Source organism: Fundulus heteroclitus, chromosome 20 (genome assembly GCF_011125445.2).
Source record: "Fundulus heteroclitus isolate FHET01 chromosome 20, MU-UCD_Fhet_4.1, whole genome shotgun sequence".
Classification (NCBI taxonomy): domain Eukaryota; kingdom Metazoa; phylum Chordata; class Actinopteri; order Cyprinodontiformes; family Fundulidae; genus Fundulus; species Fundulus heteroclitus.
In genome coordinates, this window is record NC_046380.1 from 19,006,465 (window position 1) to 19,150,643 (window position 144,179).

The following is a 144,179-nucleotide window of genomic DNA, read 5'->3' on the forward strand; positions in this document are numbered from 1 at the left end:
ACAAGTACAACCATATACATAGATCTCTGCGTCACTAACGCCTCCCTTCAGGATGTGATGCGTGTGTAGTTACGGTCAAGGTTTATTAGCGTGAAGCTAGAAAAGGCTGATGCATTGGAAACTACAGGCTTCTTTATAGATGGGCCTCCTCTTCTGTTGAGTTTTGTGAAGAAGGCACATGCAAGAAACAGTGACTTCCAAAATAATGCATAATTTTTTTCTTCACATTTTCACATTCTTACCTAACCACAATTGTGATGTATTTTGCCTGTGCAAATTCTCGGTTATCCTGGTCATTGCAACAGCAAACGGGCTTAAATCAGAGAGGCAACCAGACTTCCACTCAGTTCTTTCTGAAAATGTCTCACCAGCTATCCAGGAGTCTTTGTCAATTCTGGTGTCTCACACTTGAGCTGAATTGCGAATCTAAATCTTATCTTGTACATCTAAAAAGTTGAGCATGCTGTTGCAATTCTTCTGAAAAAAAACTTTTCTTCAGTTACATTTTCGTGCTTGGGTTTCCTTTTTGTACAAGTAGGGTCACACTTATTTTGTCCGTTCTTTGGTAAAGAGCTCAACTCCATGAGAATCAATCGAGAACATCAAAGCTCGGCAGATTTTAAAGTTACATTTTAGTCTCGACTTTGAATTGGCCGTGCTAAAACATTATGTACTCAGAAAGGTGAACCAGGGCACTTTTATGTTAACATTTAAGTTCCAGTTAACATAAAAATGTGTTTTAGTTAAATAGATTTTTTTTTCTATTAAACATTACATAATTGTTGTTAACCCAAAAAAACTTTTTTTTTTGTTAAAGGGGACATGACAACAAATGTAACTTTTCTGAGGTTTTGGGGGTATAATATGATCTGTTGCGCACTGATAAGGCCATGTGAATGTCAAAAGTGAATACCAAAGGACCTGCTCAGGGGTGGTCAGCTTTGTTCTTTTGCTCAAAAATGGTCAGATCAGAAAACAAGTTGTATTTCTATGTAGGTTGTCTTTCTATGTAATTTATATTCTCCAATCAGAGCACCCCATCAAGCAAAGAGCCTTCCCCCTCCCCTCCTCCCTCCAGCTGATGCACCGGCTGTGAGTCACGCCAGTTTGTCCGAATGCTCCACTCTAGAGGAGGAAGGCGGAGGAGCGAGCAGACTGCAGCGCCAGATCAGCCGGCCTGTATCTGTTCGAGCAGGAGGCAGTCACTGCAGAAGCCGCGGACTGTGAATATCCCATTTTCAACGTCAAACTAACCTCACCTCAGTTACTAACAAAGGGAGCTGATATGTCCAAGGGGTCAGTAAAGAATGAAGTTTGCACTGACTCCCGAAGGACAATAGAATCACAGAAGAGTTGAACAAACTGATTAAAAAAAAAAAAATGACTGCACCAACATGGAAGGTGGTGACCACAGCGCAGTCATTACCCATATGTTTATTTCATTTCTAAATGCTGTCAAATGCATGGAAGATGTGTTTGTAACTGAAAAATCTGGTTGACTGACCGAAGCCATGTTTTTCAAATATGGTTTTAGCCAGTCAGAGTGAAATCGATTAGGCAGAGTTGTATATCATTACCGTACCCAACCCTTTTACTGAGGAGGGACATTTGGCCTGAAAAAACAACAAGCTAACTTTTTTTTAAATGAAACTCTTTGGAGAATTTACATTTGCAGCAATATCAACTACATGAAATGGTTTTACAGTGATATGGCACCTTTAACTGAAAATGACATATTAACATAAAGTGGACAACTGCCCTGGCTTACTTTTATGCATATATATATATATATATATATATATATATATATATATATATACACACATATATATATATACACACATATATATTTAGTTACTCTAATATCAAATATGTCTCACACAAATATTTTCTGAAAAATTACTTCTGCCTGTATTTTAATGGTCATAGTGTCAGTTTTGGGCCCCCCCTCTTTCCTGGGCCTAGGACAATTGACCTGTTTGTCCCCCCCTGTCAGCGGGTGTGCGTCTATCCCTTGTGGGGCCGCGAGGGGTGCTGGTGCCTAGCTCAATGGGTGAGAGGCGGGGTACACCTTGGACAAGCCGCCAGTCTATCGCAGGGTTTTATATATCTAAGATGTACATTTTATTTCATATTGATGTGTGCATCTGATTTGCCTGTCTTTTCTTTTAATAATAATATTAATAATACATTTTATTTAAAAGGGGCCTTTCTGGACACTCAAGGTCACCGTACAAAAACTAGATAAAAACATATCAATGTCAAGAACATAATCGGAACACAGAATAAAGACTGTTTTAAAAGATACAAAGGCTGGGGACAGGGAGATTGATATGAAAGAGAATAGGCAATCTTAAACAGATGAGTTTTGAGTTGTGATTTGAAATGGAGAAGTGAGTTTGTGTTTCTAAGTAGGGGTGGTAGAGAGTTCCAGAAGTGGGGGGAGGGGCGGCTGAATGCTCTGCTCCCCATGGTGGTGAGACGGGCGGAAGGGACACGGACAGGTGTAAAGCAGATGAGGTTCTGAGAGCACGGGAGGGGGTGAGAACATGCAGGAGGTTTGACAGATATGGGGGAGCGAGGTGGTGAAGGGCCTTGAATGTTACCAGGAGAATTTTGGATTGGATGAGGAACTGCATGGGGAGCCAGTGGAGCTGTCGGAGGACCGGGGTGATATGGTGGATAAGAGGGAGTTCTTGTTATAATGCGGGCAACTGAGTTCTGGACCAGTTGAAGTTTATGGACTGATTTTTGAGGAAGGCCAAAGAGGAAAGGGTTGCAATAGTCCAGTCGGGAGGTGACGAGGATGTGGACAAGTATTGGCGGCAGTGTGTGGGGTAAAGGAGGGACAGAGGCGGTTGATGCTTGTTAAGTGGAAATACGCAGACCGGGTAATGTTATTGATATGGGATTGAAAGGATAGGGTGCTATCGAGGATGACACCCAGACTCTTAACCTGGGGGAAGGGTGAGATGGAAGAGCTGTCAATAATGAGTGGGAAGCTGTCGGTTTTGAAAACAGTTGATTTAGTGCCATTGAGGAGAACCTCAGTTTTACTACGGTTTAATTGAAGGAAATTTTTGGTGAACCAGGCTTTTATTTCAGAGATGCACTCTGTGAGGGAGGTGGGCGGAAGAGAGGACAATGGTTTCGTGGTGAGGTAGACCTGGATGTCATCGGCATAGCAGAGGAAGTAAATTTGCAGAAGATATTGCCAAGGGGAAGGAGGTAGATGATGAAGAAGAGGGGCCCCAGAACAGAGCCCTGGGACACACCTGAGGTGACGGGGTAGGTGGTGGATTTGATGGTCTTTAGTTAAATAAACTGAGTGCGGCCAGAGAAGTAGAAAGTAAACCAGTCCAACGGAGTGTTGGTGATGCCAATGGAAGATTGGCCTTCTGAGGAGGGTGGTGGGACAGATGGTAACAAAACCTGCACTCAGGTCGATGAGGATGGTGAATAATCCAGAGTCAGATGCCTTTTGTGATATTTTTTTATGAAACTCTTCTATCTTAGGTTTATGTTGCCATTTTAACCAGGATTTTTTTGTAGAATATGAGCTGTTGTGCCTCATTTGGATCTTTCTGGCTACATGAAGGATTAAATATAAGTATGATCTCTGATGTACTGTGTGTCTAGCGTGAAAACAACAATATAAGGATAACCGGAGCAAATCACATTAAATTATTCCCCAACAAAACTAAATCTTTTGTGTTGAAGGAATGTTTCACCTTTCTATTCTGCATCAAGCTTCAAAGAAGACCTAATGTCATTGCAGGACGCCAACCCAATGAGTTATTAGCTGCAAGGAAAATTTAAAGGCAATCCATACCGGACATTTTATTACCATGTGGTTTCTTCAGTTTTTACTTCATCTGTGTCTCTTGGACAAAAATAAATATATATTTTAAATACTACCATGTAAATATTTTGCATCACCATTCTTTATCAATGTCTTCAGTAATGCCAACTTTGTTCTTCAACATACACGAAAATCTGATCATGTCTCTTAAATTTTAAACCCCTTAAAGACCAGTTTTACAGACAAAAATCATTTTGTCTACTGTTTTTCTACTGTAAACTTTTTACTCTGTAACATTTACCAATGCAAAAGCCTTAAAGGCAAAATAGGTAAGAAATGCTTCTTATTTTACATTTTCCTAAATCAGTCAGTCATAAAATGAGAGGTTTCAGGCATTTTCAGGTAACCAGAAAAGATCATGAACAAAGTGTGCATGTGCAAAAAAAAAAAGAAAAAAAAAAGACACACTACTGAGTTTTCTACGGAAGCTTTAATACGTTATACCAAACATGTACATTTTTGTTTTTCTCTGGATGTCAGTAAACATAAGTTGACTCAAAGGCTTTTTGACAGGGAGTTTCAAATTAGAATTGAATGAATCTCTAACGTAACAGTTTATTAACACAGTAACATACCATTAGAAATCTGATTAATTATATACAATGGCCCTCTTCAACTACTGCAATAAAACAAACAAAAAAAAAAATTCTAACGCTTCCCTCAGAAGTTACATTTATGACCTTCTCATGTTACAGATTGTGCTGTTCTGTGTCTTTTAGAAAAAAGCCTGTTCTAGTGACGATTCATCTTATTGTCTAACTGATGCTGAAGTGCATATGCAGGTGGTGAGACCATCTTGTTAGCCCTTTGATTGTATGCTGCCCGATTACTTGAGCTCAGAGACGCTGCATCTATTCATATGAGTACATCTGAAAAGAAATCAGTTTATGCAGACAAAAGCTACAGATTGCATTGCCTTCCAAAGATGAGCTTAACAGAAACGTTTGACCAAAAAAAAAAAGAAAATTCAACGCATCTTTAAATCTGCACAGGATTATTTTCACGTCTCAATGACAAGGAGTCTTTGGTCCAAGCTACAAGTTTTAGTTTTTTTTAACACAGCAAATTCAATTTTATTTTTGTTTCACATTCACTGGTTTCAGGATGGCTCTTTGATGGGACAGTTTCCATCTTCAGTCCCCCGTCTGAATTGAGGAGAAAGCTGAGGAAAGTGAGTTGGCTAAGACACTACCCTGTCAAAAGTGATAAAATGTGTTAGAAAGCTCAGCAGTTAAGTCTCAGCTAGGAGTGATCACTTTGAACTTTGCTCACCTTCATTTGGATTAGCTGCTTGGCTCTTAGAAGAGGCCGCAGTCTTTCAGGTTTTCTTTGATGATGATGTCGGTTACAGCGTCAAACACGAACTTGACGTTTTCCGTGTCTGTGGCGCAGGTCATGTGCGAGTAGATTTCTTTGATGTCTCGGCGCAGGTTCAGGTCCAGGAACTGCAGTTTGATGTAGTTACCAGCATCCTCGTAAGTGTTGGGGCCTGGGCAGGACAACGGGAAGATACATATTTAGATAAGTGCGTCTTTTTTTACTTTTTTTTTTTGTATATGTGTCCTTTTCATTCATTCATAGATTAATGGATGGATGGCTGCAAAACAACAGCAAGAAATGATGTGGGAAATTTACATCCACAATCTGTAAATTTCACAAGCTCTTTCTATTAATGTCTGACTTCAGCGGCCACTATAAAACAGCAATCTAACACTGAGGTAAAAGTTTAGAGCTAAACTAGCATGACGATATTCCGTTTTTTAAATAACCACACTGCAAAAATGGATCTAAAAATAAGTAAAATGTTCTTAAAAGTAGTGTATTTGTCCTTGATTTGAGCAGGTAAATAAGATTATTTGCCAATGGAATGAGTATTTGACCCCTAAAATAAGATAATTAGACATCCTGCACTTGAAATAGGATGATGGAGATGAGTTGTTCCTATTTTAAGTGCAAAAATCTTATTCCATTGGCAAATCATCTTATTTACCTGCTCAAATCAAGGACAAATACACTAATTTTAAGAACATTTTTACTTATTTTAAGTTCCGTTTTTGCAGTGCAGATCATGTTTTGCTGATGCCGCTCTCATATGTGCTTTGAAGAAGACATCTTCGACAGTTCCTGAAGCTCTCACCATCGTACTCAGGGAAGCACATGCTGAGATGAGCTTTCTTGATCTTCTCAGTGAACACATCCTTTTTGTTAAGGAAGAGCACGATGGAGGTGGCGGCGAAGTAGCGGTGGTTGCAGATACTGTTGAACAAGTGCAGACTCTCGTGCATTCGATTCTGAAAGTGAAGATGCTTTTAGGTGAGCCGGCTTTTGATTTCTCAACATAGATTATAAGATGGAATGGTTCACTTGGCCATACCACTTCGTCATCCTCCACCAACACCATGTCATAGGCGCTCAAAGCAGCGATGAAGATGATACAGGTAACGCCTTCGAAGCAATGAATCCACTTCTTCCTCTCTGACCTCTGGCCACCCACGTCAAACATTCTGGATCAAAATGGAAGATTTGCTTGATAATCATTCTCATAATGGCAAACTCTTTCTCCAGAGCAATAATGAGCAAACCCACCTGAAGTTAAGATCTTTTAAGCCGAACTGGGTCTCAATGATACCAGTGGTTTTCACTCTTGATCGCAGCACATCCTGCTCAGTGGGCACATAGCCTGGTTGGACAAGTCGCTCCAGGTCATTAAGGTAGCTGTGTGAAAATGAAACTATGTCAAAGATGATTTTTTTTAAAGATTACATAAGCAATGCTTATGGTTGTCGTTACTAACTATCCAGCTGAGTCGTTGAGTTGGTACTCTGAAGCCCTGTCGAAGCACGCCTGGATGCCAGAATCCTTCCACAGACGCAGAATGATGTCTGACAGTTCTTTGGGCATGGTCCCTTCCTCAATTGTGTCTGCAAGATGCATCAGTTTCCTGGCGTCATCCTACAGGAAGAACCCCGGAGGACAGCTGCGTTAAACGTCCAACTGAGAGGGTTTGACCCGAGAATCAGACAGACGTGCATTGTTACCTGCTGATCGGGGTGGCCGAAGTTAATGTTGAGTGTGTTCATGCCCTTCACGATCGCCATAATGGACTGCAGGGTGTTGCTGTAGATGATGGTGATGAACTCCAAGCATTCTTCCATTGAGTAACCATCTTTATGGATAATTCTGTGGAGAAAGTGCAGCGTTGCAAGTCAGTTTAGAGTCTGGACAAGAGGGAACAAGATGCTGCTTAGATGCAAAGTTCTTACTTCATCTGTTTGACAATGGTGCTCTTGCCTGATTCTCCAGCCCCTATGTAAGAGAAGAAATCATTTCAGGAGATGTATCGGCCATTCTACTGGAATATCCTATCATTTCTTTAAATTGAAGAAACCTTGCATGCCGGTCCATGTCCAGTAATTGGAAGTCAACGTAGTTACCAACATGCTTATTAGAATTGATGTTTTTATTTGTTTGTTAGGTGTTTGAATAACATGTGTTTATCCCAGGTTTATCTTCACAAGATGATCGCAACAATGCATAATACTTCTTACTTCCGCCCTAATCTTTTCCCTTGACCCTGACCCATATCATCAGATGGAGACTGTGAGGCTGAACAACATATGGAACGGGTTCTAATGTTTATATAAAGTATATTATACTTATATAAGTATATTATATAAGTATGCTGGAATCTGGCATTTGATGACAACGATAACAACTCGAGTATTTCCTGCAGAAAAAATGTGTTTGAGTGTAAGTGATCATTTAATGAACTTAAAAAAAATAAAATAAACCCAATAGTTGACATAAACACACGCTTCTTTGAATTCTTGAGATATAAAACTTTGGCGCTATAATTCTGTCTGGGGTTGTTAGATTGGGTTCAGTGTCCTTCGGTGTTAAGCCCTTTGTGCTGAAGGACCCGTCGGGTCAGGATTAACAGAAGATTGGCTTGTGTGATTATCCGAGTGTCTCAGCAATTCAGTGACACAGTTTATTAAGCTCTCACTTGACTCGGAAATGCTCCATCTTATCATCACAGTTGAATGCTTTTAAGCTGTAGTAAAAATAAAGTTCTACACTCTGCTGAGGCAACAGTGCCTCAGCAGACTGTATTTGCTTGTATGATTGTTAAACAGGCACTACCATGGTGTGTAAATGTCAAGGCAGCATTTGTATGAGGGACATGTGGTTCCTTCTAAAGGAACTTTTTTATCCAAAACAAGTTAGGAAAAAAAAACGTAAGGAGATGCATCTTCCACACTTAGACTTAAACAGCACACTAAAATAATCAACCAAATGGGAATGGCTATGACCCGATCCCGAGGTATCTAAACCATCATTTCTGAATTATTCCTCCAACAGGTGTGTCGTTACCTAGCAGCAGCAGTTTGACGGTTCTTGAATCCTTGTCAGCATCCTCCTTCAGCTTCTTCTCCAGCTCCTTGGAGCGTTTCTCCTCGGCGCTAGCTCCGGCCCCCATTCTACTTTTCCCGGCTTAGGCCCCGCTGTTTCAAAAGCCAAGTTTCAGGAAAAATGGAAGCAGGTCCCGGTTGGCTGCTCGCCTGCAACTGTCTGACCGGTGCCTTCGAGCACGCAGCTGATGCGCCAACTGCCTGCAGCTGGGGATTGTTTGAGTATTTTTTCCAACCACAGGGAAGGATTTTGGGCTCCCTAAGCCCACCTGACCGCAGGTGGCCAATGGAGCACAAGGACAAGGAAGTTACAGGGCAGAGGTCTGAAGGGAAGCAGACATACACCACTGTAGGAGCGCTCTAACCTTTAGGGTACTTTGCTGCGCTCAGCGGAAGATAACCATCGGCTCAAGTGCTTATCTCATGCTCTCCTTAGGCTCCTTTAAAAAGAGAAGCCTAAAACAAAAAGACCTTGGTTCATGCCTTGTAACCAGAACTGAGTCCAGTCTTTGGTATGATCAAAACAGAAATGAAATCTGATGTAAAACTGATTCTATTTTTTATTTCTGTAAGAGTGGTGATGAGATGATACGGTTGTTACAGCCAATACAAAACCAGGAAAATACACATCAGGACCAACAACCCAAAGGCAGCACACAAAGACAAATGCACACTTAGATGCAAAGATGTGTCCCAACATTTTATATTGGATCCAACAGCCTGAAGGGTGAGCTCTGAAGTGCTTAGAGAGCTTTGCGGTTTCACCCGACAGATCTCATTGACCTAAATCTGAAGCTGGTTAAGGATCCTAATCTTCTCACACCTTCAGTTCTGTTTGCATGAACGTACAGTATGAATGTATGTTCGGGTCTCTGATTTAACTGTCTTGTTAACACCTGAATCAGAACGAGATGTTGAACATAAAAACACTCCTGCTATGCATAAATGATCTTTGATTATGTTTGCTTCGCTTTTGTGGGGAATTTCCTTCTAATAGCCCCATGTTGTTTGGATGCAATTTTGTTCTTTTTACTTTTTCACGTCTGCTTGAAAAACAAAAACAGCCATAGTCATCATATCCCATTGCTTTAATATTTCATCTTGAGCCATAAAGCTATTTTTATTAGAGGAATCTGAGCATTTCTTTCAGCAGCTCAGTAACACTTTCATTATTAACTGCAAGACCAAGAACTTGCAGCACAACTTTCTGATTTTTGTAAAGTAATTAATCAATTCTGGACGGAAAGAGAGATTAGATTGATCGGTTCTGACCAAATGTTCTCTTTAGGTCATGCGAAAAGGTCCAAAGTATTTAAAATTCAGAACCAAGTCTAGGATGTTATGAAAAGTTGATTAGAGTCTCCAGGAATTTATTGTCTCTGGGATATACAATAAATTGTAATACAATTGAAAAGTTCATCAATTTCAGTAATACTATTCACTACGTGAAAGACACTATAGGTTAATTACACAGACTGTTATGTTCATGTCTTTATTTGTGTTAATTATGAGGATTTTTCTGCTTACACAATGTTGAAGATTAGAGTGTTATATCTGACCATATTTAAAACATAAATGTGGTCCTAATAAAAAAATATGTTTATACCTGTTAAGGTGCTTAAAGTGCTGTGTGTCGCCTCCCAGAACGCACATTCTGATTGTTAGCTATTGGGACCAAATTAAATCTTGCCACCACCAACACTCATAACTGAGAAGGACAAAAATGGTAAAAAACTGTTTTCAGCCCTTTTTTGAATAACACAAATTCTAACGTAATTAATGTTGTTCAGAAATTGAGTCATTTATTTGTAATAGTGTAGCTGGATGCTATTTATTTAGGATAAATCCAGCAATGCTGTAAAGGTCTCAAAAGCTTTTTTTTTTTTTTTTTTTTTTTAAGAACAACAATGAAGAAACATCAAGAAGACAAAGGAGCACAGCAGACAGGTCAGGAATGAAGTTGTGAAAATTTGTAAATAAGGGCGCCATTATTAAACGAGATGGTCAGAGTTGATGGGAAGATGGATGGAGCCAAATACAGGGCAATGTTGAAGGAAAACCTTTTGGAGTCTGCAGAACACTTGAGACTGGGGCAGAGGTTCATTTTCCAGCAGGACGACCCTAAACATAAAGCCAGGGCTACAATTTAGTGGTTTAAATGTCAAAGTCCAGCCCTAAACCTAATTGAGAATCTGTGGCAAGATCTGAAAAATGCTGTTCACAAATGCTCTCTCCATCTAATCTTAATGAGCTTGAGCTGTTTTGCAAAAAAAGAATGGCCAAAAGTTTCAGTCTCTAGATGTGCAAAGCTGGTAGAGACATACACTGAAACACTTGCAGCTGTAATTGCAACAAAGGGTGGTTCCACAAATACTTTTGCACAATTACCTTTTCAGGTTTTTAATTGTAAAAAAGAAAAAAAAAAGAAGAAATCATGTATAATTTTCTTTCTACTTCACAATTGTATAGTACTTTTTATTAGTCTTTTGCATAAAATTTGTGGTAGTAATGTGACAATGTGTGGAAAGGTTCAAGAGGTATGAATACTTTTGCTACATCTTTTACATTGTTTTATATTTTGAGAGTTTTTCTTTTCAGAAATAACATTTTTGGTTAAAGGAATATATTTTTAAATCTGCCAGGGATATGAATACTTTTGGACTCAACTACATTTTGAGATTTCGATTCCCTGGTCATAAAACATTGTCTTTCAGCCTGTAGTTGTAGTTATAGAGCAGAATTACCATTGTTTATCTTTGTTGCCGGCCACTTTGGTATTTTCTTAATTAGTAAATGCATCTAAAGTTCATTAATAAAAAAGTTGTAATCAGTTTTTATTGATCCTAGGAAAATCTTAAAAAAAATAAACAAACCTCCTGATTCTTCTTTAAACATGTTATAACCATCACTCAATATCAATATCCTGCTTTTAAATTCTACCAAGACAGAAGTGGTAATCTTTGGACCAGAGTTCTCAAAAAATAAATTTCTCAATCATCTAATATGGATGGCATTAACTTGGCCTCTGGAAATAAAAATGTGGTATCATTTTTGACCAAGACATGTCATTTAAATGCCATATTAAACAGGTTTCCAGGGTTTCCTTTTTTCATCTCCAGAATATCGCCAAAATTAGAAATATTCTGTCCAGGGGTGATGCTGAAAAACTGGTCCATGCATTTGTTACTTCAAGGCTGGACTATTGTAATTCTTTACTATCAGAAAGTTCACAAAATGCAGTTCAAAGTCTTCAGCTGATCCAAAAAGCTGCAGCAAGAGTTCTGATGAAAATCAACAAGACGGATCATATTTCTCCTATTTTAGCTTCCCTTCATTGGCTTCCTGTTAAATCAAGAATATAATTTAAAATTCTTCTTCTAACGTATAAAGGCCTTAATAATCAAGCTCCATCATATATCAGAGCTCTGATTACCCCGTATGTTCCTAACAGAGCACTTCGCTCTCAGACTGCAGGTCTGCTGGTGGTTCCTAGAGTCTCTAAAAGTAGAATGGGAGGCAGATCCTTTAGCTATCAGGCTCCTCTCCTGTGGAACCAACTCCCAGTTTTGGTCCGTGAGGCAGACACCCTGTCTACTTTTAAGACTAATCTTAAAACTTTCCTTTTTGACAAAGCTTATAGTTAGAGTGGCTTAGCTTACGCTGAGCTACCTCTATAGTTATGCTGCTATAGGCTTAGGCTACTGGAGGACACCAGGGCCTATTTTTCTCACTCTGCTGAGTTCTCCTACTGTCTACAATTTGCATTGTTTGTTGTTATTTCAGATTTTAACTTTTTGTTCTCTGTCTTTCTTCATAGTAGGTACACCTGGTCTGACGTTCTGTTAGCTGTGACACCATCCAGGGAAGACAGATCATCCGCTATTACCATATAACATAGAAAGGATTCCTGGATCAATGTGTGCTTCTGTCACTTTTGTGTCTCTGCTCTGTCTTCTCTAACCCCCAGTTGGTCGAGGCAGATGACCGTTCACACTGAGCCTGGTTCTGCTGGACGTTTTCCTTCCTGTTAAAGGGGAGTTTTCCTCTCCACTGTCACTTCATGCATGCTCAGTAAGAGGGATTGCTGCTTGTCAAGACTCAATGCGATCTGCTGGGTTTCCTTAGATAGAAAACTTTTTGACCAATCAGATGACATGTGTTATGAATTGCCGCTATATAAATAAAATTGTATTCAATATTCAGTATCATTTTTTTTGATACAGAGAATGACTGGGTTTTAATATAATTTAACATATCTTAAATTTGCTATGCCAATATGGAAAAAAGTAAACTATGAACAACAATACTGCTATTAGAGAGCTGCCTAATTTCTTTCAAATTGCTACTGTTACACATTGGAGAACACTTGTTATTATAAAATATAGAGCTTTAATTTATTAGTTAGCAACATTTATGAGGAAGAAAAGATAGCAGTTTTTACAAGTCATTACATTACCACCAAGTGTGCTTATTCTACATTACCTCACAGACCAGTCATACTCAGAAAACAGATTTTCATATAGAAATATATGCAAATCTGTGTTCTTCCTCTGACAATGAGAACTCAAAAATGAAATCAGCCTTTCTGACCTTTCATCATTTCCCAAAATAATAATAAAAAAGGATCTGAATTCCCACAACAATAAAGACATCCACGGCAACATCTTCGACAAAACACTACATACATACACTGTACATGCCATGCACATTTTAAATTCACTGTCTGAAGACTGTGGTTTCATTTTTTTCTTCAGGTTTGGCTAGTCAACATGATGATGTTCACTGTATTTAGATAGTTTCCATAGTGTGAAGTCTGTGGCACCAGTAATAAAGGAGGGCTCTGTACCAGGACAAACAGAGCAGCAGGAGCTCTCTTTTAACCAGATGATACATAAAGTACAGCACCAGTCATCAGCACTATAAATCTGCACACTTGTATAGAGACTGATTACGTTATTTTCACCAATATTTACATAAAAATGGCAGGAATGGAAAAAAATATATACTGTGTAGTGAAAAAGTATTACATTTTTTCCAAACATTAAACATTTTTTAACACAAGACAAATATAGTCTGAGTAGTTATTCATTTTTTTTTAAAATGATTCTTAGATTTATTAAGTGAAAAAACAGCTATCCAAACCAACCTGCCTCTATGTTAAAAAATTAATCACCCCCTTCTTAAATCATAAATTAACTGTGATTAACCACATTTTTCTGGATGCACCGGGTTCATCAGTTTTACTAGTTACACTCTGTAATTACTGCCAGACATGTTGGATCAAGAAATCCCTTTAAAAGAACCTGACAATGTGAAGTAGGCCAATATATCTTAAAAATCAACAGAGCGTGCCCTGAATCAAAGAAAATCAAGTACAAACAGACGTTGATAACTTTATAGGGTTACAAAGCCATTTTTAAGACTTTGGGACTCCAGCAAGCCAAAGTTAGAGTCATTGTTCTCGTGTTTTCTTCCTTTCTGGATAGAGGAGAAACTTCCCAGGAGTGGCCAACCTACCAAATTTCACTTCGTGAGCATATCGATGCGCTTTCCAGGAGGCCACAGAACAACCCAGAACAACATTGAGCACTACAGGCGTCACTTGGAGTTAAAATCAGTGTTCATGATTCAACGGTAGGAAAGAGACCAGGAAAAAATGTCATCCTTGGGAGAGTTTCAAGGCAAACACTACTGCTGAACAAGAAGAACACAAAGGCCCTCTGAAACAAGCCAAAATCCTGTCACATCTGGACTTAAAATAACAGCATTTCACAAAAAACAACATCCTACAAACAGTAAAACCTGGTTGTGTGATGATCTAGGGGATACTTTGCTGCCTTAGGATCTTGGCAACCTTCTGTAATTGTAATTTAATAGTTCTACTCTTAAAAAAACAAACAAAAAAAAAAAAAACTAATCTCAAGCCCACTTGAGCTGTGCAACAGCAGAAAACGGTGTAAAACACACCAGTGAGTCCATCTCTGAAAGGCTCAGTTACAAAAACACAAGGTAGCTTTAGAGTAGCCTAGTCAAAGTCTGGACCTCAACCCGATTAAGATGATGATGCATCACTTCAAACAGGCTGTTCATTTTTCAGATCCCCTCAAATGTGGCTCAATTAAACCAAAATGTAGGTCAAAATCTTGGATGTGAAAGGCAGATTTTATTTATCATATACCAGGTGGGTTTGGATAGCTTTTTACAAAATGAATCATTTGCAAGATGCTTTTTGCATTTACCCGATTCGTCTTTGTCTGGTATTAAAACTTGCTTAACGATTGGAAATACTTATGTGTGACAAAACAGTGAAAACAAAGTGGGCGAATACTCTTTCACAGCATTGCAGTTTATAGGGTGTTTAATATGTTTAGAAACAAAACTTTCTATAAGATTTCTTAAAAAAAAAAAAATCACTATTCTGGCAACAAAAGGTGCTTTCTCTAATATATTTTTAATCACAGACTGACATATAGCTGCCTGCTGGAATAACCTATCTCCACAGAGAGAGAGAGAGAGAAGAGAAGAGATAGCAATGTTCTGTTTTCAGCTTCTGTTTCGTTAAAATAACCCTTCTCCCAAAAATAAACAGCTTATAACAAGATGTCGAGAACACAGGACTGAGATGTGATGTTTACATACAAGCGAAAATACTTGGCAGCAACTTATCATGGAAGAATATGAGCGGTGCAGTTCGAAACCTTGACCTTAGGCCAGTCGACCCGCCGCGAAAGAGCTTAAAATTGACGTTCCTGGGAGTTTGTGACGTGCTGTCGCAGCGGCAGTTCGTCGGCATCCCTTCCATCGTTACGAAAATGCCGTTTTTTCCTCCTTTATTTACAGTACAAAAGTGTCCACCTTCGCAATGACTGTTCTGGAGAAGACTCTTTAAAAAAGCCAGGCTTTTCTGCTGCAATTCTGATTTTTTTGATACAGAATACTGCCAGCAGCCAGTCGATCCAAAATGATTGCCTAAAAATGGGAAAGTTTATTATACTTCCATTATAGTCCTCATGTGGATACCCTAAGAGTCCTGGGTAATAGTTGCTGTTAAAAAAAAAAAAAAAAAAAAAAAGCTAAACAAAAAAAAAACACCAAAGATATTCCCAACATAATAACACAATGTCATAAACAATAACACTAATAATTATAATAACAATAATAATAATATAACAATATTTGCACAGATCTATTCACAAAAACATGTTTTCTAGATAGGTATAAAGAATTACTTTGTACAACCTACAATAAATATTGTGTTTGTTCTTCCAACCGTTACATACAAACTGATGCTTTCTGTCGCGGGGTCTGCTGAATGGAGTCATTGCCCTTTAATGGAGGGATGTGAGGAGAAACGAGAAGGTAGACAAAGGGTGCTGTTTGAACGTGACAGGCTGTAAATCCAAACTCTTCATGTCTCTGCCGGATTGGTCTGGTCCTCGTGATGCCGGCGGTTGCGAGGCTTCTTCTGCTCCTTCAGCTCCTTCAGGCTTTTGGATTTGCTGTCCGCGAGGCTGTCGTCCCCGTGCTGCCAGTAGTCCTTGCAGTACTGGTTGATCAGCCCCATCTCCGGCTGGCTGAGGATGGTCAGCAGGTCCTTGTACTGCCCCACGCTCGGGGTCCAGGCGCTGGACTGGATTTGGGGGAGGGCCGTGTTGCCCGTGTCCACCAGCACGTTGTTGACCGTGCGGCTGGAGAGGACAACCAGCTGCAGCTTCACCAGGGTGTGCTTGAAGTTCTTCTCGGTGGACGTGCAGTGGTAGATGCCGCTGTCTGAGGACTGCAGCGAGCGGATGAGGAGGCCCTGGTCGGTTTTCAGGATGCGACCCTCGGAGCGTATCTGGAGTGCAAAAGGAGGGGAGTTTTACAGATTGAGGACAGAGACTGATGGTGAAGAGCAAAACAATTAACGGCCAATTAAAAGGGTAAATACATACAGTGCTTTGCAAAAGCATTCATACCTTCTAAGCTTTTTCATATTTTATCACATTACAACCAGAACATGTATTTATTCTGTTGGGGTTTTGCACAATAATGTAAATATAACGTGTGGCATAGATTTGTTGGCGATATTTCGTAGACCCGCCTTTTGCTCCAAATAGAGCGGGAAGTATTTTTTGTCCCTTCCATCTTTGCCCCGCTATAAAATTACATTTTTGACAAAGGACATTCTCAACAGGTATATACTTGGATTTAAATCTTTCCCCTGTACCTCTCATTCTATGTTTGGGTATGTTTTCCTACAGAAAAGTGAACCTTTGCCCCAGCCTTAAGTATTTTGCAGTCACTAAGTTTTCTTCAAGATTATCTTGTATTTATTTCACTCCATCTTCCCATCGACTCCGATTAGCTTTCACTTCCCTGCTAAAGAAAAGCACTCCCACAGTCTGATGCTGCCACCTCCGTGTTCCACAGGGGGGGTAATCTTTAGCATTTTTTTTCTCTCTCGCACATTACATTTTGCATGTAGACTAAAAAGTGTTATTTTAGGCCCATCTGAAAAGAGCATCATTTTCTACATGGTTGCTACGTACAAACTGCAAAAGGGATCCGTATAACTTTCTTTCATGTCTCTTTTTTTACCCTCGTTCTTCCAGAAAAGCTACATTTGTGGAGCATATTTTGTAACAGAGAAACCAGGTCTCTCAATTAATGCAGTGGTAGAAGAAGCAAAAAAGCCCCTGAAAAACAAACAAAAAAAGATATTTAAGTAGCTAAAAATCAGCCAAAACATCTACATATAATCACCTCTTTCCTCCTGTCACTGTTTTCCTTCTGCAGGTGCCACTTCAGGGAGACATGAGGAGAACGAGCTTGGCACTCCAAGAACGTCGTGCTGCCCTCTACCCCGTACTGAACCGTCTCCAGAGTATTCTTATTTGCTGCGAAACGACATGTAAAATGTTGCTTAATGCTTTTGAAGTGAAACAGTTTGAGAAACCCACCTTGGAACATAGCCAAACTCACCATTTGAGTTGTAACCTCTGCACTGACGGATTGGGTTGCCATACTTTACGTCCTGTCGACGGCTCCGCCTGGGGGGATCGAATCGACAGCCGAAAATAAAGTTTAGCGTCAGCGCGCTTTTTAAATATCCCTGCGTTGCAATAATCCTCAGAGATAATGTGAACCTGTGTGTGTGTGTGTGTAAAAGTCTGCGTTGTCCTGGTCTCACCTTTTCTGTGAGGCTGAGTATCTGGAGCAGGACTTGCCGTCCCAGGCGCAGTACGGGTCCCGGGCCAGACAGCAGTCCGCGCAGGCCTCGCCATACACGTCACAGCGGTGCAGGGCCAGGTGGGTCACACCCAGCACAGATCCTACATATAGCTGTTGCTGTTGAAAGAAACATAAAAAAGTAGTTTGAATTTATTGGCAAATCTATAACGATGGACATAAAATCCCATTAAAGTGGCGTTTATAACTTTAAAAAATATGTATGCAGTTATGATAATGAGTTTTGTTATTTATCAATAAATCCATTCTGCGCTTTATGCTTCACATATGAGCTAATAAAAGAACCGGTAAAATAATAATAATGACATTTCTTTTATAAGTCGGGTTTCTAATGATTTTAACTGCAAAACTTAAATAAATCTGATAGAAATCTCCGCTTAAAGCTAAATGAATGAATAAAATACTATAGCTCAGTTTTAGCTTTCTTAGTTAAAGCAAAAATCAATACAATGGCACAAAATAGATCATGCTTAATTGTTGTTCTATTTTGTTTGAATTTGATAAATAAAAACATTTTTTTTCTCTCTTGGAGATTGGTCAGAATATTCATCTGTTTAGAAGTTTCTATCTTTTTCCCTAAGTTCTTCACTTTCTTTTCAACTTTTAATTTAATGTCTACCCCAATACCAGCGGAACATTTATTTTAGATTAGAGTAAACCCAATGGCTTAGTTACAGAATATGAAGAAAACTGCCCTTCCTAATATTTGTTGAGCTGGTTAAAATGTAATCTTTAACAAGTGTTCTAGTGACGTTCTTGGCCACTTACCCGTTTAGATGAAATCTTCATAGTGGTGATTGGGGTGGGAACCTGAAGCGGCAGATACAATTTTAGATAAGCACAGAGTAAAAATTCATAGAAAACACTCTTGCAATGTTAGTTTTTTGGCTGCTTCACTACTTTAATTTTTTTAATTTTTTTACTACAATCAGATATGAGACAGGGAAACTGTGATGCATAAATAGAGATAATTAGTCATTTCTTAATTTCCTGTTGAACTCAGAGCTATAACTTCTGTCAAAAAACCTGCAGCACATTGTTTTCTATTTTCTATTTTTAAAGTCCTTAGGAAAAAAGAAAATTGCTCAAAAATGACCACTGGGAAGTCAGATGTTAAAGAAAACTGGAAATTGGTTTAGGTCACGAAAAGCCTGATTAGTGCACCTCTATAAGACAAGTAATAAAAATGACATTTTTGGATACTTTTTTTTTTCTTGCTGACCTTGAAAACCTCCACCTCCTCCAGAACCAACTCCTCTGTCTGCAAATCGTCTCTTGGCAAGACAATGACTTTCTGGACTGTCCCTCGATCTGAAAAGCGGAACAAAAATATTCATTTTCTTTATTAAGATGGACTCGGGTCATTCTTATTCTAAGACCCTTCTGCTGAAACCAGCTTAATTAGAAAATGTTGCTGTAAACGCACAATTCAATAAAATCATTTCCTTTGAAAAATGTATGTCCACGCTAATTTTTAAATGCCAGTCCTGGCCTAAAAGCACCGACCTGTTCCCAGGAAGAGCACCTCATAGCTCCCATCTGCAGCTCTCACTTGGTCGACAGCAATCGTGGTGAACTCATAGTCCACGTTGGTTCTGACCACCAGGGGGCGCTTGTGCACCGGGTAAACGGCGTTGTACATGGTGGGGTGGTTTCTCATGAAGTTGATAACCTCATCTGGGTAATCCTTTGTGGATTTCATGTTGGGAGTGAAAGTACCTCCGGGACACTATTGACAGACGGAACATTTTAATGTCAAATCTGCTCCACTACCCTTTGCTCCCCCACCCCTGAGTGTGGATTATACAATGGACATTGATTTTATTCATTTTTGAACTCACTGTGCCAGGTCGAGGGTAGGGGATTTTCCCACTGTATGCCACCCACTGGTAGTTGGGCCCTTCTTTGTGCGCAAACGGCCCATTGAACACCATACGGATGTCGGCCATGGAGTAGACGCACACTGCTGAGCCTTTGAACACAGACCTGTGGGAAAACAGACAAGAACAACATTTACCGCAAATATATTAGTAAGGCAGGATTCAGATTCACCCGCACCCAGAGGGATTTACTGTGAGACATCTCTCTGGGGGTCTCAGTCTGACTTCCTTTCCACACATTCAGTCTGCCTCTCTTTTGCAGGAACGTGCCAAAACATCATGACGCACAAACACTCAGACTTACTCAAGCACAGTCAAGTTGTCTGACACACTGGCATACAAACGCCCATGTATTGCAAAATAAAAAAAAAGTAAAAATTAGATAGGCTCCCACTGCTGCAGGGTGGTGTAGTATGTTTGTAACTCCTGTCATGCCCCCTATCATTAGTGCCACATGTGCTTTTATCAGCTGGGCTTTAACGCTCTCAATGCCTATGATGACAATTGCGACAACAACAACATTTCTTTCTCCAATACATTAATTATGCCCGTGTTTGTTATGATGCGGTGCACACCTTCCTTGAATTTTGCGCTGACGGAATCTCAATTTACAGGGTCTTTAAAAGGTAGTGTGTATTTTTTTTTTAAGCGAGGTTCTGCATATGAGTACTCAGTATCTTACCTATATTAGAAAACTACTGGAACAACTATAGGTTTTGAGAAGCAGAAAGTAATTCTTTACGCCACTCTGACCAATTTAACTGCCAGTCATGACTGCTCTTTGAAAGGTTAACCTTATCACACCAGTTTATTTATATAGCACTTTGCAGCAGCAAGACGATTCAAAGTGCTGTACATGAACAGAAAAAAAAAACATTAGAGGGAAATAGTATATAGGACATTAACAAAGGAATAAGCTAAGTAAATCCTTGACTAGACTTCTTTTGTTTCACTAAAGTTTCACAAGGTTTATCACTAGCATTCAACGCTTATTTTTTTCTATTAAAGCATCAACAAAGATACAGAAAGCATAAAATCACAGTACTTAATTGTTTCTATTCATAATAAGAACTAAACTAAGTACATCCTTGGGGGTTTCTGATCTAAAGTCGTTTAGTCAACTTTTCAAAAGTTAAAACTACAATAACTTCTTTTGTTTCATTGTAATAAGGATAAGCTAAGTAAAGCCTTGACTAGACTTCTTTAGCTTCACTGGAACAAGCTTCATCACTAACACTCAAAGCTTAATTGTTTATATTCATTTATATATAAACATACAGAAAACATAAAATCACAGTACTTACTTGTTTCTATTCATAATAAGAAATAAACGTTAAATCATCTTCCCAATACAGATAATTAAGAAGTAATGGAGAGGTAGCGAGGGCTTGTGTTCACAGTCGAACACCACACAAATAAACACTGTTAGAGAGGAAAACCATACACTGACATAATGGACAGCATGAATATGTCAGCTTGGTAGAGATTTTGACATATATTGAGGAAGCGGCTGTTGACTGGAATTTGACAATTTTTCACTTAAACAGCCAAGATTGGTGACCAGCCAGCTGTAATATCAAAAATCTGATTAATTTTCCAGTCAGTGAATGCACCATACTTAGCACTACCAGGTTGCCTAACAGCTGCAGTCTTTAGTGTGGATGTTGTGACTGAGGACAGAAGACTTCATTCAGAATGGCTATTTTCATTGTCAGTAAGGTGTTTAAAGTTAGGCCAGGGGAAACAAAGAGATGTTAAAAGCAAATTAAAAGGAAATTGTAATTTTTTTTAAAATCCCAAAATGTCTGTTTATCAGTCAGACTGCAAGAGAGCAAGAGAATCGCTGAACTTACTACAACAAAGATGCTCTGTTTTATCACTTGGGGCCTTTAAACTTTATCCTCTAACATGTAGGATTTGAAAATGTTGTCATTCTTCCTTAGACTCTCACAGTTAATGTATGGGTGTATATTCTCTTGCTCCACAGTAAGAGTCGGAATGTCTTCTCCCACAGGTCAGATACTGACTGCTTATGACCTCTCTACAGATTCTCGCCTTCAAAAAACCAAAAACAAGAGGAAAAACTTGCCCACCCCCATGTAGTGACTGACAACCTGCTATCAAACCTGGCCGCCTCTATGAAAGACTCTCAGAGCACGGCGTCACCCTCTGGGCTGAACATTCACTTTTCTGTCTCCTTCATGTAGGCGGACTCTTACTAACCAGTGGGCCTTCCTAACATTATAAAGAGCAGGCACCTTGCGGCTGAGTGAAAATGAGCACGTACTGCTGACAGATGCTAAAACACGCCTAACATCCCTACTGAAATTAGAGTTGAAAAAAAAAAAGCCATTACTTACCCTGAAACCGAGAAGACTCCATAGATGACAGGGTTCCTCGTATCTTGAGTTGGCTGGATATACACATCCCCTGTAGACGGTGACATGATTTACACATTATAACCAGTCACATCTACAAACGATGAAAACCTATAGGTTCGCAATAAATGTCCATACTTCAAAATGTTATTTTTGATGCATGAGCACAGACTTAGAACGCTTGCTGGGATTTGCGCCGCACTGAATTTACCCTCTTTCAGAATCAAATTAAACAAAGTCGGACATTAAAAGAAAATATTAGCGTCTCATGTTAAATGATCCCGAGGCTTTAAGATCGTTGCAACCCAAGAAATCCTAATTGTGACATATGGAGACATTTTTCTTCCTTTGAGGGGGGTGGTGGGTGGTGGGTGGGGGGGTTTGTTAAAAATGAGCGCCCCATGAATTGCGGTTTCCAGACTCTCAGCAAGACCCTGAATCTAAACTCTTCCAAACCTGGAACTACAGTGCTCCGGTCTCAGCGGGGAATAGGAGTGAAACGGAGATGTCTGCTGAAACATGGCTTTAATAGGAGCCATATGCAATGCAGGGACTGTGGGGCCGTGGCAACGGTGTGCCGCGAGTATCCGCTAATGTTTTCATGAGAGAAAAAAGCAAGAAATAACAAAACGGAGGAAAAGTGAAATAAATTTGAAGTAGACAGGCTATGCACTCACCAGTCCATTTGTTGTTTTGCTTCACATGTAAAAGAGATTGTGTTTTTTTTTTTAAACGTTTAAAAATATAAGACAATATGGGGTAGTTTTTCAGTGTATAGAAAACAACATTACAGAGAAAACAAAGGAAACATGAGTCTCTTACAGCTATAGACATTATTCTGGGTATTAATGAGACTGAAAACAAAGTATTTTTCCTGAAACACAAAACTGTATCTCAGGAATCACCTGAATGTATTGTACAACCGACTGCAACTTAATCCTTAGGCATTTGGCTTTAATCAGCAAAGATTTAATAAACAAGGGGCACAAATCCAAATTGCTTGCACGAGAAAATATGCTGTGCAAAAATTTAAAGATAAACAAGTCCCCCTTTGATCACACGTCTGAAATGTTTTCTGAAAAGAAAACTATGCTAACATGCCAGGGTACGGAATGACAGGTAATGTCTGCGCACTAAAGAGAAAATTAACTTCTGGCAAACAAAGCAGAGATTCATAACCCATCTGACGCCAGTCTGACAGAACCAACACCCCCCGGCTATGGAAAGTGAGCAAAGAAATAAATCAGCAGAGAACCGGGAACAAGTTGCATCGTTTCGACTTTTGTTTCTGATGTGTCAGAGGAGATAGAGACTTTGAAGCCCTCTGAACAACCAGTTTGCTTGGAGACCTCAATAATTGCTGGAAATACATTATAAAGAGTTGGACCGAATGAGGTGTCATAGGAGGACAAAAAAGAAGAGTAATTATGAGTTAAAAAAAAAAAATCATTGCATGTCATCCTCTTGATACTCACTGCTGGGAACGTAGCTTAATATGTTCAAATATCCAGCTGAACTTCATTTTAAAGCATCAAAGACAAGTGAACTTTCTGTGAATATTAAGAAACGTTGGGATCTGCAGACTACCCTGACATCCAAAACATGTGCAAATAAAGCTTCAGTCCATTATTACACTTCAGAAAAGGCAGTAAAACTTAACGGCCCATAAATTCCTTCTTGTTTTTCTCCAGCAAACATTTTCATCTCTTTTGCATCCCTCTGCCTTTTTTTTTTTTGCCTCTCATCAGTCCTCCTCTCCTCTGGCAAAAACACTGAATCCTTTCTCATCTGTTAAACCTTGCCCCTACCCTGTCTCCCGAGTCCTCATCCAAGCACTCCGATGCCTCTGCTGGGCTCCATCAGGACCGGCAAGGCATTTTTCCCAGACCGACTGTGGTCTGTGGCAAGAACCGGCCGTGGTGCTGTGGGATGTTACGGCGCACCTCAGGACGCACATTAACCTCACCGCAAGTGCTGATCTGCTTGGAGGCTGCCACCGTCAGGCTGCGCCACTAAAAAAGCACAGCAGCAACGACACCAGAGTGCTTTTTCTGTCACAGGCGCTGAGTGCTCTTAATGCAGAAAGAACATCTGCAGAGCACCATTACGGCACGAGCAAGAGATGCTACTAAATATTCAACTCGCAGCTGTTTTAAGCAGTTTCTCGCTGTTTATTGTTACTTTTGTTCGGAGGTGACTCGTCCATTTCAACACAGCGGCTTGCAATACCTTTAAGACTTGAACTTTTCTGCATTTTTTTTTTTTTTTTTACTTTACAACCACTAAATTCAATGGATTTATGGGGATTTTATGAGCAAGGCTGACACAAAGCAGTGTATAACATTCAAGTGGAATGAAAAAGCCATGTCATTTGAATGGCATGCCTTTTAAAATATTAATTATGGTTTGCATTCTTACACACACACCCATGAGTCAATATCTTGCAATTTGCTGCAGTTACATTTGCCGGTTATTCTGGGTTGCTCTCTAAAAGGTATAAAAAAAGTATAAAGACTGACATTTTTGCACATTCTTTTAAGCAGCTTAGCTCAAAAACACTTAGATTAGATGGAGAGAGGCTGAACAGTAACTTTCAGGTCTAACTACATATTCTCAATTTAGACTTTGACTAGGCAACTGTATCAAAAGTATATGATGCGATCTAAACCATTTCATCATAGCTGTGCTTGTATGTTTAGGGTATGGACGCTGTTGGATCTAGGTCTGGGCTTTGACTGGGCCATTCTAACACACAAATATGCTTTGATCTAAACAATTTCCTTGTATTTCTGGCTGCATATTTACCCAGGGAGATCTAGTGAGTTCTGCAAAAATCTAAAAAAAAAGCCTCAAAGGCCAACACGTTAACCTGAAGTTTAATCTTGAACGAAATCTTCCTCATGTAGCTGTACATGAGGAAAGGTTAGCTGACTACTGCTTCTGAACAATGCGATGTCGTCATCAGCCCCGGATGCACACACTGCTCAACAATCTGAGTAACTGGGGATTAACATCATGCCGAAACTATGCAGAGCAACTGCGAAGCAAACTGTACAAATGACAAAAGTTGTTGATTTTGAATCCGTCAACGCAGAGTCCATCTGCAGAGCCTTGTTTTGAAAGTTGTGGTTATAAATGGTCCCTTTCCATCTGCTAGCTCTCCTCTGAGGTCAGGGACATTCAATATGCGGTTCACTCCGACTCCCTGCAGGGCCATTATAGGTCCCCTGAGCTGCGGAAATCGATCTTTCAAAGGGCCAGAGCTGCAGCTCATCTTTTGTAGGGAAAATGAAGCAACACTTCGCTCAGAGGTTTAAAAAGTGCAAAGTTGGAGGTAATGGCCAACAGGTGCGTTACACAACTGGCGACGGAGCTATGAGAGTCAGAGATGACAGAAAGTTTTAAAAGTGGAAATTCATATGACTCACTGAGTTCATCAAAGTGCGTCTCGATGCCGTCGGCTCCAGGCACGGAGCAGATCAGGCGAGCCTTGAGAAAGGTGCTCCATTTGTTGACCAGGCAGCAGTGTCCACCGTCATCGTTCTGCAGGAATCAGAGCCACACAAACATCTTTACAGCTGCTCCAAAGTCACTCATCAGGTTGGCTCCAACAGTATCTGTCCAACAGGTGTCTCAGACAGCTGTTAACCAAAGTTCACATGAATAACGATCAGCATCACCCATCTGAACAAGAGGTCAGCCAGCTGCTGCTTGTGCTACTGAGGTGAGGAATAAAGTCCAGAGAAAAAGGGGTCGGGGGGAATAAAAATCCGCTCAGTTCAGATGATTTGTAAGGCTTAAAAAGTTGTGTCTTGTTTCAACTTTTAGCTTGTGTAAGAAAGAAATATGTCTCCCTGTTTCTTATGAACTTGTTCTGAATTCATGACACATTTAAAAACAGATTATTCACAGAGCAGATTACTCCTGTTATTTTGGCAAATTGTCGAAAACATACAAGACTTTCACCACCTGCAGCAACAAGCTGCAAATGAAAGGTAAATACTACTACTACTACTACTACTACTACTACTACTACTACTACTACTACTACTACTACTACTACTACTACTACTACTACAACTACTACTACTACAACTACTACTGCTGATCCTACTACTACTACTATTACTAATTAACAATAATTGTATTAATTTTGTCTTAATTGATACAGTTTTTGTTGTTATAGTGGAAGGATACATGGTGCAAACACAAAAATGTCCGGGAAAATACATTTCCAAGTATTTTAAACAACATAATTCTTTTCAAACCTGATAATAAACAGTTGCATGTAGAATATAAGCATAACGTTTCCCTCTCACTCATTGGTAACCATTGTGACGATGTGTAAAAACGCTTAAAAGAAATTATTCCTCTATTGCAGTCAAAAGATCTCACACAAAGAGGTTTGCAGATTTTCCCCCCCCCCCTCCCCTTCCACCCCCATTCTTATTGTCCTCTATATTATGCATAGTGGCTAAATAAACATGGGTCCTTAATCAGCTTTGCATATTCACAGTTCCAGTTGTTTTCAAGTTATTATTTAATGCTCTGTCTGTAATTCTGGGCACATCGAGGTCTGAAGCTACTTTTAATTGCCCTTTCCTGACCTATCACGCTCAAAACACATCTTAATTACTTCAATGCCATGTTCTCTAGTAGCTGCTGCTTTGAAAAACAGCTAAGAAGAATATGCCTCTCTATAACATCCTATTCTATCTATTTGATAGATAGAATAGGATGAATAGGATAGGATTTTATCTATTTGATCAGTGAAAAATACTAAATTCTAACAGAGTAAAGATGCACTTCACCATGTTCTGGTTTCTTATCTTATTTCTAACTGCAGTTCCTGTGTTTGCGCCACAGGGAAACAAATTTAATATTTCCAGATCCCTTAGATCATTTTAAATTTAAATGCTAAATTAAACATGCTTTAATTACAATAATAATATAAGAACTGTTAGGGGAGCTACTAACAGTGGCACTGATGACTTTTTACAAACATATTTTGTAATTTTGTTTGGATTTTGTAATTTTAATAAACGTATTCAAATTAAAAGCTGGATTTTTATAACTTTATTCAGTTTGGGTTTATGCCTCTGCTATTAAAGGTAAATTAATCTTAAGGCTTTTTACAAATTTTTTTGAGTAAAACTCCCAATAAGCGTGGAAGCCGATTGTATAGACACTGATTTGATTCAAAGTACATTTACCAGTAATTTATTTTTTCCTTCTACAAGCAGCATGTATTAAAGTTTGTTGCAGAATACACTGCATAACTGCCCTCAAAGGAGGAAAGAAAACACAAATGAAAATAGGCCAAAGGCAATAACTCACCAGGCCTCGGACTCATGAAACTCTCACTGGTGATTATCAACTTGTGGATTCGGACTCGTGTGATAACTCACCAGGCAGATCCGCCCTATCCTGGACTGCGTCATGGGACTCTGGCCCACCTCAGAGGCTTTCTCGCGGAAGAAGAAGTAGAGCTTGTCATCATTCTTCTCACCGCTGTCTGGGATCAGGTGTGCATGGACAAAAGTTGGATCTGTGTAAAAACAAAATGGATGGGTGAAGAAGTTGTAACTATATGTTTGTACAGAGCTTTTTAAGGAGTCCAATTATTTCATAAAAATGCCTTGTAGCTTCTTTTTTACATGTTTTAGTTTTTATTCCACCAAACTAAATTCAACTGCTCATTTGTCTGTGCACCTGGACAACAGGTTTTGGGAGATTTGATTGCATTATAATGTTTTTAAATTGACAACTAAATGGTACTCATTTCCTGTAATAATTAATGTACCTATGAATAGTACCGCATTTGTAAAATGAGTCAAGCTAATACAGGTGAATCTCAGTCAATTAGAATATAATTGGAAAGTTCTGTAGATCTGCACCAAAGTATATTATTGGGAAAATTGAGTGGAAGGAAAATGTGCCAGCTAAACGGATGAAAATTAAAAAGACAAAATGCTTAAAATGTATAATTCTGTGTGTAATGAATGTATCGGAGATTCCCTATTCCAGTTTAATTACAGGAATTAAGTAACCTTTAAATGATATTCTAATTGAATGAGTTGCACCTGTATGTTAATTCTCCCTAAAGGCAGAAGACCTTTGCCTCCAGAGACCAAAAAGGCCAAAACCATAATTTTAGGAAACATAAATCATGAATGTTTCTGTTTGGTGTTACTGTCTGTGTGCTGTGGGATTATGGTGCACTCTCACTTGCTGATTCTTTGGGTCACCACAGGACTCACAACACACACACCGCTCCTCCCCGCTGTAAAAGACCAGCATCCCAAATAGGGACAAACTAAAAAGCCAGAAAAAGGGAGGGGAGCAACCGATACCCCCATGATGTGGGGGAGGGTTTTAGCAAAGACATTTCAAAACGGCTGATTAGCAGGACTCAGGTGTCCTGATTCGCCGCATCGCCGGCAGGGGACTGTTGTCAGGGCAACAGGGTCAGAGGAAAATCTGGGAGCCAACAACGTCAATGGGGAGTCTGCTATTGATTTGGCAAAAATCAACCAAAAAGCAGCAGACCAGCAGTAATATCACTGTAACATTGCAGGATTTCCCCTACAGCTACAGCAGTGTCCCTGCCGCAGACTCTGCAGGCATGCAGAGGATAATCATATAAACGAGACAAACAATCAATGGGTCAGGTGGAGCACGATGAAAACACCAGGAATCTCAGACGACACGTGTGTGGCAGCACCGGAGCGACAATTATAGGCGCTTGTAAAACTCTTGAGCAGTGTCCCTAAATTTCTGAAGAATAAATTCAAAATGGTTTGTTGAGAGACAAGCGAGGGAAACAAAGGCAGATGCAGATCAAGCGGTGAGCTGAGACATTACCATTTAACCATCTGGAGTTGTACTGATCGGTCCTCATGGCTGTCTGCTTCCCCAGAGTACGGAAGATGGCGGAGTCTGTTCCCATGAAATCCACGTAGACTCCTGCATAGAGCTCTCCATCTGTCAGTCACAGCGAAGAGAAAAAGGCAGAGGAAAGGATTAGGGTAGGAGGGAACACTCTCAGGTCAGAAAACACAAAACATGTCCAACAGTTGGGATTAAAAATGTTCTTTTCAAACTTTTTATCAAAACCCCATTGAAATAATCTGAATCAAGCGCATCTCTTTAAGGGAATAGTTAACACTAAAGGAAAGTAGCAGTATAGATTATCAAACCCTTATGCATGTGGCATGTTAGTGTTGAAGAGTTTGAATTGTTGTGTAATTAAACACACGCTACAGCTTTTCAAAGCCAAATCCTCATCACTGAAAACCATCTCCATTCAAAGACAGATGCTATGTTGCACATCAACGTTCATTTACCTTCTAATTAAAGCTATTTGTCTAATTCATCTTGCTGAATGTAGAGACCGATGAATCCTATACGCAATTAAGCTCAGTATAAGGTCCCAAGCGTCCCAGTTACAGCTCTTTAAAAAGATGATGTGGGTTTATTTCACCTGCCAGTTGTTTTAATATTTTGATAGATCAAACTCAGAGCTGGCACAACATTTTGTGAGGTACACACTAATCAACATTAGCCAAAATCACAAACCTCTTTCATATTGTGGTTGATCATTGTTTATTTAGCACAATTAAATCCTGAGCTACTAAATAACTCTGAATGAAGAGGTTTTAAATGTGGCAGTGATAAATAAAATGGGAGGGGGGGGGTGGTTCTTAGAGATATGACATATGGGGTTGACATTTTAGCACAATATTTGTGATATTATGTTGCAAAGACAACACAATTAAAATTTTTTGGCAATGAATGTATCACCATTTACAGTTCAGAACTTCATAAAATATTGCTCTAAGACACACCATTTTCCAAAACTAAGTATTGCAGTTGTTCCGCCAAACAGTACATATTAACTTTGCCAACCTCTTATTTAAAAACAAAACAAAACAAAACCCAGCATTTAGACATGATTTTGTCAAACAGAAAAAATATTAGAACAACAAAAGTTTTCCTGTCATGGTAACAAGCTTAGACGTTCGCAAACGTCATCAATTAGACGTTATCATTATTATTGCAGAATAACATATTATTATAGTATTTTTGTTCTTATTATATTTGCAGACAATTACATTGTGCATAAAATGCGACCCCAGCTCAGATGTAATCAACAAAAATTAAACAGATTTAAATTACGACTGACTACTATGAAACTCAAATTATTCCCTATTGCTTTAGTACAAACTATATTTGTCAAATCTTAATTCTTTTAACTTTGCAGACAGTAGAACATTAAAGTAATTTTCCAATTAGGCTAACTCTTAACTACGGCTTTTAAGGGGAGAAACTCATATTTTGCATGATAATTTAAGGGCTCTTGTGGGCCCCCTGCTGAGCTGGAGGCTTTAAGCAGCAGTTTAATTTGCCTATGCCTTGAGCTGGATCACTTAATGTCAAATGTCAACCACAGGAATGGATAAAAAAATGCTTGAGAAATAGATAAATTAAAAATAGTCAGAAACAACGTATTATGTCCGAGCTTATGAGATAAAATAAAGCTGCAGTACAATTTTATCTGTCCTACCATCCTGACTGAGATGGTTTGCTCAGGTAAGCTGAAATGGAGCTGGTATGTCACAAAAACAAATATTAGCTCTTTCTTTCACAGGCACACACATGAACACACACACACACCGGGGTGGGGGGGTCACTTATCAGTAACCATGTCTGACCACCTGTAAGCTGCTGACAACTAACGACCACCCACTGAAATAATGGCACACATATCTGTCTGATCAGATAATTGGTTACTGATAGTCCACTGACCTCTAACCAATTATTGTTGATTTATTAATCAAGTTATTATTAAATAAACTATTTTAGACTTTTGACTCTTGGTTTAGGAACACACATGGCTTTATTTGCAGTTCCTAATTATTATCTTACTATCTTAACTGTTACTTGATCAAGTTGTAAAATAAAGATATTGTTGCAAACAAGGTTTTTCAGATCTGTCCGTTTATCCAGAACACTTTTGGTTTTCAGAAAAAGTTGATTTTACCTGTATGAAATAACAAAACCATAATATAATAATAATAATTGCGAACCTCAAAAGGTGGGTAGGATTATTTGGTATTGTGCTACCTGATTAAATACTTAATTTATATATCGCTTTTTTAGCCATACTGACTGCTCAAAGCGCTTCACACTATAGCCACATTCACCCAATCGCACTCACTGACGCGCACACATTCATACAATGGTATGCAAATCAGCAGGCAACTTGGGGTTAAGTGCCTTGCCCAGGGGAACATCGACATGTGACAGGGGAAAGCTGGAATCAAACCCACAACCTTTTTAGTGTTAGACAACTACTCTACGCACTGAGTCGCCCCTAGATCAGGATCTAAGACAACTTTTTGTAACAAAATATCAGCAATATCTTCAAGGCTCCGTTCTCGTGCCACATTTATTCAACATGTATAATATTTTACGTATCTAATATTAAGATGCTAGCTATAGCTGAACATACGGAGTACTGTATGTCAGCCCAAGGTATGCCAATAACGCAACTTTTTTCCTCCATCACCATATGACCACAATCCCTTTCAGACACACCAAGTGTCTGTAATAGCTGTTGGGCCAAAATCTATTCATGTGTAATACAGAAAATAAAAGTAATAGTTTTTGGTCCTAAAGATGTCAAGATTGGCACTGGAAGCTCTTTCTTGCCATTTAAATAAAGGTTTAAGATACATTTAAAAGCTAATTTAATTTTCTCTTCTTTAGTCTTATTTACTTATGCAAAATTTGCATTTAACCACTTTTTTAAATAGATATCTTAACTGTCATTCATACTTTTAATGCATTTCTTGTTTTTATTCAAACTTTATTTACATTTCTTTAGATATGTTCCCTTAAAACATTTTGAGTTACTCTGTACATAAAGAGGAGAAGGAAAAAAGAACTCACTGATCAGGGCTGAAACACTGTTAAGTTTAGGATCATAGGGGCATTTTCCTTTTCCAGAGTCCACTTTGCCAGGTTCCAGACGGAAAATGTACTCCTATAATGAAGAGGAATGGAGGAACAGTTTCTTAACAATATTCTTTGGAGAAAGAAACAATAATTAGTAAAAGATGCACAGTGTGACTGTTAAGGCACTGAAGAACTCACTAAAAGCACAAAATCACTCTCCTGAGGGGAAGAAACAGGCACACACATCAGTAATATAAAGTGGTGCAGGAAAATGCCGGGAATTATCCCAGACTCCTCCACCATGCTTCTCATGTTGGTTTGCCCTAACAAATTTCCAGTATTCCAGAGTGCAGAAGGACTTTTTACACATCTGTGTCAACACATTTGGGCTTTTACGACGTCTGGCATGTATGAAAAACATTCAGCAGAGCACAGATAAGGGCAAAGCTGTATTTCTAACCTGCAGTTGGATATTATCTTTTGAGAGATAACTCAAAAAATACTTGGAGCAATGCTCAGAGAAAAACGTGAACATTTCCATAAATCAAGGAAAATGTGGAACATGCAGCTACTTAGAGTTCATTTAAAACAAAGAAAAGACAAAACCTTCTGAAATGTAAAAGCTTTTGTATATGTGACACTTGTTGCTTTATCACTGCTCCCAACAAAGTCAAATGATGTTTACATTCCTGCTGTTAATGCAGTTTTTCATGCATAAATATATGTACATACATGTTACACAGTTAGTTTTTGAGAATGTTATGCCTAATATCTAATAACTGTGCAGTATTGTGTTATCATGTTATAAATTTGCCCTTATTATACAGAGTCTGCTATTCTTACTTTTTAGTTTTTATATTTTTACCTTAATTTCCTAACTGTGAGACAATTATTAAAACCACCTATGATCCCCCTCCCCTCCATTTTCTTTGTGTTTTTGTTCATGATTAACAGAACGCCAAAGTACCTCACATTTCATTACATTTCTGTTTTGTTAATTGCCGTCTTTTGTTTTACATCTAAAAATCTTTGATCTATAATATTTTGATGGATCTGGCAATACAACTACCTTAACCAGTTTTTAACTTTAAGCAATGCTGACCCCAATTCTTCACTTGGTGGGCACCGTACTCTAATAAACTCCCCCAGCCCACCTTATTGCTCAAAGGCTCAGATGTAGAGCTGTAGTCTGCTGCTCGACTCGTTCTCCCTCCTGACTGAAGTGCCTGTAGGTTGCTGAAACCCTAAAAACAGAAAGAGTTAGCCATCTTGTTAGGTACTTGTGACAGCCCAGATCAAGTCCAGATTCAGCTGATGATAACCATGATGGAAACTGAGGAAGAAAGTAAGTGAAACAGGACTGGAGAAATCAAGTAGATTTAAAAAAAAAAAAACACAAAATGAAGATTTCTGAAAAATGGAAAGATAAATAGTGAAGAAGTGGAGAGAATGGCGAGCTAAAAGAACGCCTGGTTGGATTAAACTCAGATTCATGCAAACCAAGGTGCAAAGAAAACAAACCATGCACAACTAAAAGAAAAAAGCAGAAAATAATTAAAAAGGGACAATGAAGTAGAATGAAGAGCAGAACATTTGTATTTTCATCCCAAAATACACACCAAAACCAGTTTTGAAGTGGATAAATCAGTCCAACGATAGGCTTCTGGAATAGCCCTTCAAAAGCCCTGCGCTTAACTTTATTAGCATTTTATGGACTTTGCTTAAAAGTCAGCCCCATCCCCGCAAACCAGTCTTTTTAATTTAATTCTACAAATTCTGTTAGTGTTAAAATATAGCCAGAATTATATCACATAACAGCTGATGGCTACAAAAAGCATGAGGTTGAATTTCAAACTCTTAACGAAACTAAAGATTAGTAGGGATGTATGCATATACTGTATTTGAACCAGTATACATAATTTAAACCTTATGTAGATTACTGGAAATCCATAATTATTCAAATCTGTGAACCTAATTCTCATTTTAGAATTAACTTAAGTTGTTTCATAACAAGTGCAAATCAGTAATTGGGAGCTCCAAATCGATACAAGAGTGCATGTAAATGTCTAATCTGAACTGCAGTTATGATGTTGGAAACCCTCAGAATCACATTTAGTCTATGTCACTTCACAAATGGACAAAGTGCAAAAAAAGAGAACAGAATCTGTTATTTTCTGAAACACTTCTAATATAACATTTTATTTGAGCATTCACATATTTTAGAGGCTTCTTTTACAGAATAATGTTTTTGTAAAGTTACTTAATAATCAAAAACAGACACATTTAAAGATTCAAATACGAATATAACACAAATATTCCACCTTTTTTATGTTTAATCTAATCTTCGCAAGCAAAGAGCAGCGGAGGCAACTCTGTAGCGCCGCCAAAGATGCACACAGACTGAAAATAATACTGAAACGTAAAGGCTCTAAAGGCTGATGCGTGACACAAGGAAGGATATCTGGACGAGCAGTTTATGTTTACATCTACTCCTGCAGAGCAAAATCCTTAAAGTGTGAAGCAGCGCAACGTTCGGACCTCAGGGGGGAAGCGGAACGACAAGAGGCCGACTGACCTTTGCATCGAAACCCGAAGCCTCCAGATGAACAGTGAGACTAAACAGTGAGAGCGGCGACTGAATGCAAGTGTGCCGATTATAACGCGGCCCGCAGCTGCTGCAGCTCTGCATGGCCATCCATGGAGGGGGGGGGTGATGGGGGTGTTGGGGGCTACAAGCTTGATGATGGATGAGAAGCTCCATTAGTAATGATGGCTTTTCAGAGGCTCTCACCCAGACAGAAATAAAGACAGGCCACAGGCACTGCTGTGTGTAAACAGGTGAGACAAGGGGAGGGGAACGGACCCCCAACGAGGGGGGGGGGGGATTTTAGAGATAAGGTGACACCACACTATTCCCAGGGGTAAGAACCATCAAGCAGTAGAGTTAGAAATCTTACCAAGACCAATTTTGGAATGAAAATGGGAATCTGGACAGGGTCAGCCATGAGCTGGTGGAAGGGTGTAAATCACTGAAAGCCAAGAGGAGGAAGATAATGGAAGAGAAGCAGAATCCAAGAAATTGATGGGTGGGGGGGCGGGTAAATGGGGATCTCTGGACCTCAGATTGCTCAACTGATACGGTTCTTTTAAAAAGCAGTGAGTAAAGGTCAAAGCGTCTCTGCGGTTGGATGCATCTTTTGGTTACCTGGGACCTACGTCCTCGATCCACGTACGTGCAGATGGGATTATACGCTCCTGTTCCACACACGTACAGGTGGGTCCGGTTCCACGGCTCAATCAGACGGATGAAGTTCCCACACTCCCCCTGAGGGAGGGCAAAAACGAAACAACAGGATTAGGATTGTGGCTTAAAAAGAAAAGTCACAAAATGCAATGTAAAAAATAAAAAAAGAAAAGAAAACGGTTACATAAAATTTAATTCCCCAGATTATTTGTTAACATTTTTGCTTCTTTGATAAAAAACAGTCCTTCCACTGAAGACGAGGCCTTTTAACGCTCTGCTGGGTACTTGGTTTTGTCTCACATAGGTCATAATTTTATTCTTCAGCTATCTTATCCACGTTTAGGACTCTTGTGGAAAACAAATGTCCCACCAGGAATAGAGAATGTGGCCACAGAAGAGGTCAGAGGCACATCTTATGTTGCAGTTCAGATAAAAACAATAATTGACCACCATGTTGTGACCAAGCTTGGTCTTTATCATCCGCCCTGTCGGCTGTGGGATAGCCTACACTCCTGTTCTGTGTTACATTAAACAGGCGATTTGATAAACAATCCACCAATCAGTGAAGTCACTACTAATGACATGCTAATGAAAATTGTGAAATACAGTTAAAAGGAAATAAAAAAAAAACAAGGAACAAAATGATAGCCTCGTGAGACCATCCTGATCTCGCGAGTTTTCAAGGTTTCACTCGCAGATCAGTCTGGATACTCTCCGTTGAAGAAAATTTGGAGCCGTTCACCAAACGAACGTCCAATCAGCGTTGGCTTTGAGGCGGGTTGAGGTGTGACGCAACGGGAAGTGCGACAGTTCAGTCTAAACAACATGGCGGCTTCAGCCGATGAAACTAGCGTTAGCGTGGCTATCGAGCAAGTTTTATCGGAATTACAGAGTATTTCTTTGCTGAGCTAACGAGCCTTTACCTGCAGCAGCAAGAGTAGCTTGGCTTGTGGTTGTGTTTTCGTCGTCGCTCGTAACAGAGCGACGACGAATCTGATTGGTTTATTTGGCCCGTCTATCACCAACATAGGCCAATCAGCTAACCAGTATTTTCGCCCCTTCCCAAAATTACTTCAACGGAAGGTTTCCAGATGGATATGCGGAGCAAATCTATCTGGCGGAGTCAGGTAAACAAAATGAGCCCTGCCCCCAGAAAACATAAAGAACCCCTCTAGCAAAAATTCAACGTGATAATTTCAAGAAATGTATTATTACCAACAAAAATAACTGCAGTTATTTATTGTCATCAATATCAATTCATGCTTGCTTCTATTTTTTATTTTTTTTCTTAATTATTCCATTTTTCTCTTCCAACTTCATTTGACAATGTGATTTGTGACAGAGGAAAAATATGACAAATTGAAATAAAGAGATAAATGCATCTTTTATATTACATTACCATAACCTTTTCCTCAAAAAATCTTAGAATTCCTAAAACTAACATGCTAAATTGTATATTTAAATGTTTTACTTTTTTTAAACTCATACATTTTTTTATGAGTTTGTTGGTTTTTTTTTTTTGTTCAGTCAGGTTGTTAAGGAATCACAAAGCAGGAGCGCTTCTTCAGCACATGCTGGCCGATAACAATTTTATTCAAATTACTGTGTAAGTAAACAGATTTTTAAAATGTTACCACCTACACTATTGTGTGTCTCGATCATTTTTTGGGCCACTCGCTCTTTTCACTGTGTTTTTATTTTTTTTTTTATTTTTACTGAAAGCAAAAAGCCTCATGAATGATCATGAGAAGCCACATCTACTTTTTCTGTTGGCTCGCTTCCATTTAGCTGCTTTGGCTCCTTCACATCAGACCACAAGCGTAAGAGAGAAAATGTTTCCAAATATCATACAAGCGTGTAGCTCAAACCAGGGGAAATCAGTGCCTGTGGGATGTGAAAAAAGTATTTTCCTGAAAGGATTGAGGTTAAGTACAATTCAAACTCGACAAATGAAAAACATTTTGGTTTGACCGCACAGAGAAAATACTGGTTTTACATTTAAAAAGGTCTAAGATGTTGGGGCACTCTGCAGAAACATTTGTATGTTTTAAATTGTTTTATTTGTAATAAAGACCAAGCGCTGCTACTGCTGCTACTGTTGAACGCGGCGCTATTCTTTTGCGGGTGACCGGCCGTCTGCCTCCCTGGCGTCAGCCAACAACTCAGAGCTCTGGCCGCTGAAATTAAGATATGTGTTCGGATTTGTCCGCTCGTGGTTTCCGCTGGTGACAGCTGGCGATAAAAAAAAAAAAAAAAAAAAAAAAAAAAAACAGGGATGCACAGAATAAACCAAGAAGAAATAGTGAAAACGAAGAGGGAAGGATGAGCTATTTTGGCAGATCTCCGCCAGACGACAGATGCACGAGTCAGAGGTTTCAGAGGATGTGTTTCTGTGTGCGCATATTTTTCCACATGTGGGCCAGTGTGCGATATTCCCTGAACAGTTGTGCTCCCCCACAGCGAGCAAAGCGGGACTTACAGCCTTTGCCCTCCCGCCTGAGCCGATGTCCGGCTCCGAATTGTTCTTGAATTGTCATTTGCGCTTGAATTGTCATGAACAATCTCCTTTTCTGCACAAATACGCAGGAGGACCAACGAACGGCAGCTTAATACCAGCCTCATCGTTCGTGCAGTGCCCAGTGCTTGTGCAAACCCCTTACACTAAGCGCTGATAAAACATGACTGTGTGTGCTCTTCAGGAGGTTGGGCTGGTGCAGTGTGGGGACCAAATCAAAAGAAAATGGATCTGGGATTTCTTTGTATGGATTCCCTCCGTCTCTCGTGTGGGGGCTGAGCAGGCGGTGGCTACGTTTGAATGTCGGAGTCTTATTAACACTTCAGATGGGACTCTCGCCTCCACCGGGCCAGTTCATTTTGTCTTCTCGTCTGGGCAACAAAGGGTATAAAATAATTACTGCGCGGGAAGAAAATGGGGAAAATTGATAACACATTAAAACATCCGTGAAGGACGGAGGAGAGAACATGCAGCAAGGCGTTCAGGTCTGAACGGAGAAGGCAAAATGTTGCAGGTTTTGAGTCCCCTGCAAGAGCTTAATTGGTGGCAGCTGTACGCAATCAGCAATCAGGGTTGCAAAGATGGTAAATAAGAGCATCATAGCGAGAAGCACGCTGAGAAGGGCCTAAAAATGTCCCTTAATGACCCGAGTGCTGCGTTTAAAACGGCACACGAGCGTCAACAAAAAGATACACAGAAAGTCTTTTACGTTGCTGCTATGAAGGGGAATATTCTGAAGAAGGGAGAAGAATAAAAAATGCTATTCAGATTTACTGGTTTAACCACTCAATTTCTAAGAGAAATGGGCCTCGCAAAAACATTCATGCTCCTTGAGCGTTTTCACATTTTGTCATGTTACAACCACAAGCCTCAGAAGCATCTTTTATTGATATTCTAAGTGATACACCAAAACAAAGTAGTGCATAATTCTGAAGTGGAAGCAAAAATAATGGTTACCAAAATCCGTACAAATAAAAACTGAAAATTGTGGCGTAGATTTATATTCAGCCCGAGGCAACACTTCATTATTTGTGCTCCATTCACAGATGCATGTCTCTATGGTTCCACCAGCATTGCTCATCTAGAGACTGGGCAATCCTAACACATGAATCACTTTTCTTTAAACCAATGCACTGTACCTCAGGCTTTTGGGTCATTGACCTGCTGGAAGGTAAACCTCCATCCCAGTCTCAAGTCTTTCACAGCTTCCAGTTAGCTTTCTCACATGTCTAACCTTGTATTTAACTTTATCTACCATCGACCATGACTCCCTGTTGAATGGTTCGATGGAACACATTCCCAAAGCATGATGCTGCCACCACCATGGTGGATTTCATGTTTAGGGTGATGCCAAATTATAATTTTAAGCCAAGGTTTTGCATGTTGCTAAAAAGTTGGGACTCTCTGATAAATGCTCTCCTTGACCAGCCTGTCAATTTAGGGGGACAACCATGTCTTGGTAAGTTTGCTGTTGTGCCACACTCTATTTAAAGAGGATGGGTGGAAGAGTGCGCCAAGACATGGTCAAAGTTTAGGATACTAACCCTGATTCAAACGTCTCTACAACGACTTCCATATCGGTCTGATGGCTTCATGATGCTGTTTCCTCTCTAATGTTCTCAAGGAAGCCTCTGAAGCCTTTAAAGTACAGCTTCATTTATTCTGCGATCACATTACACACAGGTGGACTCTATTTACTAAATATGTGACTTCTGGAGACAATCGCATTGGATTTAAAATAGCATTATCAAACTAAAGGGGAGACAAAAAGTGGATTTTTTTTAGTATTTTTTCCCGCACACTCAAAAATTATGACTTACTTTTCATTGGCCTATCAATTTAAATCACAATAAAACAAGTTGAACTTTGCGGTTATAATGTGACAAAATGTGAAAGAAAGTTCAAGGGGATCTAAATTTGGCATGGCTGATGCAATGTGCTGAGCAAGACAACGATACTGTCCTTGATAATGCAAAAATATTAAGAGAGTCTTATTTCCACCTGCATGATAAAGCAAAGGATTAAAAAAAAATGCATTCCTGGCTGTGAGTTGAAATATAATTTTTACGTTAAGTCAGGTCTAACACAGCCAGAACATGGTTTAGTTACTTACATTTGTGTCTTTCCCTGACAAGATGCACTCAGTCTTCCTCTGGGATGCAACGGGCCAGTGGATCTGGGAGGGAAAGAAAAACCCAATAATGTAGATGAACTCTAAACCTATGTTGCTTCCTTCCAGCTTATTTCTGTCCCATTCATGTTTCTCACAATGAGGGGCTCCTTGTTGATGTCGTGCAGATCCAGAGACAGAATGTAATCTTTGCTTCCCACATACATGCGATCGTGGTCCTCGTCCATACGCAGGATTCGATAGTCGGTTGAGTTGAGCAGGAAGGAGAAGTGATGAGCAGTGCCGGTAGACCTTAATTCTATATAAAAAAGAAAAAGAAAAGAACACAGGGTTTTGTTTAAGCTGTGCTTTTAATTAAAAGAGGAACAGGAATAATCTCAGAATGTGCACATCACAGACAGAGTCCAGTGAATAAAAAAATCCTTTGTATGCCAAAGTTAATGAGATTTTATGCTAATCGTTCAGATGCTACCATCAGACACTCCTAAATTAATTTACAGGATCTGTTTGGTCTTCCCCTCCCCCAATCACATCCTGCTTTAATGTGGTTATGGATGGACTAAATCTGGTTATTGACAGACTTGACAAGAAAAAGAAGAGCAGTAATTTACTCTGCAGAGCCTAAAATGAATGACAACAGACAAGAGTTGGACGAGTCAAAGGGTCAAGACAACTGAAAGATGTCTTATGGCGGGCCTTAAATTACAAAAGGTCGGATATTTAATAAAGGTTATGGTCTGCGAGCCGGAGCTTCAATCTTTTTTTTTTTTTTTAAAACCCAGGAGCTCTGAATAAAAGAGGGATGGTCTTTGTTTTTAAATTGCTAGTTCCTCTGAGCGGGTTCTTATGGGCACATCAGCCATGAGTGAAAATTAGTTTTTGTTAGAAGAGATAAAGAATAAACTGGTAAATAAAAATTGTTAAAAAAAATTTAAGCACCTTTTTTCAGATTCTCCTACCAAGAAATCTGATAATTTCTTGGTAGGAGAATCATCATTAAAATGAATCATCAGTGTTAGCAGTATTCCTAAGGACAACCAGCTCGAGCAGAAAGTTGGAAGTTGTTAACGAAGAGTTAAAGATTGATATTTTCACTATTTATGAGGTGTCTATAAATTAACTCAGAAGAAGCACAAAAGTTAAAAAGCAATTTCAGAGGCAACTGAATTCTCTAGTGAAATATGTCAGGAAATCATTCAGACTGCCAAAAGAGAGCAAGTCATCATTACTCTCCTGCTATTTCATACTTTTTTGTCTTTCGATTGTTTTGTACACAAGTTTTACTTTTAAAATAGAGTGGTCTGCCATCGGACTTCGGGGGGATATTATGTCAACCAATCCCACCAGTAGATATCAGGAAGACTGAAGGCGTCACAGCTAAAGTCCTCCATTTTATAATTTTGGGCTTTAAATTTTGTTTGTTGTGGCGTATCCTGCATTTGGAAATGTTTGTATTCTATTTGGTAAGTTTAACATTCTCCAGGGCTTTGTTTCCCGGCCTCTTTCTTTAAGAAACCCTGTTCTTGCACAGATTAAATTTCTGCCCTCCCCACCATCACAACAGCCACGTACACTCTCATGCATACACACAAACTTGCACACATAAATATGTGGCCCTGGGTTGTGAATGCCACAAATAAAGCGTTGGTAATTGAAAATTTTATTTTTAATTTTATTGGTAATACAACATTTTTTGTTATTCAAAATCAAATAAAGTAATGCAACAAAATAAATGGTAATGACAAAGCATACAAACCAAAAGCTTTTTTTTTAACACAAATTGAATCATTAAATTGGCTGTTGTTCTAGAATGAGTCGGTGTTAGACTTGTTTAATGAGTTAGCAGAAATGATTTTATAATCAACCAACAGTTGGAGCCACGCATCTGCACTAGGGTATGCAAACAGAGACATAAGTTTACATTAACAGCGCTAACTGTGCTAATTGTGCACCCTGAGATACTAGAGACAGTTTGAACCTTCAACTCCTATATTTATTTTTATTTTAAATTAATAAAACCCTGTTTTCAGTTTTCAAAATGACCTCTAACAGTCACAATACTAGGACATTTTTTAAAATTATGTTCAATCATAGTCTCTTAAAGAAATCCCATAGGAATGCGCAACAGCAGGTCAAAGCTTTATTAACACTGAAACACTGGTGCACCTTTAAGAAAAAAATAAATGCTAGAAAAGCAAAATCTGACGAAACTGAGCACAGCTTTGCTACCTATCTGCTAAATAAAACATCAGTTGTACACGGAGGAAGAAAACAAAAGAGCACGTTCAAGTTCCTCTCAATGGAGAGCAGACATGCCTCTGTGAGACCACGTCTGACAGGCACTGATAATGAAAAGGGCTCACAAGAACAGCTAGAAGAAACCTTCCCTAACCAGAAGGAAGGTCACACACTGAGTAGAAGGAAAACTCAGGTTCTTCACCCGCAAGCGAAATGATGAAATATAGCAACATGAATCTTTAAAAAAAGTAAAATAAAACCCCTCCCAGCTGCTGATGTGTTCAGCCCCTTCAGACACCAACAGGCTGTTGTTGCCACAGCTGAGCTTTCTAACATGCAGGTAGTGAAAAATAAATAAAAATGGATATGGCTGTCACCCTTGGGAGTTTTCACAAGCCGCTTCTATAAACATGCTAATATATTGGTCTTCACTCTCACAGAAGCGCGCTTGTAAAACTTTCAGAGCAGCTCGCTGTGGTGATGTGGTGACATCAGGATTTAAAAATCTGGCTGCAAGAATAAGAAGATTAGTTGCTGAAGTTGGGATTTTAAAAGTGTTTGCATGAGGGATTCCGGGAAACGTTGCCTAATGTAATCCATAATTGCTGTTTATAGTGTCATCTCTCAGCTGTACTGCAGCTGTTTGCTTTCCTGATGCTGTTGCTTCACATTCAAATAATATAATATGTGGTCACACAGAACTCTGAATGTAACTGTTAAACAGTAGCTATGTTTACATGTACAAAATTAAAATGTATTCAGATTAAATAATCAAATTTTACCATTTATATGGGCACACAATCAATTAATCCGATCATAATGTCCGTGTATATGCACCTGGCTTTACTCACGCGCAGTTATAAAACCACAGAAGAAGAGGTACTTCCGTCTTTGTTAAACAACAAAAAAATAGCAAACAAAGCTGTAGTATAGAAATTGGTTTGTCTTCTGAGTGCCCAGGCTGGACTTGCACGATGTTCTAATTACGGTTGAAATGTTACTGAGTAATCAACGATTTTGAGCTCTTTTATTTTTCCGAACAGAAAGGTTGTGTCAGGAGCCCCAACAGTTTTGCTTCCCTTTGTATTTACGCCACTTAACAACACGGAAATACGTCACGGTCACGTCAGGCGCACATGCACACTCGGGTCAGTTTACATCATTCGGAATAACTTGAGCCTGACAAGGGTTTATATGCACGTTGATTGGATAATAAATCGGCATAAACCATCTGTGAATACAATGAATACAATTTAATTCCGATTGAGCTTAATCCGATCATCATATTCCGATTGGCTTGTTTACATGACACTTTTTTATTCGGATCGGCCCTTTATTCTGATTAGTACTTTTGCCCATGTAAACTGATTAATTAACGTTCTTCTCTAGGATTTTTTGCTACAGAGAGCAGAATTCACGAATCATGCACTACCACCATTTTTGACTGCCGGTATGATGTGCTTTTTTGACATGGGTCACACACCTTACACAATGTTCTGCTTTTGTTGGGCAGTAAATGTATTTGCAAAACTCTTGAGGTCTATCAAGATGTTTTTTGTCTGATGTGAGACGGCCTTTGTGATCTTTTGATCTTTTTGGTCAACGGTGCTCTTCACCCACTTTCCCATCAGTCCCATCTTTGACCTTAACTGAGGCAACTGAGGTCTGCTGTGCTTTAGATGTTCTGGGTTCTTCTGTAACCTCCTGGATGAGTCGAGAACGGACTCTTGGAGACATGTTGGTGGGGCAGCTGCACTTTGGAAGGTTCACTGTTGTTCAGTGCTTTCATCCTTTGTGGATAATGACTAACTGTGGGACAGGAAATCATCATTTTGAAAACAGCATTATGAATTCACTCAGAATGACTTTCTTTGATATCAGTTTTTTTGATGATTTCAAACATTTTTGTGTGAATAACAAAAAGAACAAAAGAAAGGGGGAGAATATGTTTCACAGCACAAATATACATTAAACATTTCCTATAGAATGAAATAATTTCCCCAAAAAATTGGTGTAATGCTCTCCTGTTCTTTCTTCTGGAGGTCATTTTAAAAGCAATTCTATAATTAGGGAGATTGGATATAATAATTTGCAGCAGTACATTTCTTGTTCTTTTTGAGACAATCTTTTCTTACTCCACATCTCAGGTGGTCACATAATGGGATCAGACAGCAAAATGGCAAATTTCAGGGGGGTGTTTTACTCATGTTTCTAGTTTCATCTGGTCTAAAATTATATAACTTGGTTACAACAGTGACTGTTAAAATTCATCAAGAAACTCCACCTTTAATTGACATGGATTACACCCTTAATCTCCAGTCTGTATCCAAGCAATCTTATTAGATCCTACTGGGATCTTCTGAATTAACTTCTTATCTGAGATTGTTAGATGATGAAGGTGGATTATTTTTCTTGTACTCACAGTGAGCCATACATTCTGACCCAATGATACCGAAGCTTATATGAGCAATAAGCAAAAGGTCATTATTTTAGATAGAAAAAATAAAAATAAAAAAATATTTTTTGAAGAACTAAAAGTAATATTTCAGATGGACTATGGTATGACGTCACACTGCACCTCTGTGTTGTTCTTCAGTCTCTTGTTTAGATATCTGGGTGACCGCGTGTGCATGTACATGTATGCGTGTGTATGTACATGCATGTGAACAGCTGTCACTCAGCGCTTAGCCCCTCAATGCCCTAAAATACAACCACCAGAGCAGCGCAGTGTTAGAGCAACATGACGAGCCCGAATTTCCCCATTGTGGGAAAATAAAGGTATTGCTTATCTTATATTACATGTATGTAAAATTACTAGTTCATGCACCATGCCGTAATTCAACTTTATCAAAAATTAACCAAGGGCAATGTTCTGGTTTGCAATGAGTGAAGCATAGCTGAGTTCAAGCAAATCCCAAAAACAATAATGTAATATCAGTAATTAATGTCTTTTTACATTAATTACTGATATTGGAGGTAAAGCTGTAGATCTTGGTAATGTTAGATAAACTTTCCAAAAAAAGTAAAAATAAAGCAACTGGACTTGTTTTCCGTAGTTGAAGACATTTCGCTTCCTCTCCAGGAAGCTTTGTCAATTCAAAAAGTCTGGAGTAATGTGCAGTACCAAGCTTTATAATGCTGCCTAACAAAGGCCTTGTAATGGCTTAGATGCATAACATGGTCCATTCCTCTGCAACGAGGAGTCGTTACAGAGGAGTGGACCATTTTAGATAAACTTATACATACAACTCATTTCACACTTACTGGCATCCCTGGTACAAATAGATAATACAAAGCCTTGAAAGAGAGTAATTTTTCACTGCAGTACCATATTTTCTAATATAAAAGCTTAAAAAGAAGTTAAACATGGATTTGAGGACATTTGTTCAGTGGTGGTAGAAAAAACACACAACTTGTCCACAGTATTGTAGATCCGCTATTATATCTAGGAATGGGCATTAGTTTATTTTCCCAAACACTTATCCTTTGTTTTTTTTACAATTTCTTGGAAAATTTGCGACAGTAAAGCTCAATCTTCATCTCAGCTGACCAATGCACACTGTAACTGTGATTTAAATCCCAATAGTGTTCATCAAACCCCACATTTTTATGTTTTGACAGTGGGAAAGAGCTTTTTACCTGTTTTTTTTGTGTGTAGATAGCTCCAACTGGGCGTTGTATTATAGACAAGATGTCCCTATAGCTGGAGTTCTCCAACAGTGACCTTTGCTGATCTGTTTTTTTTACACCTCCCCAAGCATCCCCCTCACTCTGCTAGCTGTCAGCTTGTGGCTGTCCAGACTATTGGCCAGTAGATAAAAGAAATGGACCTTTGTCTCAAATCACGTTTATACAGGTATACATTTCCAAGACATTCTGATCAACTTAAATAATTAATGAATTAAAATAATATTCGTTAAATCTTTTTTTAAATACAAGAGCTCCACTAAACAGTAAACTATCCGCTGGGTTAAGCCACGTTTTAGTTTGTTGTTGCTAAAACAGTTATTGAGAAACCCGAATGAACAATCCTTACATGAAGAGTCATGCTAAAACACACTTCCTTTGAACTCCAGCAGCTCGCCAAGATAAGGAGTACATTGTGATTGCAGTACGCCTCAAAGTGTGTATACACTTTACTGTCAACAAAACGTAATCTCCAAAATAACATTCCTGCATGTTGTCTGCAAAAACAAAAAACAAAAAAAAAAAAACATCAGGGCAAGAGAAATGCTTAAAAAAAAAAAAAATCAAAGCCTTGACGTGACGTTAAGCGGCTGGATTTACAAGCAGCGGGTAGGTTCAGCAACTAATGGGAGACAAATACCAGGATCTGGTGTATATCATCCCGCTTTCTCACAAGGTCTTAGTAATGACTACCAGACAAAGGAAGACAGAGGAAATTGTCCCTTATGTCCTAACCTGCCCTTTTTGTTGTTAAAAAAAAGATCCGAAAACCCTGGTGGCCTCCAGCTGCACTATCGTCACGTTTCTATTCTGTCCTGCAGCTAATATAGTTGGCCACTTGGATCAAACTTTGTATAAAATGGTAACTTTCTTTGTAACCCTAAAAAGTGACCCATTCTTTGCATCTGCTAGGAAATGAAGGAGGCACCACCCAGAAACCACCCCTTTTATGCCTCTGTAATCCAAGTTCCTTTCTTAGAAGCAGTTTGCCCATTGAGTAAAAGAAAAAAGGGGGTTTAGGGTGCAGAGAGCAGACAATCCCACATACCTGCCCAGGCATCCATGGCATGTTGTCTGAATTCCCTAAATCTGCTCATGTTCACTATTGCTTAAAATAGAGGTGTGGCCCCACCTTGCTGAAGCTTGTCTGCAGCCAAGCATGCAAGGATGTGCCCCTGTAACTAATTAAATTCATTGAGACAGTCTGGAGAACCTTTGTTATGTTGTAATGGTTGACTACCATTTAAACTGAAATAGTCCAACTTGAGCTCCTTTGATCATGTAATCTTTAACTTAGAAAGCTTACAGGAACGGTTTAGTTTGCCTCAAAATGCCAAAATGAGCTCTTGAAGTTTAAGGATATTCATGGTTATTTGTAGCTGCATGCAAATATTCTGCAACCGTTTGAACATTAACATTAACAAGAAGGGGCAAAACACTAGAACAAGTTTTATGTTTAGAGTTTCAACTTCTTGTTAGAAAATATTTTGTGACCACAAGTTGGTAAAAGACAGAAGTGAGACCTGAGGTCGTCTCCACAACCTTCAACATAATCCAACAATGTATAAAGAAAAACCTTTCAGTGTGTGAGCCTCAATCTCATCTTCTTAGCCGCCAAAATAAGAGTTTTCTTTTTCTTTTCACTTATGACACCGGGTCTGTCTGAAAGAGATTGCTGCATTTTGCTGAAATGTATATTTAGTCTTCCTAAAAGCTTAATTCACATTTGCACTGTAGTAAGAAAGTTGAAGGAATAACTTATTTGATTTTTAACCAGAGGCAAATATAATAAACTCATAAATTCTATTTGTCAACATGTTATTTTATGGTTTGAATACAGAGAAACACGCTTTACTTGCTTTTTTTTTGTGAATCACAGCTAACAGATCCCACCAATGTTCTCAAAACCCAAGTTCCTGCTGGCAGGAAATTCTGCCAGCATAAATAAATCAGGGATTAAATATCTGCAGTTGCTGCTCAAACAAGCTCAAAGAAGATCACTATTTCACTTTCTTATCTGTGTTCTGTACTTCTGAGCTCCTACCACGGGCAAGTACACTGTTTATTGAAATGTTTTATTGATTATTTATTGAGGTGTGTGTTTCCAGACAAAGCTATATGGAGATGAACCTGACCTAAAACTGCGTACCTTTTACCTGGCAATTCAGAGATTTTACTTTTTATGTTCCCCAAAGCAGATGTGTTTTACTTTTCCACTGTGTCTCTCTTTCCTGTCGGAGTGTGGAACGCTTTGCAAACTGGAGGGGAATGGGGTGTGAAGTTCTTCCTCTGCATTTAAAGAGACAGCACCAAAACAAGATGCTGTCAGGCACATCACCACACAGGGGTAAAAGAGGAGCTATGTGGCAACAGTAATGAGATTTTCAGACCAAAGAATTGCAGTTTCACTTTATATGCACCACAACTGTATGATTTAAGTGTGAAAAGGAAGGATTTAAAAGTATGATATGTCCTCTTTAAATGGAGTATTATGAGCCGAATTCTCCATTTTCTGTATTTAACTTCACTGAAACATTCATAAAATTAAGGCCCATTTATAGGACATAAGAAATACCACTTGGCTGCCATTTTATGGAGGGATATACATTTGTTTGGCCTTAAAGAGCCCCAGAAGGCAAGATAATGTTAGAATCACTACTCCTCTGTAACCAAATTATAATTGTCTAAACTTTTGTAAAACCCAATTGCAAATGTAGTTGTTTGCAGCCCTTAAACTATATAAAGGAAGGTCTGAGGGGATGAATTTAGGATCTTTTGAGGTGCTAGGCAAATCAAGCCTTGCAGAAGTCATACCTACTCTTGGGTACGAGAGGGCCTGTGATCAAGTATATAAAGGTTTTAATTTAACCAGCTAGCATCTACATGTTAACCTTGTGTCACTAAAAAAAATTTGAAAGGCAAAAAGTATATTACTCCGCAAAGTGAGCAGCTGCAATCTACTAAATTGAGCCGTTTTAACTCCATATTTCTACTTAAAAATAAAAAAAATAAATATGTGCTATAGACTGCATGTGAATCAATGCACCAAAGAATATAATTGCAAATAATTGCTGCTTTTCTACTTAAAAGAAGTGATAATGTCATGTTGTTCACGCTGTATTTCATATTTTTGTGTAGACATAATAATACTTTAAAACTGTGGTATTCATACTCATTCTAGTGATAATGTGAGAATCTCATAGCAGGCTGAACACAAAGATTAAAAGTTGTTTAAATTATGATGGCTATCTGGGCTCTTCACTGCTGGGCTCCCCTCTATACTACTTCTGTTGGTATAAACAAATAAAAATAAACCACAGCTTCTCTTTGTCTGTGAAGGGACCGCAGTGGGGTGGCAGGGGGACAGAAGCAGAGCGGGGAGATCAGATTGAGCAGTCTGCTTCAAAGTTTTCCTCACTGACCAAAATTTAAAGCTTTATAAGCATGTTTTGCCTGAGCCATGGCAGGAATGACAAGGAATTTTTTGAAGTACAATCCTGCAGAATTTTGATCACAGCAAAATAATTTTTATAGGTTATAGGATGTATGCGGGCAGTGCGGTGCTCCTATGCCAAGCATTCTACAACCCACTACACATAAAAGTAGAAAACACAGTTGTTTCCAACATTTTAAAGCCACTTCCTTTCTTCCAAGAGTTACGGCAGTTTTTCTCCTGCAATTGTCAACAATTTTGTTGATCACGGTGATCTTTATGGGCCGAATCATACAGATGTCTAAATTTATGAACCTCTGCCAGAAGGAGCTCCTGCTCGTCTGGAATGTTTTTCCAAACTGGACAGTGCGAGTAGTTAGGAATTTTCGTAGGTGTGTGGAGCGGAAACTTTTTGCGCCACATGAGTCAGAATGATGTAACATGGCAGCGTGGACCTTGCGGATGCGTCAAGCATAAACCAGGCTTCAACGCTGCTCCAACGGGGTTTCCCACTGCAGCCTCCCCAGAGAGACCAGCCTGTCACAGCAGATGTCTGCCGCTCCCGACAAATCTGAATACAGAATCAAAAGTGGCTCATAACACTGATGAACTGACAGCACAGATGAAGATTGAAGGTGTACTTGCTCACCTAAACACATCTTTTCTCACTTTTTCTTATATAGGGTATAAAATCGACAGGTTTGTAAACTCGTCATCGCCTTACTGCTCCTTACACCCCTTGCAGCACGCAACCCCGCCCACTAACCAAAGCCACCAGGCTTGTTGAAAAGTCCTATCCTGAAACCCAGGACCTTTTTCCTGTAAAAGTAAAGCCCCGGAAAAGTGAAATCCCCCGTACGGAAAAATTTGAGGTCTTATGGAAAAGGGCCTGTAATAGATTTGCAGGATCAAATCTCTGGGCGATGCACCAGTCATACAAAGTAGTTTGGAGAGTTAAGTGAAACTTTTTTTTTGCTGGGTCAGTGTTGTGTGTCATGGATTTAAAACCTTCTGTGGTGTTATAGATAAACCAAATGATGAAGATTAAACCTCTAAGGCCAGCATATCATTGTTTGAACACAAGAAGTAGAGGTCACTGCAGATATCAGAGGTTGAACAGCAGTGGGAACGCTTCATCAGCTCAGTCTGTCAGTGTTTGTCTTTTGTATTTGCCTCAGTTCAGCACCTAATAATCAGTCTCCCTGCACCAAATGGAGTTAGGACTATTGAATCAGAACACATGTCACTGGAGCTGATTAATGCTTACCTGCGCCTGTCAAGGAGAAATAATTGGCACCGGATAACGTCTTATCTCCAAGCTTCCCGGGACTGTCACTCAGAAGCTCTTCACACTTGTCTGCCGCTGATACTGTGTGTATATATTCGTGTTTGTAAGTCTGTGTGTGCTCAGTGGAATTAAAGCAGAGCTCCCTCATCCTCACATCAAATCAGACGACACAGGTCCTCACTTTGCACAAATCAAGAGCATAGAGAGATTGATTTAAGAAGCGTCTTTTCATTCTGAGTGGAAATGAGAGATTACAACAAATCTATTTCTGATGTCTCACATGACGGAGGAGGTTAATTAAAGCCCAAGGGGGAAGATCTCTGGCTCATAGCTGACAGCAAAGGTCATATAAGTTTCTCTGCTCCGCCGCTGATCCTCCAATAAATTCACATTTTGAATATCTGTGCTAAATAAAATTATTATAAAGAGAAAAGTCAGTACATGTGCAGAGGATCCATTTATGTTTATATATAATGTAATTCTACTTTTCACTCACTTGAACATAAGTTAATATCCAAACAGAAAGAGGCATGGATGAGACTGAGACGAGAGCAGCGACTTTCCCCTTTGAATGCACAGCCACAGACAGCTGCCCTTAACAGCTCTGTGGGGCTGCAGGGGAAAGGTTAAAGGACATGAGGGGTCTGAGGTGAAAGCTCATCATGGCTTCTCTACTCTCGAGTGAGCTGGGTGGTCATGATGATACTGGACTGGAATGCTTGAGGAGAGAATGAAGAGAGGAGAGAATGGCCACAAAGGTGATGCCCTTGTTTATGCTAAGGTTGTTTTCAGTTCTGGATTATAATTTTCAGAGATACCCTGATCAGGCTTTTCCAGGGTGACGCCAATTACCAAATTTCTCTGAGGTCTGTTATGCTGGATAAATTTACAAATTCTTCAGAGGATTATAACAAAGGAGAAAAAAAACATGCAGATGGTTCTTCGACACTGCAAGATTACTTTAAAAGAATTGCAAGATTCTCCTCATTTATTCAAAAGAGCTCCTTCCTCCAACCTTTACAACTTTTGTTAAACTTGGGGGGGAAAGCCTATCAAAGAGCATGCTGTTGGTTGATGAGTTTATATACAATAAATGTGCAAATTCTTTGATTTGATGCATGTTATGAGTCTATCTATCTATCTATCTATCTATCTATCTATCTATCTATCTATCTATCTATAGCATTTCAGTGATACCATTTAATGATACCTTGTTAAGTTGATATGATACCAAGTCCCTTGTAGCTGACAAACTATTGACTGACGGTTTGCTTAACACTACAACAGATCAATTAGAGGTACACCAAGAAATCGGCTGCTGGCCTGGAATCAAGTAATTTTCCTATTGATCGTCCCTTGGCCTGTTACCAGCTGATCGGAAACCTTAAAATCTGTGTCTTTTTCTGATTAGCAAATGCCATTTGTTTAAACTCTCCAATGAGGAAGTTTCTACTGTAGAAGTAAGGCTCAATGCTAGACTCGTGTCACAATGGTGAGATTAAAAAAAAAAACGCTTTGAAAAAGCAAAGGAGCTTTTAAAGAGAAATTGGTATCAGCAGATCCAAACGTTCAAGTCTGTCATCCACAAAAAAACAACCGATGCATCTCCAGGATTAATTAGTACACGCTGAAAAATACCCATTGAACGTCTCAACTATGACAGGAATATATTTCAGAAGAATAAATCTACACCTTCTTGCCAAAAGTATAGTCTAAAATATCTTTTCCTTCTTCTACAGGGTTGTTTTTCCCTAAAGAACATGGAAGTCTAGGTTGTTTGTTTCCATGTTTTGGTTACAGCTTTATTCCCAGCAGCTCTCCTGCTCTGTGGCTGGCTGTTGTGGGCACAAATGTTTACCCGTGCGGGTAAAGGTGGGCCGTCAGTCGTGCTGATACAGCAAGTTGAGCTATAATGACGATGATGAAGTCTTGTTTGTTGTTGTAGCTGAGCAGTCGCTTGCAGCGGGGCCGTCAGGGCAGCGGCGGCGGCGGCGGTCAGTGGTGACAACACAGGTTAGAGGGATTATGGAAAGAGCTGAATAATGAAATGGGGCAGCATGAGCGAGTGAAAAATCCTCTTCTCCCTGGCTGACCTCTGACCTGGCACTTAGAGCAAATACCCTTTCTGTGTCAGCTGCGCCAACACAGAGCCAGATGTAGACTGTTTTCTAAAAAAAAAAGAGTCTCTTTATTCCCATTTATAGACCTCCACAGACTCCTGATTAAATTTGAAACAGTGAAATCATTGATTGGCCCATTCTCTTCCTCTTGATTTGAGGTGAATCTGAGCTGAACAAAAGCCCATTTTTCAAAACAGTTTTGCCTCCCCTTGAATCAAGGTCGTAGCCACAGTGTTGCCTGCTGGGGGCAATAAGAGGGGGTAATTAGAAGGTAAATTTAGAGGGACCATTAGCAGCAAGTGTTGACTCGGAGGCTGTTGGGGACAGCGGGCACCTCCACCCTCTCTGGGTGTTCCACTCTGCAGACTAACTTTGACAATCTACTTTATTCCCTGTGGTCATTTTTCACGCGCAACGGCAAATGTTGTGGTAGAGAAGTGAGAATGGAGGAAGGAGTCCCAAGGGTAGAGGAGCCTGACAGCGAACCTAAGAACTTTCATTTATCAAATCAGGCAGGAGAGAGAGAGAGAGCCATGGAAACTCTGAGTCGCACTCTAAGAAAGCTCCAATGTGCAGCCAAGATGCAGAGAGAGAAGGCTGAAATCCCCCTTTACAGCTGCTGAAAGTAACAAAGCTCACAAAGGCACACAGAGACTCCTAAGTACTAATCATGACTCACAAAAGAGGACACAAAACACCCCTGATTGTCTGCCCAAATATACAAAAAACCCTGATTAAAATCTCAGCTGCCAGGTTTGGTAATAAAATTAGATAAATCATCTAAAAAGTTCAGTTTGACCCTAAAAACTAAGGGAAACAACATCATCATCAAGCAAATACATTGCCAAATAATTACTAGAACAGAGCATAGCAGAGGCAATTGTAAGGAGTTCTTTCCAGCCTGTATGATCTAAGTTTAATAAGCTTAAAAGGAGGGTTTGCAAAAAAAAAAAAGAAAAAAAAGAAGATGAAATTAAAACCTGTGGATGAGTTAGGATTCTCAGGGAAATATTTTCCCAGATGGAGAGGAGGCAAGCATCTCATGAGCTTGGTGGGAGGGCAGACTGTCCTCCGAAGGAAAACAACAGCAGCAGTTGTTTCAGCTAATTCCCTCAAAAGTTTCACATCTTAGTGCCATAAATGTCGAGCAGCTTGAAGACTTGCGTCCCTCAGGGGTAACAAAAAACTGGAAATAAAGAAAGGTCAGGGCGGTCGGGAGGTCAGAAGAGGCGGATATTCATTCCTACCATTATCCCTTACCAGTGAAATGTTTTTGAGAATCTAAAGCTTTTCTGAGCAAGATTACACTGTCGGGAGTTACAAAATATTTGCTATTAAAATTTATCTGATACCTACAAGGTGATCCTCGGTAGAAAAAAGACCAGCAGTAGGAACAGTCTGTTGTTTTATCACCGTGGAACAAAGAACCAGGAGGCAGGAAGGCTAGAAAGTAGTGGTGACACTATACGTTGAGCTCACAAGATGACACATGTCATGAGGAAAACAAAATGAGATTTGAGCATATTTTTAGGAAAACTAATACTCTAATCCCTACTAATGTAGGGAAGATACACGGACTAAGGTATGCCATGCTACACTGTCTCCCTGTAATGCATTTCACACTGTAATTTGATTACCAAATAAGCAAGGCTGCTACAGACCTTGATAAATTCTGCAGGTGCTTTCACACGAAGAATATTATGCACGTGTGTGCCAATCCTACAGTGTTTACACAGCCTCTACTCAATTACTGCATGAATGATCCAATAATAACTTTACTTACTTGCAAGCAACACTGTGTCTAATCTCTCTATGCACCGATCCACTCACCTCAGGATGCTGAATGTGCGACAAGCATAACAATACAATTATTTGTGTGATTTTTTTGTTTTATCCTTCAGTTATTTGGTTATTGAATTAATTGATATTTCTTTAAGCATCTTTATAAGATCAGAATTAGACAAGGAATTTATTGTAATTGTAGAAGCAGAAATCTGCCAACAGGAGGCAGCTGAGACTGTAATTGTAGAATTACATGAATTTCTTTCTGATTATTTCAGCTAATAATTATCTGACAGATTAGGGGCTCTGCAATGTACTTCCTACATGGTCATTTGACTTTTAAATGTTGTGAAAAAAAATACACATCACAGCAAAAAGTAACATACCCCATCACAAGACTGTGTGACACAGAAATCCACACCCTTGATCCAAATACACATGTACTATTAAACCCAGGAACAGCCACAGCAGCTTAAGAATCCATAATATTTCATTTAAGAAATAGCATTCATGTTTCATAAATCATAAATTATATTTTGAAAAATCTAATGAGTTTAAAACAATCCAGTCCAGGTATGAATTGTCCCTATATCGCAATTTCATGCTAATCTGATTGTAAGTTTGTCTTAGAGCCAAAGAAACAGTCTTGACTTCTTGAAAAACTGTGAAATTACCTTTAAGACTCCAAAGCTATGTTAGTTAGTGTTGTTAGCAACCAACGGTTAGCCAGTCACAGCATTTTGGCCAGGTCTCTCTTGAAAAAGAGATTTTTAATCTCAATGAGATCTGCTTGGATAGATAAAGGTTATATTTTCACAGTGCTTCCAAATCATTTACTTCTTGTCTGTCATAGTTTCTATTTTCTACCAGGAACCAAAAATGCAACCTAACAAATAAATTCCAAGTGTTGCAGATTTATTTAATGTTTTTTTATAACCAAGTGCTGGAAATCTGATGAGAAGTTTTTGTTTTTCTTAGTCAACTCTTTTCAGTACCACAGGGGCAACACAAGAAGCACAGCTTTTCTCATTTTAAAGTCTCATCACCAAATTTTCAGGGCCATTACTAATATCTTACAACTTACTTCACCAAAGTCCCATACTAACCAATGGACACCGCTGTTTGAGACTGACTTTGCTATTAAGGGAAATTCTGTGGTGTTTCAACATTATTAGATCTTGCCAATCCCCCATTACACAGAGGACTTGTTGATTTCTGGACACTTTTGTGAGCGCCAGCGTTTATTTAATTTTTGCTTCAAAGTTTGCCTAGCTTTTTGTGAAACTATGACGTTTAGACAAAGGCTCAGTAAAGGGAGTTTTAATTTTGACATACAGCTATAACCTTCTTTGAGTCCTGGAAATTTGGTGGATGAGTTACATTTTCCGTGCAACCAACATAGTAAAATTGTATATTGTTCCATTTAGAGGGTTTCACTGTTGGATGAAGTTTTAGACCATACTATTCTCTTTTACAAGTGTGGTGAGACTTGAAGTAAATTAAAGAGAGGACAATCGGCTGCTTTTAGACAAACAAGATCCTCCAAGCAAGACGGATTTAAATAAGTTTGAAAATGAACTCATACTATACTGCCTCAAAGTCAGAACACTCTGTTCCCTTAAAACCTTTAAATAAGCCAGTCATTCAGATGGTTTTCAAGTGATGGCCAAAGTCAGATATCTAAAAATATAGTTCCTCTTATTTACAGTATAAAACTTGATTATCTCCCAGTGAGGAGCGACGAGGAAACAAATCTCAGTTAGGATCACTCTGTCCTGCAGTTTGAGCATTTCCAGCAGAAATAAACACTAAGCGGGAACTCCTCAAATATGTTGTCATGCATACATCTACCTAGAGTTACAGCATCTACATCTATCTGAAATCATACCTCTCTAATGCTATTTTTGCTTATCTACAGGCTTCCTCTGACACCTTTCCTTTTCTGTGGCTTGTCTGGTCTTGCCAGCATCCACCAGCCGCTGTCTACATACCAGCTCACTGAGATAACACCCGTTTTTCGGTTAATTCTTTCACTCTTTTCTTTGGCACCTAGCGTGCCACAGGTGGAAGAAGTAGGGGAGATATGCAACGGTGATGGATTTTGCTTCGGCTATCAGATTAATTCTTCACCCGCAGAGAGCATTTAACACTTGCTTGAATTGAATAAGGTTGGCAAGCGTCACATGTGATCGTGACATGTCTTATGCAAAAGTTCTGCACTTTGGGAGACGTTTAAAAAACACTATTCTTTTTTTACATCCACGAAAAGCGATATTATTCAGACATTTTTGAAAAGTTGCAGGCTTTCCATCTGCAGCCGTTGTTCAACATTGTTATCCCGCTGAGATTTATTATACAAAAAAGATGGATGCCAAAACTCTGAATCTCCGTATCCATGACGGTTTTCCATTTTATTATTTGTTACTGTTTGTATTGCTTGACAACAGAACCACAGAGCATATTCTGTAACCCCCCCTCCCTAAAAAAAACAACAAGAAGGTAGAAGCGAAAACTTCATGAATCATAGGCGAAACATTTTAATCCTATTTGTCAAGTTATGTTAGAGAATAAAGTTTATTTCATATACATGTCAAATATAAGTTGATTCTGCTAAATATTACTATTATATTATTATATATTAAGATTAAAAGCTTGTTTTTTAATTTTCTCAAACTTAAATAGTTGCTTCTGTCCCTTATCCACATTTTATGTCAGTCTAAATATGATTTTTTTTTTTACCTTATTTTATCCCCCATTCATTCCCACTCTTCTGTCCAGGACTCTATACACATTGTATGAGTGGCCACAGGAGGTCATTAAAACAATGGCTGAAGTGATCAGTAAATGTGTGGTGCCATCCTTTCGCTGGAGTCACTCCAGTCATTCAGGACATGGGGGTGAGTTAATTTGCATCAGTGCAGACAGAGCGTCTGCATAGTGTAATGTTATGGGTGGTTTTTCTTCCCACTGTCGCTTCATGCTTGCTCAGTATGAGGGATTGCAGCAAAGCCATGTACAATGCAGATGACTCTTCCAGTGGCTCTACGCTTCCCCAGGAGTGAATGCTGCTTGTCGGGACTTTGATGCAATCAACTGGTTTCCTTATATAGGACATTTTTGACCAATCTGTATAATCTGACCCAATCTGTATAATATGATTGAACTTGACTTTGTAAAGTGCCTTGAGATGACATGTTTCATGATTTGGTGCTATATAAATAAAATTGAATTGAATTGAATTATCATCAGAGCTGCGATATCTGAGTAGCTGTTGCATAAATATTACACCTGTTGAAAACATGCACAACATATTGCATCTGCAGAGTTTTTTTAATGCCCCAAAATGTTTGAGATTATTTAGAGAATGTTGCATAATATGTAAAGCTGAAGGCTTAATTTACTGAAAGCTAGGGCTGCTTAGTTATAGGGGGAAAAAAGGAAAATCACAATTACAAGGCTGACACTGATACTGAATTTGGACCTGAGCTGTATTTAATTAACTTAAAATAAAAATTACACTTGCAAAGTGAAATATTGCCACAAGGAATGCCATAATCTTTTTTTTTTTTTTTTTTTTTGTTGCCAAGACTGCTTTTCTGATTGTTTTGAGCAGAAAGCACCTATAAAGGTCACTTTAGTATTAACTGTACCTGTGAACTTCGGTAGAAATTGCACTGCATTGCTTGGAATAGGTTTTCACTGTGAATTTCAAGTTGGCCTACAGACCCCAGCAGGAATACAGAGCAGCTAGCTAAGCTCCAGAGTCATTGGCATTTGTGAGTTTATCGTTTCACAAAGTCCTAATGAATGTGTGTCAGAAGCCCATCTGCCTCTCTTTGGTTGACATAATACTACATACCCCGCTGATGCATGCATCCACTTGACCTCATGTCAGTGCTACACAATATGCTCCCCCTAGCCCCCCCAGTCCCCAACCAGGTACATGTCAGCGCGGACCCCCAGTCGAGCCTTGCGCACTAATGCCATACGACAGGCAGAGGACAGACTGATAATACTGCACAATGGTGTGCCTAGTTGTTGCACAGTGTGGTGAGGTCCATGGGAGAGGCATTTGTGTCCAGGCCTAATGTGAAAACTCCCTGAAGGACAACTTAAATTTCTACTAAAGCATTGAATTCTTGATTCACAGCTCTAAAATATTTATTATATATTTGTGATGTCTTTTCTTCGGTAGCTTACGTTCTCGTGTCAACCAGTTTGAAATACTTCTATGAAAATTATTGGTTTAACCTTTAAAATTAATACAGGCTTGTTGCTAGCTCCCAAATTATATGATCTTGTGACATGAATTTGTTGAGTTATGTGTTTTTCTGTGAAATTTATGAAGATCCCATGAGACTTTTGCAGACACTCTAATTAATCTCTCATGACTTTTAAACCAAGCTGTTATGACCTGGAAATATGTTAAAGCCAGAAGGTAAGTTTTATCATGAAAACATGAAAAAACTAAGATGATAAAAAATTATTTTAAGTTAAACAAAGTACACTTATACACAGATGTAACCTTATGTTGAGAAATATTTAAGATATATCCAATAAAATATCATGGCTTACTCCAGCGGATGTTGTTAATTGACACTTATCAGAAGGTCAAGATTTGTCTCTCGAGACCTTCCTTCTCGAAGAAACAAATCAATCATAACATTTCTCCAAGAATGCATTTCATCAGTGACCCAACTGTGTACTGGACAACTAACAGATCGATACAGCACTGACTTCCCTGGAGAATCTGGAGCGTAATTGCACTCAGAAAAGAAAAATACCTCCAAATCTCTTAATCTTTGCAACACAATCTCAGCAAAGAAAAAAAAAACAGCTAATCAGCAAAGTTTGTAAATCTTCTTTAGGTTCTCAAACAAAAACAAACACATAGTTCCAGACAATTGTTTCCAGATAATACCAGAGTTATCATTGGACACAATCAAGGGCCAGTATTCATGACCAAGATATGAACATTATGGTTTCAAAACCTCTATTTTCCTCTGTTTAAAGTCTTTTTAATTAGACGCCAAAGATAAAAGACCAGATAGATATAGTGACTGGAGTTTTCTTGGGATTTAACAGTCATAGAGTAACAGTATTGTTTCTCCACCATCTGTTTCTGCAAACTGATGATCAGTGCCATACATACTCTTATTAAGTTAACCCTTTGTTAAAACTAGAAGTGGTGAGCTACAAGCCACATCTCTGTTAAGAAGCTGACTTCAGGATAGCTAACCAAGCAGATATGCTGACTAATTTAGCTGCTAGTAAGTCCTGCAGAGTGGTCAGTCTGGGTAATAAGAACATCTACTTAAAATCTACCAAATATTGCAGGTTTATGTTATAAATTACCACTAAAGAAGTCTATGTATAAAAACAAATATAGATAATATATAATAATCATTTAAGTCATATTAATCTAGCAGCAATAGTAATTATTGTTTTTTACTGATATAAATGAAACCAAATGGATCTTGTTCTAGATTTGTGTTCATAAAATGTTATGTATTAAGCTGTGAGACCATGAAACTTCACCGTTTGACTCAATGTTATGATACTGTGAGAATCTCCAACTGACCAATGCCTACTTGGAAGCGTTCCAGGAAAAATATTTTGTGACCTGGATAAGAGCCTAGCCTCACAAATGTGTGATAGAAACTTTCTAGAGTTTCGTTTAAAGTGTTCGGACTATCCTGTAACACCGAAAACCTTCCCAAGAAGGGGGTCCAATGAGGCGGTGTGTCCTTCAATCTGTTCTCGGGCCAGCTGTCTTCTCTTTAGATATCATTTGATAGCAAAAAATCTGTTTTATGGCCATCTGTGCAGAGTCATGAAGAAACTAACTTCATTCAGCTGATGACATCTGTTACTTGCAAGTTTAACCCTGCTTGTTTTGTGTTTTTGGAGAAGCTGTAAGCATTAGAGGTATTTAATTAAGACTCACGTCCACTCAAACACATGCAAAAAGGGATGATTTAATTGAGCTATTTTGTAAAATTCAATTGGAAACTTGTCTGGGAGCAATGGAGGGGAAAAAGAAAGGAACCATTTGACTGCCTGAAAGCTGTAAGCGAGAGTTTGTGTTACCTTACGCATCTGCTGTCCGACTGTCTGCTTAGCATAAATAGGAAGTGAGGAATGATGACCCCAAGTCAAGGGCATTAATTTCTTTCTAAGTGCCTTTAGGATGGACATGGTCGTTGTGGGAATAAGGGGGAGTGGGGTAAAAGGAGAAGAAACAGAAGAGCTGGAGGGGGGAGTGGATAAAATGCAGACACTGGGAAAGCAATTGAACATTGTTATGGAAATAGTTAGATGTGGGAACATCTGTAAACTCGCACAGTCATATTCATGCAATCGTAAAATGTCAAACTGCATTACCTTTGAGCACATGCAGAATATCTGCTTCTTACTTAATCTGAAGCTCGAGAGAGAGGACACGTATCAAATGGTGCATGTTGTTTGTTAAAGCCTAATCTCCTACCATCTTGAAATAAGCCTTGAAACATTTTAATGTTTTAAGTATTCCCGAACAAAGCAGTAGAAAAGTATGGCAACACAAACATCTCCTTTCCTGAACCTATTCCTAAAGGATAGACCGAAGGCTCAACGAGAGAAAACATAACAGCTACTTTCATGACAGAGATGTTCAAGGCTCAACTCTAGAATCTGGGGAGTGCAATTCAAAGTCAAGTCTCTGTTTTATGGAAAGTAATTACAAGCTGAAGACAACCATTTACATTCCGAAAGGTTAAATATGTGCAGCTGAGGCAGAAAAAAATGTCATTCAAGATAAAACCTGTTAGCAGCTGTTACTCCTTTAAAGGATAATGTGAACTGTCCACCAAAGGTGGGCCCCACACTCATCTATACCCTGCAATTAAACCGAAGCTACCCAAAGGTCAGAGTGACTGACAGGCTGTACAAACCTATAGATTACTGTCTGCATATGTAATCCTTTTTTTCAAAAAACTTTTTCACGCCGACTGATGCACTCCCTCGTACCTTCTAAAACGCCAGAGCCTGTTAATTTGGCGTCTTTTGTGCTTGACAGACAGCTGGGACATCCTACTCGGTGACCCCTGTGGCCTTTTTCTCACTCGGGACCATAAAGGTCAGCATGCGGAGGATGTCTATTGAGGAGAGGATGTGAATAGCTGTATGGTTTTGGTCATATTCATATTAATGCGCTTCTCGAATGAGGATCTGACATCAACGGGGGAGAGTTCTCTGAGCGGCAGCGGGGGAATGGTAATCTACCAGATGGACAAAAAAAAAAATCAAACAACAACATAACATAAATCACGTCAAGGCCTGTGGTTCTCAGAAGCCTGCCGTGTTGAATATTGCACAGCAATTACTGCCCTCCAAGCATAAAATGGGCACGCAGGAACGCCCCTCGTTAAGATAACTGACTTTATCCGTTAGGAAAACAAAGCCCCGCATGCAACGAGTGAGAGGGTGGCTTCAGTTTCACCAGTTTGTTATTGTTGAAAGCTCTGCTCCCGCTGATCTAGAGATGGAGGCACAGAAGAAATCTCGAAGCGATCCTTTCAACGGCTTACAAGTAACATCGTACCACATTTGAGATTTAAACGTCACAAACATAACCGCTAAAAGTATTAGCCGGAAGAAGTGGCTTTGATTGTGGCAAAAAACGGCAAGAAAAGTCAGAGGAAGAGCCGAGTCTTATCAGGCTGAATGAGGCAACATGCGTGACAGTCACCCTCCATCCACTCTCACATGTGGTGCTAAAGGAGGCCAGTGATTTCACAGATCCATGGAGACTAAGAGCCCTCTTATCTTCCGCTGTCGTACCTTGTTATAAATCAGTGCTTAGCTATCCGGCCTGCGCAGATAAGGAGCCCAAATGCAGATTGCTCCACACCACAAATGGAAAGAAGCTTTTTCTCCATGAGCGCCGTCTCTCTCACCCACTACTCTCACATCCCCTTTCATATCTTTATCTGTTTTCATTCATCTGAAATGCAGACAGGTTTTTTTTTTTTTTCTTCTTTTCCGCTTTCAGTTGGTGTGCAGCCTAATATGTTTTTCTCTCTGTTTCCTTTCCAGCAGTCTGGTTACGATCATCTAACGTATGTGTGAATAATTTCCAACACTGTCATAAAAGTCAAATAAAATTGCAGAGGAAATTCTGATTCCCTCGTTGTCAGGTATTGCATGGCAAAGAATGGATGAAAAGCTAACAAACACTCATGCATATAAATTATGAAAATGCTGGTATTGAATGATTTATGATACCAACAAGAGTTATGCAAAGGTAAAAAGTTCCCAACGTCTATTTCATTCGTTTGCTGACTAGTTATCTTTGCAAGCTGAAATTAATTAGCAAAAGCTGCAAATTAATTAGCAAATGTCATTTTAAAAAAAACATCCAGACATGAATGTTGCAATGTACTGTAATGTAAGCAGAGCTAATTTGAATTAGTCTGAATTGCTGCAAATGAAAAACTTGATCCATGCACCAAGTTGATCCAAGTGTTTAGAACCTGCATTAAGAAAACTTTTCTTTCTAATAAAGTATTTCTGCCGCACAAGGAGAAAAATATCAATACTAATAAGAAGCAAGGGGAATATTTGTACCCCCATGAGTAAAAATGTGGGCACTAAGCGCAGGGCTGTCAGTGTGAGATCCATCCCCTTCAAGTGTTTAATGCCAGGTTCACACTCACTGGGCCAATATGGTTGTTCAGCGTGGCAGCCTCACCGACAACCAGTTTAATCTTCTCACTATAAGAAAATGAACTCAAACAATGACAATATACCACACATTGTCACAAATGTTGCACCCTTTTCCTCGTCACCTTCTCCACCTTTTCAGGGCCTGCTTCTAAGAATAAGAATATAGTTAACACCGACTAACTGTAAAAGAATAATCCTGCACAGATAGCTCTCCTGCAGTTACTGCTCTACTTGTTATAGTGTGCATGCAAAACCTTACTATAAACACACTTATGCTGGGAAGTTTAAAACTCATTGCACATTTACAGATGCCGCATTTAATGTATAATTCAGTAAGTTGTTGCACTTTTCCACCTGTTTTAATGAAAAATGATAAGAACATGAATATTTTATTAATTTATATAGTGGTTTTAATATGCATCCATCAATCCATTTTCTAACACGTCTTTTAATATATCATAAAGTATTATTTTTTTTATAAAGAATTGAAAAATAACTACAAATAATATAAATATAATAATAATAACAATGATGATAAAACAAAATAAAGCAACAGTACCTTCCTGCAAACTGTTAATAATGACTTACAACAAACTTGTATTTATAAAAAGAAATTCAATATTTTAGCAGGAGTAAAACAATGAATGCTTTTCTCTTTTTAGATCATAATATACATTTATTTTAATAAATAGATGGATGATTGGATGGATGGATGTTTGAGAAAATACAAAAAACAACAACAGATAATCCCATTGTAAGAATTACTTTTCAGCCAATATTCAATTCACCAAAAAGTGCAACATTCAGATTTAATAATTGTTTTTCTATTATGAGAACACAAGTATATAAGAATACATATTAGAGTATGTAAGTAAATTTTTCGAAATGTCTTTCAAGATCAAAACTTGTTGAAATCATCACATAGCAATCATTTTTGTTGATGTATTTTTACGACTTTGACCAACATATATATATGCCAGGCAGCGCGCAACCCTTCAACTAAACATTAAATTGAACTGCGCTGCAGCAGAGATAAATGGACATGTCTCCTGATTTTTCTCTGGTGTGAATGGCCGTAATGATTTGTGACTAATTAATCTTGCACAGTTGGTTTTATAGAACAGCATAATCAAGCCACAGCAGAGAAAAGGTAAACTTCACACTGTGCACAGATCCTGTGTGTTAATGACGCTGGCTATAGACTAATGAATGGCAATCATCCTATTCTCTCTAAATCTGATTACGTTTCAACAAAGCCTGTGTATGGGTTGGAGATCCTCCAGTGCCAGAAAGCATGCAACGTTTCCTCTCAGCTGAGTCGACCACATTAAAACTAGATTTGTCAGAGTTGGAATTAAAAAAGGTTCGCCTGTGCGATTCCGTGCCAGGAAACGCTGCTCAGTAAAAGGCTGTCTGTGGTCGTCCATCAACGTAGGGCAGCGAAGAACAACATCCAGAGAAGAACCGCTTCGTCCAGCCGTATGTCTAACAGACGGCGAAAGCTCAAGATCATGGGCCAGAGCAGTGACTGTTTCACCATTCATGTCAAGAGGAGAAACAGACGGGGATGCAAACGATTGGGGATGGATAGAGAGCGAGCAGAGGGAAGACGAGGAGAAACAGAGGTGCCCAGAGCATTAATGCTGCGTTGCTGTCGTTTGTGTCTCCCCGTCCGCTTCCCTGGGGACACGGATGAAGTAAATGAATGATGGACTCGACTCACACAAACGCCCCCTTTACTATTGAGTCCATGCACTCCATTCACAGGGATGAGTGAGGCGTAGACATCAACAACAACAATAACAACGGCAACATAGGAGGCCCGTACTCCCATTTCTCATTTACAAATGCAGGAACACTGACACAAACATATGGCACAAACACCACGGACGCCACTGCCAACATACCATGTGGGACACCTAGAGAAGGTTCCTGAGAACATAGCTCTGGAACAAAGCGTTGAGGCGGAGGGGCGTGACCGGGGCAGGCATGGAGAAAATCTTGGCACCGTGTCAATGCAGCCGCAACAAAGATCGGGAACGAGAGGCCGTCCGATCCCAAGAACCTATCAATGTGCTAACCCTCAAATGAGGTTTGGAAACTAAACCTTCCACCACATGCTGCCCTTCCTCTTCCATCCAATGTTTCTGTGTTGTCTCTCCAAGACACGAAGAGTTGAGAAGGTTCTCTGCCACAAAGCCTCGGTCCAACTGTGAGTTCTGACCTTCAAAGTCTGCTATCATTATCTCGAGCCACGGCAGCTAGTCTAACTCGGGAAATGCAAATCTGAATTAGAATTATCATCAAGAGATGCACAGATCACTTATTTCCTGGCTCATACAGCGAAGTGCTTTTCTTTGTGTTCTGACTGGCTCATTCTGATTTTATTTTCCAAAACCATTTGTAAAAAATGCGTGTCGTTTCAATAGGGTTGAACGACTCTATGCCTTAGAAAAGTTCAATTTCAGCATCTCCTTATTGTGCATTGAACACTGTTGCTTTGCTAGGATGATTAGCTAGGCCAAAGCAGATCTATTTGGACATAAATGTTGCTTAAACGGCTTCTTTCCAGCACATATGATCACAATATAATAACACTGTATAATATATATTCTATCATGATTATATTAGATCACTTGGTTATCTGGGAGATTTCATTCCCAGATGGTTGGAGCCTTTGATATGGGAAACAAGAGACTGTAAAAATTGTAATCTCAGGAGCAGGTTCCATTGCAGACTCCTTCAAGTAGTAAAAGGGGGACACACTTGATTCTAATGCGTGGCACTATTCAGAACGACAACACATCAAATGCAACACGCACGCTTTAAAGAGGAAGTAAACGTTTGACAAAATCCCCTTCATTTCCCCATGTTTACACCCACGTGTTTTATTTCACCACACAATCATACTTGGTAAGAGAGAAACCAGGGGAGCAGCTAAGGATATGTCTGCTTTTTATTAAGCTCAAACATAATGCTGTTTTAATGAGCTTTAAGAATGATAATTGTGGTAATTGTTTGTATGCATTTCAAAAAAAAGATGTTCAGATTTTCAGAATTTGACCTGCTGGTCACCAATCAAAGCAGATCAAGGGAAAAATCATCCAAGTCCAATCTCTGGCTGATTGACTGGTGCATCTCTAGCAATGATCAAACGTTTAGATTTAAAACTTTAAACTGTGTTAGTAACGAGGTCAGCATCCGAGAGGGGCTCAGTTTTCTTCAGTTTCATGCAGAGAAGTGGGAGAGAAGAGTAGCAAAAAGGATGAACTGCCACTCCGAAGGGAGGCATGCAGAGAAGAGGAATTCTGTGGCATTTTGAATCCGACATCTCCACTGCAGCCTCCCACAAGATCACAGTCAGGGTCAGCCGCAGGTCTCGTTGCTGCTGCGATCACCTAGACAGCTTCTTGGTCTTCATCCAGTGCAAACGCATACACACATAGGCTTACTACACTGTGACCGTAACACCTGAAAATCTCACGAGAAGAAGCAATGCTTTCGCCCAAAAACAACTTTGACGCAGTTTCAGGAGACAATAAATTTCCTATAAAATGCTGCGAAAAGCACTTAATAATTTTGTGTTGTTGAAGAGGAGAGCATATACAACATATTTTCAAGGAAAACTTTCAGCTGTCAGGTCTAAATGCCCTTCAGTGACAAATTACAACATTCCTTCCAAGACAATCAGGCAGACGACGTGCAAGTGTGATCCAAGTTGGCAGTTTTCAGCGACTCCAACAACAAACTTAGCACCGTAAGGTTATAGTCACGGCTTCGTCACAGAGCTGACCTGTGGAGGCTGTCTGAGCAGTCAGCACCTGAAGTAAACCATCTCCTCCGACACTCGCACAGAGCTAATGGGAAGCAGACACACAATTTGTGTGGAATATGCCTTTGTGCACCCACGCTGCTCTCCTGCTCTTCATTCCCAAATCCTTCCATTTATCCACGCTCTGGCTGAGATAGCAAACCTGACACTGATGCCCTATAGTCCATTAGCGCTCTCAGAGCACCGTCTGACTCTGCTACTCTGCTCCGCTCACTCTTTCCTCCTCTCAGCTCATCTTCCCGACAGTTATTATTACTTTCCCAGCCGCTGGCCAACTCGTTTTTCTGCATGTTTGACTCCTACTTATATTCGCTCTCCGAAACGTCTAGGATGCAACGAGACAGGTTTCGAAAGACATTTCAAAAAAAGCATTTCCTTTAAGTACATATTGACTTAACTCTTTGGTCTCTAATTCGGAGCAGAGTAAGGCTACAAATTAGAACAAGTTGAATATACTTTAAGAGAAACTGCTGAAGTAAGCTTCTCTGAGCTTCTCTGATGTTATCAAACTTCTAACTCCTCCAAAAATAACGTTCCACAATTGGAAGCCAAAATTAAGTTCTATGGGTATTGTGTTGATGTATATTAAAAAATAAATCCAATAAAAGCCGTGCAGATGAAAAAAAGCAACACTGAAGACTTCATAAATGTCAATCTCTAATCGGGACCATCTGGATCCATCAAGACAGAACAAAAAAAAAAAACACTTATTCCTGTAGAACTGCATGTATTCACAGTTTTTGTGTAGCTTTTTGTAATTTCTGCACAAAGTGCATCCAACGATTTCCTATATTTTTTCCATGAAACTTTTGGGGAAAGGAAGCCAAAGCACCCAAAGAAACCCCAAATAAGCTAAGGGAGCGCATTTAAATTTCACACAGCAAGTATCCGATCAGGAGTTCGAAGGACATTGAGGTTACCATGTTAATAACCATATTACTTTGCAGCCCTGACGCTACATTACACATAAAATAATTAAACATGAAGGTGTAATGTAGCAAGACAACAAAAAAACATGAAAACAAAAAAAATAAAAAAAAATAAAGAAGAAACCAACATTTTAGAAGTTTTAGACTAATTTAGTCCCCAAACTTCTGAGAATAACTCAAGTGACTCAAGGTAACTTTTCTAACATCCTGCAGTAGCTAGCTGTGCTGCAGTGCTACACAAAGAGGAAGAACAAAGGAGAAGAAAAGCCTTAGAAAAGCAATCATCATTTTCCCTGATTGTAATTAGAATGAGCAATAAATATAAACTGATATGATTGCTTGTCGACTGAAACAAAAAGACAACAAACAGTAATAATTTTTCTCTAATGTCAATACCACCAATTTAGTGAATCGTTAATAAAAAGTGAGCATAAATGGGGGGGGGGGGTATTTGAATGGCAATTATATGCAAATTATTCAGTTAGTAATTAATCTAACTAATAGATAGAATGGCAGGAAAATAGAAATGTCTTTTATTGACATTCAGGACTTGATCACTAAAATATTCAGCCCTCCTTCTAATATTTTGCATCCTGAATATATTTTGGGAAACATCTATAAGAACTATAAATATATATATATATATATATATTGCAAGCAGTGCATTTGAGAAATGTTAAAACTGACCATCATGACAGTGAGGTCAGTAACAAGATCCAAACACTGACAGACAAATGAAAATGAATGATAGCTGTCAAAGGCAAACTGGGGGAGAAGTGCCCTTGACCTGCTGTCTACTTAATTTCAGCACAGACTGAAAAAAGCCCCCCCTCCCCTTTTACCCCCAAGGAATCCAGCTTTTCAACCACATCTGGAGATAATGTCCATCCAGTCTTGGCAAAAGAATCATTCTTTCAGAGTCAGTTTCACTTCAGTCTGAAAATCAAACCGCAGCCTCAAACTCAATTGTTTCAGCAAATTTCTTTTCACATTCGTCTTGACTAAGCCAAACACTGGGTGCTGCCGCGCTCCACGACTCCAGGATTTCCTGCAACAGACGAGGCAGCAGACATCTGGGGAAATAAGCGCAAGGCGGTGATTGCATCCCTCCACCTCTCTGCGGAGGGGATCATTTGAACCTGATTCAGTTTGTGAGGAGTGACAGGTAGAGGCTGCTATGGAAACCGAACCGAAGCAGTGCCACAGATAACATTTCTTTTATTTATTTTTTTTAACAGAAGATGCTCTGTGAGCATGTGGGCACCCACACTGGCGTACACGCAGACACACGGGCATTAACGAACAACCCAGACATAGCCACATGGACCTGAAATGAATATTTAAAAAAAACTCCTCTCCATTCCTGCCTGTCACTTTAAATCTTTAGCAAAAGCACCTCTGGTAAAAAAAATAATAAAAAAATCACTATAATCCCGAACTCTGTCTCTCGCTGCAAAACCTGTTTTCTCTCTTAACTCCCACATCCTCCTGCCCCTGTGGTTTAGATCAAGTCTGTGTAGGAACTGCACTTCTTAATGAACAAAACCACACCTCTACAATCATAGCTTTTAAAAGAATATTCAGAGGTGTGGGAAAGAAAAACAAACAAACAAACAAAAACAGTCACGGACATCAGAAAACTGAATTCCTAAAAACGAGAGAATGACAAGACAGGTCTGATGTGCCACTGTGGCTTACGTCTATTTATATCCTGTCTGCCACATTTCCATCTAAAAAAGTGGCAACAGCAGGGACCGGGAGACACAAACATGCCAGCAGGCACATCCAAACAGTCACCAACACACTCACACGGATCATAATGTGCTTCAGCTGAGGGTTGTCCCTTTTAATGCAGTGGACAGACAGAAGAGTGGGGATTTTATTTATTGAATGTGCTGCAGCTGGGCAAATCTAATACAGCCACGACAAACTGGTTCAATGCATTAATCACTGAGTACAATCATGACCTGAAGCATTTGGGTTTGCATAGCTCTAAATAGGTTTGCACTATGGGTCTAGTGGCCTTTTTCTGCTTTGTGCTGCAAAATATATATATTTTTAGCAAGGACGTCACCAGACAACAAGTTCAGTTTAAGCAACTCAGCCTAAAATGCAATGATTTTGCATTGTTTACAAACTTACACTGAACGCACTGAAAGTCTTGAAAAGCCTTTAGTACCTTAATTTATTCATTTATTCTTGATCATAGGGATATTTTGAATGTTGAATGCTTAAATTCAGATGAGAGAGGAAATATGGTGGCTAGGAAGAACATTTACAACATTCATCTTTAAACATGTCACACTGAAAAACTAAAAATAAATAAAACATTTAAAAGGAGAAGTTTAACTGTTAATCTTCTAACTTCCTGCCAAAGCTGGCTAGGAAACAATGCTAATCACATTTAAGACTATTGCTGCACTTACTGTATAAAAGCTGAAAATTGACTGGGATGGTTTGTTTTACTGTATGATCTACTTATTCCTCTCAGTTAGTTCCAAAAGAATATCAATAAATATACTTGCTACACTACTAGATGTAGTTAGTATACCGTATTAGCCTATATATGATCATAGCTGTGGTTTATTTTAGACACTGTGAATTTTGTAATACTTGTTTTATTGTCACTTTTATAATTATTGTGATAAATACCCCTGAAATCCCATCTTGCCTATCACTAGTGCTAACATAACTCACAAATAAACATGAACAATTGAAGATTCAGTTTTAGTTTTGTTATTTGTATCTGATTTACTGAACCTGCCAATGCAGAACTATCCCAGTAGAAGGACAGAAATAGGATGGCCTCCTTCTGTGATTTTGTTCCCTCCACAATGAGATTGTTGAATACCAAGAGGGATTTCTGACACAGCCTTCCAGAGATCACTGGAAAAGGTCAAGAGAGATCAGAATGCTGCGTTTCCTTCCTTCCTTCCTTTCCTCCTTGTTTTGTTTTATGACAGTGGTTTAATTTTTACTTGCTACTTGATTTGAGCAGAAGATAACCCATTCCCTTTGAGAAGGATAATGTATGTTATTTTTCCGCACATTTTATTCATGGGCAATCACTGACTTTTTCTGAGACAGAAAATCTAATATTTACCAGGTACACCATGACGTAAGGACACGACAGAGTCAAAATACTTTTACTTCTGCTGAGGTACAGTTAAAAGGAAAACATATGAAGGTCAAAATAATGCATAAAAGCTCCAAACCAGATGTTTCCTCTGTTAGGGAGCTGTAAATATAAATGAGCACCAGAGAAAGGTAGAGAACGATATAAAAGATATAAAAAAAAAACAGTTTTTTCGGCTCTTCTCTCTCCAGTATTCACTGGAGAGAGAAGAGCCGAAGAGAAATAAACGGTACAGACAATGGAGTAAACAAACCGGACTTAATTTAACTATGTGAATGCGAAAAAAGAGTGAGCTATGTCACACATAAAGCCAAAACCTATGTCTGCTCTGCTACAGCAATCAAGCAATTAAACATCCATACACAACCTATTTTAAACTGAGGGCTGTACCATCTTTGCCGATTTTGTCTGATTTGATCATATTAATGAGTCCCCGCCCTCAGATTTGTAACCCAGTCTAAGCTTCCTCCATAAACTGTGGGCACTTTAAAAATCGAGGCTTCCTCTCATTTTTTTTTTTTTTTTTGGTGCATGTGGGAAAACAGTGTCCCTGCTGTGGGTGGCACGCTGGGTGCTCTCCTCCTTAAGCTCACTGCCAGCTTCTCATCAAGAGGCAGGAAGAGAGGGTAAAACGTGGCGTAAAAGCAGAGGAGGATGACGAGGCAGAGGAGAGAAGGGAGGTAAAAAGAAGGAGACAGGAGGGCCACTATATTTAGCAGTGGAGCTGTCACCTTCTGTTTTGCTCTCCTGAATAATCAGAGTTTGACACAACGTATCCTGTGGAGCAGAGGTTGCTGGGATACATCACCCTTTCTCCACCAGCATCACCTCTGAGGGAGAAACTAATTAAGCATTGTAATAATTGCTGGGGGCTTGCGTGCTACAGTTACCAAACGCCGTTTTGTCTGAAGCGTTTTTCACTGTCATGACATTTTTTCAGCTCAAATAAGAGAAATGCGCTGCACAGTTTAGCTACCAGCAGGGAGGATTTAGCATGTTTAAAGAAAATAAAAACAGTTTATTGCATCATAGCAAGAACAAATAAGAGGCATCGTGAACAAAGGATGCTGCCAACGCCTCACAAATATGCGATCTGCAAATTTATGCAGATTAGTGACAGTACGGGGCTAAAATCCACTACTCGTTTAATAACAGATGTTGATGATTTTGATTTTGAAGTTTCAGGCTCACACAGCTGGTATGTAGACAGATCCAAAGGATGATGGATGTTAACTAGCAAAAATGTCACGCTCTGGATAACTGAGAAGGCAGAGGGCAAATTAGGTTTCTTTAAAAACAAGTAAACCTGTCATGGTTTTGATATTTTTTTCTTTGAGTTATTTATTTCCGAAACTTCAGAACAGCCTCTGTCTTAGCAGTAACGATGCATGCCGCTGTCCACTCTTGCCTTAAAAAAACCGAGACAAAATAACTAAACCTTTACTAAAGATGGATTTTAGTCAGATTCTGTCTCGATACAAAAAAAAGTACATGCCGTGTCAGTGAATCTCAATTTATAACGTAACATGATGAATTGATCTACAACAGGTTTGTGTAATCCAACACTTGATTTTTACAAGTGTTGCATTACTTTGAATCAACATCATAAGATATAAAGAACTATAACAGGGATTTTAAACAAGCCTCTAAAAATATCCCTGCAACAATCCAATTAACTGCCCATTTAGATTCAAACTTCCTTTTTTTCACAGATTATCCTCCACATCTTGTGTTTCATACTGGATGTTGTGTGTAATATATGATACCCTAAAGCCACTGTCAGGGATTGCCAATATGCTTAATTAATAAATGCGGTACAAAATAAATTTTGCAGTGGTTATGATGAGTATGAGTTTAAATTAGTGTGGCTGAATTTTGTGTTATCTCGTGAAGTTTCAGTCTTTGGCAACTCATAATTAGGGCAAATAAAATCATAGAAACACTTGTTGGTGAGAACTTTTAGTCGAAACTTGCAACAAACATAGGTGGCTTCATGCAGCTTCATCGTCTTTCTAAACCAGAGTTAAATTAATGGATCATAAAAATGCAATCAGGTGATTTAATTATTTCTTTTTTAATATTTAAAGGTCATAGCTACAACTTTTTTATCAAAACGATTAATTTTTCAATAATACACCTACAGAGCATCTAGAGTGGGGCAGAATAAAAGTATTAATTTTACTGAAAATACATAGTATATAAATAATTGTTTTATCAATTTTGACAGGTCCAAGAATATATAAATATTTAGTTCTGGTTATAATGCCAACGTCGACACGAAAGGATTCTGCACAAATGAGAATAGTAGGTTGAAATCAGGTGAGACGGAGCTCAAGCGTCGCCAGATTGTAGTAGCTCCATGATAGCGATGAGAAATCTTCTTCCCCATTATTACATTTCTCAGATGTGAGTGGACCAAAAAAGAAATAAAACAAGGGTTAACATCGGTCAAGCTTTTGAGCGTTGGTGCCGGCTTAAGAAGCCAAAGAAGCTCAGAAGCCGAGCAGAGGTTGTTACTTTCCTTCTGGATAGGTAAGTTAAATGTTTGCTAATGCTAACCAAAGGTCCTGGCAACCAGCTGGCAAACAGTACAACTACTGGCCAGGAGGAGTTAAACACGTAGCCATCTCCTTTAAAGCTACAATGCATCTAAGATTCTTATTTATATGATTTTCATAAAGTATCCCCATTTAGAGTAAAAAAGATTTTATTACAGCGTTATTGCAAGGACTTGTCTGCAGCAAAACTAAAGAGAAGGAAGTTTTCTGTGTCAAGTAGAGATGCAACAAGAAATGTCTGGTGACCTTGATCGGACTGTTTTCAGCGGGTCGTTGATCGGTCGATTGGTTGCTAAAGGAAGAAACCTTAAATGTGGCTATTTTCAGCATTAGCTAGGTGTTTAAATTATAGTCAGAGGCTGCACAGAAAAGACAACGCGACTTTGCTTCTGTTACAAGTAGCTTTTGCACGCTGCAGGAATGCTCGAATGCTACATTTTGAATTCAAAAGAGACACCAGAATCAGATACAAATCGGCATCAGCAAGGTCAACACTTCACATAAATTTAAAACTGGATCTCGGATCGATGCCTTGTTAGCGTCAGCAATGTCAAAGTTAGCAAAGGTGCATGTTTTCATACCCCTTTAGCTATTTGGGGATACAACTCAGGCATGACAAGCATGATTAATGTTTTCCCTTTGCCAGACGAGCCCAATAAATGACAACACTACAGGGCCACCTACATGGAGGAATGTCACGGCAGCTTAACACGGGGAAGCTAAAAGTCTCTCACAAATCTGCCACGGGGACATGAACTGTAGAAACCGCCCATTGTTGGGAGGTTAAAAACAGCAAGTAAAAACTCAGCGGCAGCACCTTATTAGAAGATGAAGGACACGCCGCCATTTCTGATCCTCGCCCTGAGAACTGTCAGGAGAGATGAGCGTGATAGTGCAGTCTTTGTTCGGGCGTGACAACCATCAACTCATTACATGCCAGAGAAAGACTGTCCAAAGGAGAGGGTACTACAAAGGCAGAAAGAACATAAAGACTGTCCGTGAAAATTAGTTCAATTACAGGTCTGCTTGGCTTTATCTTCCTTCTGCAGGCTTCTCCCCACAGCTAACCTTGCACCCAGGTGTTCTGCCCTGGACTACAAAGAGGCCAAAGAAAAACAGAGTTAAACACTTTCAAATGTGCCGGAGGATTGCCCTAACAAGCTATTACTTGTTAATACGGTGCCATTCTCCCACAGTTTGAGGGCAGTTAACCTCGGGAGTGACTGGCTTCTGTTTGAAGGGTCGAAACCTTTCTGAGCCCTGCGCACCGAAATAGCAGGTGATTATAGACCTTGTTTAAAAGTAACTATAGGAGTTCTCAGCAGCTGATACAAGCCAGTCTAATTTGCCCTTTTTTGTGTCCAGTCTAGTTTTGTGCAGGTATGTAGAGAACTCCCTAAAAAGTTGCACAAACGTTAGCCCTTTCTTCCTGCTTTTTCAATAAAATCTTAAAATGAAAATATAGTGTTAAATCCCCAGCTACTTGTTTCAATTAATCCTGATAAAGATTAATCGTAGCTCTCTGAAATTTAAGTGTGCATCTACATTTAGTTTCTTGGCTCTTTTGAAGTCCAGAGTGATGATCTGCTTTAGATGGGTAATTAGAACAGGCTATTTGGCCATGACTGTGTGCACAGTCAAGGAATCCGCCTTTGATTGCAGCGCTCACAACGTAAACACATTTGGTACACAATATAAAACACCATGTTTTTTTTTTTTTTTAGAAAAAAGTAAAGGGGGAGGTCTTATCCTCCGTAGGCTCACTAGATTTTCAACACATGTAATAGCTGTTAGTAAGTGTGACACAGTAAACCTTACCTGACCTGCAAGCATTTTCTTATACTGATATGTCAAAGACCAATGCAAGGTAATGCACAACTGTGGAGTTGGAGGAAAAAGATTACATTTGAAAATTTCAACAAGAACAAGAAAAAGGAAATTGTGGCACGTATATGCATTCAAGTCAATACTTTCTAGAACCACTGTTTTCCTGTGTTATAATACAGCTGGAAATCTTTTGGGGGTATGTCTCTACAAGTTGTACACATCTAGAAACGGCCATTTTTGCTTTTTCTTCTTTGGGAAATATCTTAGGTTCAGTCAGATTGGATGGCGAGCGCCCGTGAACCTCAATTTTCAAGTCAGTTTAGTGGTTCAAAGTTGGATTTAGGGTTGAACTTATAAGTAAGAAATTCATTTACTGTCCAACAATGGGAAAGTTTGGGTGAGAAAGTGGCAAAGACACAAAGAGGTACACACAATAATTTGTGATGAAAAAAGAACAAGCTACTTTAATCTAAAGTTAGTTCTAGAGAAATGTCAAGAATAAAAAAGTAGTAAAGTAAATACCAGAGTAAATATTGCACAGGTATTGATAATATGACATACTCGGGTTTAAAAAACAAACAATGAAATATTTAAGTGTCACACTGAATATTTTTTTTTACAGAACTTGAGATAATATAATATGCACTATGCATAATAGTTCAGCAGCATCTCGAAGTAGCCAAGGTGTGTGCAAGTTTACTGTAGTATCTGGGAGACATCTTTGACTGGGCCATTCGAACACATTGATAAGCTTTGATTTATATCACTCTGCTGTAGCGCTAGTTGTTGGTTTAGGGTCGTTACTGTGTTAGATGGTAAACCTTTACTTCAGTCTCAAGTCTTTTGGAGCATATAACGTGTTTTCTTCCTAGATTGTATTTGGTTTCTCCATCTTCCCATCAACTCCAAGCTGCTTCTCTGATTATACTGAAGAAAAGCATCCCAACAGCGGGGTGAACTGTACAGATGTTGTTTTATATGTGAGCTTACCGGTTGTCAATCTACACCCAGTTTGTTATTTCAGCTGCTTTTTGCCATTAGGGAAAATACAGTCAGCTTTCGAGGGTAATTTGTACGTCAAGAGCCACAGAAGAAAAGGTAAAGGGAGAGGTCTAGTGGTTAATGACACACCTTTGAATCAGCTGAAAGGAAAATGACTCAAAAGACAGGATATATAACATGGCTTTGGGGCTGTAGAGATAATTAATTTACTTCATCTCATCAAGGAAATCAAGTTTACTTTTTCAAAAAGGGTAAATAGGGCACAGCGGGGTGGAGCACCGGACCCATGTTCAGAAGCCATCCCAGGTTTGAGTACTGGCTTGTGGACCTTCACCGTATCTCTCTCTCCCACCCACCCTCTCTCTCTCAACCCCGTTTCCTGTCAGCTTACTATGAAATAAAGGCTACTAGTGCCAAAGCATAAAAAACAAAAACAAAAGAGGGAAATAATGTATCCAACTTTAATGACAGAGATGTTAAATTAAAAAACTGTAGCCTATGACGATGAAAAGAAAAACGCCGACATCACCTCACACAAATATGGTGCAAAAGTGCTGTTATATCACAGTGATGCTTTTATGTAATTTGTCAGTTGTTTTTTCAGTATTTTTATCATGCATATTAATGCACATCTCAGATGCAGCCTAATGTGAGTGTGAAGTAAGGAGTGGGTTTTTTAAGCATTGTCCTTACACTTAGATCCTCTACTTGTGTCTTTCCCCCCCCCACCTTGTAAAAATCACGTTTAGCTCCATCTATGGTTCATTGTGAGTGGCTCTGAGAGAGGGGAAATATGAGAAAGGCAAATGTACACTGTAGGTGCATGCTGTAGGTGCAAGTAAAAAAGAAAAAAAACTTGAATGGCAGCCAAATGTAGCAAACATTCTCCTCTCCTCGCCAGATTCATAAAATGTAAATAATCTGAGGAAAAGAGACCTTTAGGAATAAGCATGTATTCAACAAATCCAGCGATTCTCTGCTACTGATTCCATCAGCTGCTACATTTCCTTACTCCAAGTTATGATGGAAATTAAAATGCTTATTGAAAAACAACATTGTTTACATTATCACAAGGCACTTATCACAAGAGATAGCTGCATTACGTTGCTATAATGAAGGCTAAAGCCAAGTGCTTTGTTAAGTACACCGGCACATAAAAAATTAATAAAGCATTCCTAGTGGAGCAGTGCAAAAATCAATACAATTAGGGGGTCGCACAGATTGGGTGCATTATTAGTCTCAAGCCACTTGAAGTTGCTCCGTCATGCATAAAGTAACCTCCAGAACTAATTAAAAACAAACAAACAAAATTAAGATAATAGAAAACAAATTGACAATTTCCAGCAAAGTAAATGTGAGACTATCAGTGTGTAAAAAAAACCCGCTGAGAGAAAAGGATTGCTCTCAAAGGTTGAAGCATAAGGAAGAATTGAAGGGCATTAATCGAGTACAGCCCTCCATCAAGGCCAATGCCCTATATTGTGATTTTGAGAGAATCTGCAACAAAAGTTAATGGGTTCTCCCTGTGGCCATGCTCCACCTCTTGACCTACTTCTATGAACCATAAGTGGAGTCCTTGTTTGGTATGGCCAAAACAGACAAACAAATCGTTAGGAAAACATACTTATGCATCGATAGTGGTAATTAAAAACAACTGATGTCAGACATTCCAGGATCATTGTTGTTCTCGGCATGCATCGCCTATTATTCATCTGTACAGAGAGAGGTTTAGCTTTCAAGGCTTTAATGTGCCTCAATTTTCACACGTGAGCAAACATCAGACTAACAGTACTCAAGAGTGGGGATCTCATAAAAGGAGACAGACCCGTACCCAGAGCAATATTAAACTCTTCAGCGGAGACAGGTACAATAAAACCTCGAGGACAGTCTTGGACGGCGTGTCGACAAAGCGGCAGAAACAGCTCTGCTGGGACCTATTTTAACAGGACAGTTCAACACACAGGCTCTCATGCTGGCACCGGCCGACATTCATAACATGCTGGATGTGCACCCGGAGTACGTGCACAGCCAAGTGTTAAATTTGACTTGATTTCAGAAGGGAGCCGAGGTCACACAAAGGCTTGTTTGGGGGGGGGGGGAGAAACTAATAACAGCCGTGCAATTTAATGAAGACAAATTCAACAGCCCTGAATAGTCCGGACAATCAGCCGCACATCTCATTATTCTCACACACAATCAAACCCCAGTTAAGCTCCGGCTGAACAAGAGTCAGGGCTACAAGTCCTAAATTCTGCTGTTGCCAGCCATTAACCCATTCCAGACAGAGAACAAAACGGAGAGAGCGTTGCGCCAGACCCGCAGATGAAACACAAGGAGGTCACAGCGTTTTTTTTCGGTGCCTTACCTTTAAAGGACAGGAAGATTCTGGGTGCAGACAGAGGCTCGTTGGAAGGTGGCAGCCCGCCTGATGATACGGCCAGGATGGCCAGCAGCCAGGACAGTTTGTCCCACAGCATTGTCCCTCTGTTTGTTAACAGAAGAGACGTTCTGTAGCTGACAGACAGACAATGGTAAATGTAAAAAAAAAATAATAGATCCTTAAAGTTGTGAATGCATGCACACAAAGATATTTCACTAAACTATTAGTTCTTGTCTGTTGGAGGAAATGTGAACTCTGTACAAGGCAACATGGCATGAGGTGTCATAAGGCAAATAAAATAAATAAAAAATCTGGAAGTTACAGCCCTAAACAAGTGTCCTATTGCTTACTACTTCCTAGGTCAATGGCAATAAGATAGTTGCATACTTTAAGCACTGTAAAAGAATATAGCACTGCACAGCAGTTGGTCGATGGAAGGTAGCTATTTTATTTGAAACTTTTGATAGAATAGTTATTTCTGTCTACCATTTAAACAGTCTTGTCTACATTTAATTCAACTGATTTTATTTAACTTATATATAGTGCCAATTCACATTTGATAGTCAGTTCTATCAAATCGTACAGACAAACTGGTCTAAAAGTTTTCTGTCTGAAGAAACCCAGCGGATTGCATCGAATCAATGACTCGCAGCGTTCACTCCTCTTCAAAGAGCACACAGCGACAGTGGACAGTCGCTTGCATTGTAATGTTGATTTTGCAGCAATCCCTCATACCAAGCATGTATGTTGTGACAGTGGAAAGGAAAACTCCTCTTTAACATGGAGAGTTTCAGTCTATTCAATATTTTAAGTTCTTAATGTTTCGAGTATAATTTTTGTTGAAACTTTTTTAATTCTTTTTTCGGGAATTTGGTCAAGGAAGTGGGGATATAATCTGTTGTGTATGGGAAGGGAAGTGCTCGCTCAGAGCTTTATTAGTTTGAAACTGCCTCTGCTCAATATAAACTTTTATATGTTGAAGTGAAGGAAATGAAACCTCAAGGTAAAAACCTGAACTGTTATCATACCTTTCCATCTTTGGGTGCAGATCTAACAAGGAAAACAACATGCAAGGTTGGTTGCATTTTTTTTTTATTACATAGCCAATTAACTTGAATCATAAGCAATGATTATTTATTCATTTTAGCAAAGAATGTCAACTACAATTTTGATTTCATCATGAGGTCTTGCCTCTTTTCTGTTTTCTGTCTGCTGCTTTTTATCATGAACCAAGAATTGCTCCACCTGATGTTTGCCTCAGCACTCAATAAAATCCCGGAGATTGTTCACACATCTAAAACAATAAAACATATTTGCTACTAACATATACAAAAATTAAAAATGAAAAAAAAAAAAAGAGACAATGCAGTATTTCCCCGATAGTAGGTTGGAAAGAGTTGCTGCCCCTTAACCCTGGCGCGCACTAGCTGCGCTCACAGATTAAATCACAAAGCGCATCAGCATGCTGTCATCCGCCACAAAGAGAGCTTGAGATAATATCCTCAAATGACGGTTCCGAGGACCATCCAATAAATCAGAGTGTGGACGGATTGTGCAAAAAAAAAAAAAAAAAAGCGAGAGAAAGAAACAAAGAAAAACGTGCATAAACATGCTTGATGATCTGGGTTTGGAAACAATAAAACAGTGTTAGCGAGGGGGGATTGCGATGTAATCATCCATGTATACCACCACTGATCTACTTGTGCACGTGGATCAGAGTTTGAGATCAAATTGTCAGTCGGGGCTTAAGATCAAGTTCCACACTGAGCCCCAGAAGGCAGTGCTCCAGCATAGCCGTTAAACAAAATAAAGCCCGACTGCATGGGCTCTGAGTTGGGGAGGACATGATCCACATGTTATATAGGAGCAAAATCTGACATTTTTATTAAAGCAGAATTATTGTCTGAAGGTTGGATGTGTGCAGCTTGAAATCTCTGAACGGACATGCAGCTGAAACTTTAAATGTCCCCAAAAAAACGCACAGAGACGCGGACAATGACGCGCGGCTTTTGCGCCTGGCGTGATTTTCAACAGTGCTTCGTTAAAAAGCGACCTCCCACGCCTTTTGGGAGGCGCATCAAAAATATAAAGCTTAAGTATTTCGATAAACGTCCAGATCATCTTGTAAATCCTCGTGTGCACCATGAAAGCAACTATTTTTTTCATCCTAATACTTTAAGCGCGTACAGCAAAAAGGATAGTTGCCATTTTTCCATACAACACTACCATAATAGACACCTACCTCCTAGATGCGTCCAGAGATTTTTGCACTACTGCTGGTCACCATTTAAAACCATCCACCCGGATTGTTTAAGCTGCTCTGTCGGCAGGCGTATCCGGCGCAGATCCTGCACGATTATCCCAGAGCCAAAACAAAGCTTGGATTTAAATTACCTTCACGGAGCCCCTTAAAACTTCAAGTGAGCACTTTATTGCACCAGTAGATTCCGTGATTTTCACCCTCGAAAAGGTGAAGAAAACAGAAAACAAAAGAGTTTCTCTTGGAGACAATCGTCAGAGGGGAGATTCAACCCGTGCGCAGCGACGCTCAAGTCTGGAGTGGAGAGGAGCGGATTTCTGCAGGTGGAGAGGCTGAGGTCTGCCCGGCTGTGGACACACCCATGGGGGAGGGAACCTACCTTAGCAGCCCTCCCCAAAAATCTCATAAAATCCGACATTTTTTATCAGATACCATCCTTCATCTTTTCTGATTCACTCTCTACTTTCAGAATGTTGAATTTGAGTTTTTAATCCTTTTCTTGGATCATTTATATTACATAATTTGTAATCTGGAACAGTTAATTTTACAGGCCTTAGTCTTTTTTCTGTATTTCTCATTGTCAGTAAGGAGCAAACCACATTTTCCACATATTCAAACTGCATTTTAACAATAAAGAGAGGGAACACTGCTGCGTTTGGTGTTGAGCCAAAAGTCATTCAGTTTGCTTCAAAATGAAAAATCTGGTCCAAAAATGTTGAAAGTAGATCCTGAAATAAGACATGTGGTTTCAGTTTATTTTCATTACCTTATGCATTTATCTTTTTACCAAAAGCCCAGACATATGGTGCCTTTTAAAAGAATGCATATCCCTTCACCTTTTTTGTATTTTGAAATGTATGGAATTGGGATTTTACGCAATAGACCAGCACAAAGTAGTGCATATTTGTAGAAGGAAAATTATACATGGTTTTCAAAACAAGTAAACATGTAAGAAGCCTGGTAGTCGTTTATATTCAGTTCCATTAAATGGATTCAATGTTTTTCTGTAGCTCCAGCTTCATTTCCATTGGGCATATCTTTGCACATAGGCCTAATTTTGTAGCACATTCTTCTTTGCAAATTCACTTAAATTCAATCCATTTGTACCATGAGAGCCTATCGACATCAATTCTCAGCTCTTGCTAGAGATTACTCTCTATTGCATTTCTCTATGGTATTTCATTGTATCATGAATAAACTTTGGTTCCAAACCCTTCCTGTCTCGATCTGTTTGTATGTTTAGGTTAATTTTCCTTCTGGAGGTGAACCTTCATCTCAGTCTGATTTCTTTTGCAGCTTCTGACTGGTTTTCTCCAGGATTATCCTGCATTGAGCTCTGACCATTTTCCCATTAACATTAAAAGCATCCCCACAGTATAATGCAGCCACCACCATATATTGCTATGTTAATGGAGTGTTGTGAGGTACTAGTTTCCTGATGCACACAGCATTCTGCATTTAGACAAAAAGTTTAATTTTGGTCCCATTATGGTGGCACACCTTCTGCCAGATGTTTGCTGTTATCAGGACTTCTTTTGACTTTCATCTAGCAAGTTTTGCGCTTGCCAAGCTATGTAAGTTTCTGCAGTTCCTCGAGATAATACTCTTCTCTCCTGCTCTATCATTTTAGGTGGACGGAGATGTCTGGCAGGTTTACAGTTGGGCCATATGCTTTCAATTATCTCATGATGGATTGAACTGTACCTTGTGAGATGTTCTATGCTTAGGATTCTTTTAGATCACGCATTAGACTTCTCCACAACTTACTTACTGTCCTATTTGGTGTTTTCTGCCATCTTCATGATGCTGTTTGTTCACCAATGTTCTCTAACAACCTTTGAAGCCTTCACAGAACAGCTAAAGTAAAACGTGAAATGTAATTCATATTTAACATACTTCATAGTGTAACTCAGATTTATTCAGGGGGATGAGAGTGAAGGGCCTATTTAAATAAAGCAGCATATTGTAATTTTTGACCCAAGTATTAGCTTAATTTGGGATGTATTAAATTATATTTCAGGTCAATAAACAGCATTTGGCACATATCGATGCTCCCTGCGGGCTGCCCTTCTCAAAAATTCACCTGTTTAACTTGAGAGGGTTGGATCTGTCACCTCATGAGTCATGTGACCCAGAGGGCTAGGTCACATGACCCATTCTAGCTTAATGCAGTCACACTGCCGTAACAACAAAACAAAACAGCTGTGACACTTACCTTATCAGGCATATTTTTGGTTCTCTGATGTAGGATTTAATCTAGAATATCTTTACACGTGACTTAATGACTTCTTATCTGATGGTCCAAACTGATCTGCCATCAGATTCCAAATTATGGAGGGAGACTGTTTAATTTTTGCAACAGGGTAGTTTTGCAAACCTGGGAGATACAGGTCTAGCTCCCCTAGTGGCACCCCTGAAAGCACAGCTTTTAAAGGGACAGAGTGCAACTAATTTGGCTTTTTATTGGCAAAAATCAAGTATCACATTCATAAATACATATTCTGCCAAAGTCTAAAAACAATTGCATCAAAAATGAAAGTGTTTTTAATTGCTTTGAAGCAGTAGTTTACAAATGCATAGGTCGCGGTGCACCTCAATGGAAGGTGCCATTTTGGATTACAGTAGCTGAAAGGGGGCAAACTTAATAGCCTTACCCGTTCTACCTTTAAAAGAAGATGTGCTATTGGTGGAGGAGGAGTATAAAACAAGCAAAGACAACCATAGATCATTCTCCCAAGGTTTCTTTAAAGGGATAGTGTGTAACTAATTTGGCTTTTTATTAGCAAAAATTACTTTAATAAATAAATATTCTGCCAAAGTCAGTCACAACAAAAAATTAAAGTGTTTTCATAGATTAAAATGAGTACTTTATAAATACATAGGTGATGGTGGACCCAATGGGAGATGCCATGTAGCATCGCCATTATTGATTACAGTAGGCAGACGGGGGCAAACTTGTTAGCATACACGTTTTAACTATCTGTCTCCTATATGAAGACATGCTGTCGGTGGAGGAGGAGTATACAAGCAAAGATAACCGTAGCTATTAGCAATACCTGGTACCAGATACATGGGGGAAATACTTGTGGACATTGTCGCATTTATGACACTCCATAATTTCTGTATTAGTTATTATGTGCGTAACAATGAAGTCGTTTGTAATTCATTTAGCGCACCACTAGATGGATGTAAATCTTACACACTGGGGCTTTAATATAGGTCACAATTTTCTGATTTTTACTTGTTTCACATTTTGGAGCGCATTTGCGTTGTTCTCTCACATACATTTTGATAAAAAACATAAAGGTGTGTGGTTATAACGTAACAAAATGTGGAAACGTTCTGCCTATGAATATGGATGCAAAGCACTGTTTTAAGATGATGTTTAAGACACATTTAAATGAAACAATCTAAGAGGGAGTTCTCCAATTTCAATAACTCTCATCCACACATCACAAAAATAATTCATTGCAGAATGGGGAAACATATAGACAGACCGTTCTGCAAGATTTGTGGGAATTTGTTTTTTGTCTGAACTCTGTCTGAGGCTTGAACTCTCTAGGATATGCAACTGATGACTTTTAGAGAAACCACAGGAGGCTTGTCTTACATGACCACCGGAGAATCACAATCAGACTGAGGTTATTTCACAGCTTTAATTAACCACTGATTGCCAGCTGCTGATTTTTATATTTAGCATCGGAAAGCAGCACCGGGTCAAATCAGAGCTGAACAATAGTTAATTTCTGCTTGTTTTGGCAATATCTTCATACTGAAAATCCTGTGATGTCTGACTAATGTATGACTCATTTACTATATTTTGACTCGGACAGGGAGGAAAAGAAACAAAAGGCTGAAAATTCATCCATAGCCTATTGGGAAAAAAAAAACAAAAAAACGTCCAGATGCAGATAAGGCAGGATTTCCACCAACACCTCAGTGACCTTACAGAGGATCGCCAGCTCCCGCCTCAGATATGCATCAGATATTCATGGGCAAATGGAGCCTCAAATCTTTTAATCTCACTTGATCTCCCCAGCCGATCACACTGGCTTATTTCGCTTCTTATCCAGACAACATACAACACAGCTGACACCCAACATGCATACTTATTGTTCTATAAAATATACAGTAGCTTATGTTTCATGCACTATTAGGGATATTGGAAGTACCTCACAATCATGTGGGGTGAAACAGGAATACACAGTATAAAAAGAAGGAAGAAGTGTGTTTTTTTAAGCACACCTTCGAACAAATCTGAAGATAATGTCCACAACGTAGAGATTATTGCTTGCATAACCCAGACGTCTGTTGTTGTAACAGCTCATTTGAAAAGGGACCTCTGGGGTGCCTTTATGCAAAAAGTTAAAATAAATACACTAAATCTCTCACAGGAAGTTTGAGTTTTCCATATTTTGAGGGAACTCTTGGAACGATCGCATTAGCATGTGTACAACAGGCTGTGGAGTATGGATCCAGTTATCAGCGTTTGCTTCTCATGCTCACAAAGCGGAAGGGCCTGATGTCTGCATTCATTCAAATTCTAAAGACGAGAGTTTGATTCCCATTCTAACAAAAGGGAACTCCAATTAATACATAAAAGTGTGCAATTATACTTGAAATGTTGTTTGTGCTAAAGACTATGTCTCATGATTATAGGAAACAACTCTCACCTTCCACAAACTTCACACTTCAGAGGTTGAAATGAGCTGGAATCCAAATGTGGGTGGGCCAGCTGAGTTTTATTGTCACTGCTAACCAGCTCTTTCTCTTCTTTTCGCCCTACTCCCAGTCCTTCTTTTTGTCGTGATGCCAACAGCTGCATGTTGTTTCCCATATATTTCTTTTTAATCAACAATATTATTCCCATCTTCAGCCCTCCGGTGGCCTCGCCATCTGTCACTTGCGTGAGACAAGAGGAAAGCAATTATTGAATCCTGGCTTTTAGGAGCGCCTGCTTTCACGAAAGTCCCTCCGTGCTTTCCAGTTTTTCCTCTGGCTCTCTGTAGCAACTATCTAAGCAGTGAAAACTAAAAGATGTCAAGAAAATCAAAGATCACCGCTGGCTACCAGAAAACAGTGAAATGTTCGGGCCTTTTGTTTTGGAAAAATGGAACCTGTTTTATATCGAAATTATTATTACGTATGTTTTTCCAGATATTACATTACTGTGAATAAAACAGTTCTTCTCTGAATAAGATTGTGCCACAATACAGTGCAACAACCGAAAACTCCAATATATCTGATAGCATAGAATTATCGACAACAATTAAAAAGGGGTAAGGAAAAGATACCCGGTTACAATTTATTTCAAAAATAAAACTGAAACGAGTATTCACCATTCTTTGATCTGATCCAACTAAATAAAGTCCAGTCGAGCCAATTGCCTCCAGAAGTCAGCTGATTTGTAGATAGAGCCCACCAGTTTGTACCTTAATCTCAGTGTCAATCTAGCTGTGCTGTTAGGCCTCGACATTAGTGAAGAAACCCAGGAACACAGCAGACACACGTGAAGAAGTCTGAGGTGGAGTTAGGATATTAAACAACATCCCAAGCTTTCAACATCTCATTGACCATTGTTCATAGGAAAAATTCTGCAATGCACATCAGCAAACCTTCCAAGACATGGTGGAGAGGCCAGTGGTATCTCAGGAGGAGCTGCAATGATCAGAAGCTCAGGTGGGGGAATCAACTATAAGCCATGCACTCCACAAATCTGCCATTTTTGGTAGAGTGGAAAGAAAAGGGCCATTGTTGAAGGCCTGATTGCAAAAACTCAGATATGTCATGGCAACATAATGTACATTCCATATAAATTCGTCCTCTGCATTTAATCCATCCCTTAGAGAGCAGTGGGATGCTACAGTGTGGCGACCGGGGAGCATTCTGTGGCTAAGGGTCCCAAAGTAGTCTCTTGAGGTCCTGCGTGGATATCTTCATATTCTGTTTGGGTCATATTTTTCAACCTATTCAGTTTTCTCTATTCTGTGAACAATTTAGCCACAGTATTTGCTTTGGAACTGCTAAACAAGATCATGGACTTCAGGCTTACCAATTTTGGGAATCTGCCATTTTAATTTGTTTTTCACAGCAATCTTGTAGTCAAAGCTGAGTGATGCCGTAGCTACAAGTGAATAAATGAAAATGTTCAGTTGTTGGGTATATTAACGCACACAGTTCATTACACCATCCCCCAACATACTAAAAAAATGACCAAACGTTGGAACGCTCTCCAACCTGGAGGGAGATGGGGTGCAAGTGTGTCTTCTTTGCATTTAAAGAGACAGCACCAAAAGAAGTTGCTCTCAGATGCACCTTAAAAAAATTTAGGTAAAAGAGGGACTGTGGAAACACTAATGAGCAACTCATACCAAAGCATTGTATATTCACTTTATATAGACCACCACTGAATGATTTCAATGGGAAAAGGAAGGTATTAAAAATCATACGTCAACTTTAAAAAGTGATGCAGTCTGACCGAGCCAAACGTTTGGGTTCGTCTGTGTGCCAAGCTGGTAGACAAATATCTCAAAAATCTTGCAGCTTTAATTGCAGAGAAAGGTGGTTTTGTAAAGTATTTTTCAAAACCATGCATCATTTTCTCTCCACCATTATTCTTCATGGGGCTTTCGCCATCAAGCATAGCTTTATGTTGGACTGTTGCATAAAATACACAAACGATAAATCGAAGTTTGTCGTTGTAAATTTGCAACGGCAGAAAAGGGTGAGTTGGTACGGACACCTTTATAAAGCACTGCATGAGCTTGACTTTTAGCTGAACATGTTTATTTAAAAATGTAATTTTATTTCTGGGCCCATGTAATAACACTGCATAAATAATTGAAATCCCACCAGCAGTTGTCTCGCTGTATTGTTAGGCATCTTGCAACACAGTCAGCAAAAAAATGTGGAAAAAACATTTACAGAAGTAGTCTTCATGCAAGTATGCAGGAAATAGAAATGGAAGCAGTATATAAGTTGAGGTCATTGTATAATGTGATTGTCATTACATTTATTGCCTTTTAACCTCCAACCTTTTACCACCAACGACTTAATCACTCACATAAAGTAATCATTAACATATTGTGACCAGCTCAACCTCTGTCCTCTGGCTTGCCCTGCATGATCAGGAGGCAATTAACAGCTGTTCATTACCGATGAGGTGAGGAGACAAGTGCAATCCGCTGTGCACATCTGGAAGTCTGCACACACCTAAATGAATCGGGCAGATGTGGATGCGTCCACATCCTCACATACAATTTGAGCACACGGTAGCAGACAAGGACGGGGCGACACGGCGGCCCTCTGCACATTTGGAGGGACACATCCGCTGTGTCAAATTTAATGAGGGAACATGTACTCATTTCTCCAACCTCACCAGGAGAGCTGTTACCTTTTGGTGCGATAACATATAAAAAATTCACACTGTTTCTGCAGTGTTTTGACTGGTATGGCACCATGCTCATTAGCATTTAAATGGGAAAAAGATAACTTTGCCCTTCGTAGACTCATACCTCCATCACAAAGCTGCCAGACAGAGAAGAAAACATGAATTGGAGGATTAAAACTTGTCTGTTTTAGACAACTTGAGATGGAAATAGCTGCCTTAAATCGTTGTTCGCCAGTTTCCTTTTTTGTTTTTATGTCATTCACAGAACTGGCAGACGTTTAGGCTATCTGATAATGAGGTGGTTTGTTGGAGAAAAAAAAAACACTCAGCTGCCATAAATTGGTGTTTAAAATATATACATGTTAATGTAATTAGGCAGGAGTCAGTAATCTGCATCAAGGTATCAACAAGTTGGAGTTTTTAAAACTGGTAAAATTGCCTCGTTGGTATGTTTAAATGATTTAATACCCTGTCGTATTGTTTCAATGATGTCACAAAATGTACTTATGGCCCCTCTTGGAGGAAAACAATAAAATACTATGGAGAAACATGTGGGAGCACTAGAAAAAGCTAATATTGAAGCAGTTACTGAGTGAAGAAAGGTAAGACATTTTAGTCCTTTTATGTAGCTACTTTGAAGCACTACGAGTCACGTGTTTTTCCCCTATTTGAAAATGCATTTATAACTGCACCCTCGTCCTCAAAAATCAGAATATCATGTAAAAGTCAATGCTTGTGCAGTAAGACTAAATTCAAACAGCAACCAACCTGGCTAAAACAATAACGTTAACACTTGCTGTCAAGATTTATTCGCTGATGCATGCATTGGCTAAAGCCAGGTTTGCATTCTCCAGTTATCACTTCGCTTTGTCCAAAAATATTTTGTTGTGAAATATTACCCAACTTTCTCCCACAGCCTAAAAACATGACCATTGGGTTGATAAGATCTCTCTAAATTGCCCTTAGATATGAGTGTGTTTCAATGGTTGTTGGTCCTGTGCATCGTTATGTCAACCTTGCCTGCAAGATGAATTCCCACAGTATTTGTGCATTAACAAACCCACAAGAATCCATCTTGTACCGCTCAGGCTTCAACGGTTTGAGTCCGAAACCAAAAACGGTTCAGGCCAATCATGTTGCAGTATTGTGGTTTAAGGCGGGACATACTGGTGCGCGGAGGCAAGAGCTGACGAGCCAACAGCCGAACCAACATAATTATGGCAGCACAGGAGGACACAGACGGAGCTGTTGGTATCACATCTGTTTTGTCAGATTTTACGAGTTAGACCCCCAAAAAAACTATTTACCAAGGGAAAAAGACAAAACAGAGATATAAGAGAAATAAACTGAAATGTACAAAGAACAGAGCACAAGAATAAACTAATGCACTGAACATGGGGAAACGCATTGAATACGATGAGACCTTTTTCGAACATCAAGGAAATGCTGGAAACAAACAAAAAAGAAAACCAAATCCCATACACCTAGAGATTGTGGTGCTTATTGCTTTTTATTGTTTTAAAACTGTATAATATGTATAAATGGAGCAACTGATGTTGTGCATCTACATCCATTGCTCAATTTTTAATAGATTACAATGTGGGTCAATCTTAATATACATCATTTGCAGCAACGTCTGCATTGTTGCACAATGCTATAAGAATCAAGCTATTTCAGTAAATGTCTCACTCTACTCGTGATAACTTAATTGGCCACCCAAACCGATAGCCTGACTAATTTACCAACTAATATCAGATTGCTATACTCTCATTTTATATCTTTACCCAAGTCTATGTTTAAAATTCAGACAATGGATAAACTTATACGTGTAATATTATTATATTTGCAGCAGTCACTGTAATTAGCAGTAGAAATAATTGTTGCTTCTCTGTAAATGCAATTAGATCAGGTTGTACATTTTTGCATTACATTTTTGTGTAAATATCATGAAACCATGGTATTTTAAATCAAGGTTGTTATACTGTGAGAATCTACCGTCAACCAATGCCCAAAACTAATATTTGGAAGTGTGTAAAAAGCAGAATTTCTGATGATTTAGTTAGGGGGAAACCATAATAAATGTTTTTTTTAAAGCCCTGACCAAGAGCTTTAACTTGGCTTTTTAGAGAAGGTGTTGGTATTTCTTCTTGTTAATATTTCCAGATGCCCTCAGGAGAGACATCCAGCCCGTGTTCTTGGATTCTCATTGAAAACCACTGTTTGTGAACCCAGCAATAAAAATAACTTAGATTTTTGCTATTTTTGCTGGCTTGACGAGACATTGGCCATGTTGACTTTAAAACACTGCATTGTTGAAACAGACTCACAAGTGGATCTACAGAGTTTCACAATGTTGTACATTTCATTCTGACTCTGGTTTTCCCTGTGTGTCTTTAGTCATGCTCACACATGACAAGACTTTTCAGCTGCTCATAATGAAGCAAAAATCAAACCCCACTCTACATTCTCCAGATCCCAGCCTGTTTGGTTGATTGTCGTTTTTCTGCCCGTATTTGTTCTTCCTTCTTTTGTTAGCGAAGCTGACTGTGACTCAGCTCGAGCGTCGTAGGGCTAAAAATGGGACAGCTGCCTTTTGTAAATGACAAAAGTTTGTCTCATTGTATCTGGCTCACATGAATTCTGCCTGGGAACAAGAGGAGGAGGGCAGCTGTGGTGGGATGATTTGGTATGAATTAAAGCTGTTTCCTAACAGGCTCCACGGGGTCTGATCCTGTCCGCTGCTTTCCTGGTGGATTATCTCTACAACTGGAGTTAAGAGTGCATTATGTTATTTTAGCTCTCATTCTCCCTTGTCTTTTCTACCTCATGCATAAAATATAGGGTATTAAATTTAGCATGATTTTATGTATAATAGTGCTACAACCATACCAACCATAAGTGGGCTGGGATGGGGAGGTTGTGTAACAGTTTTCCCATCAAGTGTAGGTTCTGTGGGCTTCCTGAAGTCTAGTCTGTCAGTATCATTCTTCATGGGGCTCCAGCCGCAGGTCTCCGGCCAGAGGGAGATACAGTAGACAGGAGAGGAAATGAGTAGGCTTTTTCCTCTGAGCCAAAGTAGGGAGTATTAGTAGCTGTGCCTGGTCTTACTGTACTCTGTGGTCTGACAGGGAAATACATGGGAATTTTCAGGTTTGACAACAACTGAGTCAAATAAAACCTTTTTGTTTGAGTCACATGCTTCTTCCTTGTTTTAGTCACTGAAAGACAAAAACAGATATGTTAGAAAGCATACAAGACAGTTTCTGTTTGACTGCACTTTAACGTGTCTGCCCTCTTTTTTTGTGATAAACTAGTAGACATTTAAAATAATATTAGGTTATTATGATATAAAAGGGATCACAGCGTAGAACAAAACTAACAAACATGAAACACTGGTGCTGAAAAACTACTAAACACAAGTAAACTTCAGCATATGCCCTGAGGTGTTCATAGGGGAAAGAGAAAAGCAAAGACTTTGGGGTGACTTGTGAAATCTTTGTGTAACACAAGCTGTCTTGGTGTAGCTGCAGGCAGTTGGACCTGTCATGATTCACAGTGAGGAGGGTCAAAATACAGGACATCTACAAAGGAGTCCTTCTAATGAAAGATGTAATTTATTTACAAAAAAACCCTAAATTGCACAATAAGATCAAAAGCTTGAATGTGATGGTTGCTCTACAAAAAAATCCAATATGGGTACCAGACGCACGCAAGTGATTGCTGGAGTTTGAAATTGTTTATTTTAATTTGTAAGAGTCCACAGAACACACACATGAATCAGTTGCACATATAGAGTAGCACTGAACAGGATAGAATTTTAAAGTTTACTTAGTTTCCAAATGCATAGCAATACAGTAATCTTTATTGGTAATAGTAGTTAGCTGAGTCATTAGGCACCACAAATGCAAATGTTTTCCTTTCTTGCAATTTTTAGTGTTTTCCTAGTTTCAACTTCTGACTGCACAGCACAGCATGCGTACGCAGGCAGAGGTAATTGCTGATAGGATGTAGATGGGTTCATTGATAACAATGACCAGGTTGCAATGGGAAGTAGAAGACTGAAACTGTGTTTAAAATGTTCACCCACCTTTGGTCAGCCTTTACCTTACTGAATATGTGTGATGGCTATAAGTGCTTCCATTACTCTCTTGTCAGAGTGACTGAAATTATCGATGAGCGGTCCTCTGCACTCAGTGTTTTGACTATCATGAACAGGCATGTCGCTTTGTTTATAACTGCACCCTTGTCCTCAAAAATCAGAATATCATGTAAAAGTCACTGCTGGATATGTGGTTGGTGGTGATCCATGATGCCTTTCATTTTTGACTGAACATTTCTTTTATTCACTTTTGAATGGACTCTTCTTTGTCTTTCGAACTTTCTCCCCCCTCGTCTCAAGCTTCCCTCTCATCCTCCTGTTGTCACTTGCTCTGTCGAGTCTGTGAAACAGGTGGCTCAAGACTCCAAATTGAAACAGAAGAGACAAAGACCAAACACGCAGCGTGTTTGTATGCAACAGTAAAACGGAGAGGAGTTTTTACGTCTATCCACGTCCTGGACGGAAAAGAGATAGAGGAGTGTGAGATCGAATGCACACAATGTTTACTAGTCAAATGTGGAGTTGATTATTTCAGATTCTTTTCAGTGTCTGGACAGTCAACTTGCTGGCTGCATACACTTAAATCAAATGAAACTTAATTAAGCCCATCTCTAACCGAGGACCCTTAAGTCTCGGAGATGAAGAACTGGAAGCAATGACAGTTTGGACCAGTCACACAAGACAAAAAAATTCACAACTTTGACTTTGTGTTGCAAATTGGAAACAGATAAAGGGGTTTCCAACAATAAAAGGGTATTTTTCTCTTTAATATGAAGAATCTGTTTGCGGACTCTGAAACGTGGAATAGATTAAGGTTTTCTCAGCTCTACAGAAAGACAGCAAATAGTTACAGATATCTGTTCCCAGAATTTCCAGCTCCAGTCTAGCTGCATAAGATCCTGCAGTACGTTGTCTGGCGACAGCATAGGAGATCAAGAGCCTCCTCTAAACTATGTCTTTCTCTGCGGCTTAGTTCGCAATTTAATTAGCTGTGGAAATGTTGTTGGAGGGATGACACAACTGTCGGTGGCTCTCCAGTCAATCCCAGAGGAGTGACACTCAGTCTTATCACCGTCTGCTTTCACATCAGCGTCCACATCACTTCACCAACTTACACTATTTTGTGTAGAGCCATTACAGAAAGGAAGGTTAAAAGACAATTAAATTACAGGGTAGAATGTGATAAAATGGTAAAAACCAAGGGGCAGGCATACTTTTGTAAGGCACTGTAAATAAACTAATAATTAAATCATTAAACTGAATGGTAAATATTTACTGGTATTGCTTTTTTGTTCCTTTTTAACAATCTTATTGCATGTGGTGTTGATCGTGTTGTGGACAATTACAATGAAAAGAGTGCATTCATAACAAGCCTTAACTTATGAACTTTAAACCTAAGAAAACCCACATCAGAAAGAACCATCTAAGAACACATTACAGACAACATCTGTTATTATTTCTACTACTTACAAGTGTTTTGAGTAAATGGAAAGTGTTAAAAACTTCCAAGTCTCAAAGTGTGTGCGGCTACCATTCTTTTCCTCATTTCTAACTCTGTTAGAGTTTTGATGTACAAGAATGAAACAAATCTTTTGACCATCTCTTTAACATGAAAAATGGAAACGGAGCCTCTGTGACAAGACATTGTTTTTTGTTTCTTTTACTGTTTTATGCAGAGATGTTTGCGCAAGCTTCTTCACTGCTGCTCAGAATACAGGAAGAAGGGGTGAAGTGCAGCAAAGTACAGTGCAAGTACAGTATTGCATGAAATAATCTGATTATATTGCCATATTGCCTATTACCTAGTACAAAACAGTCTAAGGAGGATAGTGTTGGACACTCTTGATTTAAAGTAAATTGCTTCTGTCCCAAAAACTCTAAAACAACTAGTCTAAGTGAAGGAAAATTCAGCAGCTACTGGATGCACTTTTCTGATTAGAACAATTGTTCTAACAGATAAACAGATAAAAAGAGCTACCCCTGGTTTTACAAATAAACACGTTTAAAGATGAACCAGTCTTTGTAGCTACTCTTTGAAAGGGACGGATTGTCTCTTTAAAGAACTGTAAAATCAATCTCTACTCATTGCATGCTGAGATTCCTCCTGCAGCTGACACTAGAGCTGATCTACTTGCAGTTATAGTCCACATCCACTGTTTCGGGAGCGATATGGAAACATAGTAAAAGTAAAAACTAGTTCTAACAAAATTTACTCTAATGTGGGACCCAGCACAAACACCAACACCTATTTGCATGGAAAACCTAAGGTTTATCTTATTTATTTTTTGTGTCAGCTATAGGTAAAAACTGCTATTTTATCCATATGTCAATCAAACAGCACATTTGTTTTACCTGAAAAATGTATGTTTCCTCATGAGCGTAGACCTCTGGATGGTCCGCCTGTTAATCTCCAGCTCAAGACATCGGTCTTTGGCTAATGAAATGCTGGGTCCATGAATCAGCCTTGTGTTGTTCTTTTACTTGAAGCCTAGTCCCTGTACAAGACTTGTTTCATCGTCTTTTGACTTTAAACGTTTCAAACAAATAAACCCATTTTTGGGTTTATCTGGGTTACACGCATCACTACAAGTCCACTCTTTGCATTTCAATCACTGTCACCTACGTTTAGTCATACAGCGGTGATCCAAGGGATAAGTAAGGATGCTAACTCTATCCCCCTCCAATAAGCAGCGACACATGATAAGACAGCAGTCTGGCACTACAAAAAATGCACCATCATACTCTGCAGATCCAGCTGACATGTTATCATCAATATAAGGTACTCAGTTCCTGTTTTAAAAAGAGGTGTGGCTGTAAAGTTATTTTTCTTGTCAAAAAGCACTCCTGAAATTACTGAATTGCTTTGAATGGTACATTATTATTTATGATTTATACTTGAAATCTTTATAGCTTTTTATAGGTTTTCCCTACAAACGTGGTTTAACATTAAGTTAAAAATAAAATTTTGGAATCATTTTCTATCCTAGAATCTATTCAGTTACTCTACCAACACGGCACATGGGCATGCAAACATGTTGCCTGTTTTATGACCGGTGTCATGGGACAGTGTTCAGCCTCTCACAGCTGTCAGCTATGGGCACATCTGGCAGCTAAACCCCCTCAAAAAAAGGAAAAAAAAACTGAGACCCCTAGTTGAACCACTCGTTCAAGCATTTGCAAGCCAAAGTAAGCCAACCCAATTATCTTCTCCGTGTGAAGATGTCAGCTGGATAAATCGTCTCTCGGATTTGCCGCTGATGTCCTCTGTAATACAATAGCTTGAGACTTTGTGTGTTTGCTTTTTGCGTGAATCTGTCATTAGTGGACTGAAAGGTTTCTTCTCTTTGTTGCCGATAACTCACACAGAGCAGACACGTTTATTCCATTATTTCAGACCACATGTTTAGCAGCTTTTGAGCCCTGGTTACAACAAAGATTGAGCAATGCTGGACGGGCCAAGTGCGCAGACCTCATGTGTTTCTCTTCTTCTCTAGATTTGTACCGTTTTATTGATATTTTATCTGTCAAGCTGAAGCAAAAGATTTGACTGCCCAACATGTGTTAAAAAACCTCCCTGCTAGATGTGTTTCTAATCCATATTAAATTAGCCAATGAATATTCTCCAACTTTACTCTAGCTGAATGATGGATGTTGGGTTGTCCAGATAAATTTAACAAAAGCACAGCAAAGCTTCTTCTCTCAAATGTCCCACGTGTTTTTCAAATCTTACAGAATGTAAGCGTTTCTATTCAGTGTGTTTTTTTCTTTACTCTTTGCAAAGATCAAAATGAAGAGTTTTCCAAAGCTAACAAATCGGCTGAATCAAAAGAGATGATACAAGAACAAACACGGGGTGGGTGTTTTGGATTCAAACGGTAGCTGATAATAGGGTAATGTTGTGTTTGACAAGTTTATTCAGGTGTGGTTCATAGTTTCCAAATAATTCTCCTTTCTGAGATGCTTTAATAGACACGTACACATAGTACATAAAGCAACAACACATGTAGACAGCAACCTGATTGAAACAGGGCAGGCGATCAGTCAGACAGCCCAGGGAGAGGTGGCGCCTGTCATGTGGAATGGATCTCATTAAAAGTATGCCCCAGGTCACACTTTGATGGACGCGGGAGACGTCAGTCATCTGCCAACTAGATTAGCGGAGACTGAAACCCCGTCCTTACTCTCTGCCCCCGGAGAGCCAACTGCATACCAAGTGGGCCCAAGCAGCCTCTCAGGTGTGCCCCCAGCCTTTGTCGAACCTTTATACACTGGCTTGCCAATCACAGGAACAATTGAGAGCACCCAACTCAAGTAAAAAAAAAAAAAAAAAAAGAACTCACCTGCTGAGTTAGACAGCAGGTGGCAGGAGACCTTTTCTTTTTTTTCTTTTTTTTTTTAGATTTTCCCAAATGTCTTAGTGTTTTGCTGCCTGAAAGGCTATATGCCCTTTTCTGAACTCGCGGGGAAAAAAAGCCTTTGCATGGAGCTAAACGTCTGTCTGAGCTATTATGAAATGCAAATAAATTATTTAAAATTCAGAAACACACTTTCTAAAACACTGTTCAGACAGATTGATGCTTGCGTTTCTCCAAGAGGTATTCAAATAAGTTTCAGAGTAGAATAGTTATCGTCAATTATCAGCGCCTCTGAAGCCTTCATAGAACCGCTGGTTATGCTGAGATCACGGCCCTGTCAACACAAAGACAAACACGGTAAATGTTCATAAACAATTAGAGGACACTGCTAACAGCTATTACAAAGCCAAGATTTGACATAGCATGAACACAACACCGAGCGACGCCATATTTGTTGTTGTTTATGGGAGTGAGGTACATGCTGGTTCAAGAGAGAGATGGAGCTGCAACGTCATCGTTTAAGAAAAGACGTGCCTCACATGTACACATGGAAACACAAAACAGAATGTTTCCACTCTGGGACCTGGTTTTAAAAATGATCGTTTATGGTCTCTCAAAATGTGTGTCGACACAGCTTAAATGACAAAAAAATATGCCTAATGTTGTCCCTGTGTGAATGGGGCCTAAATTAAAAGGGGGCTGTGTCTAAACTAATAATGTTAAAAGCTAATACTATGCATCACCCAGAACACACCATCCCAATGGTAAAAAAATATGGTGGAGGCATGTTCTGAAGAGGCTTTTCTTCAACTGGCCAAGAAAAGCTGGTCAGAACTGATGCGAAGACAGATGGAGCTAAATGCAGGGCAATACTGGCCGAAAAATTGTTGGAGCTCAAAAGACTTAGGAAGGGAGTGGAGGTTCCCCTGCCAGCAAGTCTATGACCCAAATCAAACAGCCAGGGCTGAAATTGACTGTGCCAGCCTACAACATGTCATAATAGCCCAGTTAAAGTCTAGAACTTGTCCTTATAGACCACATGTAAGGCTGCTGGTACTTATCTCCAGTGACCATTAGGTAAGAGTTAAGGTTTTGGGCAAGCTGCCACACAGAGGAAAAACAACCGTGTATACACACACTCATATATAAGGACAATATACATAGACCGATTTATCCAAAAGTCATGTTTTTGGACTGTGGCTGGAGTGCTCGGAGAGATTCCACACATGCATGGGGAGAAAACCCAAACTCCTTGTAGAAAGATCGCAGGCAGGAATTCAAACCTGGGACGTTTTTGCTGAAAAGGAACAGCGCCAACAGTGCAGTCTAGGTTGCATGTGGTATTACAATAATATTCACCATAAGACTTGAAAAAGGACAAAAGTGTGCGGTTAAATATGATAACTTTGACAAACAAGTTATGGTTTAATTATTTGATTTCATAACAGAGTCAAGAATGAGAGTTTGAACAGTTTTTCTCAAGGTTAGTCTACCCACCTGGTCTCATGGTAATGCAATGACCCTCCGTGTGTTTAGATAGGTTCTCTGCCCTCAGGTTTTTTGTGTAGATCCTGTGTCAGTCAGAGTTGAAAATAACAGCCCACGAGCTATAGAGTGAAAGCTTTTAGCTCTACATATAGTCATTACAACAGAGGGAAAGAAAAATCACAAGACTTATGGCCAACAAACATAAAGCTCTCTAAAACAACAAATAGCCTTAACAGCTTTTTAACTGTGTTAAATAAACTGAGATATAATGTTTCAGCTACAACCAGGAAACAAGACTAGATCTTAATCTCTTTTCTCAACACAAGAACTACTGAGACTATCTGTAGATTCCCATTTAGCTGACCAAGCAGACCTGATATTTACACTTCCTCATTTTGCTGTTGTTGTGTTACATAAAAACGAACATTCGCTGTAATCACACAGTGGGCTACTGTTCATCCCAGCATTCCCAAGAGTTCATGTGTCCAGCAATAGACCTGTGGCACGATGCCCAGGACAGGGGCCATGGATGGCTCTCTCTGGCAGGCGTGCCCAGTCAAGGCTTTGCTAGCATCCCTAAAAGCAGACGAGGATTCCCAACAATCTCTGACACGCCGCTTGACGTAATACGTAGCCCATCTGAATTATGTCTAAATGTGAAGCTGATAAAATCGAGAAAGAGTTTTGGCAAAAGATTAAAATTATACGGGCTATTTACAGAGCTGAGGATGGGTGCAAGCAAATGCGTTAGCTCTTAATATTCCGCATTGGCATTTTCATTTGTGACAGCCCTGCAGATATATGAAGTATATCATGTTTAATCCATGCTGGTCCGAGTCCAGCATGGAGTGTGTCATGCAACATGCATTCTGAACGATAAAGTCTCAAAGTGTGACATCATGTTATGAAGAGCGTTTGTCTCTGCCTTTGAAGTAAAACAGCTTCAAAGACCTAAGTATCCTCAATGAGACTCTTCATAACTCGTTATGAAGCAGATCGTACCACAACTTTTCTGCTCCTTCAACCTGAAACTCCTGATTCAACACAAACAAATGGTTTAACGATCTGAATAATGTGGTTCTGTTAAAAATGAGAGCATAACTTATTTCAAAATCTTTTTACCAAATATATTGTTGCTCTTCTGCAACAGAAAAAAGCAAATCTGTAAAGTAAAACTGAAAAAAAGATGCATTAAATTAGTTGTATCTATGCACACCATTCAACTAATGCACTGTTGAAGCATTAGTTGAATGACTAATGCTTCAACAAAGCGTTAGCTGACTGACTTTGACTCACTTCCCACATTTATTTTTCTGTGGTAGAAATCCCGCTTCAGTTTCAACCTCATAGCAGACAACTGAAGGCTTGGAGTCAACACGGACGGGTAATTGAACCTATTCATTATTTCCTCTCTCTTGCAAAAAAAGCCTCAGTGACCTCAGAACACGATGTTGCCACAGATTTAAACAAAAAAAAAAGACATTATAGATACATGCCATTCTAAATGAAGTGTATAAATTTTGAAAGCCATTGTTCACCGAACAAACTTGAAAAGAAACTAATCTATAAAGAAAACATTTAAGACCTTCCTACTTGAATCTCGGTATGTTTAGCGTGAGATGGAAAAATAGCTTTTAATATACTTATCCTGGTCCAAACCCATTAAAATTACAGACATATTATCTCTTTCTATGTTTTTGTTTGTTTAGAAGCAAAAAAAAGGCTTATCACAATACTTAGTGATTTTTTTTTTGTTGCAATAACGATAAAAGGAACGAAAAGCTTTTAAAAATCCATTGCAGGCTTTTATGCAGTAGCTCTACACTCTACGGCTGTGACTGAACATCACTGCAGTCAAAGCTTTGAAAGACTAGAAAAAAAACAAGAACATATCTTGATGCCCAAAACAAAAACAAAAAAGATCCTGAGATTGATTCTAAAATGGACAAAGAGCAAGAGAAAAAAGAGACGATGTGGTCATGTGTCCATTAAACCTTGTGCAGGTCGGTTGCAGAGGGGCAAGCAAAGACTGGCTAATGATAAAATATTGACTATTGCAGTAGGCTAGTCTCTATAAGTTCAGTGTTTGAATCTCTCCTCAAAATTGCAGAAACAATAGAAAGGAATTGACTTTAGCAAAGGCTGTCAGTTTGAAAACCTTGACTCTCACAACAGCAATCATTTGTTTTTCAAAATTGAAAGTGTCGGGTTTATTGCAAAACACTTTTTTTCAGTGTACAGATAGTCAAGGTGAGAGCTGTGAGAAATTGGAGGTTTGATATTCTGAATAAAAGTTATCTCTCATTCAAAGTTCAAAGTTAGGTGCAGTCTGTTATTGCACCTCATCCAGGAAACCCAGTTAGGCATTCAGTGGCGATGTAGCGTTCCTCTTGAGGTGCAAATACTTTTGGGAGTAATCAGCAAAGCAGTGAAATAAGACCTAAATCTTGTTTAGGGTTTAACTAAAAGGAGGTATGTCACGAAGAACTAAACTGGACTAAGAAGGGACCCCTGTGGGACCCCACAGTTCAGTGGAGCTCAGTGAAGCTGTGGTATGTTATATAAGATATAATCTAGTTAAAGGCCTTTCTTTTTACTCCAGCACAGTGTGTGACCTGTTTCACATTCTGCTAAATTTAGCTGGTGTGTCGCCTTGAAGCCATTTCAGTTCTCATATTTTTGAAACGTGGAGGTTAAATTAATATCCAGCTATATCTGTTATTCATCTAGTTTGTTCATAAACAATAATTATGCTGGTGGCTAATTGATGTAATTCGGAATGAAATGTAATTTCCTGATCCAGCAGGAATCCGAGGGACATATACGTGTTAACACTTTTTCACATTTATTTATACTTTGATTATATTAAGCCATAAAAAATAATAGAAGTAATAATAATAACAACAGCAGTAATAACAATAATGAAGAGTATAGTAAGAACAAGAATAAGCACTTGTTTTCTCCTATGCTTAAAACAACTCATTCAAAACTACATTTATTTTGCTATTAAGTAACTTACTGGCGCTGAGGTTGATAATTTAACTGAAACATAAGTGTTCAGTTTTAGTCCAGGGGGTTACTGATGCCATGCAAGGAAAATAATGAGTAAATATGTTGTCTTCAAGGCAAAGCTTTCATTTCAAGGTCACTAAGAGAAAATATTGGCCTTTGAGTTTTCATCATGACTGCTGTTAAGTCAGAGGGGCTCAGCAGTCAATGTGATATTAGCCCTCTGTTCCTGAGGGATTGTGACTTTTAGACATCATTGCAACATGAGCCACTCCACAGCATCATGCTGAGACTTCTCCCCCAGACCCGGGTCACCGTCGGCGCTGACATGACCCCTCACCTTTTGGTACTTACTTACAACATCAGTGTAATGTAAAGTGATATGTATGGGAAATGTTAAGTGGTGTGCTTGCTTTGTTGTTTTCCTTTGAAATGTCTCCGAGTCTGGGTGACGCATGTTCATTTGAGTGAAACATGACATGGTAATTAATTGGCTTCAGTTTATTAGTGTGGCACGGACTCAGGTAAGCTTAGATGTCTATGGGGAAAAGTGTCTGCATTCATCCAACCAGAGATAATTAACAGGATTTGAACAGAAAGCAGCAGATATCGCTAAACATTCACTAATCTCTTTCCTTAAAACAACTGTGGAAAACCCCACACACTGCTTCCCTTAAAACACTAAATACACACAGCAGGACATCATTTATGGTCTCCTCCAGACTGATATGCCATCAATTCTGGGGCGATTTGTGAAAACCCTTTATTATCTAAACAATGACGGTTGGGTATTTAAATGTCAGGAAATGGTGATTTGAATGAGTGAAACAAAAAGTGTTTGGAGTTACATGTTGGGTCCGTAATGGCACTGTCTTACAACCTGCCATTCACTGTGGCTGTAGACAGATAATGGATCACTTACTTGACAAAAAACACCATTTTAATGGCTATATATCACAACTATGAATGCCTGTATTTTGGGACACATTTTTGCTACATAAATTGTCATTGCAAGAAAAGAGGAAGAGCTACATTAAAGTAAACAGATGCAAAGGCCAAATCTTGGATTTAAGTGCAGCAGCAACCCAAAGTTGAGGGAAGAAAACCCAAACGTATCCTATGGCTACTATAGGTAGACTGAGAAAGGAGTTAACAGCCAGACCATGTGGTTGTTAATGAGCATAAACCTTATTTAGTGAGAGAATACTTTCTTTTACTGATAGTTATCATTAGCAAGATTGTTTTTCCCCTGTAACTGAGCCAAATAAGATTATAATGCCGTTTTAATATGCTGACTGCTCTTCCAACCACCAAGAGTATCAGAATCAGAATCAGAATCAGAATCAGTATCATCAACTTACAGTAACTTGTTAGGGTTAGGGTGTGGGGAAACTACCTACCGACAGACTTAAGGGCTTTGGTGAGAGACATTGTTCTCTGGTTTTGACGCCTACATTGCTGATTACACTCAAACCCTCATGAATAAATTAAACAAATCAAGCCCAGTCAAAGGGCTTTACGCTACCACATTCAATTAAATGAACACACACTGATACGCAGCTCAGCAGGTAACTTGGGGTTAGGTACTTTGGCCAGGGCACATCACTAAGTACCTGGAGGAAGATGGATCAAGATTAGAACCTTGCGAAAAAACTACCATACCCACTGAGCCACAGTTGCTACAGGTAAAGCACAAACTTGCACATTTAGTTCATGGCCGCCTAATATAAATTATTCTGGTAACAAAGCTGTTAGAGAAATGGGAGTGCTGACTCCTGTAGGCATGAGAGTAAAAGTGCTGGTAAATTATATTGGTATGGTTATCCCAAATTTTGCCAGAATTTCACTTCTTCGAATTACAGTTTTCACACTGTGATGAACTACCAGCAGATTAGTTCATGATGGATAGCTTTTACATTCTTCCATTGTTAAACTCCACAGCTGTTTGGGTTTTCATCATTCCCGTGTTGTTTAAAATGTTCTAATGGTATTGCCATATCCATCTGTTATTATTGCCATTAGGGTTTTTCCCCTTGTGTTTAGTTTATTGGTTTATTCTTGTATTGTTTTCATTGCACATTTGAATTTATTTCTCCTAGATCTCTGTTAGTCCTTTTCATTTGGTTTAGCTGTTTATTTGTCTTATGTTAGTTTCATTGGTGTTAATCCATCTCCAGTACTCCCGTTACGACTCTTGTAAGTATTTCTATTTTATCATTAAAAACGTTACCATGCAGTATTTTGGTCTTTGGTAGCCATTGTGTTTTTTTTGAGTAGGAATTCCAAAGATGATAACATCACTCTTTGCACAATCTCGGCTACTTGCTTAATTTTTTTTCTTTCATACTTTTTTTTTACCAATCTTTCCATTTTAGACATGGAAATCAATGCACCTGTCATGAGCTACAAGCCTGAGCAAAGGTCAAAAGGAAAAGCTGTAAAAGGATGACATATGCCCTTTAGAAAAATTGAGGAAACTGCACCTAGAACTAATGCAATGTGGTGGTGTCCTGAAATAATAAGCATATGCTGACTTAAACAATGACGAAGCCCAATGATATTATGTGACCTTGGCATTTTTGTACAGCATACCCGTTAAATGTCAGACAGAAACGCTTAATGTCAACTGCAAAAGGCTACATGTCTATAAATGGCACCGCTGCGTCATTTTTCAGAGCTGTGGAGTGTTTTTGCTGTTGCTGTTGTGGCACATCCGACGTACAACATTACAACAAACAGCATGTTGGCACCGAATTCTTCAACGTGCACACATTTATTTTCCTAGCGCTAATAGATACTCAGCTGGACCATCTACATCTACATCTTTTTCTCATTAAATATTGCTGGGGAGCCTGCATGCATTTGCAGCAGCAACAAAAGAGGGAGCGATGAAGTAATCAAGCTCCTGCGTCTCAGAGATGTTGCCTCACTTATGTATCCCCTCATTTGACTGTCACTCAGCGAGATACCACTTTCTGCCTCCTCCTTAAATCATCCGTCATCCCTGCTAATGCAGAGCGACTCCTGGGGTTGTGCTGGAAATCAGCCACATCTTTAGTGTCACTTCTCATTACCATAAAGAGTCAGGTTAGAGTAGGCCACTTGTCTACTGTACATCCATGGAGACTTGGCCAAAGCAGCGCATTCCTCGGCTACCAGAATGTGTTTACTGTAGCGATACATTTGTTAAGCACTTAAACGGGGGTCCAGTTGGTGCCTTTTATGTTTTATTAATTTCCCCAACATAAGGATTGTTCCAACACCTTGTACCTTTTCACAGATCTCTCTCACTCTCTCGGTTCGCACAGCTGGAGGAATCCTCCAGCTAACTCGCAATGAGCTCTCGGGCACAGCTGAGCTCGCTGCATGCTGGTGGGTTCGCTTTCTTTAATATTAATGAAGCTTAGGACTGGCACTCACCTGCAGTGCGGGCTACGATCGGGGGGATGGGGGGGGGGGGTGGAGGAGAGGAAAGGAAAGGACTTTGTGCATGTCAGACAGCCCACCGTGGTGACAGAGCTGCTGATGCACTCATGTTTAACAGTCTCTCCCTCATCCTCCCCAACCTGTTCATCAGCTGACAGCTGTATGCGTGCAAGTGCTTTGGAGCCCTGCGGGTCGATGAGGGCTCACCCGTAGACAACATCTGAATCTACTTCACCGGGCTGATTATTTCCTAACCAGTCCGAACTGATCCATTACCATGTTGATATAAACCCTACAGCTCTCTGAAATGCTTCTCATGCAACAAGTCAAAGGAAATCAAGACTGTGGAGATAAAGGGGATATAGAGTTGCACAATGTACAACTATTCTCATCATGCTTCAGGAAAGGCAAACACACGCTGTTTTCACAAACAGATGGAAAAGCATACGTACATATATTCCACAAGGTTCGGTGTATTGGATTTTGTGTAGCGGATTTTATCTCACAGACCAATGGAAAACAACAATAATTGTGATGTGGAAGAAAAATAATAGATGGTTTTCAAATCTTTTCTAAGAGTCTATAAAGGGGGGTGAAAGTTGGGTCTTTGTATAACTAACTTTTGCCGCTATTACAAATGTAAGTCTTTTAGAGTATATATCTTCACTGGGTTTTCCCATCAAGAGACTGAAATTTTGTATCAGTTATTCTTTAAAAAAATAAAACAAGCTTAGAAAGGTTCTGCTCTTTTTTGGGGGGGTTTTTGGCCTACAAATGACGAAAAAATGACATTTAAGATTAGATAATATCAAACCGCAAAAAAAAAAAAAAAATATACAGAAATGTAGGCTTAATCAAAAGTATGTTTAATACGTGCTTAAAGGTTGCTATTTTCAAAAGGTACTTTTAATCTGACAAATGAGCCTCATTGGAAACCATATTCTAATTTATTGAATATGACTGTATGCATTAAGAGAGATGAGCCAGCCTAAGACTGAAAAATGAATAAAACTAACAGATTTTATTACACTCTATAAAACAAAATATCAACATTTTAAGCTGGTTTTGCTGTTTTGTTGTATAAAGTGTGATTTAATTAGATAAAATTTCTCCTTGCACCAAACCAACTTTTTCTCAACTGTTTTATTTCCTACCTGTGTTTCAGAGGAGTTTATTTGTATTCTGCACAAATGCAGAACGCCGCTGAAATGTTGTAGATGCCAAAAGGCTTTCGGTGTAATTCAGCAACAAGAACATGTGTCCTTTTCTACACCCAAATTAACAGATCTGTCTGTTTTCCTGTTAAGTATTACATTAATCTCCCATTAAATTTTGAAATAATTTAGAATGATTTATAAATGTCTCTGGGTTTTTTTTTACACCACAAAACCTTTACCTGTGATGTTTACCACTATTTAAAATGTACCTGTTCGTCTTGTGAAATGCCTTGGTAGGACATTTGTTGTGAAATCGCTTTGTATAGATAAACTAAATTGAATACGTTGAATTGCACAAAAGAAAACATTATGACGTGAGAATCCTTCTTACCAGACTTTACCATCCAAATAAACTGTCCATTGTGTCAGTATTGTTCATTTTGGGTGTGGGTGTTGTACTGATATGGCAGAGGTGTGTTTTGATTCAAAGTTGTGAAGGACTGAGCAGCCCACAGCATCGCTCGGTGCAGTGGGAGGCAGCTGACATGTCCTGTCGGTGTGATCTGGCACCATCCTGCCTTTCCAGACACAGTTAAGCCTCACTGCAAGAGTCCGGAGCTTCACAGCCAACACAGGAAACACAGCAAACCATATGCACGCCGACACACTCACACAGTTGTTCCAACATACACATGCAGGAAGGTGGCTCGTCAATTGTTCAAGCCTTTCCCTGTCGGAATATGGTTACCTGTTTGGCGTTTCCATAGAGACAAAGCACACTAATGAGATGGGGGTGTGGGTTTCTCTGCGCATACATGTGTCTGTCTCCCTGTTTCCAAACAGGGCCAGGTATCATTAGGAGCAGGTAATGTGGAGCAGCTTTCTTGGGGCCTTTTGGGTGCATGTGGCCTGACTGACCCTGTGAGAGCAGAGATTAGACTCTAAACCACAACTTTCTCTGAAAATAAACACACGGAAATTGGTGTTTAGATTGCCGCTAGCTTGCTGAAAGGTACGGTTTAAAGATATAGTTGTTACAATTTTAGACAGAGAAAATGAATAATATTCTTTGCCCTAACTTGTCATGTCAGGTCTTATAAATCATAAAACCATATGTCCACAGGGAAGGGAAGGTGAAAAAAAAAGGTTCAAATATGTTGAACCTGCAGCCAATTAGCAGTAGAGATGAGGCAGATGGCTGGTTTGGCTGCTAAAATAGGATTTTCACTGACTCTGTAACTGTAAGAGCATGCCTCGTTGTCAAAAACCTAATGTTTCAAGTCTTCTACTAGTCACAGGGGACATCTACAGTGCCTTGCAAATGTAGTTACAAAATTGAACTTTTCCCCATTTTTTCCGGCAACAACCAAAACATTGAACATTAAAAATTGTATTTAATTAAGATTTTATGTGATAGAACATCAACCATTGCATAATGGGGGAAAAAAAACGGCTTTCAAAACTGCTTTTCAAAATGGAAAAAAAAATCAAAGTGTTACATGTATTTGTATTAACACCCGCACCCCACCCCCCACCCCAATTGACATCTGCTACAGACAGATGGGTATGCTTTGCTCATATAGAAACCGATGAGTTTGGCCATCCTTCTTAAAATAGCTCAGGCTAATTCAGAATACATAGAGAGAATGTGTGAACATCAACTTTTGCATCAGATTCTTAATTTAAATTAGGCCTGCACTTTAACTGGGCTATTCTAACAGAAGAACGTGTTTTGTTATAAACCCTTCCATAGTTGCTCAGGCTGTATGGTTGATGATTGTTATTTTACTAGAAGGCGAAGCTTTGTCCCAGTGACTTCTTACAGTCCTAAGCAGTATTGTATTTGGTTGTGCTGTATTTATCTGCATCAACCTTCCCATCAACTCTAACCAGCTTCTGTTTTCCTGCTGAAAAGACGCATCCACGCAGCATGGTGAAGCCACCGCCATGTTTCACCACAGGGGTGGTGTGTTCTGGGCCAAAAAGGTGAGTTTTCAGGCATACTTAGATTTTCACATGTAAATTACGAGGTTAGATCGTGACTCACGTATTTGTTGTGTCCCCTACATGACTTACTGCAAAGGATTTCTTATGTGTTTTGTCGACAGTAAATTCATTATTGCCTCTCTTCCATAAAAGCTACATTTGTGGAGTTCGTGACCTATACGTAGATATCCTGTGAAGAGGATATCTTGACATGTATATAATCAGAACTGCTGATCTTCTCCAGCCTTACCATGGACCCCCTAATCAGTCTGGTGTGCTCCTTGGTTTTCATGATGTTGTTTGTCTACCAATATTCTCCAACATCCTGTGAGACTTTCAGAGAGCAGCATTACTGGTACACCTCAGAAAATTTTAATATTGCAATATTTTTTGATAGAAGCAGTTTATTCAGAAAGTGAGATGTATTTATTTTACAGAGACTCTTTGCACATAGAGCAAAATATGTTAAGATTTTATTCCTTGTAATGCTGATGATTTTGGCTTACAGGTAAAGAAAACCTCATATTCAGTGTCTCAGAAAATTTGAGTATCTCATTAGACCAATCAAAAGCAATGTTTTAAGGACAAATGTCCGGCTTCTGGAAAGTATGTCCATTTCTATACACTAAATACTTGGTTGGGCCTCCTGTTGCATGGATTAGTGCATCATTGGGCCGTGGCATAGAGACGATCAGCCTGTGGCACTGAGTAGGCATAATGGAAGCCCGGATTGCTTTGATAGCTGGCTTCAGCTCATATGCCTTGTTGGGTCTCGTGTCTCGTTTTCTCGTTTTTCAGCATAAAATCTGAATATGCTATATTGGTCATGTACGTGCACGAAACCAAGGAATTGGACGAGCTGCGCATGCACACTTCTAGTGTTTATGTATCAGCAGGTAAGATGGTCTTGTGCATGCAGTTATTCAAAAAAGGAACTTGAGCGTTTCTTACCTACATTTCCGGAACAATCGTCCACTCTATCTTTAAGTAACCATGCATATAAATATGCATCGCACTGATTCATACCATAGTAGCTGGGCAGTCTGACTGTTAAGTGTTTGACAGAGGAGAGTCTCTGAAGAGAAACTGGTGGTTCACTTTTGCCAATACCCGCTCTGTAGTGCTCACCTGAACAGGATGGGTGGGGTCTGCAAATACGTTAGCGGCCCTTTTCCTGACTCTAGACCTGTACGAGTCCTGGATGAAGGGAAGGTCAGTCCTGATAATCTGCCCTGCAACCTGACTTTTTTTGTTGTAGTCTGGTAAAACCAATGCACTCCACACTTTCCGGATTTTTATTTGTATAAAGGGTGAGAAATATATGTAAAACGTCACTTCACAATTATCCATTACTTTGTGTTAGTCTGTATGAAACAATCTTGAGAAAATACGTTAATAGTGTGAAAAATTTTAATTTTTTTTTTTTTACAAGAAATGTGAATAGTTTTTCCTAGACAATGTGTAGTTAAAACTGCTAAACTGTCTATAATGCTATTTAAAACACATAAATTGTTGAATGGTCCACTGAAATAACTATGGGAGTGGATACTGTCAGTAGATCAATAGAATCCAGTAACTCACATTAATGTAATGACCTGAACAGAGTATTGGCTGAGCAATGACTGTGTTGAAATGTTATTCGCTAAGTTTAAACAGTCCTTTACATGGTCCAAACAACTAATACAAAAAGAAACATGTATTGCTCCAGGAAATGTCCAGCCTCTGCTGACACAGAAATTCTTCACTCTATGGAGCAATAAGAGGGTTCTTATTAAAACAAATCTGTGGGTAAAAGATCATTGCCTAAATGACCACAATAAATTGTGCGTTTTATTTGTATGGCTATGGTTTTTAATTAAATCTTTTCTCTTTCTTTTTAAAGGGGGATTACAGCTGGGTTAAAGAAACTGTTTTCCACATTCCACACCTTTTTTTAAAGCCCTAAAACCAGGTCATGTAATCAAAAACTGGGAGCAGAAACCCTTCGTCTCACATCAGCTCTGCCATCTGTGAAACAGAGGCCCTCTTCCAGACCACAACGACAGACCCCAGGTGCAGGGGGCGTACGACTAAAAACCGTATCTCCACTGTTTGGGGGTAAAAAAAAAAAAGAAGCCATGTTCTTTCGGTTTAACGCTTTGAGCGTGTGCATGCATGTGATTGCAGCATGAACTTCCCCCCTTTGCAGTCAGGCAGATACCCAGAGGATTTTGGCTCAATAAACTCTCTGCCCTTTGCACCTTAAAGGAAGTCCATCTGCTCTGTGGAGTGTTAAGCAGCCTCCGGGCCGCTTGAGAGCTGAATGCCGACGCGTATGTTTCACCATTGATGACCATGTTGAGATTTCCTCTTCCTACAAGGCATGTTGTTTCTTTGCAGATCCACTCACGCTCTGTGACACATTTGAAATTGACTGTAATTAATACCGCAGAGGGTGCAACACCAACATCTTCATATAAAGACAGAGAGACCCCAAGAGAAACAACCAAAAACGACTGACTTCAACATCTGGTTGACCACTTTAGATTCTCATGTAGTGAAAAAACCTTACGTTTCTACAGTTCCCTGATAAATTATTTTTCTAATAAGAATATGTGTGCTGCTTCATGTCCACTAGCGTTTCACAGAGCAAAAGTGTGCAGTCACTGTCCTGCAAGTGATCTTTTCTGCAGATGTAGTGAGCTCAACATGTCTGTCAACATGTGGGCATATTATTTGGTGCGCCAAGAGCTTTATAATCCCTCTGGATCCTTCGACACACAGCCTGGTGGGAGAATAGTAGCAGAGAAGCACAGTTGGCATACTGCTGCATGCCAATGTTTTTTCCTACATCGTTGCCGTCACCTGGCAAAATAATATTAATGCAAAAAAAAAAAAAATATATACCATTATGTAATATGGCCTCTTTCTTTGATTTTGCTCTTGGTTACTTTGGATTAAACTATCCTTGGTGAACGGATACGTGGCGTGGTCTTTTAATTACAGTTGCAAAAGTCTTAAAAAGGGCTCTTGTCAATTCACACCAATAGCTAATCCCTCTGTCCAAACAAAATCTTGAAAAAAGTTGCAAATCAATTAGGGGATAATTCACACAATAATGACTTGTTTCAAGAGTTTCACTCATGCTTCAGATCTCATTATAGCACTGGTGTAAGTAACTAAAGACGGACCTGCATTCTTTAACTGCGTTCATTTGTCCATTGATGTGTCAGTGCTGCATTTGATACAGCCGCTCACGATATTCTGTTTCAGAGGCTTTGACATGCTGTAGGCTACAGCACCAGGCTGGTTTAGATCATATTCGTCTAACAGAGTCCAGTTTGATAATGTTGCTTATAAATATTTTTTTTACACCAGACTTAGTTATGGAGTTCCACAGAGTTTCAACCTGTCCAGCCAGATTGGTAATGTGTAGCACTCTACGTCCTGCACACTATCAATCTGGGACTGCTTTTATGAAATCCGTTCAGGAAAAGGAGGGACATTCAGCCAAACTTTCAGAGCTGATTGGGTGAAGTGACGCCTACCAAATGTTGGTTTTAGCCAATCACGGTATAAAATGTTAATGTAAGCATCAGTCATCAAGAGAAACCACAACGTCAGCTGGTCAAGACACTTCTTGCTGTTCTTCTTTCAAAGAAAAAATTCTGGATTCTGACAAAACAGATTCAAAAGCAGCACCTCTTGCTTTTGTCAGAGCGGGCCAATCACGTTGCTGTGATTGGCCCAAACCGTTTTTGGTTGAAGTGGCAGTGGTACAAGATGGATTCTCGTGTGTTTGTGAACGCACAAATACCGTGAGAATTCAGCTGGTTAACAGAATTTAGTGCTTGGCCCACTTCTCATTACTACTTCCACTTGGCAAAATTATTATAAAGCATGGAACAAATTGTCATTGCTTCACAATGCTCATTTATATTTATCATGAATCTGAAGCTTTATAGCTTCAGGTCTGGCCTATTGTGCTTTTTATATTATCGATATAATACCAATATAATACTAATAATGCTAAAATAATAGTAGCAACCTCCATCTGGGTTTCCCTCAATGCTCCTTCAACCTCGCCCCTATCAGAGTGTAATTCCTCCTGGACTCTCATGGAATTCCCTGTCACTCTCTAAAACGGTCCGGCAGAAGACCACCATGTTGAGCCTGGTTCTGCCCGAGGTTTCTTCCCAAAGGGGAGTTTTTTTCTCTCCACAGTCGCTTCATGCTTGCTCATCATGGACAGTTTATGCAAACTTTGTTTATCAAGTTGGATATTTAGCTCAAGCAAATCACCTTGCAAACCAGCCTCTATGGATTAACCAAATTCATCTATGTCAACTCCACCAGTTTCAGGCCTGGGGAAATATCCCTACTCTCATACATCTGCTTATGTACATTAAAGTATAATGTTTCCTGCCGAGGTCTGAGCGCCAAAGTTTATATTATTGTATCAATAAATTCTTCTAATTGCTTTTCTCTCTTTGTGAGTTTTTCAGATTGAAATGAGCTGTGTTGGAAATTTAATTGAGTTGATGTATTTCCATACTTTTGAAATTTAGCAATAGTTACTGGTATTGATTAAAGCTGACCAAAAGTACCCATAGAATAAGCATATTTGACATTTTGAAGCATCCAGATAAAAGAAAAATGCTTTAAAGTATGATTTGTTTTCATCTTTCTGATGCTGAGAATGTAACTGAAAGTTAAAATTTCTATTTTTGTAAAATATATATATCAAAAATATATCAGATCCACAATGACAGCAGCTTCAATTATTATTTCTGAGATGGATCCAACACACCAGCAATAAATACATTAGCACATGATAAATCCTATCAGGCGTGAGACATTGCCCATGACATTGCTTCACTATTCACTCTCTCATGTCTAGATATCACAGAATTAAGGATTAATGGGATTACCTGATTCAAATATCATCCTTTGAGAGCCTAAATGGCCTCTGTGCAGCAAATCCACCTGGATTTCAGAGGGCCTGCTAAATCCCTGCTGATGTTTGTTTCCTGCCATGCAGAGTTTCTGTTGCTCACAAAAAAAAGGTCAAAAAAGGTTTAAAATGGTGGGGCATTTTTATAAAATTCAAATGAGAACGAGTTCTCCTATCTTTCCCTGTTACATTTTAAGTCTGGACAATTGTATGTTTCCTGTACGCCACAACTATAAATCCCAAAGCTCTTGTATGTGGCAATTCAGCACAAATGTTGCGTGACAACTAAATTAATTTAGTTAGAAACTATATTTTTCTTCAGAAAATAGACCCAATACCCAATCCCTTCTCAGGATGGGATTGGGTACCCATCCTGAGACGCTTCAGGATGGGTTCCCAAAAAAACTTGAGAAGTATGTAAACTTTGAAGAAAATAAATTAACTAAAAACATCTCTTTTCTGCATTCAGCATATGCAAATCATTTTGATAATCCAAACTGACCTAAAAAAAATTATTTGCCTGATTCATGGCTAAACAATGAAAAACAGTTATGCATCTTTTTATATAACGTAACATTTCTCCACAGACAGGATAGTATTCAAAGCCTATTCTGAATGAATACATACTCTCCTCACTACGTCACAATGCCTCTTTGTTCCCTCTCTGCCGTCTATACTTTTATCTTTTTTTTTTGCAATTGCAGCATATTGCACAACTGTATTTCAAAGCCATTTTTCTTCTAGGGAGAACATGAATAGGAGTGAACTTGTTTGTACCATTTAAGAGCTATATTTACGAATGTGTAAAAGAGAAATGAAAATAACATCGTTGAGAGAAACCTAGACCCTTTAAACTTTGTTCTGTACCTGTTCTTTATCCACCTCAAGGGCTCCCCTTCTAAATAAACTTGAAATTACCGTGCAGCATAAATCATAATATGCCTGGTTTTAGTTTAGCCTGTAATTATTCTGCATCCTGACATGACCGCTATATTCACACGGGCTGTTTCAGTCCTGCCCTGACATAGTAGGGGAGACAGAGCTGCTACACAACAGCGATCGGGCTAAAAGGATACTTACACAGGGGAAAGGTGAGCAGTTTAAACGCTCTCCAATCTGCAGCACATGTGTGGTGAAATATATCACTGCTGCAGGAGAACTGACAGCCTACGTCAGAATTAATCAACCTTTCGTGACACAGACCCAGGAAACCTCGGACATAAATCTGCACCTACATGAAATTCAAACAAACATCATTTTACTCACTGATGGAGCTCCTTTTCAATGGGACCTGCTTTTCTCTTCAAGCAAGAAAAAAAAAAGGTAACATAAAAATGGACAAACTGGAAAGACACTAAAATACAACATGCGTGAATCTACGTTCAAGCGTCTGTAAAGTCAGTTCTGCAAAAGATGCAGCCATTTTTATTTTTATTCTTTCGCATGAGCCTAAAGAGAGGGATATTCTTTGGAAGTGTTTACAGCTCCTCTGACTTCTCCCTGTTATGCGCCGAGGATCTCTAATTACAGAGTCCTTCACATACTGTCCATGCTCACCCCTCACACTTCAAACACACTGCTCCATTCACACAGTCTGCAAGCTGATAGCATTGCAGCCACAGCTGTCGCGGTGTCATCACGGACTCATCCAGCAGCAGGAGGCCAGAGGTCGAGGACAGCTGGGTTCATGTTTACCTGGAAATACCAGATACTTTCTCTCTGTGGTCATATTGTAACAACATCGGAATGGTTTCAGTGTCGCTACACAAGTTCTCAAATACCACAGGAAAATTATTATATATTTTACTATAGTTTATTTCTAAATTATGATTCTTGCCATAACATGAATTAGATGAGAGTTGTACAAAAACCCTGACTTCAACTCCATTCAGCAACATTGTGATGATTGAAGATCTGTGCATGGTCAAATTTGGACCATAGTTTGATTTTAAACCTTCTCGTTTTCCAGGTGTGAGCGAGAATATTGCAACTTAATGAGGCTTAATTTTGTGTAAAAAAAGTTTAAAGTTGATTTTCTTTATGTAATATGGAATACTATTTAAACTAAGAAAATTGTATTTATATACTCAGTATTGTGCTGGCAGCAAATATCAATGGTTCGACATATAACTTTCAACATTCTCTCATTCAGAAAACTGGTAAACTCATTGTTGGCTCATGTCTGACATACAGCAGAATGCCTTAAGCAGCATTTTTTCTTTCAGAAAGACACCTCAGGGAAGAAGTGGAAGTAAAAAATAGTAACTCAAATGAGTGTAACTGGATGCTAAAATAATCTAAAGCTAGTTCTTAAGCAACAAAGAATGAACTTATCAGAAAGGCAAAATAGAAATTAAATAAAAAAAACATCAAGTATTGCGCAATTATTGAATGTGAGACATTCTGAATAAAAATATACATATTCAAGTTAAACAGAGGATCATCAACTTATTGATGCTACTTTACACCTGCAACAATGAAAAAACGTTTTGTCATAATTTGGTAAGGAAAGAGAGCAGAACTTAAGTTAGACTTATAAAATTTAAGAATACTTACAAACAGGTTTTTACTGAAGAAAAGTGGACTGGAAACAGGTGCCAGATGAATGAACATGGAAATGGTAGGCTAATAATAGTAATAATAATAATAATTATAATAATCCAACAAGGGGCAAAAAGAAGCAGTGAGCTTAGGTGGTAAGGGACCCAGGTTAATGGTGTAAGCATAATTGGCAGGCAGAGAAGAAAGCGCTTGATTGTAGTGAGGGTGAATGTACAACATGTGTAGAGCTATGTTTGGGAATCTGGGGAAATAGATAAACAAGAATGATACTTGAACAAACAGCAGAATAAACTAGAAGACTAAGCTCAAAGGAAATAAACTAATAAGGCGATGTCTGATGAAGTGCCCTAGAAAGTGGCAGAACTAAAGAACAAGGAAATTAACAAAATATGCACACAAGAAAGCCGAAATCCAAACACCTCAAGGTCATGACACTTTTAGGGTTTAGCCATTAAATTCAACAATAACATACAAAACTACGGCAAACAAAAATACCTAAAATTTACATTAACAAATTACAAATTTTCTTCCCTTTCTTCACCTGGTACCTGGTGTCCTGCGACATCAGCGTTACACAGCAAGCTATAAATACAGGAAGTGTATTTTCTCCTAGAACATAGGATAAGTGAGGTAAGTTTCATAAATCAGTTAAATTGCAGAAATGTCATTTTCTAAATGATAAACAAACTGTAACGTTAACTAAACCTTTCCTCTTGGTTCAAATCAAGATTTTATGGTATAAATCTCTAAAAATACAAACGATAAACAAACCGGGGTAGTAAGTGCTTGCAGACTACAGAATGAAGATGAGGTAATTTAAGCTAACAGGAATGTTAACTAAAAAATATTCAATTTTTTAATATATGGTCTCCTATTTTCTTCATGCACCCTCTGACAGATGTTATATTCCATGTTCAATTCTATGATGGTTTGCTGACCATGTTCTGGTTCAGTGAAGCATTCAAAAGTACTGACACTTCAACCTCCATGCTTCACAGTCCTGTGATGGTCTTTTGCTTGTATTGTTGAATTTGGTTTATGCAAAATATGTCTGCTGTTCTGGCTTTCTGTTAATTACATTTTAGACTCAACTGTTCAAAACACAATTTACTCCAAAAGTCCTGGCGTTTGTCTACATTCTCCCTGGCAATCTGGCCTTTGTTTTCATTATGGAGCACACCACCCATGAAAACTGAGCTTATGCAGTCTGTTTCTTATTGTTCATGCCTGCATTTTTATATCAACAGTAGCAGGTACCTACTGTAGATGTAAAATAATACCATTTAAAATAGAAACCACTGAGGAATCTTTAATTAGGTGGCCATTCTCCTATTCTTTTTTCCTTCCAAAAGAACTGTGGACTAATCTCTCAAAAAGGAAAAAAAAAAACTCTTCTCTCATAAAACCGTGACTCTTTGCCTTACTGGCATGATTATTTTGCTCTTGATGAAGTCTAATTTAACAAGGCTTCTACCACCACTGGGGCAAAATGAAGAACAAACACAATCCCCAAGGTTAAAACTCCTCTCAAAGCTCTTCAAGATTTTAACATATATTTCTAAAGCCTTAACACAAATACAGTATTTTAATAATTTCATGCAAACACCTCTGGTTCTGATTAAGAAATCTAATGGAGATCTGTCTGTAGATTATGTTGTAATCTGAATTGAACATGCCTGGTGGAACCCAGAAACATTGTTTCCCTTTCTGAAATACAACTAAGGTAATTAAATTAGAGTAACAAAGCTAATGGTTACTGTGGTTCAGGCATTTAACTATTATGTGGGCTTAAGAGGCTCCTGGATTAAAATCTTACTTTGTGCCAATCTTCAAATGTCAGTTTGATAGAAAAGACTGTGTTGCAGCAATTAAATCCTTTCAAGTATCTCTACTATGTTAAATAAAAGGTAAAGCCTGGGTTTACTGAGCTGCTCCCATGAATTAAAAACCATTTTACTTTTTAGATGCACTTTAAACTAGAAAAACAAGACAATATACTAAAGCAAAAGCAGAGAGTGAGATGTTGCTGAGACTGAATTTTACATAAAGACATTGGCATTGAGTAACAAACAAATTGATTCCACAGCATATGTCATTTGAGCACCATCTCAAAAATGTTCAATAACAAATGATAAACAGTAAGATGTTCAAAACAATATTTAGTAGTTTAGATTCCACACCAAAATAAGCCTGTAAAACTGTTCTGATCATCACTACAGATTCTAAAATCTGGAGCGATATCTTGAATTTGTCCTCCAGTGTTGTTATTGTTTGACGTTTTGTATAATTCTTAGCACCGTATTTACTTTAAGCTCGGAAACGAGGCCAGCTCCCCACTGAGGTTGCGTGCTTCTTCACCTAACAAAGCTGCCATGAAACAAACATACATGACACAGTGAGTAATGAGGCTTTCCTTTACGGAGATATTTAACAGCAAAGTGATTTTTTGTTTGGAGTGTACAGCTGGTCTAAGCTAATCACCAAAACAGAGAACCGGATGAAATTTCAACCCGAAATACCGACTCACCAAGGTACTGCTGCAGCCGGTGACAGTGTGAAACAACCATACAGGCATTTCATCTCTCATATGAACTCCTGTGAAACACCAGCCACATCTTGTGTGCAGAATAAAAGTCAGTCAAAATTGTATTTCAAGATTGAAGAATCTTTATTGTCTTTATGCAGCCATAAAAAAAATGTTGGTCAGACGTCAGCTCTGAATGCACACATAACTCACAGACACTAATCAAAAACACAAAAGAATGAGCTTTACTTGACAAATTCTTAGAAATGCAAAATCACAATGTGCAAAAAAAGCTAAATTTTAGGTGGAGCTACAACAGAGGAGAAAGACTTTTCAGAAGGGGGGACATGCTGTGCAGTTATTGATAGGCAAAACGGAATACTCAGATAATAATGAGATGTTTAAGTGAAAAATAAAAGAAGAGAAGCAGCAGTCAGTTCACAGAGCAATGTAAAAACTAGGCAATTTGCATGAACGTACCAGACAAACACTTCCTGAGTAAAGAAGATGCTATGCTGTTCTCCTTAATGCTCAAAGCTGGTCTTTAACTTTTGCTGATGCTGGCGATCACTGGACTTTGTCTTTTGAATTATGTTACTCGTGAGTTTTTGTCACAAGCCAGGAGCTTAGAAGGATTTACTTATTGTTCTGCTTGCTGATCAGGTTAGGTAATGTTACTATTGAAAATAATAAGGACATTTTTGGCCAACAGCAACACAATTGCTAGGAGATGCATCACAGCTCATTGTATGCAACCAATTCAATGAGATACCTGATAACAAAAGAACTAATAAAGCCACAAGTTCCTTCAGCTTTCTAAGGAAGAATTCCAGTTTTGGCAGGAAATATTTCCAGTGGTTTATTCATTTCTTTATCTATACTGATACCTCAGCTACTCCAAATAAAAGTGATACACAGGTATTGGCCTGTGTCAAACTGACAAACATAGTTGCATGAATTTCTAAATTTCCAACAATGCAAAGCCTTTGAAGATAAAAGTGTGTGCATACCAAATGCTGATTTGCTAAATATGTGAATGAGGTTAGAGAGGATGACAACTACTGGTAGCATATCCAATAAAAAATAATTCAAAAGCAGCGAGTGGGAAAAAAAAAGAACAGCTTTACCTTTGCCTCTTTGTGTAAATGGTAAATTTGATTTGATTTCTGTACGACTCTTTAAGAAACTCTTTATTTGCTACAAAGATTTTTATGTCAAAGCTACAGGCACAAAAAGAGTTGTTGTTCTTGTTTTGCCTGGTTCACATGGTAAGATAGTTAAGCCAATTTTTGCCCTGGTCTTTTCCTTTGAACAATCTTAAGGTATATAGCCATGTTATAGGCTTATAAAACAGACCAAAACCCAGTGTATTATGATAAAATAAAGTTATGTACATCAAGCATCCATCCAGATAGTGTGTTTTGGGCCTAAATATAGCCCCAGCACCGGGCATGAGATATAAACAGATGGGGCGCCATCTACCGGCAGTACCGCAGAACTATCATAAAGCCATTTGTCGACTAATAAATCAAAATTAAATAACGCAGAACCGAGCCTGACACTCTGAAATGCTTCACGGTAAAGCCTCAGCTTGGCGTGATCGAAGACCAACCATTATTAATTAAATAAATCAAATTAATTTATTAATTTCCCGTTTATAAATGGAAACAGAGACACAGCGTCAGGGACCAATCAATCAATCAATAAATAAAAAAGTCAAATAATGTGCCTATGCACCTTTAAGGACGTCCAATTGTTGTGATGGCGCTAAAGATAATGTTTTGAGATATTGCTGCTCTGCGTGGGGTGTTAAGAGTGATCTAGTCTGCTCGATAGGACATCGGCACTGCTCTGACCTCAAATCAGGGATACTCATCATGTTGGATTGTCTTGGTTCAATACCCTAAGGAAAAACGAGCAGGGAGCCTGTTGAATGTGAAGTGTAGCCTGTCAGAAAGAGAAATGATGGAAAGCCGTTTCCCAAAACAAAGACAACAACTCACCCCAAAAAATAGGGTATCAGGCCAAAGTCCTGTTCGAGCTGTCTTCACAACTTTAACCAACGGCTTTCGTTTTTGTAGTGATGTTTCTGGTAAAATAAGCTCACAAACCCTCACTATTGCTTTTTTCTCGTCAGCCATGTTTATTTATTCTGAACTCATATTTGATCTCGAGAGGTTTTGCGAGATTTCACGTTTGACATCTGAATGTCCATGAGTGAAATCTATTCATGTGTGGTGTGTTGTGCTTGCCATGTAGCTGTACGCCACCCTTTATAGAACCAAACCTGTTGCATCTATGTTTTTTTTATTGTCATGTAGGGTCTCTCAGGTTTTTGAAAATTTAAAAATAATTTAAAAATCTTGCCATGTGAACCAGGCACAAGATGTACAGCTACGTCACATGACCATTTGTCACCTAAAATAAAGCACCTTTGTTTCATCCCCTTATCTGATAACCTGTGTGTGTACCAGAACAAACGTTAAAGCTTAGGAAGATGCAAGGTTTTGCTGTGTTGCTGTAGAATGTTCTTATCATTCGGACAAAAGAGATCCTTTGCACGCACAGCTCAGTGCTACTACTAAGTGGATGATTAAGGCTGGTCATAGCATTAATGGGGCCCGTAGGAGATGATCTAACCTGGCTTCCTAGGGCAAGTAACGGTCGTAACAAGCTTTTTTCATATGTGAACCTGCAGAAGGAAAAACTCTTTCCTGTCTCACTGCTCATCGCTGGTCCAACTAGCCCTTCTGTCAGGCCTGGCCTGCCCTGAGAACTATGGCTTCGTTTCAAGCTGTCATCTCCAGTTCATGCTGTGGGTCTGATGGTCTTTCCTGTTCAGTCGAGGGAGCTCTGTTGTGTCGTCGTTTGGCTGCCCACCCTCTGACCTTCTTGCCGGAGGCTTCAGTGGCTGTAAACCCAATCTCTCTGTGGGCCCTATACTGTCACACTGCCTTGGTATCCTAAAGTCTAATTACTGGTTGGCTCTGCTGCAGTCCAAAGCTCAGTTCACATGCCAACACACCTTATTATCTCCTTCAAAGCTTTTTTTTCCAAAAGAGTACTGTTCCTGTAGCCTGACCTTAAATCACAGCCCATTTGGCCATAAGGCTGCATGTGGAGGTTGGCTTAGGAAACACATGCTTCAATGGCAAGGTGATGTAATACAGTGTTTTGTGGCAACAGAAGTCTGGCGATTGCCTGACACCACGGTCTTTGACAGCTCTCTGCTTACCAATGAAAACTGAGTATATGCTGCCTTGCAAAAAGATGTATACTGCTGATTTATTTTAATATTAGGACAAACTATAACTGCGAACCTCATTGTATGTTCTTAAACTTTCATGTGGTAGACCAGAGATCTACAACTTGCTGCTCCAGACCTGGAAGTGGCTCTGTGAACCATCAACAATGGCTATCCATAACACTGGCTAAAAATTATAAAGATGCAACCAATTTATTAAAATATAGATAAATAACAAATGCAGGTTGTCATAATTTCCGTTTCAGGTTGTTGTTTTTTTTCACACAATAAATGCATTGAATTTCCATAACAGAGTGACACAAAAAGTACCAGCAATATTTTTAGACCCATTTTGCTTGTGATTATTTAGAAGTTATGTGCTTTTTAACAAAATTTCCATAAATATCAACATCCTACAAAAGAAAACATATTAATCCTCTTTTTGCTAAAATTTTGTGGGTCTTTAAAAGGTACAACAAATTTTCTATAGAAGATATATTATTTTAAAATCAAGAGTTCCCAAGAAATTTGCTTTAGCCAGACAGAGGGCAAAAAGGGCTTCTTAGGATTGTAAAAGTTGCAGACCCTTGGGATAGACCAACAAAAGATCCTGCTTCATCATTTCAACTCAAATTCTCAGTTGGTTTTAGCTCTATCCTGTTGAAAGGGGATATTATTATCCATCCATCCATCCATCCATCCATCCATCCATCCATCCATCCATCCATCCATCCATCCATCCATCCATCCATCCATCCATCCATCCATCCATCCATCCATCCATCCATCCATCCACATCCATCCACATCCATCCATCCATTTTTCAACACACTTATGCCTATTGGGGGTGCTGGTGCCTATCTCCAGCTGTTAGTGGGAGAGAGGTGGGGTACACCTGGACAGGTCGCCAGTCTATCGCAGGGGGATATTATTACAACCCTTGTAAATATTCTGGTGTGTCATGGGAGTGATTGATCTTCCTCTGTCATTTTTGTTTGTCCATTTTCTCCTTTGCTTTGTCCATTGTTTTGTCCTTCAGCATGTTTTAATTTTCGAGTTCACCTTACAAACAGTAATAATTGTACTTTTGTATCTTCTAGGCCTATACATAACAAACAAAATTACAGAATTTCATGGCTTCAATTTGCAAGATTTCTGTTTAGATTAAATAATTACCCCTTGAACAAAACAGATCAATTTTTATCTTGATGAACAGTGACTGGTGACTAAATGTTGGAAACTCAAAATTCTGATCTCATTCCAATCTGTGAATGTAACATATTTAAACGCTGCCATGGTAGCACATCCCTCATCATTGTGAATGTTCTTTCTAAGTGAAACATATTCCTGTTAGCTATTTTCATCGACACAGTGAATTGTTGAGATTTTTCTGCAGTTCATTGCGGTTGCAGCAGAGTGAGAGAGACAAAGACACCAGCAGATAACAGGACGGCTGGACATGTTACAACAAAATTTCTCTATGTTATTTTTTTGGGTTTTAATATATATGTTATGAAAAAAGCCATATTTGGAAATGGTGACACCATTTTTAAAAATCAGATTAAGTATGGATCTATATTTTTGGAGCAAACACACACAGACTGCAGCGTTCCTAGTGTCAGCCTCACTAACCTCGCTAATTAAAAATGTAAAATGCTAACGACAATTTAAAACATCAAGTCTTGAATCATTTTAATTTTGAGTGATATTTTGATTTCTTTGTAAATCAAAGTTCTAAAAGAAAATGCAAAGTTGGTCAAACTCAGCATCAGCCAGTAAAATCTTTACAAAAAAGAAACAATAGTTTAAAACAACACAGAGATAGGAAATCAGACACAATATCCAGAATGAGGCATCTCTATTTAACCTTTCTTAAAATCTAACCCCTAGATTCAAGTTATTTCAGTGCAGGATTTCTTAACTGAGAGATGAAGTTGAGTATTGTCAGCTGTGGTTCAGCACCTTGTCATCAGGTATTACAGATATTCTACAGAGAACCAGATCTCCCCAGCTCCCCTCTGAGGTTGCAGCATCCCCTGGAGAGCCTTCAGCCCATGTATACACTAATTGCCCATTGATACCTATTACGATTATCTCTGCTTACGAGGTAATTACGTGTTGTCAGAGTCACTAAGTCAGGTCTGGAATGAGGCTATCAGAGTGTTGGTTCTCTAGGGATTGGTCTGTCTGTCTGGGCTTCTCCATTATCTCCATTCCTCTCCTGTCCTTATCTTCAGAGCGTGAGGCCGAAGCAGCCGCAGCAGACAGACAGTTGGAGTGCCAGGCATGCGAACCAGAGACACGGGTCGAGTGTTTTATCCCCGAGTTTTGTCCGGATAACAACCACACAGGGACAAATGTAGGCATGATTTATTTGTTGCTTTTCTGAGCGTCACAGTACAAGAAAAGCTTTTTAACACCTTGCATTTTTCACTAAAAGAAAAACTAAAAGAAAACTTCTAATGAAAAAAAAAAATAGATAGCTGCAGAAAGCACTCCAAAATCTTGTCAGTTTCAGTTTGTCTTCCAGGGCTTTACCATAATTATAACTGGAGCCCCGAATTAACACATCTAACAAATTTTGTCTAAACTGGTGGTCTACTATTTTATGGCTGGGTGTTTTGACATAACATGTGGTCATGTAGAGCATTTGCTTCGCCTCAAATCTCGGCCAACATTGATTCAGCGCCACAGCTGTCTTAGCCTCCATTTCTTAAGGTCAGAATCATCGCCAACACAGTGAATGCAGAAACATTATGCTCTACTAAATGTTACTCTGGGAGTTTTTATACATCTAGACTTTCAGACGGATACTTATAAAATGACTCGTAGATATATAAAACAACCCAACATTTACATTGGAATTGCTTTTTAATCTCAACCACAGCTCTGAATTGTTATTTTTAAGAAGGAACAGGGCCTCAATTGCAAAATCTCCTTGTTTCCTCGCGTCTTTGTGTGTGTTGGCTCGGACATCTCGCTGTGTGAGGGGCGCCTGTCTGTCACAGCAGCACCAATAGAGCCGAGGTTTCAACATACAAAATACATACAATAGTTATTCAGAGACAAGACGTCCGTCTAAAACATAATACTATGTGCAGTGACTTTAGACATTGTTTTTCAAGACTGTAATTATATGGAGGCAAAAAAAAACATAGTGCAGTTTCAGATCAACTCAAAGAAAAGGCTAACACTGCAGAAGCCTTAAATGCAGCATTTGACTGCATGCTGTTTCCTGCTGCAGCAAAAGAAAGAAAGAAAGAAAGAAAGAAAGAAAGAAAGAAAGAAAGAAAGAAAGAAAGAAAGAAAGGACTGAAAAAGTTGTTGTTTGTATATATAACCAACATCAGCTCTTTTAAGTTTCATTTTCAAAAATCTGATAACAGTTAGGAACTTTTTCAATTTTTTCTTTCTTTCTTTCTTTCTTTCTTTCTTTCTTTCTTTCTTTCTTTCTTTCTTTCTTTCTTTCTTTCTTTCTTTTTTAATTCAAATGACTACCTCTGTGAAATCACAGTTTTTCTTGTGAAATCTGAAATAGTGCAAATTAAAATTTGCAGGTCAGGCCTAAAATAAAGCCAGAAATTAATATCAGCTAAGAAAAGCCTGACCATTGCATCTCTGATAATTTAAAGTTAGTTTAAAAAAAAAAAAAAAAAAATTATGCACATACATTTCAGGGTTCAAAGTGAACCCTTGAACCCTAACTTTGGTGCAAAAATAATTTGCTAATTGGTAGCATAGCTTTCATCACTAAACAACCGTAAAACAGTAGGAAAAGTGGAAGTGTTTAAACTAAGTATGTATTGCTGTCCTGTGCAACTGGAATGATGTAAATACAATGATGAAAACATGTGTAGGTAGCTATGATCAGATTTTATATTTCATCCTTTCATAAATGTTTTGTTTTTACACGAATTGGATGTAACACTAAAGGTATAAAAATATTTATTAGGGTTTTGACTATCTTTCACTGTCTTATTTTTGAACATCACAAAAACTTTGTATTTTAATAGGAGGGAGCACATGTTTTGAGAGACATAGTGCTTGCACATGGCAACAATGGTCCATGACTTTAACTGCACGTGACAGCTTTGCTTTAAAAAGTTAGCATAAGTGCAGCCAGTTTATTCAGTATCTTAACAACTGTGAGTAAAAGAGTGGAATTACAAAGTTATTTTTCAGAAATGGGCTTTAGAGTTTATTAGATTTGTCACTTTTTTTTCTGTGAACTCTGCATTTCCATATGTGTGCCTTTTTTTTCTTTTCAAAAAGAGGTATTATATCCTCAGTGCAGAAAGGATACACTTCTTTCATTGGCAAAGAATGGTGGTGTTGTCATTACAGAGTCATGCTTTATAGACATTGCTCCAAGAATAATGGGTTACAAAGGCTTTGTGTGACAATGTAAAATAAATAGCTGCAAGAAAGAGCTCGCAAGCCAAAAAAGGAGTGAGAGCTAAGCACTCCTGCCAAAATAAAAATATGTATTCCATATGTCAAAAGAAGGGACTCCATGTATTTTTTATTTATTTATTTTTTTCAAATAAAGTCAGAATGTGTCTCATCTAGATGGGGAAACTTTTGTAGAATAATAATCCCCAAGTTTCAGAATACATATCTATACAACTCTTTGAAATCTTCTGCTTTTCCATCTGTTCAGCGTCACAGCAACTGATGATAGCTTTAAAGTTTTGAAATACCCTCCCATTAATGACAGAAACTTCTCACGACCCTGCATCCATTCGTCAAATGGTGGCTCACTTTCTCCTCTCAGAAGTCTTCCTGTCATTTGGAGGCGACTTTTTATCTTGACATTGAGATCAGTCCTGTCTCTGGCAGCTATTGCTCAGCTTTGATGTGACTCTCATGTGAACTGGATAACATCGCTGAAGCTTCTAACATCACTTGCAGTACATTCACTCTGAAAAAAAAAAAACATTCCTTGTAAAAGTTATTTACATAACTCAAAGCTTCAAAGCATTTCAGTTTGTTGTTTAAACCTGCCAAAATCTTGCTTAGGTTTGTGGTTGGTCATGTTTGTGATAGGTAGAAATGATGCATCTAATAAATCAGAAGCGACTATGTGCCATGCAAAAAAATAGAAATTATGTAAAATAGTGAAAATGTCTTAACAGCATTTTTTTGATTTCAGACTGAAAGGCTTGAAGGGATCCATAGCAATATTTCTCAGACTTTTTGAAGGGCATTACACTGGTTTACTAATGTCCAACGTTTCTCTGGAGTTCCTGTGCTTTGTCATTTGTTATCAGCCCAAACCTTACCCATGTGGGGACTTTAGAGCCAATTAATACTTCGATGAATTGAGATTAAAATCTAAGAAATTAAGTAATGCTGAGGTTACATCTATCAGGCAATGTATTATGGAGCTCATTCAATTTTTTTAGCATGTTGGACTTTGTTATGAGCGTAATGTTGCTGTGAAAGTTGTCCTTCAGAAATTTCTACAGGTTTGTTTTTTAAACATGTATGTTTCAGGTCAAAGTAATGTCTATTAAATTGCTGTGATTACTTTTTTTTTCTGTTGCAAACTTTCCTTACTTGCTGCGGATACACCTGGATTTCCCTACTGTGGGACAATAAAGGATTGTTCTATTCTAATCTATTCTGTGTCAGACGCGTACTGTAGAAAATGCACCACTTATAGTACTCTGTTATCATTTAAGTGCGTTTAGTTGGAATAAAATATAGAAAAATTAAAACAAAATAAAACATGGGAAATGGAAACTGAAAGAAAATATTGAAAACAGTTGGACTACAAAGTTAAACTACTGATGTTTCAGTAAACAGTTTAACTAGAACAGTCGAAGGCAATCCTAAACAAAAGTGTTTTTAATCTTGATTTGAAAGAACTCAGGCTTTCAGCATTTTTACAGTTTTCTGGGAGTTTGTTTCAGATAATTCAATTCAATTCAATTCAATTTTATTTATATAGCGCCAAATCATGAAACATGTCATCTCAAGGCACTTTACAAAGTCAAGTTCAATCATATTATACAGATTGGGTCAGATTATACAGATTGGTCAAAAATGTCCTATATAAGGAAACCAGTTGATTGCATCAAAGTCCCGACAAGCAGCAGTCACTCCTGGGGAACCGTAGAGCCACAGGGAGAGTCGTCTGCATTGTACATGGCTTTGCTGCAATCCCTCCCTTAAGAGGAGCATAGGAACAAAATGCTGCCTCTCCGTGTTTGGTTCTGGATCTAGGTATGCAGAGTAGGCTGCAGCCAAAAGACCTTAATGGTCTGGATGGTTGACACACTGATAACAGGTCTGTCATGTATTTAGGTGCTAAGCCATTCAGTGATTTATAGACGAACAGAAGTATTTTAATGTCTATTCTCTGAGATACAGGGAGCCAGTGTAAGGACTTTAGAACTGGGGTGATGTGCTCTACTTTCTTAGTCTTAGTGAGGACGCGGGCAGCAGCATTCTGGATCAGCTGCAGCTGTCTGATCCACTTTTTAGGCAGTCCTGTGAAAACACCGTTGCAATAATCATTTTGACTAAAGCTAAACGCATGGACCAGATCCTTCTGAGACTTAGTCCTTTAATCCTGGAAATGTTCCTCAGGTGATAGAAAGCCGACCTTGTAACTGTCTTTAGATGCTTTTGGAGGTTCAGGTCTGAGTCCATCACTACACCCAGATTTCAGTCCTGATTGGTGGTTCCTAGCTGAAGCAGCTGAAGCTGTGTGCTAAATCTTGATCACTCCTCTATTGGCCCAAATATTATTACTTCAGTTTTGTTTTTATTCAACTGAAGAACATGTTGGCACATGATTGATTTCTTTTAAGCATTTACTCACTGCTTGAATGGGCTCATGGTCACCTGGTGACGTGGTCATGTAGAGCTGTGTGTCGTCTGCATAGTTATGGTAACTGATGTTGTTTTTTATGATCTGAGCTAGAGAGAACATGTAGATATTCAATAGGAGGGGACCCAGGATGGACCCTTGGGCAACCCCACATGTGATTTTTGTCATCTCTGATGTAAAGTTAAAAATTAAGTCTTATGTGTTCATTTAGATGTTAATCCTACAAGGTGAGACAGCTCAGAGGTTGGTTGTGTTGTCAGTGACACCACAGTAAAAGTTTGTTTGTGTTTTTCTAATTGGGGGCTACAGTTGTGACGGACCCAGATACCAGTCTAAGCTACGTGTGGATGAAAGACAAATTAGTAAAATTACGGTAAGGTCTGTTATATTTTTGGGCTGCTGTGGATATTCTTTGTTAGTTGCTGCAACTGAGAGCTTGGAGCTTACTTACTTTAATTATCAGCTGTGTCGGCTCTGTGCCCGTGCCTGCTAATTAGCCAGCTAGCTCATCTGTGCTGTGCAGCTTGATGTGACCGTGCACTATGCCAACATCTACTGTTGCTCTTTATCCACTTCTTCCACACACCACGACTTCTATCAGTGTCATTCCCACCATGGAGAACGATGGTGGGGCGATTGCGTTGTGTTGTCCCACTCATGAGCCACACTGCAACTCTGCTTCTCTTTCACAACCTAAAGTCCTCAACTTTTCCAACAGTGACCTTGAGTCCAAACTTCTCAAAGGCAGAAATACCCCCCCGCCTGATATCATGAGTCCAACATAGCAGCAATATGCCTCAGTGCAATTTAATGCAGAATGCAATTTTCAAATGATGTCATTAATTAAAGGTATAGTGGGCGTGGATAGTGGGTTTTTTGGCTTTGAGTGTTGGGGGAGATCACCTTATCTATTGGTAGTCCCACATGCCAATCATCGTGACATGCTCACCTAACAATGCATGCTCATTCCTTGTAGACCATCATCGGACTGTTGTTAGAAGTGCCCACCACTATAAATGTATTATTATGGTATCGTCATGGTACCATCAGTGGGACAAATACCACTGTTTGTATTTTAGTAATGTTTCATGTTACTTAGAGGTAATTTTGGTCTCAATGATGTGATGTCAAAAGGTTACTAAACAGAAAATGGATAAACACAAAAATCTTATTACGGTGAATCAAGAACAAAAAATCAAAATAAAACAAAATCACTGAATTGAAAACAAAGGACAAACAGAACCTTTATATAATGGTAGTAACAATTGAATGTACAGTTAAACCCTAACCTTTTCATTCAAACATCCAAGAATATTTTTTTATCTTTTCCAAGTCCTGTCTTTTAAAAAGGTGATACATTTTGTGAAATTTATTTTTAAAATGTTTGAGCTGCAGATCCAATTCAAAGTGATGGAGAGAGGCATTTATTTAACTAATAATGAGCATGGTTCAATCTCCAAAAGGACAGTATTAAATATAACATTGATATTAAATATTAAACAGTGTTTCATATTGCCATAGCGAGGATTGTTTACAATGTCTGTAAATTCCAAATCGCCTTAATCTGTTAATTTAGGATAGAACCCACTGTATGTGTTTATATGCTGTTTAGGTTTTTCACATGTATATAATTACGATAAACACTGTCAAATTACAGCAAGGTTTCTGAAAAAATATGTTGGAGTTTGTCACATTCCTGGTGTGTGTCCTGGTTCAGGATCATAAACCATAAAGAAACCATAAAGAACTCAACTCATCTTGCCAGCACGGTAATTTCAAATTATTAATTTACTACACAGAAACTTTGTGTGTACTCTTTTTTGTCCTGGAGCTGCAAACTTGTTTTTCCACAGATACAAGCAAGAAGGTACACACCTGTTCTCTCAAGGTACAATAGATGTGGCCTAGTAATGTGCAGCTGGATTGGCTAACCTTTTGTTCCTTTATTTTGTTGTACTTTGGTTTTCTTAGTGTGTATTTTCTAGAATTTAGAAGAAAACAAATGACTGTAACCTATATCTCTCAAAAATACTGGCAGAACTGTAATCCTTACTGCTCTATAATCCCTTTAGCCGCTAAATGACAATAACAGAAACCATATACCACATGTCGGCACTGAGAGTCTGAAAGAAATCCTTACAATATGTTTGATGGCCTCTAATTAGATGATTATCAATGACCTGAAAGCAATCCTGGTACAAAGGATAGTTATTGTCATGCTTAAATGCACTACGGGTTTTTGGTTAGGGTCTCACGGTATTGAGATTATGATTACAACCATGACGCGTTTAACAACTGATTGCAACCAGCATGCATCATGACAGCCATGTCCTCGCTGTTTTGCCTTTCGCTTTGCACGCTATTTACTTCTTAGTTGTTGGGCTCTCGACTTTTTCTCTTTCCGATGTGCCTCTCTTATCTCGCACTTCAAACAAAAGTCAGTCTCAAACCCTAAAAAACATCTAACAGCTGCTAAAGATGCCCCCGCTGTTTTTAAGTCACTTAGACTTTCCCCCCCTCCCTCTCCCTGTCAGTGCACAGAATACAGATTATCAGCAGCACATCCCTTTGTTGCTGCATGAAGGGGATGGGGGTATTTGAGTTAGATCTCCTGGATAAAATGCGAAGCACCCAGATTTGCTTTCACGCATGCCTTTTTAATGCTGACAGAGTTGCTCCAACTGGAATGTTAGTGAGGTCTCAATTTTTTATTTTTTTTTCGGGGGCGGGGGCAACAAAAAAGCAAAAGTAATAACTTTTTGTTTGAGTGTTTCAATGCTCATTCTCTTATGCTCTCATGCTGACTGTGTTCTAGTCTGTTTACTCAAACTCTTTTCTCTAAGAACTGGGAGAGCCACGAGAAGCTTCTCCACAAGACAGACAGCTCGCAGATGTTGCCTTTCAAGGTATGATGGACCGGTCTTATCTGTTGTCCTCCTGGTGAAGCTGACAGACTGAAGGGAGGGATTTGATCTGTTCATGTTTTGATTTCCTCAGATCTCTTATCTCTGTAGTATTTGGGTGGGATCCAGACGCAGACGTAATGTCCACAGGAGAACATGACACGCAATATTGTTACGCCTGAACCACCTTGGCCCTGGTTCATGTACCGGTATTTGTTGTCACGGTTACTTCAGTAAACTGTTCTTATATTTATGGCATACATGCATTGTTTGTCATTCTTTAGTAAGACTTTAGTTGTTTCAAAAATATAGTCATATTCAATAAATTGGAATGTCATTGAAAAGTTTATTTATTTTAGTAACTGAGTAAAACATGTTGTATAAATTAATTACTCACAGATTGATGTTTTAAAGCATATATTTCAGTTAATTATGATGATTTCAGCTTACAGCTAATGAAAACACAACATTAAAAATTAGGACACTACATCGGAGCAATGAAAAACACATTTCTAATACAGAAATGTTGACTTATTGAAAAATATGTATACTACCTGCTTAAAGGTTGTTACTTTCAAAACATACGCTCAAAGGAGCTTCATGAGAATGCTATTTTAATTGGCATATAACTTTGTTTTGATGTTCCTGTAAGTCATAGCAGCATACCTAACTTCATGATTAGGGGAGAAGTAAAAGATCAGATTTTCATTTTTACAAATGAAAAACTGCATGAGGTTTCCAGTTAGTTGGGCTCAAATGATCTTAATTACTTCTTGGCTTAATCCACCTACTTTCTTGAGCGGTCTACTGTTGTTACTGCAGTGATGCCAGATAACAAGCATGTACTCATGAAAAGTAAGCTTCAGGGCTCTGTTGTCTTTAGACAAAATTAGGCTCAATGTGTCCCTCTATCCAGCTTATCTAATCAAATTGGCTCCATTAGGGTAGGTATGCATCGAGTGGTAAGTAGGTGATAAGCAAAGTTTTTGTTGAAGTATTTGCTGTGAAAGGTTAGGTAGATATCACCGACTGTAAGCAAAGCTAGTATTCCTTTTTTCTTTTTCTAGTTACTGAAGACTAACAAACTACAATTTGACCTCCACATGGGATCCAAGAAATGCTTTTTAGGGGCTGTCTGATTCTTTGTGGCCATAGCAAGAACCCTGAAAGGACACCGGTCGCAAAGTCGAACTTGTTCCCAATCAAACTGCCAAAGATGATTATTGGCTCTAATCTTGTGTGGGGTGTTCATGAACTGGATCTCAATGTGTATCGGCTTGGGAAACTGAGAGTTTTGTCTATACATATGCAGATGATGTGGTGTTCTTCTGTTCACCATGATTATGTACACTGGAGTGGTTTGGAGCCATGTTTCAAGCACTTGTAACCCCTACACAAACTGGACCTCAATGGACATATTGTTATTACTATCTAAGGATGGACAGACTTTGTTTTTATTTAGATCAAATATTTGTCCTAAAGGTGTTGTTCAAATTTAGCCTAAAGTAGTTTGGCTTACTTAACCCATTTGATCAACATAACATACGTTTGAACCAAAATTAACCACCGTCTTTTTTCACGTAAATGTTTTTTCCACTTTTCACTGTTTAAACACAGTTTTACACAAGGCACAGTTGTTACTTCAATGTCTTTTTATCTGACATTTGCTTTGGCGGATGAGAGGCAGCTCCTCAAAGTCACAGACTTTCAGTTCTCAACCAGACAAAGGGTAAACTGCTTCCTCCAGGTTGGGGGTCACAACTTTCTGTCACAACCAGAGGAGGTCAAATATCTTGATGTGTTGTTGATGAGCAATGGAGGACAGTGTAATTCACTAGCAAGAACCACATCATGATGTGAATTTTTAGGTTTGAGTTGAAGGATGAAGACTTGAGAAGATACATTCTTCAGAATATGGCTTTTCCCAAATCCACTTAGGATTTGGGAAAAGCAGGACTGGATGAAGAATGAGAAATGGTAAATGGCTTGTACTTGTATACATATATAGCACTTTAACTAGTCTTGACAACCTCCAAAGTGCTTTACACTACAGTTCAGTCATTCACCCATTCACACATACATTCACACCCTGGCGGTGGTGAGCTATGTTAGTAGCTACAGCTAGACTGACAGAGGCGAGGCTACCATGCACCGGCGCCACAGACCCTCTGACCACCGCCAGCAGGCAATGCGGGTGAAGTGTCTTGCCCAAGGACACAACAACAGAGACAGTCAGTGCAGGGGATCGAACCGGCAACCTGCCAATTGCGAGATGAACTCCCTAACCTCTGTGCCACGTCGACACATCAATGGGAGTAGAGATGAGGGTGAATGGGCTGAAGAGGAGGAAGAGGGATTGGGTGAGATGGGGTTAAGGTTAAGAAAGGGGTGGGTTAAAAGATGGTGGTGTACTGGGAAGGATAGGTGAACTGGGTATAAGTAGACTGCTGGATGATTAGAGGTGTGGTTGAGGCATGCCCTGCTCCAAAACCTAAGTTAACGTGCAGTATTAATTTCACTTGTTGAATAGATGGATCGAGGTCTCATCCACATTAATGCAAATATTGTTTCAGTCTGCTGTGGCGAAGGAAGAGTTGAGCCAAAAACATTTGATTTGCTAATACATCTACATTTTGACCTGGTCAGGAGATAAGGATCATGACACACTCTCTCTCTCTCTCTCTCTCTCTATATATATATATATATATATATATATATATATATATATATAGATATAGATATAGATATAGATAGATAGATAGATAGATAGATAGATATAGTGTGTGTGTGTGTGTGTGTGTGTGTGTGTGTGTTTGATTGATTTTTAGGTAGTATTGTAATCAAGAGTGAAGGTAAGTTTGAAAAAACAGAAAACATAGATTTATTTATCCTGCGCTCTAAGATGTAGATAAGACTTCATTGAAAAAGAAAGAGTAGATTCCATTAAATACTTGCAAAAAGGGGGAGGCATATATTAAAGCATTTCTAAAACTAAACAAAAAATCTGGATGAAAAGATGTCTACTGCTAATGGATAATGGTCCAAACCAGACTTCAAAATCCACAATAGGCTAAAAAAAGGCACAAGCTAATGGCTTTGTTAAGTCTGTGGATAGTACTTAGGAGCGTAGAGCATGCAAATTGACAGAAGACTACCAGAAATTAGAATGATTTTGAGCTTTGCATGTTATTGTTAACTCTTTTAAATCTATTCCACGTGGACTGAAAAGGCAGCTTTTATTCCCTTGGTTCCTGCAGCCAGACAGAAATTTTTATTACTGAAGGGTAGACTGATTGAGCAATAATTATTTGTATCCCAGGCAGCTTCTTCACAAGATATGCATTTTCCTGAACTTTATTAGTCACTTGTGGGCTGGAATATAATTTAGGCCATATGGGCACAATGTATTCAAAAAACGAAGGCTGCAGGACCAAATATTTTGGGAGGATAATGCATCACCTCACCGCAACGTTCCAGTGTGCACATTAATAATCTGACATTGAGTAAACCAATAACTCTCACCTCCATGTGTAAACCTTTTTAATGCAGTATTTACAGCAGTTCCACCACCACAGTTCCTGTCTGAGATGCTGCCACACATGAAAGGTTGTTTTACAACATGTGGGATCACTGGGAAGATTTGTTAAACTATTTATATTTTTTTGTCAGAAATTTCCTTTTTCCTGATAAAATGTGAATGAAAACATGAAAAACTCCTTTAACAAAAGTTGCTGTAATTCAGTTTTCTGCATAAAGACTTTCCCTGGGAAGGAGATAGGTCATTTCTCAGTGTGAAGAAAAATTGTTCCCACATGGAAAAAAGAAAAGAATCAAGCTCATCCATCTCCCACAACTGGGACATGCTTCACAGAGGACCAAAAGCGTAACTGTTCAGTGCTTTCCAGGATAAACTCATTTCCAGTGACAAATCATGAAACTTTTATTTTACTCAACAATAAATCCAGATTCATGGTGTGTGGATCTTGTGTCCAGATTGAATTTTTTTGTTTTGTCTCACTAAAGAGCCTCATGAAATCGTCACGGTTGCCCCACCATATCCGCAAATACAGGCTTTGATTCCCTTAAGGATAATCCCCATAAATAACTTTTGAAATCTTAAATCCTTCTTCCAATATCTTCCAGACGATTGTCCTCTGAGCAATCTCTCTGTTCTATCATGCTTTTATCTCTTTGTTTCAATGCTACTATAATCTTGGTTTGTGCTTCTGTTTGTTTATACCAAGTTGCCTGTGGAGATTTGCCTACTTTAGACTTTAGTCACCTCTTCTGCCACTCTGCCAGATGGCGCCCATTGTCTCTTATTGCTGGTTGTGGAGTGTCAGTTAAGATAAAGATAAAAAATTGTCTATTAGAAAACTCCTTTACAGTTTGCTAGTAAATGAAGCCTTTTGTGTTTATTTATGATGACAATGGAAGTATGACACTGTGCATGTACAGAAGGAGATAAACAGGGAAGCAGCTAATGGCTATTTGCATCTCCAGAGCAAACTGTGAGTAAACGTCCTTATTAATGCTGTGATAATAGTGATAGTGATGCTCTTCTTAGCCTCTACAGTCTTAAGTACAAACAACATTATAAATCAATCAATTGATTTGTTCTCACTTTGATGCTGTGTCCCTGTTTCCGTTTATGAACAGGAATTTTCTTCTTGATGCTCTGATTTGAGGTTCTTACAGTTGCTGTAGATCGGTTTATTTTATTAATAACGGTTGGTCTTCAATCACTGGGAGCTGCTGCTTTACCATGGGGCATTTCAGAGGGCACAGGCTGAGTTCGGCATTATTTACTAGTCATTTATTAGTTGCCATCTGGCTTTCTGATAGTTCTGCAGTACTGCCAGTAGATGGCGCCTCGTCTGTTTATATCTATTCATCGCGCCCAATGAAGTGGTTATTTTTAAGCTGTGGTAACAATGGAGGAGTTGGGAGAATCTGGATAACTATTAGTGGTAACTTGTAACCCTAAAAAAAGATGTTTACAGATGAGCAACAAGAAGTAATTGTTGAAAGAAAGCAATTTTCACAAACCATATGTAACTCTCCAAACACATGGAAAAAGATGCTCTGATTGAATGTGACCAAAACAAAAAAATTTTGGCTACATGCAAAATGTTATGTTTAGAGGAAAGCACTCCATATAACCCTGAACACACCATACTATATTACATACTTCTCAAATGTGGCTTTTAAGTACAAGTAGCAACATTTTTAAACAGTTGAAAAGAAACCCCTATGAAATTCTCCCTGGAGTTTTTCACAAGCTCAGGCTGAAAACTAACATTGTAAATAAATTCAATTAAATTGTATTTATATAGCACCAATTCGCAACCAGTCATCTCAAGATAATTTACAAAGTCAAATTAATTTGAATCATACAGACAGATCTAAGTAAACCCAGCAGATTGCATCAAGTCTTGGCAGCATTCACTCCTCCTGAAAGAGCATAGAGCCACAGTGGACAGTTGTCTGTATCGTCAATGGCTTTGCAGGAATAGGTCGTACTGAGCAAGCATGAAGTGACAGTAGAGAGGAAAAATCCCTTTTAACAGGAAGGAAAACCTCCAGCTGAACCAGGCTCAGTGTTAATGGTCATCTGCCTACCGACTGGAGGTTAGAGAAGACAGAGAAACAAAAAGCACAGAAGCACACATTGATCTAGGAATCCTTTCTATGTTATATGGTGATGGCCGATGATCTGCATCCCCTGGATGATGTCACAGCTAACAGAACGCCAGACCAGGTATATCTACTATAAATAGAAAAAAGACAGAGAACAGAAGTTAAAAGTTAAAATTACAACAAACAATGCAAATTTGAGAACAGTAGGAGAACTCAGCAGAGTGAGAAAAATAGGCCCTGGTGTCCTCCAGCAGCCTAAGCCTATAGCAGCATAACTATAAAGGTAGCTCATCGTAAGCTAAGCCACTCTAGTTATAAGCTTTGTCAAAAAGGAAAGTTTTAAGATTAGTCTTAAAAGTAGACAGGGTGTCTGCCTCACGGACCAAAAGTGGGAGTTGGTTCCACAGGAGAGGAGCCTGATAGCTAAAGGATCTGCCTCCCATTCTACTTTTAGAGACTCTAGGAACCACCAGTAGACCTGCAGTCTGAGAGCGAAGTGCTCTGTTAGGAACATACGGGGTAATCAGAACTCTGATATAAAATGGAGCTTGATTATTAAGGTCTTTATACATTAGAAGGAGAGTTTTAAATTCTATTCTTGATTTAAAAGGAAGCGAATGTAGGGAAGCTAAAAAAGGAGAAATATGATCCCTCTTGTTGATTTTCATCAGATCTCTTGCTGCTGCATTTTGGATCAGCTGAAGACTTTGAACTGCATTTTGTGAACTTCCTGATAGTAAAGAATTACAATAGTCCAGCCTTGAAGTAACAAATGCGTGGACAAAATTTTCAGCATCACCCCTGGACAGAATGTTTCTAATTTTTGGTAATACAGGCACGCCATCAGCACAAAGAAACATGATGGTGGCCACATCCTGCTATGGGGAGGCCTTTTTTCAGCAGAAACATGAATGTCTGCCTTAGTCAAGGTTTAACTGTCACCAGAAAACAACTGTTAGCATTTAACCAAAGCTACTATGGAATAGTTTAGATTAACAGACTTTCACATGTTAGAATGGCCTAGTCAAAGTCCATATCTAAATTCAGTCAAGAATCTGTGGCAAAGGTTAAAAATGAATGTGTGCAGATGCTCGGCATCCAACTTTACCAAACCTGAGTTATTTTGCAAGACACAATTTATATAATTTTGGCTTTGGAAAGTGCCTTGACATGACATGTGTTAAATTTAAATCATATTTAATTGAATAAACATATCTCTGGATGTGCTAAACCAGTAGAAACATAATCCAAAAGACTTGGAATGAAATGTTGTTCCATAAAGTTTTGACTAATTGCATTTGCAAATTTGTGAAAAAAAAAAAAAAGATTCACAACTGAGTAGCTTAACAGTAGTGTACTGGTTTGAGTCTACACTCCACACAAAATCCCAGCACTACACAATGCAGTTTAAACTGGAACAAAATCACAGGAATATAAGTACTTCTGCAATTCACAATGCAAGGGACTCAAACTGGTTGAGGAAGGAGCCAGAACTACAGCCCACGTGAAGGGAGCTCCTAATGTATGCTGAGTTCATGGGTAGATATTGCATTACATGCAGAGATGAGCAGAGTATCAGAAGTAGCGGTGTCCTCCTCTTAAAAGAGGCAATGTCCCTTTCTTCCTGCAGGGCATTCCACACACATCATATCCAAGGAGCGGCCCGTGTCAGATGATCGCCTCGCTGCTTCATACACCGCCGACAGAGCTGTCGTCGGGGAGCTTTACCCGCGGTGTCTGTGAAACCTGAGAGTTGCTGGACAGACTTCACACTGCGGGGGCAAGAGGTGAGGGAGAGATGGTTTAGCACCGTTAAGGGGGTAATGCACACCCAAAGTAGTAGGGAAACCGTGTCTTGGTGGCTGGCTACAGGCCTCTCTGAGTGTGGGGAAAGCCAACCGGCTGCCTCTAAGAGGGATTAAATTTCCTCACAACTTGTTGTCTGATGCTATATAAACTCTGGCATGCGGTGATGACACCTGATATGGACTAAAAGGGCCGCAGGAGAGACTATCTGCGCCCACTGTGTTCGCTGCTCTTTCAAGTCCACTACTGTCTTCTGTTGCACGTTGGGTTCACCCTCCATGAGGCTTCCACTGCATCTCCATCAGACAGCTCACAGTCAGGCTCAGTCATCACCGCACCGTTAATGAGGGTCTCGAGGGGAAAGTATACCACAGATAAAGGGAAACAGTGTAGGACCAGGGAGCTCCTGTTGGTGGCAAGGGAGGATACTCCAATGAGCTTAATTTGTACCAGACAGATTTCCATCTGTATTCTGTGGAAACCTGAAAACATACATTATACACTGTATAAATAGAAATGTAACCAGTTTTTTCTCACTGTCTGGCATTAAATCACACAAACTGCTTCCTGTATATATATATATATATATATATATATATATATATATATATATATATATATATATATAAATATATATAAAGTGCAGTAAACATGTCAAGTTCTGAAAAGAAGTTGATATAACAAATCCTGTAAAAAGCTGCCAGTAAACAAGTCAAGTTTGGCAGGGCGAGGCCTGAATGAAGTAATGAGTGCTTCCAGCATCAATTATTCATCTTTATTGAGGAGGGTATGAGTTTTCTAACCCTCAAACAACAGAAACCTGATGACTTGGCAGCTTCTACAGCCTACCATAAAGTCATCACACAGCACAGAGATTCAGCGATCAATATCACATTCCTGTGTGAAGATCAGCCTAATGCACGTGGCTGGCAGGACGATGTTGGTTGGGAGAGATGGGCTGAGGAGGTGAGATAAAATGGATACCGAAGAAGCAGTGACTGCCTTCATCTTGGACCAAATCCAGTTGTGAAAGAAATTGGCATGCAAGTGGGATACAAGAAAATCCTGGATTAAACGCACCAGAGAATGCGAACTTTGTGATTTCCAGCATTCAACAAACATTTGGAAACATGGAATGTGTAATATATGCTTTGAAAAACTACAGTGCCTCACAAAATTCTTCAGATCATCTGCAATATTTTACATTTAATCACATTCCAACTAAAAACCATAACATATTTTATTGGGATTTGTTTTTGGGACCAACACAACGTACAGCATAATTGTACACTGGAAGAAAAAAGAAACATACATAATACACACAAAGATCTGAAAAATATGCTTTGCAATAGGTTTTGCTTTTTTTTTCTCTAAGGCTTCAGAGGTTTGTCAGAGCACATTAGGAAACAAACAGCCTCATCAAGACAACTATTACTACTAATGTCAAGAAGAAAGCCAAAAGAAGTCCTGTAAAGAGTTTGTAGGTGATACCACAAGCAAATAAGGTGCTCTGGTTGTATGACAGCAAAATTTTACTTGGACAATATGAAAGGGTATGAAAAACTAACACTGCACATTAACCTGAAAGCACCATCCCTCCATGAAACATGGTGTTGGCAACAGCAATCTATGGAGATTCTTTTCTTGAGCTGGAACACCGTCTGAGTTGATGGAATAATGAATGGAGTTTCGAAAAAAAACCTGCTGAAGGCTGAAAATGACTTGAGACTGGGGATTAAGTTCACTTTCTAGAAGAACAACGGCCCTAATCACACAGTGAGAAGTACAATGTTATGGTTCACATCAAAGTGTATCCCTGTGATAGAATGAGAAGCGGAACCATCATGTCGACACACTTTTGGTTGGGCTCGATGTTTACTTTGTGTGATTTTCACTTTTTAGCCTTTTTGTCCAGCATCACTCAATTATCAACCTATTCGATTGCTCCTTGCAGCAACAAAACTCAGAAGATCCATCTGATGCGTGCAAGCATCAACTCTGCACCGATGCAAGCAAACAATGGATCTCTGGTAATCTCTGCACCACAAGCAGAAGGTCTTCAACAAACAAGAAAGGCTGCCTCCCTTGCTGCTTAAATCTTTGGCTCGACTCTGTCTCTTGTTTGCTTTTGGATCCCTGCTACATCGTATTTCCCAAATTGAACAAAACAAAGACTCTTATAGCCAAATTACCATTTCATCTGAATTACTTCAGACATGCTCACATCACAGTATATTATGCTCTCTATAGATTAACATCGAGGCACGCTGCCATAGGCACACAGTTGAGCCAGCTCAAAGAAGGAGATACTGACATTGGGACCCCCAACAATTTTGCTTCCCGACGTATTTCTGCCACTCACCAGCGCAGAAATACTGTACATCACGTTTACGTTGGGCACACATGCGCATTCGGGTCAGTTTGCCACATTCGGAATAACTTGAGTCTGACAACTGTTTATATGCACATTGATCGGATCATCAATTGGAATAAACCACCCCTGTCATTAAGATTTCAATTTCATTCCAATTTACCTCAATTCGTTCGTCATATTCCGAATGGCTTGTTTACATGACGCTTTTTTATTCTGAACAACCTTTTAATACGATTACTTTTGTCTATGTAAATGTAGCTATTGAGGTTTGTGGTTGTACAGTGACAAATTTTGAAAAAGTATATATACTCAGCACTTTATAAGTAAAATGACATGTAAATGAATTTGTCTGATGTAATAACTGAAGGAATCCTCAAACCGTCTAGCGTAGTTTTAACTGTGAACCACATTACAATTGTTTGGATGGTTTTCTGTGTCTTTGCAGGGTCAGCGTGAACAATTCTTCCTTTGACCTTTTGGATGCCTGAAGCTCTTTGGAGAGTCACTTTAGATGAGGATTAGGATTTGAGGAATTAAGCAACAGGTGACGGCTCTTTTTAGTTTTACCATGCAGGAAAATGGAAAATGACCGCATTTGTCTGAAAGCTACAAAGCAGTGGAAAAGGGGAGGGAAAAAGTAGGATTATAATACGAGGGGGCCCCCTCCTCTCTCTCTCTCGTCTTTCAGGATGTTGTTTATGCTGTTGACAGGCCTTTTAACCTCCCTGAGCTCATTCTCTGTGAGGTCTCTTTGGGAGCTCACTTTGGGCTCGCAGCATGTGGAGTCTCCATTCAACCAGTTGCATTATTTATGAGTACCGGGATTGTTGCTCTGATTTCCTTATAGAGGTTGTTAAAACTTGGTCATGGAACAAAAATAATGGGGCTACATTATATTTAGGAGCTATCAACAGTCACTTGAGCAAACTCTGTTTCGGCCATGACATCAGTGATTGGTTTTCCTGTTGGACAGGACCAATGCATTGGCCTCAAGGCCTATTTCACACAGGATTAGATTCCATTTCATCCTCAATCTTCTATATCAGAGGCCAGAACAAAGGTTAAACCCTCTGAAAGGCTTTTCATCTTTTTATTTTTCATGGTTTTAAAAGCATAGCAACAGTTCTTTTTCTATAGGGATAAACTACAAGTCAGGTCAAAGGCAGGCTCTAATCTGATTGCTTGAAACAGAAGAATAGACTTACACATCACCAAAAGTACTGGGATTGTTTGGCATGCTGAGTGAAATGGGAACTTCTGGGTTAATCCCACATCCTATCATTTTTCCCTTCCTACCCCCATTAAGCAGTCTTAAACAAACCAGCTTGTAAATGTACATAACCGTTTAATATCAGTTGATTTATCTCGGGAGCTGGTCAGTTCCCTTGAAAATGTTTCTATATGTTAGAAAGTCTGAATAAGATTGAGGTCTAGGCTAGATTTGGTATATGTTAAGTTAAAAAGTGTAAACATTTATGACAACAAAAGTCGTCTTTAGATGTTTATTAATAGTTTAAATGTAAATGTGTTTTAGCTAACGTTCACATGCTCAGAAAAAAGAAAAGAAAAAACAGTTATAAGTAAGCTGATCATTAGCAAGTACATTCACCAGATGAGAACAGATTTGCATGCTCTGAATTGCAGAAAATAATAATGAAGAACATCCAGGGTTTATCTCACAGGTTGTTGTTGCAGGGGAATTGATATGTTTTTTTTACTATTATGACTTAAACTTGGTTTCTAATGTACCTCTGAGATATTCTGTCATCGCTTCATCCTCCCTGTGGGTTTATTGTCCCACAATGTTGAAATTCATAGGATAATCAGAAAAATGCTTAAGACTCTGGTATAAATCATTTTACATTCATACAATTTTTTTAAGACTTTGTGCTGTACCGTATTTTCATTTAACCTATTTCTAATTCCTGTTTGATCTTCATGATTTATCTAATGTGAAATATTATGACCCCTGATCTAACCAAAAAACTTAAAAAAATAAATAAAAAAAAACGCAAAATTGATCATCACCTGGATGACTGAAAATCTTCACCAGAAGTAAACTAATGGTGTAGTTTTAAAAATTACTTTCAATTATTAGCTGTCAAAGACCTGGTTGGAGAGGTCCCAGTGGCAGATAGCCATTCCAAAAATGTCAGGGATAAAACAACCAAAGCTATATTTCTTATTGATAGCAATACTTGAAGAATCATCTTTCATTTGCAGACAATTACTAAACCTCAAATATCCACCCAACGCTTATAGGTGCTTATCTGTGCAGGGTTGCTGGCTCCCTTTCTCCAGTAGTCATTGGAGTACACCCTGGACAGGTTGCTTGTTCATCACAGGGCAGCATAGAGACACACAGGACAATCATGCACACACACCTAAGGATAATTTAGAGACATAACATGTTTTTGGACTGTGGGAGGAAGCTGGAGTACCCGGAAACTACCCATGCATGTACAGGGAGAACATGCAAACTCCATGCAGAAAAACCAGGATTTGGACCCAAGACGTTCTTGCTACAAGGCAACAGTGCTACCAACTGTGCCACTGTGCAGCCCACCTCAGATCAAATATGAAACTGCAAAGTCATAGATTAAGAATGAACTATTATAAAGACCCCAAACATGTTACGGATTAAAGAAAAGAAACTACACTAAGCAGTCTTTTAGACAACACCATAAGTGTTTCTCTGTGAGAGATGTGTTTTATGCAGACAGCTGAATGTAGGAGCCAGGAACTGTACTTCCAGATGTGCGGACACATCAGTCACACGCAGCGTTTAGAACAAAACGTGTGTTGTATCTGGGGAAACCATAACAGGAAAAGGACCAACAGGGAACATTGTCCAAGCAGATGGAGCATTCCAGCACATGAAAGACTCGGGACAGACACCTCATCACCATCCATTCCCAGTGAATTGCAAGATGATGGGCAACTCTTGATGACATTCCTGTAAGATTAATAAGATTTTTGTATTTTTGTATGCTTAAAAACATGACAATGCTGATAAGAATTATGGGGATATCACAGAATTAATACAAATGGTACATCAACTTCAAATAATCTCATTCTGTGACCAATTAGCTCCCGAAGTTGCTGCTGAGTCAGTAATAAAACCCATCCTGTAACACCTCATCACAATAAACTTCCAGTCACACCACATTAGCTGGACCTTAGTGAGATCGGTTTGGAGAGTAAACCCATTCCCTCCCTGACCCCTGACTCCAGTTCATGCACCCTTCACGTTCTGTTGCTTTATTGCTATGCATAACAGGACACAAAGTGACATGAATACGCTCACCTGAAGGCCCGAGTTCATGGACAGCCAGAATATCAGTAACATTACAGGTTACAGAACATTTATTTTAGTGCAATTTTAATTCAATTATAGTTTATTGGTACCACTTTACAATAAGGCTACCTTTATAGAGGCTTATAAAGGGTTTGTAGATATGTTATTACATAATCTGTAAACACTTTATAAACCATTCATAATTGTTTATTATGCAGTAATAAAAGGCGCGAAAGAGACAAAAAAGACAAGAACGAGACTAAACTAACCAGTTTCTTACCAAATCGTGAGCCAAATCTATACTTGGCTAAAACATTTCAAATTCTTTATATTTCATCTAGAGTTGCTATACTAAA

At 39.0% G+C, this 144,179-nt stretch overlaps 2 protein-coding genes across 4 annotated transcripts; both read right to left on the reverse strand.

The window, feature by feature from the left end:
* Positions 1 to 4,273: 4,273 nt before the first annotated feature.
* Positions 4,274 to 8,575, reverse strand: gnat1 (guanine nucleotide binding protein (G protein), alpha transducing activity polypeptide 1). The gene is made up of 9 exons (XM_012873352.3): positions 8,237 to 8,575; positions 7,126 to 7,168; positions 6,901 to 7,042; positions 6,657 to 6,814; positions 6,449 to 6,577; positions 6,237 to 6,366; positions 6,000 to 6,153; positions 5,135 to 5,351; positions 4,274 to 5,055 (listed from the first exon to the last, which is right to left on the reverse strand). The coding sequence occupies exons 1-8, from the start codon at positions 8,340 to 8,342 to the stop codon at positions 5,161 to 5,163; spliced, it is 1,053 nt and encodes a 350-aa protein (XP_012728806.1). The 5' UTR covers positions 8,343 to 8,575; the 3' UTR covers positions 4,274 to 5,055; positions 5,135 to 5,160.
* A 4,068-nt stretch (positions 8,576 to 12,643) lies between these two features.
* On the reverse strand, positions 12,644 to 81,102 carry sema3fa (sema domain, immunoglobulin domain (Ig), short basic domain, secreted, (semaphorin) 3Fa). 3 transcript variants are annotated; one of them, XM_012873342.3, is made up of 19 exons: positions 80,774 to 81,102; positions 78,517 to 78,635; positions 39,751 to 39,911; positions 39,596 to 39,658; positions 34,929 to 35,048; positions 32,878 to 32,967; positions 31,718 to 31,811; positions 28,628 to 28,747; positions 27,172 to 27,311; positions 25,192 to 25,306; positions 21,746 to 21,815; positions 19,347 to 19,491; positions 19,012 to 19,234; positions 18,728 to 18,816; positions 18,274 to 18,315; positions 17,447 to 17,604; positions 17,239 to 17,306; positions 17,020 to 17,153; positions 12,644 to 16,111 (listed from the first exon to the last, which is right to left on the reverse strand). In XM_012873342.3, the coding sequence occupies exons 2-19, from the start codon at positions 78,626 to 78,628 to the stop codon at positions 15,683 to 15,685; spliced, it is 2,373 nt and encodes a 790-aa protein (XP_012728796.2). In that variant the 5' UTR covers positions 78,629 to 78,635; positions 80,774 to 81,102; the 3' UTR covers positions 12,644 to 15,682. The 3 variants fall into 3 exon arrangements, with proteins under 3 accessions (XP_012728796.2, XP_012728795.2, XP_021177590.2); XM_012873341.3 differs by having other exon boundaries at positions 78,517 to 78,665; XM_021321915.2 differs by lacking the exon at positions 32,878 to 32,967 and having other exon boundaries at positions 78,517 to 78,665.
* Positions 81,103 to 144,179: the final 63,077 nt, after the last annotated feature.

Excerpts from the sequence above, each read along its gene's own strand:
- gnat1 (XM_012873352.3), bottom strand. The coding sequence starts at position 8,342 with ATGGGGGCCGGAGCTAGCGCCGAGGAGAAACGCTCCAAGGAGCTGGAG. Across the intron at positions 7,169-8,236 it reads CGTCAAACTGCTGCTGCTAG|GGGCTGGAGAATCAGGCAAG; the intron begins GTAACGACACAC and ends TCTCTTACATAG. Across the intron at positions 6,815-6,900 it reads TCGGCCACCCCGATCAGCAG|GATGACGCCAGGAAACTGAT; the intron begins GTAACAATGCAC and ends TTCTTCCTGTAG.
- sema3fa (XM_012873342.3), bottom strand. The coding sequence starts at position 78,628 with ATGCTGTGGGACAAACTGTCCTGGCTGCTGGCCATCCTGGCCGTATCA. Across the intron at positions 27,312-28,627 it reads CAACTCCAGATGGTTAAATG|ATCCAACTTTTGTCCATGCA; the intron begins GTAATGTCTCAG and ends GTTTTTACACAG. Across the intron at positions 18,316-18,727 it reads AGGAGGTGGAGGTTTTCAAG|GTTCCCACCCCAATCACCAC; the intron begins GTCAGCAAGAAA and ends CTGCCGCTTCAG.